The following is a 143,412-nucleotide window of genomic DNA, read 5'->3' on the forward strand; positions in this document are numbered from 1 at the left end:
CCAGACAGCAGGGATGGATAGCAGCAGGCTGCTTGCTGTGCTGCAGCCCGAGCGATGGAGAAGATAATGGGAAGGTTTTCTTGGTACAAGTACGAGCATGAATCCTCTGAAGAAATATTAAGCCTAGTTGTGGTGGGGAAAAAAAAAAAGAAAAATAAAGCGAGCTCACGCACATACACACACACACGCACGACCTTGGCCTCATGTAACATTGGAGGGTTTGGTTGTGTCTGAATTTTTTCTCAGCTGCTGGTCCTCGGACTCCTCCTGACACGGCTGCACCGCTGGAGCAACAGCTGGAGTGCTGAGGTGCACGGCGGTGCTGCCAGCTCTCCTCGCTGCAGAGCGAGCCTTGCACTGTGATACTCGGGGATTTCCTTGAAGCCCTTATGACTCTCTGCCAGAGTGCTGAGATCGCATGAGAATCTTGGCTTTTGACGGAAGAAAAAGAGGGGAGGGGGAAAAAGCTAATTAAGAAAAAAGTTTCTAGCACTCATAATTGTGTAGGGAAATTAAAAAAAACAGGAAATGAGTGTGACCTATGGTAAAATGATAATCAAAAGTGTATTCTACCTTTTAGCCCTGAGCAGGGCTGTGTGAATCGTTTGGATGATGGGGAGAGAAAACGGAGCCCCGCTCAGTGCTGCAGCCCTGTTGCCACTGCAGAAGAAAGAGCAGTGAAAACTTATTTTGCCACTTTGGATGCTAACCCGTGACAGGCAGCGGCTTTAGCTATGGTGAACGTCATGGTTGGTGCTTCCTACGCCTGGCTGCTCCTTTTTGCCAAAGTTTACTGCAGTGGTGGTGGTGGTGGCCCAGTGAAGGGTATGACGGTCCATTGCAGATTAACTCCTAAGCCTTAGGATGTTTTGCTAAATGAGGTGCTAGTCCAGTCTGTGGAAATCTCAGTCTCGAATTATTATTATTTCTTTTAAATGTTAGACCCTGCCTGCAAAGATGAAGTTTTTCCTGGCGTCACTTTTCAGTATTACTGCTATTCTTTCCATCCTCTATCTTCATTGCTTCCACTGTGGGTACAGAGAAGCGAGCTTTCAATGCAGGCAAGTTTCCAACCTGTTTGTTAGCAGCGCCCTCCACAAAAGGGACCATGAGAAGTTGGAGATGCTACAGGTAAGCATCTGAGAAGTAATCCTCACTTCCTCAATGAGGCAGTGTGTTTTGCACGGTTAGGGCGGTGGAAACAGGACTCATGAGTGACAGAGCAAAAAATCAGCGATTACTATTTGGCAGGAGATACTTAAACTTTGTCAAGCTAGGCAAGCATCTCCATTGTGGTCTCTGACTCACAATTCAAATATGCTGGGAACATTTGAGGGGGCTGGGTCAGTTCTTTAAGCAGTGGGAAAAACAAGGCTTTAATACATCACAGCGTAGCTTTGGGTCTGTGCTCTACTGTTCTGCTTTTCTTTGAGGAAACTGGTGTGGCTGGCGGTGGGGAGAGGGAGGTGTTGTGAAACCGCACACGCACATGTGATTTTGATCCCTCCTAACAGTGTTTCAGACTCATTTGACTGTGGTGGATGAGCTGAACCACTTCTGACTGACTTACCCTCCTTAAGGTGAACCGAGGATGGGGCTGTGCGCTGTGGCTGGTGACAGCTCGGTCCCCACCTCTGCTGCAGCAGCCTGGCTGAGGTTTGCAATGCAGAGGAGCTCATGGAGGGGCTGGCTGGCCCCTTCCAGCTACTCTTTACCACTCTGTGGACACAAGAGCGTCTCAAACTGGCCGGTTAAACCAGGTTTGCAGCTCTGGTGTGTCATCATGGTGGCAAAAAGCAGCCGGGCCGTTCTGGTGAATCAGGCTGTGAGGGTAGGAGGGCTTGCCGGCAGCTCAGCTCTCTTCGCTTCTTGCACCGCTCCAGATAAAGCTGTGCAGCCACCCGGGGGGGATGCATTTATGCCCTTACTGAAGGTGCTTTCTCCTGATACGGCGTGTTCCTGCACATGGAAGGGAAGGCAGATATGGCCAGACATCCTCTCCCAGATCCTGTTGCGCTGGTGAGAGCGGCTGCTGGTGGTGGGGTTGCTCCTCCGGCTGGAGGCAACCACCCCCTCGGGGATGCTTCCCGGCAAATACAATCGCGAAGCAGGCAGATGCTTTCAGCCCGTGGCTTTGCACCTTCTGCTCCTGGGAGGGGCCGGAGGGAGAACTGGGAAGTGGCGCTGGAGGAGTACGGCAAAAAAATGAGCAAGACCAGGCGAGGAGTGGCCATATGGCAGCTGAGCTGTTGGCTCTGTAATTAAGCCAAGTACTCGGGATGCGAGAGGCTCGGCGGTGCTCGGTTCAGAGCCTGGCTTCCTGTGTGTTCCTCCCCGCTATGATTTCGACCAGAAATTCCATTTTTGACCTGAAAAATCTTCCAGATGAAAATTTAATTACAAAAGTGATGTATTCCCACAAGAAACTTCAGTGTCAGCAAATACGCATTTTTTTGATGAAAAACTTTTATTCACACACACACACACACAAAACTGGCTCCCATTGACTCCATGCTAGAGCATTACCCTGGTAAAATCTCTAGTGTTTTGTTTGATAAAAAATGATTATGATTTGCAATTAGCATCCATTAGGCATACAAGTCACAAAGAATTGATACCGACACTGCGGTCCTCCCGTACAGTTTCTCGGTGAGTTATTAAATCATGACTTACGCTATGCCTGTGATTTATAAAAGGTTACTGGCAGTGAAGAAGTGGGATGAATGAGACGTGGGAGTGTTAACCCAGAGAACCAGATTTTCTTTCCTTTTGTGCAACAGATCGCCTGCTTTCTGCACAGAAAAGGTGCAAGCGTTTTCCTCCAGCCGATGTGATTTGTAACACAGACTTTGTAAATACTTTCTGTATGCAAAGGTCTTTGCTCGCAGTTGTTATTGGTTCCATATTTACTTGGGATCTTCGCATGCAGAGGATGGCTTTTGGCTTGTGAAGAGGAACTTCTCTGAGGCTGGACCGTTTCCCCTCACACAACGAGTCTCTTCAGGATTGTGTGTAACGCACAGAAAGCTTGCTAGGGGCAAGGTGCTTTTCTGCGTAACAGAAAACTTTGCATGCTCATTAATAAAGGCCAAATAAAATAAAGCTTAGAAAGTCAACATGTTTGAAAAGATATGCTGTTCTGGGAAATAAGCTGAGGTGGGGTGTGTATTTATGTGAACAAAAGAAGTCTAAACTGTAAACTATAATATATCTGTTAGCTCATTAATATGTCTGATGCTGACTAATTCCAGGGGTGTTCCTGCTGCCCTGCAGCAAAAGTGCAAATAAGTGGACAGCTGTGATTTAGTGCCAAATATTTAAACACACCGTGACAATTCAGGCCACCCACACTCTTAAGTAAATACAACTTCTGGAGAGTCATTTCAGACTGTACTGAAGTGCAGAGCAGCCACTTCCATGTGCATCTAGGCCAAACGGTGTTCAAGTATTTGGGGCCAAACTTTGCCCTCTGTTATACCCTGGGAGCCCCCATTCACTCCACGGAGATTGCACTACATAGCTGAGGGCAGAGCTGACTCTTGATGCTAATCTGACTTTTTCTAGCTCAGTAAGTACAATTTTGCATGTAAATGGGAATGTGGAACAGATCTGGACTCGATTAGCTCCTGAGTCCTTGACAAAAAGCCATAATTGTTTATCCAGATGATTTTTCTTTGTCTCTCTTTTATTTTCTCTACACTTTAAACCCAAGGTTTTAATGGGCTTGTAAAATAAATACATGAGTGTAGGCTACAGTGGTATAAAAGGTGTGAGGAAAGCCCTTCCCTTCTCCTCAGCAGGAATAAATGCTGCTTGGTGCACACTTAGGTTGTGCTCTCCAGAGCCTTGGGCAGGGGCGGCTGTGGATCTGACGGTAGGAGGGAGGGTATTTCCAAGACAATGCTTAGCCCGGGGCTCCCATTACAGATGTGAAGGACCTGTGATATATATCTTTTTTTCCCTGGTAGGCCGTGAAATCTGTGCTAGTGGCAATATCTGGGGCACAGGGTTGTCGGGGGAGGGGCAAAGCAAGGGAATATGAAAAAATATTGTATTTATCAGGGTAATCTAGTCTAGGAGCACAAGTACTAAAACATTTTAATCACAGTCATATGGTTATGTGTCACTGCAGGACAGAATTAAGGCTATTTGTATGCCTTGGTTGCACATTGCCACACTTCAACAAGTTTGAATTTATTTTAAGCATAAATTTAACTCTGAATTCCCTGGGTTTGTAATGCCTGATCTGGAAATAAGTGCAACCTCTTAATATTGTACTTTAGTCTTAAATTAGGCTTTCCACTTTAGCTCCATTTCTGTTGGCTCGGCAATAGCATGGGCTGTCATTTCCTGCCCTGCAGGGTTTGCTGTTTAAATGGAGAAGGCGGTGTATCCGAATAAAGGAATACAGCAGTAGAAGTGAGGATGGGAGATGGATGGCACATGCAACGAGCACTTCTAGGGCTGCTGTGTGCACAGACCAGTTACTGCTTTAACTGCCCATGCCCGGTTATCTCATCTCCTGCGTGAATATGTGGATACCCTTGGCGCACAGATGATTTCTTTGGGGGTAGAAGGAACCCACGTGGGATCGGAGGCTGAAATTCAGTTTCATGCTGTGGAGGTGATGTCATGATGCCGGCTCCCAGTAAGACCACTGGAATCGGTGGGATGATGCTCAGCTCACACCAGGGTACCTGCGAGCTTGGCCTGCAGCTCTGGGGCTACGTGCCGTAGCTCTCTGTGTGCCACGAGGGAGAGGCTCCACCTGGCCTGGCTGGGCACAGCCGGCCAAGCGGCATGCCCAGGGACGGGGGCACAGCGATAGTTCCCTGCAAGGGAAATTACTCCGTTTGCCTCCCCGCAGGGGAAACTGCCTCTTGTGACGGGGAGGGCTGGTGGCTCAGTGAGATCTGGGGACGGTGTCAGCACCCTGGCTGTTTTTAACACAGGTTTCTTCGGACAAAGCTCCTTCTCGATAGGAGGGAAACAGCATCATCCCCGGAGCTCCTCTGCCTCTGCCTTGGCTTCTGCCTGCAGCCATCCGCTCCTCCCCACAGTCCCGAGCCCCGTCCTGCTGGGCTTCTTGCTGCACATCCAGAAACACGGTGCATATGTCCCTTCTCGCTCCCTCATGCGTGCTCCCTTGCTCTCTCCCTCATTTGCCTCCCCACGCACCCATGCCCTACCCCCTGACTAAAGCAAAATTGCCTTTTTTTTTGGCAGCTGGCCTTCCCAGGGGCCCAGACTAACAGAAGCCTGAGGCCTGACTCTGCCTTGGCCACAGCGGAGCAGCTCCTCACCGACAGATAACGTTGCCTTAAAGGAGAAGGGATTTTTTATTTCCCCATCTATTTCCCCATCATGCTCACCCATTTGCTTCCCAGCTCCTGAGGGGAGGGGGATGCTCATGCAGGGGACCCGCCGCCACCCAGTCACCTACTGGGAGTTCCCCTCTTCCCTGCAGGCTTGTTCCTGGCTGTGGAGTTCGTCTCTGAGCCAAGCCTCCTGTAATTAAAGCAAGCCTTGCTGTTGACTTTCAGCGAGCTTTTGGATAAGGCCTTTCCAGGACTTGCAGCTTTCCTCCAGCTCGGTCCTTGCACGCCAAGTGATGAGGCTTCCAGGGCTTCTCCCGCGGGATGGCTCCAGTGCATGCATCTCTCTGTCAGGAAGCTTTTCCTGCCACTCGGCCTAAATTTTCCCCTTTTCAAATGTCATCCCGGCTCTCCTACTTAGCATGCGCTTTCTGTGCTTCTCTCTCCCTCCGAGCAGGCTGATGCTTTTCCTTCTCCACTGCCTGGGCTCTTCTGGTGCTTGCTGGCTGTCACCTGCTTTTCTCGCATCCGCCTCAGCTTAGCCAGTCCGGGCACATTATCTTACAGCTCATTTCCCTTTATAAATCAAACCTGCCAGCCATTTTTTCTTTTTTTTTTCTTCTCCTTTTCCCTCCTTCCTGCGACACAGAAGTGATTTTTGGGTGTCTGCCTCGCAGTGTGGAACATTTTTCTCTCCCATTCAGGCTGACAAGGTTCTTAGTGTAAAGTGCTGACATTTCTTTGTCGCTGTGGGCAGCCAGCTCTCTGGTTAATGAACGGCTGGGGATGGGTAAATGCACAACCACCTTCAAGCTGGAGGTCCTGGGAGAAGCCCAGGTGGGCACCCCTCAGCCGGTGCCGCTCTTGTGCAGACCCTGCGATGTCAAATTCAGGCTGAGCTCCTCCCGTCGCCTTCCCCTGTGCGGAGGCATGATCCCTCTCCCCTGTTTGTCCTTCTTCCCGTGGATTTCACGGATCTGAGGGGACTAGCTCTCTGCCAAGTTTGGTCTGTGTGGGCAATGGCCTCGAGTTCAGAGGGGACTGGGAGGGAAGAGGGTCAGGCTCTGCCCCATGCTGCGCACACATGAAACGACTGCGTGTGCCTCATTTCTTTATCAAGCCAGGCTGAATGTGCTTCCTTCTGAGGAATAAAGCAGCACCAGAATGGAAAAGAGTAAGTGACATCTTGCTTTCCCTCCTGTGTCCAACTCCTTTGCTACCGCATGGACGTGGGTTTTGTTCTGGAGCAGGACCCAGGGCAAAAGGCTGAGCTGCCCTCCCGATCACACAGCCACTGGTTTTGTGTTCTTGCTTTGCTGTAGCCAGAAATCGAAGGTTTTGCCATGCAAAGCAGCAAACTTGACCATGGAGGTTGCCATGACAGCTCCAAGGAGAAACTGGGTCAGCCCTGTTGCCCATGGAGGGGACCAGCCATGGCTGCCTGGTGGTCACCCGTAAGCCCACAGGAGCAAACACGTCCCAGCACTTGTTTTTGAGCTGATTGCATTGGTTCTGTATTTCCCAGAAGGAAACAAAAGAGTCGTTAACTTGGTTACCATTTTAAACTTAGTGCAGCTAAAATGGTTGCTTGTAACCCACACCACTGCCATGGCAACAGAGATTTTTTTTTTTTTTGAACATGCAATGAGAACAATTTTTCTTGCCCATAAGTAACTCTTCAGAGGAAAAGATGTCAAGAATTAGGAATGAAATACTGAGGGGAGTGGAGATACCAGGGCAGCAGAGTTGAATACAGGATCATTTCAAAGTTAAAAAAGCCAAGGATGGATGCTGAGGCTGAGAAGGTGCTTTGGCCAGTGAATTTCCTTAAATAATAGTGGCCTCCATGGGCTTAAGATGAGAAGAAACACACCATTATTTTGATGTCAAAATAGGTTTTTCAAAAGACAAAACTGGGTGTTCATTGATTATCGACCCCTTTGGAAAATGTGGTCACAAGCATTTCAGGTGATCATGGCTGAGAGCTGTGGAAGAGCTATCCGTTTTTCCAACCATTTTCCCTCCTCACCTTCTATATCTTCCCCTCCCGGGTACTATACTGATCTGTTAATTCCCCTTTTCTCCTCCTACTTGCCCTCTTTAGACAGATGACACCAGTGTCTAGGATCTGGGTGCCCTCCTTGGAGAACAAGAGGGACGGGTGAGGCATATCCACCACTGCCTGTGGTGGAAACCGAAGTCACCGCTGTTCCTTTCCTTCAGCATCATCCATAATGCTGTCATCTGGTCTCTGTGCAAGGGAAGGGCAGACACCGATGGCCTGCCTCCTTGTGGGTTGTGTATTATCAGCAGTTTCATAACAAAAGAGTTTAAGGCTTAACTCCAGCTCTACTTTTGTGTTGATATCACTGTTGGGTAATAGTGTGACCTGTTTAACAGTGCGACTATACAATCTGTGGTTATTGCCATGTAAGAGACACTACATACTTTTGTAGAGACTGGGAGGTTTTTGGGGAAATTGCATGCGTGAAATATAAATGAATGCATTGAACTGCATTTTGCACACACATGCATGCATGCGTGCGCGCGCGCGCACACACACACAAGCGTGGATCTAGTTGCAAGCTCTGCTCCGTAAAAGTGGTGTTGATTTTAAAAATGTTGCTGCTGCCTTCTGCTGCCTCTTTGCTGTCACAGAGGCAAGGAGCACCAGAGCGCTTGCTCTGCAGGGTACCAACAGCTTGGCACTTTGCGTTGCGTGGCTGGAGGGTCACTGAGCCCAGTGTCACCTGCCAGGAGCAGATTTGCTCTTCTGCTGCTAGCGACCTTGAGGTAGTGACCTGGCCCTTAGGAAGAGGTGCCTCTGTTTCCATGTAGATAGCAAATATTGCACTGCTGGGATAGTGGTTTAGCTAGGACAGTGAAATTATGACCCTTGTTTGGGATCGCTGAGCACTACCACCGTTCAAGTAGCAGTTATTTGGGATCAAAGTGAGCCCTGGCTGAATTGGCTGGCACAGAGGCTGGGCTGGGCGCAGGGTCTCTCAGTGTGGGGACGGAGCCCCTCTGAGTCATCAAAACATGCAAATCCTTCCTGCTGGCCTCCTCCCTGCCTGGTTTTCCTTTCTGTCTTGAACATCATCTCCTCTCTGAGTTCATCTGGAAGCATTTCTTTCCAATGTTTCTAGAATCCCAGAAGGGAGCTTAATCGGTTCAGCATCCTCCTCATGCAAAGCGTACCTGGGGTGCCGGATGGCTGAATAACCTCTCATGCACTGAGAGCCATTAGCATTTGAATTAGTGACATGAGGATAACAGGCGATTATCCCATTTAACAGCTGTTGAGTGCTGTTAAAGGGACACCTTCAAGAAGAAGGAACAAAAATGTAGTGGATTTTTCTGTTTTAGTAAGGGCTTCCCTGCCTCGTATGAATACTGATGTCCTCTCATGTTTGAAAAGTGGTGCAGTTTCCACAGGGACATCTTATAATCTCTAAACCTCTTCCCTGTAGAGAGCTGGAAACCTAAATACACCCACAGCGCACCAGCAGACAAGAGTGAGAAAGTGGAACTGTCCCCAAACAGAAAGGGAAGTGGTCCTGGGCATTTGGGAGCCAGGCTAAGCCAAATGTAAAGGGAAGCAGTCATAAGAAAGCTGCAAAAAGAAGCAAAAGTTAAAGAATCCCCTCTGCTCTGGAGCGCTTTCGCTGTAAGGGATGTGTGGGACAGGCCTGACTGCCATCTGCCTTGGTGGAAATGTGGCTGTTTCAAGGGGCGGGATGAGGCAGGCACCAGTTAGAGCCCCTGGAGTGGTATAAAGGATGAACAAAAAATCCTCTTCCTGAGGATTTGGCTAGATGCAGAGAAGTGCATTTTGAAAGTGTAGGATCTATCATACATATCGCATAAGAAAACCTTTTTCTATGCAGGGCATTTTTTCAAAAGAAGACTTAAGTGAGCAGGAATTATTACAGTCATCAGCGTAGGTAATGCTGCAATACAGATAAATCTCTGTCATGGTCCATGACTCCATTTCTCTTGACAGTGTGTTAAATGGAAGACAAAATACTGGTCCTCTTCATCACAAGGAAGTTTTGTCCGGACTCCCGCATCAAAGACCTTGAAACATAACTCTCCCCATCTCCCACTTGGAGCCTCAAACGTGACTCATTTTGAGGGTCTGCCTTTTACACTAAACCGAACAAGGTGAGGCTGCTGCACTTTCACAAGGATTCATCCTACGCCAGCTCCCACCTAGGTGCTGGTGGCTGGCCTCCCAGCCTTCCAGAAGGTCTGGCCGCTCATTCAGGTGCATTGCTGACGCCCGAACCCATTTCCGAAAGCTGGCTCAGACTGGGTACCCTGAGATGTTTGTGGAAAGTTGGCTTCCACTTCCCCCCAGACAGCAGCATCTCACAGAAAACAGAAATAAACGCCCCAGGCTTTTGTCTTCAGTGGAGAGGGAAGGGGCACAGCAATGTGGGCAAAGTGAAGTGGCTTTTTTGTTCCTACATGATGCTTTTAGGAGGGCAGAAGTGCTGTATCAAGGCAGCAGGGCTGAGTACCCAGGGCTTCTGGGCCAAGGAAAAAATGCTTCACAGGAGACAATTAAGGGCTAAGCTGCCTGGAGAGGGACCTTCTTCCCAACCATCATTCAGTGACTAGCACTGTATTATGAAATCTGAGGGCTCATATCCTTCTAAAAGCTAACTGGCAAAGCTGTCACTGGCCTGTATGCGAGGCTCTGTGCTGAGCCCTAAGCCGGTGGCATGACGTGTGTCTTAGGGTGCATTAACCCTGCAGGGTGAGAAAATCAGTTTAAGATGGCGAGGTTGTCCCTGGGGCAGAAGTGATGAGAGTGGGCAAGCAGAAATATTTCTCTAGCCTTTTCTGTGCAACTGACTGTTTTGGCTTCCTCTAGGCTTGAGGGGGATAAATGTTTTCTAACAAGCCAGAGGAACCTATAGGGTAAAAGATTTTTCCACATGCCTTTTCCATCTCTTTCAATACCATTTTTGTCATCTCTCTCTCTAATCTTTTCTTTCTCTTTCAATAAACATCCTTTGAGGTGGGTGCAGTGGCAACACCCAAGCACAGGTGAGGATATAGAAACATTTATAATGTTAAATAACATCATTCCTATTATTTCCTCCCTAATTATTTTTACCTTCTGTGATGACCACTTATGGTCTAACTAGTGTAAGTGTTATTTCCATACCAAGTAGCGGTAGCAACAAAGATGAAGATACCCATTTTTACTGTTACTTGTTTCTAAGCAGGCCCTTTTCATACCATCCTTGCCACTTATCTGACCATTAAATCTGCAAATGCATGCAAACGGTATTTACTGTGTTGTTACATGTATCTCGAAGCAGATGGTGAGCCAGTACCAAAGCTCACATTTTTACAACTTTATGCAACATCTGGGGAGCTGGATTAAATTTCTGCCCGGCTTGGGGCCTCACATAGACCTCTGCCTCTGTGGCAAGCGCCTCACAACTGCTGCCAATCCCGACCACATTATTTTGCGGTATTTTTCTTCATACAGTATTAATAAAGGAATGTTGACAACACCTCCTCCACCTGCCTGTCCCCCCCACCCCCAAGTAATATTTCCAAAGAGCCATGCCAAGGTTTTGAGCCATCGCTCTGTGCATTGCTGGTGTCTCAGTCACCTGGGTGTCCTCCTGCTTTTTCCATACTAGGTGGCCCGGTTCAGCTGATATTGCAGCATTCCCACGCGCTGCGCGTGGGCTGGACGGCGAGGCAGATGCAGGGAGCCGGGGGTGCCGCAGGATGGAGCCCAGGGCAGAGGGCTGAGCCCCCTTTGCTCACTGACATGGGAAAAGGAGTGGGAAGCACATCTCGCTGCTCTAGGACATGAGCAGAGCCTGTAGAAAGACTCCTCGTGACATTACACCATCTGCAGGGCCGTTGTTAATCACCGTAAGGAGATCAGGCAGGTCTGTCCTGTAACCAGGGCTAGCAGCAGGCTGTGTGGGACTTGGGTGACGCTGAGGACACCCGGAGCTGCTTTGACTCATCCACACGCAGAGCAGGAAGGAGAGGGCAACGGCAGAAGGGCTTCCCCAGTCAGGACCTGAACCGCAGCCCGTTTGAGAGATGCCGAAGCCCGCTTGCCATGGCTGCACAGGGGCAGTGCCTAAGCCTGTGGGCATCCTTGCTGTGCCGTAGCCGCTGACAGCGTGAGGGTCCATGCCAGCCCACGGGCTGTGCCACCAGCTCTCACGGTTTGTCCTGCAGGCTCGCTCATCACTCCTGGCCATAGCGTTTGCTTGCTGGCCCTATATGCATCCCCAGCTCAAAGCCTGTGGGGTTAAACGTGAGAGATGGGTGTTGCCAGAAAAAGTGAAACCCACCTGTGGAGTTTCCTTGGGAGAGTCCTCCCTGCTGATGAGTTCAGGAGTGAAGCAGCACTGAAACCTACTCATGTTTCCTTGGGCAACACCCAGGCCTGAGGAAAATCTCCCAGGAGATTGCCCTCACACACACACACACAGCCCTCATCCCAAAGCACTGCCCTTCCGCTTGCCACCCAAGAGCAGAGGGTTATTAGGCATAAAGGATTCATTCACTGAAATTTGACCTGCACGGGGTGGATGTCTTCTGGCATCGTTACCGTAGGTCCCCTTTTCAGAGAAGTAGATGTACGATGTATCTGACATCTGCTTTGGGATGAGAAGAATTGCACCTTCAATACATCTGTTTCTCGAGTGGATCTGACACCTTTGTATGGCCAGATGAATTCCTTCACCTCACAAAGCCACCTTTCTCATCTCCACAGCCTTCATTACCATTCCTCCCCTGCAGCACCCACACTCATTTTCATCATCTTTGCTCCCTTTTTATCACTTTGTTTTCGGAGGCTTCAGCTATGGCTCACTCCTTCCCATCCGTGTGGTCCTTCTTTCTCCTGCACGGTGCCTCATGGTGTCACTCTCCCCTTCTTGGAGCCTGTGCTTCTCCACGATGCTGTGTCTTTCTGCCTGTTTTTCTCTGGCATAATGTATCGCAATTCCCAGTCTTCCTACGCACAGATCCTTACAGTCTCTCCTCCCCACGTCCTCTCTTTATCCCTCTCTCTTCCCCTGGGCAATGGCTTGCTGCCTCTCTGCTGAGTTTGGTCTTTGGGAAACACCCGTGCTAATTCCCCCAAGCTCTGCCTGCATAGCAGGCTCCAGCACAGCATGGTTACCCAGCTTAGCTCCCAGCCAGCCAGCAGCCAAGTGCTGGTGGAGAGATCTTCATGGGCAGAAGAAGGAGCTTTATTGGAGAGATGCCTAGCTGATGGAACTTGTCATTTTAGAGGGGAAAATGGGTCCTGGGACGCACAGTCCTGACACTCTGCAGGCAATGCACCTCCCTGGGATTCACTGGGCTTCCTTCTCTCTACATTCCCCACTGCGGCCAGGGCCAGGCACAGGAGTACCCATTGCACATCCCCTGTGTCCTTGACCAAGGACAGGACTCCTCAGGGCCCTTTCTCCAGCAGCTGCTGAGTGCAGGGATCCCTTTATAACCTTATATCCGTCACACAGGGGTGGCATGCAGGGTAGGTAAACCGAAACCCTGCTCTGAAACCCTGGAGCGTGATGCACAGCAGTGAGCTCAGCACAAGGAGCCATACAGGTCAAGGAGAGCTGTCTGGGGAAGACGGCAGTGTTTGGAAAGAGGGTGTTTCCCTAGGCACCACCTCAAAGACGTCTGTCATTTATTTTGGATTTAATCAGGGTACCACTGGCAGCACCGACGCAGACTAAGACTCAGCATGGTAAGTTCAAAAAACACATGTGTCTCCACATAGGGCACCCAAGTTTGAATGCATGGACATCTGCTTGTTTACCTCCAGACCAGAAAAAGCAGTGCCTATTATTTCTTCCTGCCATGGGAGTCATTGCGAAGGTCTACAAACAGCCTTTACATAGCCAAAGCGTGCAGTGAGTACGCTGTGGACATCGGTCCTGCGGCTCTCAGCTTGAGGATGCCAGCACAGCGGTGTTTCTGAAAGCGTGGCTCCCTGTCGCACTCGTCTACAGCTGCCCTGCTCTCAAACGCACACAGGCGTCTGTGGGAGAGGGGAGGTACCCCTCCAGCGCAGGCATCAGCTGGATGGCGGCGTGCCTTTGACCAAGGGGAAAGGAATGCAGCATCTCCTGGTGACTGAGACAGCTTGGGTGGTTTTGCACATAGGAAGCTCCTTTAAATGTGTTTCCTCCCACCGCCCGGCCTTTTGTTTTTCAGCCTTGCTCGATGCTGGCGTTGGAAAGCTGAACTCCCCAAAAGTGAACTTCCTCTCCTACTATAAACTGACCCTCGGGGGTTGCTATAGTGACTGGAGAGCTAGCGAGCTGTGTAAACACTCCCTCCCTCCCGCTTCCCATCACACTGCGCCCGAGAGGCCGAGCCATGGGATGTGCGCAGCAACCTGGATTATGCAGGCAGTTGTGAAATGCAGACCCAACAATTTCTCTGCTTCCTCCCCGCTTCCCCCGCGGGGAGGCAAACGCAGCAGGCTGGTAGCAGGCACAAACACGCCCGTCCCTGACGAATTCGGGCACACGGCACGGTACCGCAGAAACCAAACCCAGACACTCACCTGGGGAGCTTGAGCAAGATGTGGAAATGTATGGTGCAACTGGATCCTCTGCAACACCTGATTCCTGTGGCCTCACTAACTGTTGAGCTTCCAGCTGTGCGGGGGGAGCGGTTTGGTACACACACTCTCACAGCTCCTTCCGTGTAATTAATTCAAACAGTCAACTGAGTGTGAAATCCACCAGTTTCTGGGTCCTCTATTGCTCACTTTGATGTCGCCTCTTCCTCTTTCATTTTCTTCTTCCTTTTTTTAAAAAATGCATTTCATTCAAGTCTGTAGCTGACTCTCTGAGTCACTTTCCAAACACTGATGCTTGTGTGTGACTGTATCCATCCCCATAAAACCAGGTCAGGTATTTCAGCAGCAGTAGCCTGGGTGACACACTGAAGCACCCAGGGAGGTGTTTCCCAAGCAGTGCAGGGTATGCATCCCCTAGGGCCACTGCAGATGTTCTTCCAAAATGGCAGGTACTGCTTAGCCAGGGATTTTGAGAGAGGTGAGTGAAACCACCCTGCCAGGAGGAGGTAATATCAGCTCTGCTCCCACCATCTCTGATTTCCACCACCATCAGACCTTCAGACTAACGTAGTCATCCACCCCGTCTCATTAACAAGGCCTCCCCTTCCCTGCTGTCCCCATGGCACTGCCTGGCGGCAGCTCACCTGGAGCCCAGTCCCTCTCCCCATGCCTGCAGCCGGGTCTGGCGTAGAAAGGCAGAAGGGCCCTGGCCCCGAGCTGCTGCGCTAAGATGTATCTTGCTGGGATCACGGTAAGAGTGATGTCTTCAAGAAATAAGGTTGCCGTCCCACCACAAGACATGTGACTGCTTCAAAAAGCACAAAGCACATCGTCTCAAAGGTTTGTAAAATGATGCCCCTGCTCTGTGCCATCAGGAGGGCCCATTCAGAAGTGTCAGGCATCCTGCAAAACACCCGTCTATGCCAACTGCCAATACACTCTTTTGTTTTACTATTAAGAGACTTCCTGGCACGAAGATGGATGGACTTAAGTCATCCCATCGTTGTGTGCCTGGGTGTCATTGACCAAGCTGATCGATAGGTACCTTCGATCAGAAACGTGGCTCTAGAGACACAGGCTGTCTGGGGGTTCCCTGAATTTCCATCCTTTCTGCCGCATCCGAGAGTGTACACAACCTCTCTTAGCAAAGACACTGGCAGAGGCGGGAGAGAAGGAGGTTTCTGGACGAGTCCTTGTCTGTAATCCTAAACATGTCCCTATAATCCCAGCCTGTGACTCAGAGCTGAGGGGATGCAGCGGGTCGGTGTGGCCCGCTCGTCCGCTGCAGTGAGTCATTACGCCCCAAAGAGAAAAGGAGCCTTAAAGCCTCACTCTGATCCCGGTGAATGATGGCAATGAGACATGTTGCACAAAGTACGCTAAATCAAAGGCAATTCTGTTATGCAATATGTTACAATACCCGGTCCCTATAGTGTCTCACTTAACAGATGGCAAGAGCTCAGTCTGTTTAAACAGGGTTTTCTGAATCACTCGCAGAGACAACTGAGAGGCAGGCAGAGGCATAAAGCGACACACAGCTCAGAGCACCTTCCAGATCTCGGTGGCTTTGCGCTTCTCCATTCACGCTGTGTCTGCCTCGATATGGCATTTAAAAATAAATCAGCTGAATTAGTCAGCATGAGTACGTGGTCTTTCCTGCTCCTGTCAAAGGAGCTGCTGGACTCTCCACTGCCGGCTCCAAGAGCGTCCCAGCATCGAGCTGTGCTGTAAGCCTGCCTGCACTCGATGCAGAAAACATGGTGAAACTGGTAATGTGATAACGACACCGATGCTCCCTTTTTCCCTGGAATTAACATCACAGAAATAAACGGCCTACAATGCCCTTATTCACCTAGGGGCTTAGAAAGTGTGAAGTGGGCCACATGTATCTGGGAGTAGCTGGGGGGAAGGGAGGCAGGAGGAAGGAGGATAGGCAAATCAGATGTTTTGGCAGCTCTGATGATAGTTCAAAGATTGCCAGTCAGGCAAGTTTATCAGTTTTCTTCGCAAGAAATCTTAAGCCAGATTGGCCCTGATGAAGGATGGGACAGCCTCAAATGATGCAGCATCTGAATTATGTCCACAGAAGCAGTTAACAACCTGGATGCTTTACGAGTTACAGAAACCTCTGCAAACCTCAAGAGACTGGGGCTCTTTTGTGCAATTTTTGATAATTCTGCTTGGGACGCCAGATTTGGGGGCCTCACAGAAAACAGCACCAGTTAGTTCTCCAAGCCCAGCTCCCCAGCGCCAGGGCTGCATCTCAGCCGAATGCTTGGTGTGGCAGGGACACATGAGTAGGCACCACCTGAAGTCACCTGCGGTCTCAGTGTAAGCGCAGTGTGCACTAAGGAAGCCTGAAGGAAGACAGTGTGAGGGAGCTTTCAAGCCTTTCCTGCATCTGGCCCCGATCCAGCTGCGAATGGTCCAGGGATGCCCTTTCCAGATGTGGACTGACACCGTGGCTGTCCAGGGAAGCTGAAAATTGCCAGGCGAGGGAAGGGGAGAGGAGGTGTTACTAGCATGGTTCAGCTTAAAAATGAGGGGAGGTTTAGGAGGCTTCTGCAAGGTCTCCCTGCCGCAGGGAGCATGTTTTTAGAGGTGCCTCCGGCTGTGGATTGCGAATGGCCGGTCGGCGCTGCGGTCGGCTGCTGCTGCCTCCCAAAGCCACAGCAGCATTGTCAAGCTGCAGACGTGCAGAACAGCTCACGCCAAGGCTGCGCGCTCACAGGTGATCTTCGGTCTGTACATTTTCCAGCGGAGCTGGCAGCTCCTCTTGCGGTGTGCACGCTTCGTTGGCTACCCAAAGAAGGAACTGGGCGGGCGTTGATCCAGTTGAGGCGGTTTCGAGGAGCGAAGGCAGGAAGGAAAAATACCAACTTTGACATATGTTGCTCCCTGCAGGTCTCTCTTATTATAGCCTGGCGGGATGTCAAGGTGCACAGACACAACCCAGAGCTGTAACACCCGATGGCTGCTTCGCCTCCTGTCCCACCCCTTTCACACAGGCAGGAGTGGCAAACCCGTATCTGGCGTACCAGGAAATCCTGGTTCTCGCTATTATCAAGGAGGGAGTGCGCAGTTATACAACCTCAAGCTGCCATCAGTGGGACCCGCGGGAGGGAGGGGGGGAATAGTTCACTTGGAAAGGAATGCTGCAGTGTAGGGCAGTGGTTTTGACATGCTGGAGTGAAACTTGGCATAGGGGAACTGAGGGAATTCGTTTGCCTGGTAGACGTGGCACTTGAGCAAGAGATTAAATGAAATGGCAGTGGAAATCTTGAGAGATCTTAAGAGGCGGCTAGTTAGCACAGGGCATGTGTCTGCAGCCCTTAAAGCAGGTTTCACCATGCTGGGTGTCCGTAGCTTTCTGACAACTATTATTTATCTGACTCCCTAGCTCTTTTGTCCCACCAGCACACACGAGAAGCCAGCTATGTGCATAGTCCTACCCAGGGTAGGGCCTCTAACTTGACAAGAAGAAATGAAGACCCAGAGTTCAGCGGCCTGAAGTGTTTGTCAGCTGTTTGCGATGGCAGAAATCTACTTACTTTTCTGAGAATATTTTTCCACTCTAGTGTGCCAGGAAGAATGTAGCGTGGCATAGCAGCCATCCAGAACGACGGCAAATATTTGTTCCTGGTAAAAATTTGCTTGCCACATGTCTTCATTCGCAGCATATACCCTGTCTTGGAGCAAATGGGGGGGTCTGGGGTGTCCTTCTGAAATGTCACTCCTTAAGGACTGAGTCTTAAAGAGAGCACTTATGTGGAAAGGCTGGGAGAAATACACATGTGCATCAAGAAGCATTAGGTGTACATTGGATTAACACCTTTCATTCCCCCTCCTGCCAAGGGCTTGACATCGAAACACAATACGTTAAACCTTCCTCTTCACAGATTCTTTCTTCTGGGGCAAGCTACCCGTCGCTCGCTTTCATGCTGTGCTTTCAGCCGTTGTTTTTGTAGTCTGTCAGCACAACCTTGAGAGAAAGGACTTTGGCTGAGAGCTGAACACACAGTACCAGCTGTACTGATTTCCATCTCCTGGTAGCAGTGGACTTTCACACTGTGCCTTCTTCGCCTCTCCCAGCTGAGCTGAAATCTCTCGCCAAAGTTTCTGCTCTTCTGTGTGGCTGAATTGACTCGGCCACAAGAAACAGTGGGTTTAGGCTCCTGCAGCCCCGCTGTCAGGATGGGAGCCCCTTGGCAGGGCGCAGGCAGCCACGTGGGATGGGGGGCTGAAGGCATCGGAGGAATGTTGATGTTCCAACAAACTTCGGGATGAGCGAGGGAAGCTGGAATGCGTGAGCAGATCAGAGAAAAGGAGGAAGCGAGCAAAAAAGGGAGATACCATGTGATAGATGGGAAGGAGAGCAGAAGGGCAGTGTAAAATCACACAGGGGATGGGCAGGATTTGAAGAATAAGGGCAATAAAAGATGAGGGAGTGTTATAAGTGCCTAACTCTCTGGGGAGCTGGAAAGAAATTGGACCTCCCTCTGCCCCCATCTCTGACTTGGACCGTATTTTGAAAAGAAAAAAACCCCCAAAGTTATTTTAGTGACTATCATTTTTTGTTGCAAAATAGTCAGGTTCTTGCACTACAATTTTTTTTCTTTGCATTCCTCTGGTTATAGCAGTGAAGTAGATTAAAAACAAAAGCACCATATTTTGTACTTTGTCACGTGCTTTGCTGCCCTGTCCTTTTCTCCTTTCTGTGACTCTGGCAAGGAGAGGTGCAAAGCACAGACTTCTCCTCCTCCTTAGCAGGGGTTTTACACTGACCTCGTCACTCGCGTAATGCAGTGTTGTTACCTGGCAGTTATGATGCTCTTTAGCCTTAAACAAAGGTTTGTATGAAACACAGGCCCTTTGTGTGAATAGAGGGAAATAGGATGCAGAAATCGGGTAATGCCAGAATAGCCGCGTGCCTGGAACAAAGGCTTGGAAGGGTAATGTGGGAAGGGGAAAGCTCCAGCCTCCTCCTCAAACATTCTCTGGGCACTGGGACACAATCTGGAAAGCCCTCCTTGTCCTAGTGTCACACAGTTGCAAGGTCTCTTCATCCCATCACATGGCCTGCAGATACCGGCGACCACCGACTCCTTTCACCTGCTTCTCCTTGGAAAAGGGTGTAAAACTGTATTTCTACCCTGCCTCCTCTCTTGCTGCTGTTTGTCCTTCCAAAGCGTACCTAGCGCACCTATTTTCTCTGGCAGTGTGTTGACGAACTTTTATTTGTATCCCAAGGGACTTGTAAGAATTAGGGTCGGCTTGACATGAGTGGAGTACTGTACAGAGATATTTACAGCTGTTTGCAATGCTTGTATTGAGTGTGAGACCAGCAGCAATTAGGATCCAGGCCAGTGCCTTCAGTGAATAATGGTCTTGGTTACTTGGAAATTTCAGATGGCTTCAGCTTTATGCAGTTGCTATGAGGAAAAAAAGTTAAGTAAACAAAGAAAAAGAATAAGAGGAGGGAGTGGTGTTTTTTTATTGGCATAGTCAAGAAGGGCAGTCAAAAAGAGAGAAAGAAACTGGAAAACAATACCCTGGGTCTTCTCTTGGAGCCCACAGCACAGAACAGACATTTTCTTTGCGCTCTTTGAGGTTCAGTATCCTTCTCCATGAGCACTTTTGGTTCCTGTCCCTCAGAGACCTTCCTTGGAGGCCAGTTTTCTTATTTGGGTGCCTCACTGTTAAGACTTTTTTTCTAATGCCTAACATACGATCTTCATCACCAGGCAGTCCTGGTACCTCATCCCTGTGAAGCACCCTCACATCTCATGGCCTCCATGGCAGTACTCAACAGCACGTCCCTGGGGCCAGCACCCAGCAGTTGTCCCTCTTTTGTGAGCAGTGTCCAAATAACCCACCTGGCTTCCTCTGGGGTTTTGAAGATGGGAGATCCTGAGATGGGAGTCCGAGAGGGAGATTATTTCTGGAGGTTTTCCAGAGCTGCTACGCTGCCTGTTGCGTAGATGCCTTCCTCTCCTATAGATAAGCGAGAAATGCTTTCAGATTCCTTTTCAGATTTCAGATTGGAGATATTTTAATGTTGTCTTTCCTTGGATAAATAAGATAACCTGAGGGAACCGATTACACCATATTTCTTGGTGTCTAGCTGTGGAAACAGGCACTCGGCCACTTTTGCCAGACCGGCCTCAGAGTTTGTAGTCTTTTACGCTTATTCTCCTGACTGGCAGTGTGGGTCTCGGCTGGACCCAGGAGCTGTGCAGGTAGCTCCTGCGAGTCGGGGGCCACCACCTGGATTTTTGGGGTCATCTCTCTTTTCTGGTGCAGACTAGACCTGAGCACAGAGGTGGGCACAAGCCTTCCTCAGCACGCCGCTGTTCAGAAATAAAGCGAGCCCATTTTGCCACCCCGCAAAAACCCCTCTGAGGACTCTGAGGTGAGGCAGGACTTCTCCTCCTCGCAGCTTGCTTTTCCTGCCCGCAGCAGGGGTTGCCTCCTCTCGTGGCGTTCCCCACAGTGGCCCGCATTTCCCTCTGGAGATGCAGCCTGTAATGAGATCAAGATGGAGGGGCAGCCTTTTAGCAACCCTTCGGCCCGCTCTAGCAATGGAGGAGGGCTGCCAGTGCACCCGTCAGTGGGACGAGGTCCGGGTAGTCTTGCCTTCTAGCAACGATGGAGCCGGTCCTTCCAGGGCAGTGTACTCTTGCTTGCGATGACACCAAAAAAGCCTTGGCTCCTTGCAGGCTGCTGGCACACACAGCTTGCTAGAGCACTGGCAAGTTTTTAAGGTTTTGTCAGATGGGAACAGTGGTGGAGAAAAGAAAAGTGAAACCAGATGTTTTTCCTTACGGTTGCTTCATATTCATATGGGGGGAGAGAAGAGAGGCCATAAAAATGTCATAACCCTTGATCCCTGAGGCTCAGCATTATACTCTGCAAAAGCCAGTGCTGTAAATCCGCACCTCCGCCTCGGCAGCCGCGGGTCCTGACGGGGCGAGACTGTTGCGATAGCTGGCGGGGGGAGAGCCTTTGTATTTGTCAGTGTAAACTGGAGGAAAAAGCCTTTTGGAAGTTAACACTGATAGGCTACTTTTATGGAATCAGTCATTTTTTCAGATTTCTCTGGGGATGCATCAGTGCCGAGTCCTGAGGCTGACCGGCAGGCTTAGAAATTTGGGATGTGTCTGCACGGCAATCAATCTACCCTGCAGGCTGTGCCGATGGAGCAGAGTTAACTTTATCCTCCCCAGCCCGGGCTCGCCTGTCAGCACAGCCAAGGCAGTGCAGCGCTGGGGTGAGGACTCACCACCAAAGCATTCACCTAACTTGCCCGCCGGGATTTTGCAGCCCTTGCTGCCCTGCGCTGCTGCAGCTACACGCATCCCTGTCACCTCAGGCACGCAGCCTGGGTACCTCCGCACCGCAGTGCAGTGCCGGCAGCCCTGTAGAAGCAGTTCTGGTCAGATGGTCTGGCTGGCACCAGAGGAGAGCTGCTAGGAAAAGTCCGACTCCAGTCATCACTTTTTTTATATCAGAGAGGCTGCTCGTTGCAGTCAGAAAACAACTGTGAGGAGTGCCAGGCAGCCCCCTTCCAGCGAAATATGTGCTTGGGTGAACGCGGGGATGGAGGAGAGGAAATGGAAGTTGTGTACACACGTGCTTCGAGCCAAACAAGGATTTAAACGGAATGCTGCTAGGCCTTTTCTGCCCTGTACAACAAGGACTGTGATAACTGGATATTTTTTTCTTGATAATTCGTGATATTTCCATGCTCAGTTTCTGCCTACATGTCAGCAGCGAGGAAAGGCTTTCCCTAATCTGATGCAGACTGTATGGGTGCACATCTGCCTTGCAGGGCCTGGGGTGGGACGTGAATTCAGCTGCCAGCCCAGACTCTGAATCTGAATTTCCCTGCAAGGTCAAAAGCAGCTAGGTTTAGCCCTATTTTGGGGGTATAAGCTGTGTTACTTCCCATAGGATTCAGGTAGTTTGCTGTGCTGGGCAATGTATAGTTACAGCACTACTTGTGCTAATGGGTGAACAGGAACGAGAACAGCATGAAAGGTGGGGAGCGCATGGACAGGGCAGTGGGCTTGACCTCAGAAGATTTCATTTTGGATCTCAATTCAGCCAAAGACTCCTGTGGTTTCTGTGGTCAAATCATGTAAACCAGCTTTTAGAGCCTTCTGCCCTTTTGCAAAAGAAGCAAGCTGCCCTTGGCAGTCTCTGGTGGGCCCTGAGATTGCATGCTGCTCAGGTATTACGACAGCGTGGCCCAATGGGTTAGAATAATTTTTTGAAGTATTTTCCTATGGGGGTTAGTTATCCTGTAAAATAATTTCATGGAATGACTGCAGTTTTCTTTGACTTTGCAACATGTTTTTACTCACAAAGTGACTAAAAGTTTAGTCTCTTTTGACAGGAGTTGAAGATGTTTTACCTCACTGCCTGATTTCTCTTCTCCATCACCACACCAAGTGATGGAAAATTGGAGACATTTGCAAGCTACCTGGCATTGTCGTTGCACTACTTGTGTGAACGCTGGCATCCTGGTGCGCCGCAGCTATCAAAAATAGATTATTCTGTAGGCAACTATGCTTCCACCAACTTTGTATTGACTGGGATGTTCTCAGACAGATGCAGTTCTTCTGGTCCTTCATCACTGATCATGTTTTCTAGACCTCTGGTCTATCTCACGCCTCTCTTCTGGACTCTTTCCAGTTGGTTGGTGTTGAAGTGTTGTATCCAAAACTAGAGAGCAGTCCAGCTCCAGCCTGGCTAGTCCTAGGTGGGAGGATTACTTCACTTGTCCCGAGGGCTTTTCTCCTGTTTATACATCCAGCATGTTGTTTGCCTTTTTCCTAACGGTGTTGCACTGTGGACTGACATTCAGCGTATGTCCCTGATCCTCCCCTGCAGAGCGTGTACCGAGATGGTGGCATCTCCATCCTGGATCTGGGAACTGACCTATTTCTCCCAGTGTATACTTCCTTGTGCTTGGGCCACTTGAAATGCACTCTCTTTTGCTGTGACCGTTTCTTCAGTTTTCCTGGGGTTAATGGAAAGAAACTTTTATGATTGATTCAGACAGTTGATCAATGTTCATCTGGGGGAGGCCAGCTTGGGTGATGGAGCTGTGGCAGGCCAGAGCACCGGGAGACAGAGGCAGATGTTACGGGCAAGACTGAAATGTAATGGCTGATGTTACAACGCTCAGTTGTGAAAATACTAGTTAGCTCTGTCAAGGGATGGGTGTTGCTGACCGGCTTTAGAAGTAATTACAAAAGATTGCCTGGTTGTAGAAATGAATATAAGAATAGTTTTGCATCTCTCTTTGAGTTAGGGAGTTAGTAATAGCCAGAGGGTGAGGATTTCATGTGAGTACCTATTATCACCTGCATTTTGCAAAATGACTGAAAACTTCAGCCAGTTTGCGAAATGACTGGTTTCACAACAGGAGAACATAATGTATGTGCCTTAAAAAGCTACTGTAACTGAAGTGGAGCAGTAATTCAACAGCACCTTTGAGTGTTCAGTGAGAGACGGAATTCGTCTGAGAAGAGAGGAGTCCGCTCCCTCCGTCAGATATTCTTCCTGTCCCTGTTGCAGCTGAGCACTTTGCAGCCATTAGAAAGGACAGAAGAGCCTTTAGACTCCCATTAACCTGGAAACTCCCCTAGTACTGCATTTTTTTTTGCTGTTGTCAAAAAACTCTTCCCCTTGCACCCAGCTGCTTCTCCCTTCTCCTTTTGCTTTAGTTCAGCGCAGCAGAACTTCTCCAGGATTAAAAAACACTCCTTCTGCCCTGCAAGTGTTGGGAGAGGAGAGTGATTGCTGGGCAACTGATGAGCTGGGGTGAAACAGTGTTGGGAAAGAGAGCACAATGTTCTTTTCTTTTTATGGAAAGTGATATATTACTATAGACCACAGTAATCCAAGGTCTGCTCTTAGCTACTTCACGATTAGCGAACAGGCCCCACTTGTGCTGTACCAACCATTTGTGCAGCTGTGGTAGGCACGAGGATGTCAATTAATCTTGATTTGTGCTATAGGATTACTTCATACGAGAGGAAATTTACCGGGTTTGGTTTCAGTGTATGTAGATGGACATCACGCTATCTTTGCAGGGAAAGCACAGGCTTCTGCTGTGCCAGGCGAGTCACTGGTCCTCGCTGGAACTTCCCTGGCGAATTCCCTCTCTTCTCGGCAGCTCTAACTCAGTCTAAAAGATGGAGCAATCAGCACACAGTACAAAATGTTTCGCAAACTTTGCCCAGTCTGTCCCTGTGTCACACCCATTTTAGGGAAAAGAAAAATAAGGCTTTTGCTCAGCCATATAAACGATTGTAATTATTATTTGCACGGCAGCTCAAACTTTGTGAGATGCGGGGTAAACACAGAACAGGTGAAGCCCTGGTTCTGCATCAGGGACCACAAAGTCTGCGTAGATAAAAAGCCCCAAAAGATAAAAAAGACGCCGGCAAGCACACCCTCCGAGAACAGACATGTGTTGTCTTTTAATATTTCTTCCTCCACCATCCTCGATCAGAGAAAAATGAATTTACCTTCAAAACTGCAAGGCTCAGAGAAATAAATAAACAGCAAACCACAAACGTGGTATTCTTCTTACTGGCTTCTTTTGCAAGGTGATGTTTGTGCAGAAGAATGAAGCTCTTGTCTCTGAGGTGTGATGAAAAAATATGGAATAAAGTGACTTGTGACAAAATCATGAGACCGATCAAACTGTTTCTCAGTGCGGCGCCCAAGTGTACCTGTTCTCCTTCTTTATCCCACGTACCAGCCCCTGCTGCATGAAGCCACGCTCCCCAGGGACCAGGCTGCTCTGAAATGGGTGCAAGGCAGCACATGCTGGCCAGCCTAGTCAGTACAGGTCAAAGCAGGGAAGAGGGAGCAGCAGGGCCTTCAGCAAAAACCAGTTCAGGGCTCTGGAGATCTGGCTGCCTTTGTGAGCCAGGGCTGAAGTCCTTGCTGCTGTGCCTCTGCTGCGATTGCTCCCTGCCTGACCCAACTCGGCTGCAGCTAGCTCAAGTATGCCAGTCACGCTGATTGTAATGTGGAGATCACTGTGTGCAAGCCAGAGGAGAAAATAGCTGGGCAGATGGTGCTATATTAAGGAGAGCGTCTCAGAATTGTCTGCTGGGATTCTCTGGGGGCAAGGGCCCGTCTTGGCCTTACTTGCTCTCTGCCTTCCCCAGTGCCTCCTTCTCTTCTGCCCCTTTTCTCCCTTATAGAACCTCCCTCGCCGAGGAAGCTGTGGGGCGATGCCCGGCCGAAGGGGTGCTACCTCCAGCTGGAATTTGAGGGGAGATGAAACGCGGGCGTACGCAGCCTGTGCCCCGTCTGTGTTCAAGCGAGCCGGAGGCCCCTCCGTTCCCACGCCCCAGTCCGGCTCTCTGCTCCGCCACAGGTCCCAGGGCAGGACCCAAGCGGCAGTTTTCTGCAGGGATGGGCTGGCACGGGCGAGGGAGGGCCTCCTAATCTTCCTTGTCAGCAATCAGCTTGCCTCTCTTCAGACTCCATGCGGGAAGGACTTGCAGCAGCATGTTTTTCTTCCTCCTCTCCCAGCCTCAGCTCCTCTCCTTTCCCCCCTCCCACCGCTCCCAGCCAGTACCAGCCCTGCTCCTCATCCCTGCCAGTTGTCCCTGCCTCCCTCCCAGCTTTCCCCTCCGGTTCCCAGCTAAGCTCCAGCGAGCAGGGCAGCGGGCAGGGGCGGGAGGGGCGGACGGTGACAAGACACAGCTGCTGGCCGCTCTTAGCAGCTCGGAGAGTGGCCCCTAGTGACCGGGAGCGGAGCGGGCTGGGCACGGGCGGCCGCAGGGCAGGAGGGAGGGCACCCGCGTCCCCTCGGGAGGTCAGGGCGCAGTGCCCCGGGGTCACCTCTGGTGAACAAACCAGACCCGCCGGGTACAGAAAGCAAATGGGAGGAGGAAAAGGCATAGGCTGGCCATGCCGTTGAAGGGCCTGAAGATGTGTGGCTTTGCACCGTTGCCCTTAAACTTCTTTGGTGGCACTAAAACCATTTCCTAGTGCGGGGGGGGGGGGGGCTCAAGGAGGCTGGGCAGAAGTTCCCCTGGCCCATCTCCTCCCCAGCCCCACTGGAAAACAGAGTCCACGTATTGCATGACTTTTCCAGCCCTTTGAAACATCCCGTTGGACAGTATAAAGACGGTAGCTGAAAGCGCGCAGAACGGTCATCCTCCTTTATCAGTGGAGGCATCTGGTGTTTGGGGGGCTCAGAAAGGAATGGAGCTGTCTGGTCAGATGTGATACGAGCTCCAGTGCGGTATGTCTGGGCTGTGGCTGGGATCCCTAGCTGGTCACCGCAGAAAACTGGAGTGCAGAGAAGCCCTGGAGTTGCTTTAAGTAATGGATGTTCAGAATCCTACATGTACAGAGAGGAAACTGGCTCCTTTCACCAGTCAGAGTGTGGAAGGGTCAAAGATGGAAATACTGGGATTGATCGTGGTGTGTGTCAAAAGGGATGCTGGAAGATAAAGCAGCACAGCAGCCGCAGGGGAACAGTAATGCAGTCACTCAGAGACGCTGCAAAAGGCATGTGGGACAGTGGCCATCGTTTGCTCTTTATAGCACACATCTTAGTTGGTTAGCTCTTCTGTTGTAAGAATAATTTTACGGTCAGTAAACAGTTTTCGTGACACTCCTTTTCCACACAGCCCTTTCACAATGTCTTTTTCCGTATAAAACTTGACAGGTTTTTAAGTGTAAGATTGTCACAGAAGAAGAATTTTAATTTTTTCTGGCTCTTGAATATTTAAAAAATCTTGTCGACAACATTGCTCCCAAATAATTTTTTTTTCAGTTGCTAAAATATGATGCCTCTGAGTTTATATCGTGTGCTTCTTCATATCACTGTTACTGAGTATTATTTTGCCCCAGCACGTTGTGGTCCTCTCAGGACCTAGGTTTTGATTCTGAGTCCACGAGGAAAGAGGCAGGGGAGGCCTTTGGCGGTCTGATGTAAAGTGCCGGTGCTTGAGAGAGGGAAATACTAATTCTGTTGTAGAAAGCGATGTGACATGCCATCTGCACAATGCGGGGCAGTTATGGTCATTCACGTTCAAAAAAGATTGATTCACGCTGGAACAGGTGCAAAGAAAGGCAGCAGGAGGATTAGGGCATTGGAGAGCTGAGGTTATAAAAGTAGACTAAAAGAGCTTGGCTTATTTAGTCCAGCACCATGAAGGCTGAGAGAGGGATATGATCGCTCTCTATAAATACATCCTGGAGGTTAATGCTAAGGAGGAAGAGGAGCTATTTCAGTTAAAGGACAATGCTGACACAAAACCAAATGGGCATCATAAAGCCGGCGTGCAGAAACCGAGGTGGGAAGTTAGGTAGATGTCAGGCGTTGCAAAGCGGCCGGCTGCTGGCAGGGTGAAGGCAGGCTGAGGGCTGGGGGCTCGGGCAGCTCGCGGGGCGGCTGCATTGCTGTGGCTACCCATGCACGCAGGCTGGGCACAGCAGCCACGGGCTCGTGGGACCCTGGCGGGAGACATCTGCCCGAGCCTGTTGGGTGCAGTGCTGGGCAGGTGGCACAGCACTTCTGTAGCTCCCACCCTGCCTGGACCCTGAGGGCACCGGCAGCCCTGATGTCCCTGCCCCGTCCCCCGCCGCTGCCCCACGGCCCAGGACCCCACGTCAGCCCCTGCCTCAGCGACAGTCCCTGTCCCTGTCCCCAGGGAGATGCCCGATGCTCGGGGCTGGCGCTGCCCTCCCTGGGCCTGCGGGGGCTGTGGGACAGGCCCCCCCCAGCCACGTTAGCCCCACTGCCAGGGGTGAGCAGCGCGGAGCCGTGCCGATCTCCACGCAGGGCTTTTACCAGCCCCCCCCCCCCCGGTCACAACAGCCATAGTATTCTCAGTTTACCTGCCCGGAGAGGGAAGAAGCGCCATTGAGATGGGACACGCTGGCGCCCGCTTTGTTTTGTGGCTGGGGGAGGAGAGGTTTCCCTGTAATGGCTTCAACCATTTGGCGTTTTTGTTTGGGGATTTTGGGGTATGGAAGGAGGCGGCTGCCCCGGCCTGCTGCTGGCCGTGGGGCCAGGGCCCGGGAGCGCAGCTGGCTCCCCGGGGCTGATGCCGCAGCAGCGCAGGGCATCCCCAGGAGGCCGCGGACATTTCGTTCCTGGCGCAGAGAGTGGTCGGCCGCTGGAGTTAGCCCATGGCCGAGAAGCTCTCTCTGGGTGTGTCTGTCACTTGAAATCACTAACAACATTGTGTTGTGCTTCAAATCTCTGACTTGCGCTTCAGATCTTGCTGTCTAAAAATGTTGGCAATGCGAGTGGCCGAGTGAGTTGCTCTTGGTGATGGGAGCCGAGTGGCTACGCGCTTGCCAGTCCGGTTTTATTTCCACCCTGCGCCATACACTTGCTGAGAGCCTTCACCGTTGGATCGGTGGGATGGAGAGGAGCTGCCAGTGAAACTGTGCCTCCTGCCGAAGGGTGCTCGGCCAGGGCAGGAGCCCTGCTTTCCCTCCCCAGGAAGATGTTGCAGCTTGCTCTCGGGATGCTTTGCAAGCACAGTGCTCTTGAGAACACCCCACCTTCAAGTGGCCAGGGTCAGCTTTTATTGCTCCTTGCAAAAAAAATAACGTCAGGGTCACAAGTATCCCAGCTTGTGTGTTTCGGGGCTCCCCCTCACCCCCCACCTCCCTTTTCTATTTTCATTGCTTGAGGGTGAGGGCAGCCCATGGGATGAATATTTCACTTCGGACTTCCATTTAGCTGTTAAGTCAGGATGTTTGCCAGAAGTGTAATTCTTTCTTGTATCTCCAGGATAATAGCTGGGCAGGATGGTGGATGGCTCATTCAGGACGAGACATTACAACACTTTTATTCCTGGCATAGGATGGTATGTGGCTATACTGCCTGTGGGTAGGAGCTTGGCTAACAGTGCTTCTTCAAGGAGATTTTTTTTTTTTTTTTTTTTAATTAAATACCTCTTCGCTTGCTTTGCCCGGTGAGTTCTGCTGGTTGGGACATCCTGTATCAGAAAGGGACCCGTCAGTGCATGTGTCAGATACCTGCTGCCCTCTAATGGCTGCCTGTCCCTGCGAGCCTTGGGACAGCACAGGTTCTGTGCATTCAGTGAAGGAAATCTGCTTAGCTCAGAGCTTTTTCCAGCAATTTCATAGCATGGGACAAATCTCTGGAGACAGAGTGTGGCGAGATCTCTTAATTACTCTTCATGGTATAACGTGCCTTTTCCTCTTCCTCACACCCAGTGCAAACTCCATCTTTTGCTCCTTGCTTCTGCCACATCCCATCCCGCTTTGATTCCTGTTAGGGAAGTACAAGTACGTGCCTTTCCTAATAGCTTTAGGTGCGGCTTAGAGGGTGGACGAGGAAGAACAACAGCAGCGCAGCCCTTGAACTCCATCAGCTTTCTGCAGACCACAGGAGACCTGCAGAACATGGTCGGAGAGACACTGCTCTGGACTTGCCAAAGGCTTGGAGGGAGTTCAGACAGCTCTGTTTGTGAAATGCTTTACTGTGGTAACGAAGACACATAGTGTCAACTTCTGCTAGTTCACTACCAGACATGTAATAATGTCTGCTCTGTTCTGAGAAAGCTATCGGTGCCCTGACTGCCTTGTTGACTTAGAGGGATTACATTTCTTACCGATGAGGGACCATGCAGTTCCCTGCTGAATGGCTTGCTGCTGCTTATCTGCGGGCAAGGTACAGCATGTTGCTCCCTCAGGAGCATTTCCTGAATCAGCACGGGCTCCCTGAAAAGCCTGGTTCTCATGGAGCGTTGTGGAGTTCTGGTTTTCTCCCCCAAACCAAAATCTTTAAGACTGTCTGGAGGTACACTGCTGTATTGGAGCAGTACAAGGGAAGCAGTAAGATATCTGGAAGGAATTTTGCAGATGAGTTAATGATCAGTGGAGTATGAAGAATGGTACCGACACAGCCTGCATGTCTTTGCCAAGGAATCTAGCATCCTACTGAGGACTGGAGGCCGTAAGCGACAGGGGAAAACGAAAGATGAATTGCAGTTAAGCAGACAAACAAGCACTCTGAGAGCTCTTGGAGGAAAGTTCCAGGGGCTGGAGCCTAACTTCATTCACAGCTTTCTCCCTCTTTTGACTTAACTACTTTTGCTAATTTTGATAACAATCTCAGTGAGAACACAGGATCACGACTGTTGTTTCATCACAGTTAGCCAGCCTCAGTGAAAGTTTAATGAAAACAGCAAGGCTGCAATCTTTGATGTTCTTTCTTCTATCCAGCCTGGAAAGAACAGTTCTAGTGCTCTATTTATAAAATGTATTTTAAATCTGGGTTTGTACATTTTGGAAGGTGGGGGGTGAAAGCCTGGCTTCATTCAAATCAGTGGGAGTTTTGCCATGACTTGCATGGGCCAGAATTTCATCCTTGTTTATGTAGTTTTGCAGCCAGGCTGAAGAACTATTAGGATGCCTGGGCCAGAAAAAGGAATCTTGAATCTCAACACTGCTGCAAACAGTTGGGGTAAAAATGCTGGGAAAGTCCCAAGGAAATTGAACTGGCATAGAAGTCATGTGTTTAGCTGGCCGTGTTTTAGTTGCTTTTTTTGTGCTCTCCATCTCCTCTCTCACTGCCTGAACTGAGAATGATGTGCTACAGACCAACCTGGTCTGCAGAGAGCTACGATTCTTACACGTAGCCATCTGCAGTGCCTTCACTGGCAGGGGAATGCCTGGTAGCTTTTTAAGATCAGATAATAGGCGGGTGCAAGACAACCAGCAGTCTGAACATACTTAGTAAGCAATGTTCCTGACTAATGTAGGCAGCAGTCAGTTTAACAGCAATCTGCACTTGGTAGCCAAAGCGCTATGGGATGTGCTTGGATCAGGTTTGGGCATGCACCAGGTTAAAAAACTGCTCTGTTAGAAGGGTTGCTTTTTCTAAGCTGCCATTATAGGTCAGTGCAACACACTGAACTAGGAGCCACATGTGAAAAGGATTTCTAGGTCACATCTCTGTGGCTGTGACTTTGCACCCATGGGGTTTTCAGGTGGTCTTTCTATATCTAGTAGCACTCATCAGCTTCTAAATTCCCCGGTCTGTGTTTGTGCAGCAAAGAGCATGTGCAGCTGTTCATTTCATTTGACAAATCCTACACCTCATATTCCAGAATAACAGTCAACATACTTAAAATTTCTATTTTGGGTAGAACAGTGAAACCAATAAATCACAGTGTAGTTTGTACCCCAGAAGCTGCACTGATTTTAAAAATGGCTACATCTCTGCAGCTTCTACTGCTAAAACACTGGGATGCAATGTGCCGTACAAACTAATGTGAATATCCACACGCATCTGCAACACTTAAAAGCGGTTGTATGATTTTAAACTCATTTAGTTTAATATTGTACCACCCAAGCATAGTACCTTGTGTAGGGAAAGTTTCACGGGTACCACCAAGGGCTGTGCTGGATTGTTAGAACAGGCAAGTCTTAAGGTAGAGCTTTGAGCTAAAAATAAGTCACAAAGTCCAAGTGTCCACATAAGGTTGTGCTATGCTCCATAGCTTATCTGGTAGCAGTGACTTCAGAGGAACTACATTGAAGAACATGAGAAGAAAATTTGGTCCCAAGCTCTGATCTCAGAACCTCCTGTAGGCCCCAGAAGCGCGTAAAGCAAACACTGGTGCTTGTTAGGTGCAACACTGTCCCTTCTTTCCACAGAATTTGCCTCAGAAGAATGAGGATCCGGTCAAGTACAGACTAATCCCGGACCCAAACCTGATGTCTGAAGAGTTGCTGGACTGGATCCTACAGGCTTTGTTTAAAACAAAACAAAATAAAGAAAAACAAAACAAAAAAGACAAACCCAACAGTCCTGCTGACACAGGTTGGACTTTTGCCTGAGGGAGACCGACCAGGCTTGACACTTGGTGAACGAAACGTGAAATTGTTGGGGTGGCTTTCCCGTTTTCTTCAAATAAACACGCCAATACTCCCATCAAAAGCAACGTTCCGCACAGAACCAGTTTGGCTTCCTCTCCTAGGCAGGACCCACCAGAGAGAATTTTGTCAAATCTTGCCAAGATGCTGGTGGCTGTAATAGCTGGATATAAACAGGGCAAAGGAACAGCCCACAGGCCTTCCCTTGCCCCTACCAGTGGAAAAGGGATGGGTGAGATTTCCCTGCTGTTGTTCAGCTGTTGGTTAACAGAAGAAGCTGTTTTCTATTTGGGCTTGTGCTGGTTGAGCAGCCCCGTCTGCAGCTGTATCGTGTTACACACTGTTATGCAACCCCATCCTCTCTTGCAAACAATGACAGGAGCAACCTAAATCATGAAACATAAAGACTATAATTAAAGAGGGGAAAGTGCTTATTTTGCATTCGGATACCCACAGCCAATTCAGATTAGCTGAACTAGCAAATCGCTTGGCACAGGCTTAATGAGGATAACATTTGCACTGGTCTAAGTGGTGGTTGTTTTACCCCACTGTTGGCCAAGACAGTAGTGTAACCTGACTAATGCTGCCATGGCTTGGGCAGTTCTCTCTCTTCTTAACAGACAGTGAGATTACGCCGCGAACAGGAGGAGCCCTGCAGTCAAAGGCTCTGCCTCAAGTTCTGAAACCATTAGCACCTGGGGGAGCTGTGGTCCAGGATGATGCTTCAGGTCTGTTTCTTATGATTGGAAGTTTGCAGGTCTACAAATCTGACAGTATCTGCTCAGGCTATGCCCTACGTTTCCCTGCCAGGCTTACCCTCTTCATGCTGGTTGGGGGCTTTATGCATCCATGCAGTTTGCTGCTGCAGTTGGCTGTGAAAAGTGGAAGCCCCCAGCCACAAACTCTGAATTTAAAGAGAGTGTGCGACTGTGCAAAGCCTCTGAAACTTTGGAAAAGAAAGTGTTTCTGAACACCCTACTCCCTCCCTCCCACCTCTTAAAGAAAAAAGAGCCATAGTTTTTAAGGTCTGATGTTTTTTTCAGCTTTTTCTTGCTGGAGGTCTTCCTTGGGGAACCCAGATTAGTAGCTTACGCAGGCATTAATGGAACAGCAGCTGTTTAATGTTAAACAAAGAGAGATTTTCATCCAACTGATTGCTAGATATTTGAGTTAAATAAGAATTAATTAGGAATAAAGGTCCTGCTTTCCTTTTAGCTTGCAACTTTTACTCTGGTGAACATCTCCAAGGGACTCAGTTGAGTTTTCTGATTTGTGCCACAGTCTAAAGTTCTAAGTAAGCTGGAAAAAGAAGGTGAATCTTTTTATGTTGCTGCCTTGGGGACTATGAAACTATATACCTGCTGGATCTTCAACTGACCCTAGGGATATCTAGCAGGGGGAGGAAAAGAGCTTAAGTTTAAAATGTAAAACACGGGGAAGATGAATCAGCACAATTTTGATGGTGGTGGCTCCGCCCACCTGTTTTAATCACGCATCTTCCCCTTTTTCCTGCTGTAGCCATTCTCTGCACGTAGTTAGAATTATTTCACAGATCACTGAATGCCAGAAATGATGCAAGTTACCCTGTCCCAGTATCAGCGACACCCACATCTTGCTAATTTATATTGGATATGAAGATAATTACCCATGACTTTGGGCAAGTAGGTCAACAGTTTAGTTTATGGAGAGCTCTGCAAAATGCTGATGACAAAACACTGCAGCATCTGTACCGCTGGTTGCATAGTGAACGCTTGCTTGTCCCACTGCTGTCCAAAACCCTGCATTATCCTTTTCTACAGCCAAAACCTTATCTATCTGAAGAGTCAGGCAGCTCTTCGAATGGGAAGACATTGCATGATACTGAATAACAGCTCTGTTTCTCCATATGCACACATTTTTCAGAGTTAATCTCTCATTCCTTTGCCTCAGTCTCTGAGAGGAAAAGTTCAGGCATCTTAGCCTTGAAAATAGCTTTGTGCTGCCCAGATGGTTAGCTAAATTAGAGATGCAACAGGTTATTCCACAGAGGAATCATTAAGGCTGGGGACTGTGTTTACCAGGAGGGTGTAATATCACATTTTATTGACTAAAGTATCAGTCAGACACAAGACACTGCCTCTGCTGACACAGCAAGCCAGTTCTCCAGCCCAGGTGTACCTATACCCCAGCTTCCTCTCAGAGCCCCCACATCCAGAGATGCTTCTTAACCTCCCCCAGGTTTGAGGCCCCTTATTTTTTTTGTACGTTCTGGGATGAGAACCTCAGCAGCCCTGGGCCAGCCTAGCTCCACTTCTGTTTAGCTTTGCTATAGGCTTTGGGTGGGTACCATGATGACTTTGCATGCTAACGAGCCCTTAATTGTACCTGCATTTAGATGCCTCCTCCCCTTAGCTTAGCTGAGCTCACAGCATATGGTTCATCATATGCCTGAATGTGTAGCAGGTGACCAGTCTTACATGTTGATAGAGAGGAGCTTATTTACAGCTGGGACCATTTCCAAGCTATAAGGCCCAACAGAGCCTAGGCAGGAGGTTTGTCTGTAGAGGCGGCGGGGGGGGCTTGCAAAGTAGAGCTAATGGGTTTAATTCAGCACTCCCTTGCCTTTAGGGCTGTCCCAAGTTGCTCACCTGCTTTTAGTCAAGTGATGAAGCAGCAGCTGGTGCAACCCGCCATTTTCATCACCTTTATATTTGGCCCTCCAGCAATCAGGAAAAAGAGTTTGGATTTGGTCTCACTAGTAGCTTTTACTTTCTCTTCTGAAAGGATAGAGATGGGAGATGAGGTAGCAGGAAACATTGTTCCTAGTGCTGGTTCCTGCTTTCTCCTTTATGGAGTGACAAGCTGACCTGATGTTTCCTCCATCTACAGGAGCTTCTCTGACTCTGAAGGTACTGTTGCCAGGCAATTTTTGAAGAAGTGTATTCTTTATCTTAAATTCTTTAAACAGGGGCTTAAGTTCACAGACAATTGTCCTTCTTATTGCTTTCTTTTTAAAAAGAAGAAGTTACTTGGGGAATACTTAGACCTAGGCTGATTCTCAGTATCAGAACTTGGCGCTCTGATGCTGCAGGGAGCATGGGGAGAAACAGCTGCTTATGGACTGCAGAAGAAAGGCTCTTTAGCAGCCAATGGTGTCACTGCTGTGAAGATCCTGGGAAAACTGTTTCTATGGATCACAGTGCCTTGTTGGATGGAGGAGCAGTTGGGTATTTGATACTTCTTCAGTAGTCATGTATTTACAAAGTCGGATGCTGATATCAGACACTTGGTAACTAAAGGAGGTGGAATTATATGTTATGTTGGTGTATTCTTCTTTTTCTTCCATGATTTCCCTTCCTCTGGACTACAGGTCTGTTTTCTACTTTAACTCTGTAATGCCAAAACCCATTTGAAACTGGCTGTTCTCTTTTTCAGTTTTCAGTGACTCTAGTCAAATTCAAAGAGTTAATCTCTTCCACATATGTTAAATACAAAGGTTCTTTTCTGGCTCAAGTGCTGCTTTGCTGAAGTCTGTCCTTTCTTTTCTCTATTTTTTTGGAATCAAATTTATAGTTGCCTCTCCACAGAGTATGAAAGTTTCTTTTTATTATTATTTTAAGTAAAAAATATAACTGCAGTGGTGTCCCACTTCCTGGATGACATTGGCAACTTTACGTGTGGCTACTGACATTTCAAGAGAGCCATCTTACACAGGCAGCCTGTGTTTGGCTAAATTTAGCAAGCCATGGATCAAGTGGCAAGTATGTTCCACCCTGAAACCTATTTTAGGGAGGAACTCGGCATAGGCACCAAGAGGTTAAAAAGCTGTGTGGGGGAGAAGAGGGGAAAAAAAAGACAAGAAGCAAAATATTTTGCAAGAATCGTTGCTATGTTCTGAGCTTCAGCTCTTGAATGCTGTGGCTCTGAATCACGTTCACTGGGGAAACAGCTGCAGCTGTTTAAGATGCTACTGCTCCTCAGCTGTTTGTTACCTTCCCTTTGCAGGCTGGGGTCTGAGCACAAACCTTCCTCAGCAGCTTAGGCTTAGTGTACCGCTTCTAACCTGAAGCAAATGAGACCCAGGTGTGTACCCCTTTCCCCCAGCATCGCTGGGGAGTGCAGCAGTCCCTGCGAGAGGGCTGGGGTAGGCGTGGGTATTGTAAGCAGCCCCAGCAAGCTTCTGTAATGGGTTTGGAAGGGCTGCATTTATGTGCACTGTGTGCCTGAGAGTCCTGAGTGTACTCTGCTGTCCCAGATCATGAAATATGTTTCTACATATTCAGCTGTGACTGGGTTAGTTAAAATTGTTTTGGAAAATTGACTTGGCTAAATCACAGAGGAACCATGGTGTGGACATGCTGGTCTGTAATTAATTGATGAGCGCTAACCAGATAAAAACCGGTTGTCAGCTCGCATAAGTGCATTCATATGGGTTTGTGCGTGTTTAGCCAAACAGTTCCAACCCTGTTTTGATTCAGCTGCTTCTAGACACTCTTTATTCCCTCCTATAAAAGCGTACATTAGCAAAAAGGAGGTGTAACGCTGTCCCAGAACAGAGGCGTACCACTGCGTTCCCGTCCTCTCCCTACTGCCAGGGCTGCCCTGCGATGGAAGATGCAAGGCAGACTGCCTCCCCGGGAGCCCTGCCAGCGGCTGACTCAGGGCGAAGTATCTCGGGGACCGACTGCAATGGATAAGAGCCGCACCCGGGCTGGTTAAGCAGCGCACCTGGTGCTGTCTGCTCCGGCAGCGATTGGCAAAGGTGCTGGTGTTGGCTGGCATAGCCTCCTGACAGCGTGCCCGCGGCTCACCTGCGCTTCAGCCGCAAGCAGGCCTGCGAGCTCACCGAGCTTTGAGGTTTTGCGTTGCCCTGGCCTGTGCAGGTGGGGAGCTGGCATGGCCCCTCTCCTTCCTGCTGGAGGAGGGAGAGGGATGAAACTGGGCTGGGGGCAGCTGAGTCATGGGCTGGCTCCTCGCTTACTCCTGGGGCAACTTCTTGCTTGAGGATCCAGAGGTATGTTAGAAACAGGAAAGGGACAGCTAGCTCCGAGTGGGGATGCTGGGCTGGGAATCTGGAAGTGTAGGAGATTCCCAGCTGTGCTACTGGCCTCAGCTTCCCCTAGAAACAAAACAGAGCTAATAACTACTCTATTATGAAGTTCAAGCCCTAGAATATTGAACATTACTTAAGGGAGTATTCATGGGACTATCACTTGTTTTGTGTGGGTTTTTTTTTTTTTAGCAACACTGCCACTTATTAAAATGGAAATAATCTGCGGGTCTGACAGGCTCTTCATCATGTAGCTTGCCTATTCTTTTACTGAGCTCAAGTCAATTGACAAAATAGTTCAGGGTCTTCTCTGTCAGCTGTTAGTGCAGTGTGAGAATAAGCATGATTAAGAATTTTTTAAAGTTTTTGTAACATAGTTGCAGGAAAAAGAGGGTGTTCCTTTTTTGTTAGGATGCACTAAATGGGTCCTTATTATTATTAAATCTTAACACAGAGGTTTTGACCAGCCTGAAAGGCATCCTGACAATGAGGAAACTAATGTGGTAAGTGCTTTTGGTGCCCAAGTGTTTAGGAGAGATGCTTTCCAAAGCATTCAGTACTACTCTTTTTCACAAAAGTCTCTTCTTTTTCACAGAAGTCATGAGAGCACTCGGTATGCAGCTGTAAAAACCTCTTGATCTCTGCAAAACCAAAGAAGGCCGTGTTTAGCTTGCTTGGTATTCCTAAAGCTGGGGGAGAAGGGGGGGGGGGAAATCTCACCCCAGACCTGAAAGGAAGCACACTTAATTTCTCCCCCCTCATGCAAAAAGATCAAGTATTTCTCAAGCCCCAAGAAACTCCCCTGAAAATTAGCAGAAACCCAATTTAATAATGTCATCTTTGCAAGCAGCCTTAAAATCTCAACAAAAGAAGACAGAATTAAACATCTTGAAAACATCACCTTATCTGGGGCAACACAGGTTGGAGTAGGAGTTTTCAGATCAGACTTGTCCTCCCCCATTTTCACTTCTGTGAAAGTGAGCAGAGGTAGAAGGGGTCATTTCCACCCCTGCTTGCAGGATGCAGCAGTGTTGAAGAGCAGAAAGCAATACTTCAAGGCTGCTTGGAAAGTAAAGGAATCTAATTCCCACCTTCATCAGTGAAATGGGCTCTTTCCTATTGATTTCAGTGAGGGCTGCTGCAGATACTAATAGACTGAGGTGAAATTACAAATAGACCAAACCTCACTGAAACTGGTGGTGGAGGGAGAATCTGTGCTTCCTGTTTATGGTAGGAATAGGAAACTGATAAGTTCCCTAATGGAACTTGAAAGGTGGAAATACTGGAGCCCCTGCCCCAAATGCACGCTTATGATAGGTGGCAGGGTCTTCAGCTGGCTATTGACTTGTCAAATACAAAAGGATTGAGAAGAGCAGGGAAAAGTGATGGTGTCCTTTTAGTGATAGAGGAAGGGTGTCCCAATGCCTAACTGCTGCTGAACACACTGTTTACCTCTTCTCTTTCCTCTGTTGCTCCTCCTTGACTCTGAAGCAAGCTACTTGGGGAGACACAAACAAACCCAGCACCCTTCACCCTCCCAACAGTGATTTTTATGTTTTTTTTTTTTTTTTTAGTAGTATCAGCTTGCTGTGGGATGGCAGGAATGGTCATGCTGGCCTGAGGGAGAAGCACAGCTGCAGATGGGGGTTGTGAGGAGGTAAGAGGCAGTGATCGGAGGGTGATTCTCAGGAAAAAATCTGCTGAGTCTTGTGTTGGCAGCTGAAGCTGTTAATGAACTGGCTGTAGATCTGCTGCAGGGGATGGGCAGCTGTATTAATGCCTGGTATTGACAGGTTTGCCAGTGCATTAGCCTGTTACTGGAGGTGGCTTGGGAGCAGGTATGTGCTGTGCTCGGCTCTCCCCTCTGCAGGGCAGTGACCCCTGGCAGAGAAGAGGTTGGTGGCCCACAACTGGCAGTGCCCTTGAGTCCTGCAGCAAGAACAGCCAGAGCTGCTGTCAAGGTTTGAAGAGGCTTTTAAACAGAGTATGAACTTCAAAAGACTACATGAGAATGTGAGCAAATACATTGCTTTGCGTTGTTTGATCTCTGCTGCGTTCACGGGGGGAAGGAATTTGTGTGTTCTTTGCAAAAGATGGAGGCAACACCTCCTTCAGCTACCAAATCCGCTTGTAACGGAAACTTGCCGCTCCCTACATTTTTGGCTGGCTGCTGAGGTCAGAAAGGATAACAGTAGCACTGTGCTGGGGTTAGTGTTGCTCTAGTCCTGAGGAGGAAGCTCTGTCTTGTCAACATAGGCTGAAATCATCTCTTACTATGGACACAGATGATATTTAAGCCATTAACACTTTGGTGATAAATATTTCCTCACATGGTAAAGTCCTAGGAAAGTGGCTTTGATAAAAATCAAGATGATTGCTTAACTGGAAACTTTCTATTTTCAAGGCACTTGCACTGTATTGGGGTATGACAGTAGACTTGCTGCAACAGGCAAGGGACAATTCGTAAGGCTTGTGGCCTGGTCCTTGTTGCTTGTTTGGAGGGCCCTGCAAAGCAGGCAGTAGGCCACTCTTACACTGCTGGTGGTGGCTGAGGTATCAGCTGAGGCACTGCAGCCCCATCTGTGTTTCATGATGGTCTTTTCTGTATCAGGAAGCCAGGTGTGAGCTCTCTCTGTGGGAGAGGAGGGGCTGCCAAGTCCTCAGGAAAGCTGGTAATTGGGTTGGTTTCCAGAAAAATCGGTGCTTGTGGGTAGCTCTTCTAATGAATCCCAGGAGCTCTTGGAAAATGGTTTGCTCTGGTACCACCAGCCGAGGACCATCCTCGTGACGGCCTTGGTGGGAAGCAGGGTGGGTACAGGCTTGTGTGAATGCCTGCAGCAAAAGCAGGGTTTCTGAGAGGTGTTGAGCTGACTGTATGTACACAGGTCAGCTCTTCTGCCTGTGTGTGATATGTGATGTTCAGGGAAGATCAGGTGTGCGGTACTCAATGTGATGAGAAGAACTTGTGGCCTGTCTCTAGCTAGAAGTTTGGGCACTGCTGTCCCAGAGCACGTAGCTTCAAAACCTCATTTGTTGGTAGTTTCTGCAATTGTGGTAGAGAAGGGCCAAGTTTCAGGGATGAAAAAAGTGGCTATGAGAACTTTTAAATCGCTAAAAAAAGACACAGACACTGCAATCTTTGCTATGACTCATCTGGGCTGTTACTTGAAAAAGGCAGGCTGAGCAGTTGTGGACCTCCTTGCTCAAGGGAGCAGCACTCATTTGTGAACTTGCTGGAGCCCTGAAAGCAGAATTGGTGTAGGTGAGCGGTTCCCATGCTGAGCCCCTGACCACTGATTTCCCTCCAACCATGGCCAGATGCAGCTTGGGGAGAGCTAGCAGCAGGTCATGGCTGGCTAATTTCTTCCCACCTGTTGCTTCCACTACTGCTAAACAAGTTTGAGAAGTAAAAATCCAGCAAATACATTCTCATTATCGTCTTTCTCCTGCAAACAAAGAATGAAATGGTTGTGGGAATATCAGTAATTCCTGGATGACGGGGCTTTGTGCTGCAGTGAGAGTTGCAAATAGGGGGTGTGTGAGAACTATGAGGGAAAGCTGGTGTCCGTGTTACCAAAGTGTGAGCGGAGATAATTTTGGGATGTTTCGGCAATGTTTTTCCCACTTTGAATTTTATTCCGGATTCACAGAGTCAAAGCACTGCTGTGAACTGCAGCAGCTTGTTCGGTCACCTCCCTTCAGTGAACCTCCCGTGGGTCCTTGCTGGGACATGAAAGTGCCGGCAGATGAGTCCTGGCAAACTTGGCAGCATCGCTGCCTCCTCCCTAGGGATTAGGGACCCGTTGAGTCCCAGCAGGAACGAGTATGTCCCCTCGGCTCGGCAAGCCGGGCGCCGGGCAGAGGAGTGCTGCTGTCCCTGGCCGCTGCTGCTGTTTGCTCAGCGAGCGGGACTGCGGGAGATAAGGTGTCCCTCGTGATAAAGTGCTTTTGTTGTTTGCCTGCTGGGTCTGAGCTAGGTAGGTGTTCTGCATTGCCGTGCGTTAAGGGTGTACGCTGTTTTTTAAAAAAAAAAAAAAAAAAAGGGGGACTTTGAATGGGCTGGGTCCAGGTGTCAGAGGGTTAAAAACAGAACAGTCCCGGCAGTCGCTCGAGGGAGAAAGCTGTATAACATCACCTTATGCCGAGTAAACATCTCCATCGTAGCTAGCCAGCCCTTTAAAAACTTGATGCGAGGGAGAAACACTCGTGCAATCATAAAGCCATCGTCTGCTTAAGGAGCTTTTATTTTTTTTTAATGCCAAGTTTTTGCAATGGTGTATCGCCATCCTCAAGGCAGGAAAAAAGATTACTGGGGGGAGATGGGTGTGGGGGGGGAAGACTAGTGGCAAGGCTCCGTAGCTTAACAGTGCCACCTCCTGGCTGGCCGTGAGAGGCAGGGATGTCCCGGCTTCGCACTGACGTGTCCCACACTTACTAGTTCCCACTAGCAGCCGTGAAGTCCCGCACACGCACTTTTCGCGAAGGGCTGGACGGTGCGGCGCTGCAAAGGGGAAAATCAGCTGCAGCTTATACCTACCCACTGCAGCAGCCAGGAACGGTCTTTGGCGTGCAAAGGCTGGCCCCGGCTGGATTTTTCCACTTCGTGCAAGTGCCACAAGTCTTCAATATTTTTCATCTGCATGGGATGAAGAGAAGTCTTGATCTTTCCTCCTCTCCCAGGGATGGGGGGCTCGGAACATAAACCGTTTTGATTCATAGGAGGCAGGACAGATCCTGTTTGGTAAGGTCAGATCAGTTGTTCAAATGCTGATATTTAAATTTCATAAAATGTTGATTAAAGGCAACAGTTAAAAAGGTATTTTGAAATGAAAAGCCCCTTCCTATAGCACTGGTGGAAAGCTTTCTCCGTAGGAACAGGCTGGGATTTCCTGGTGTGAGGGGGTATCCATTCCTCCATCCTCTAGGCCCCTGATCGATTAATACCAATTAGCACAGGACATGGGCTCCTGCACAAAGCAGCATGGGTGTAGCCAGGCAGCCCTGCTGGGGCTGCGCTGGGTGCTGCTGCAAATGGCTCCTGAGCCAGGATGATGCGAGGGCGGCATGGCTGGGCTCCTCCGCAAGATGGGGTGTCAGCTGGAGACCAAGGACTTGCCTGGGCCTGAGGAGCTGGAGCTTGGGGTACTGTGGAAAAGGCTGTCCCTAGGGAGGGCAGCAGAACAGGGTCTCAGCCTTGGGGGAAACCTTGGTTTCCCCAAAGGACTAGGTTTGCAGCCTTGTTTTTACTGCTGCACTTGAGTTTCCATGAAGCTGAGCAGGATCCTGGATGGTCTTGCATGTGGGTGGCAGTCCCACAGCAGTTTAGGCAGCTCTTAACCTCCCACCTTGTTTCCCCACTGCTGGCTATGGCACTCCTATGACCCCTGCAGAGGCAGTTCAAGAAGTTAAACCAGCAGGAAGCACATAAAGGCAGAGGTGACCGGCTTTCTCTTGGTGTGGTTTCATGAACAGGCGTGCAGGAGAGTGGGGTCAACCTAGTGTGGGTGTGAAGAAAGGGATGGGTATGCACAGCTGAGGTGGTATGGGCGTGAGCACAGCTCCAGTGGCCTCAGTGCTTTGCTCTGCCTTGGATGCTGTGTTTGTGATGGCCCCCAGTGCAGCTGGGGCAGGCCTTCAGCAGCAGGGTGCACTTCCTGAGGCACATCAGCTGCTTCAACGTACTCTCAAGAGCACTTAGAGATGCTCGGGGCCTTTAGGCAGCAGTTTCCCTCTCTAAGTAAACAATTTATCTTTGCAGAGGTTCCAGTAACAGCAGGTTGGGTTTTTTTTTTCTCTAGATGGTACAAAATATAATCACTTATGCAATACAGCAGACCAGCTTTCTAATCTTCCCTCTGTTGTACCACTCTGGCAAGCTCTTTGGATTTATATCTGTATTTCACAGTGTTCCCCATCCTCCTCACTTTCATCTCATCCTACGGTGTTTCCTGTGGGTGTAGTTACTACTGAGGAAGCAGGAGCGGCAGGAAAGTCTTGAAATGGCTGTGATGGAAAAACCTGGTAGTGTGGTAGTGCCTCCTGAGCAGCACTTCAGCCTGTGGTGGGGTGATGCAGAAACCTCAGCAACGCTTTTGATGTGAGGAATGTTGCATCCTGGGACCTCAACCCTTCAGCTGGGCTGAAGGTATAAGCCAGCCTGTTGTATAAGCCAGTCCAGAGAACTGGCTGAGGCTAAAATAAGTAAATAAAGCTACAGTGCAAGTCCAATGTGTTGACACAACCAGGAATTCCTTCAGCCAATTTTGCTGCTGAAGCCCCTGTATCATCAAGTTACAACTTAATAGTTTTGAACTTTCCTTGAAATAGCTCATGATGAGTCTTCTTCCTACCAGTCCTTTCTGCTGTGCAACTCCAGTCCGTGTCTGGAAGGCTTCTCCATTTAATCCATCCTTTAGCCACCACCCTTTCCAGACAAAGTGCTTTGCTTGGTCTGGGTGCATCTCCTGACATCGAGCAGAAGTTCTTCAAACTTTGATATTTGTCTGTTAGTTCTGTCTCACTTGTGTTTGGGGCTTCATCCTATGTGGAAGGTAAAAACCAGAAAATCTGCAGAGAAAATGCATCTCAATCCTGATGGCGCTATGAGTTGTGTGAAGGTCTGCACAGAGAGATTGTTATTTCAGTTGAGCTAACAGAAAAATTTCCCTGAATGATCGTCACAGCTGGACTAGGATTATTTTTTTGCCACAGAATACTCTGTTGTGGTTAAACCCAGAGATACCCAAGAAGTCTACTTGAGTCTAAGTTTCTTACCTTGGCTGTACTTGGGGTTTGTGTCCACATTGCTCTTTTTTGCTGGCTACTGGGAGCAGTTTGCTATTGTAGACACTACTATATGAGAGAACTATGTGAGTGAGCAGCAGTGACTCGGAGGTGAAAAAATCCTGCAGTGTTGTTTGCTTGCCACCTTCTGCAATTGCAGTACCAAAGCTCATTGCAGTAGTGGCTCTAGGCCCATTTGTTTATTTGTACTCATCATCCACAAAGTACTGATGTATTGTTGAACTCTTATGTCTCTTGTTGTGTGTTTACCCTTGGAGATGTTGATGAAAGAATTAGCAATGGAAAAGTGTTGTGTATTCCTGATCTGGATCTGCAGTTTCCTAACATCCAGGGAGACCTTGAATTTGATGCTACTTTCCTGTTTCTTAGGGAACAAACCAAGCTATGAATAATAAATACAAGCTCTGGGGCAAAACTGTTTTCCATTCATAAAATTTAACAGTAAAGACTGAGTAGTAATTTCTCAGCCTGCTGCAAAGCAATAGGAACTCCATGTGGGGACTAGAAAGCTACTGACAACTTCTTCAGCCTTTGCTGTGCCACAGTTAATAAATTAGTTCAGCTTTGATTTGTACCTAGATACAACAAAGGTGTCTCCAGCTAAGTGATGCAGATTAGTGTAGTTTCCAATCTGAGCAGTTTGAACTTGAAAAAATAGAGGCAAAACAAAGCCCCTTCCTTCTGTTGGCTTCTCTCTTGGCTTTCAGAATGGGAAATGGCTGGGGCATAACTTGAATAAATCAAGTAGAAAGAACAGATGAAAGTCATGGCCTTGTGTTTTGGGCTGAATTAAAACCTACTGCACAGACACTGAAGTTTTGGCTTCAGTGATGATGGGGTGAGAAATCAAATCATAGGATGCCAATAATTTTCTGTGGTCCTGATCCTGTAGTTATTTGTTTCAGCACTTGAGGGGTCCTGCTGGAGCCCAGGCAGAGCACTGCTGGGAGGGAGGAGGGAGTAAATCACTGTCAGCACACTGGTGCAAAGCTTGAGGAGGATCTTTGATTTGGGTGCTCTAGTGAAGAGCATCTCAAGCATTCAGTAGGGAAACCTGATTATGACTTGCTCTCCTCCTGCCCTGGAGCAGCCTGTTTTTCAAACTGATGTTTGTCAGGTGGTAGATGGAGGTGAAGTTTTGCAAGGGGCAAGAGAGCATCCTGGATCAAAGTATTTGTTTTTTTGCAAGGTAAAGCTGCATTAAACTGGGGACAAGCAAATTGGCAACAGTGAAGGATAATCTGTGCATTTTATCACTCTGCTAACCCCAGCTGTAAAATTTACCATAGGAAAGCTAATAAAATGGGAGCCACACAAGCAAACAGAGGGCACAGGCTTATCAGCAAACATTGATTTTGGTGCTGGTGGAGTCACTCTCCTGATCAAAGCGGTTGGAGTTTGAACCTCTTTTAAGTTGTTCCCTGCTTGGTCTGGGAGTGCCCTGCTCTTGCATTGATGGCATCAGTATCCTCTGTGCAGCTGAGTGGAAGAAGGAAAGTATCAGTAGGGAGAAAGAAAGTATGTGTGAGGGTGCTTTACTGCAGTGTGAGACAACAGTAGCTTATTTTAGCTTTGCCAGCCACTGCCTGGTTTAGGAAAACAACCTAAGGCTTATTGTATAACTAGATAGTACAGACATTATCACAGGGCCAACAGGGAATGCTTTACCATCTTGAAGGCTCATGCCTGGCAGACTGAGTAGCTCTGCAACACTTATCAACAAAATACCCCATTGACAGAAACCACCTTGGGCCTCAGGCTGGGCCCTTTGGGAGCCTCTTCTCTGTCCGATCTCTTTGTTTAGCATTCCCCTCTTCTCCCCCAGCTAGAGATGCTTGAATCCTTCTTGGCAATTAGTCTCCTGGCTGAAATTAATTGCTCCTCTCTGATCCTTTCAGGCTCCATGGTTGGTATCTGGCAGGGGGGCTCACTGGCTTAATGTGGTGTTCTTGCCCAGTCTCACTTGCTGGAGAAATACTTTGAGCCTCTGGGAGGAGGTAACAAGGTGAGGAACACAGTGTTGTGGAGAGGGGCAGAGGGAGGAGAAAGTTTTAAGGCCTCATAAGCAGGATCTTTCTATGCAAACATCTTGCATCTCACTTAATATGTTAAGAGCAGAACAAAGGCAGCTTTATTTCTGACTTTCTTTCTATGGTTTCTTTTCTCACCATTTTTGTCCCTTCTGTATTTTCTTATTGTTTCTTTTTTTTTTGTACTCTCTTGGGGAGATTGTTGCAGACACCAGTGTGCTTGAGTTCAGATTCAGCTCCTAATGTGTTTACACTAGGGAGGCAAGTGGGGAGCTAGGCTTGAATGTACCTGCTAATACTGTGGCTCTCCTGACCGGGTCAGGGCAGTGCTGAAGAACCACAAAGTGTCCCTGCCTGGAAGGAGAGGCCAGGCTGAGCAGCAAGGGAAGACAGCAAACAGTGGGAAGTTAACCCTGTGGGTGTAATCTACAGAGGATTGCTTCATAATACATTTCTTTACAATTCTTATTTTTAAATGGCTCCTCATTATCTAGCTAGGCCAGAGTACTTAATTTTGGGGCCCTCCCTGGACGTGTGGGTATTGAGGGGAAACTGGAGTAATCTGGAAGGCTGGCAGAGCAATCCAAGCAAGAGTTTCCCCCCCACTGTCCCAGGGGACCATCGGTGATTTTCTGTCTTCATATCTGCCACAGCCAGCTCTCTTGTGCTGTGTGAGGAAGGTACTGCATCCATCACGTGAGGTCCAGGAAGGCTTTCCTGTTCTAGGCTGGTAGAACACCGTGGCATGTGCCCCATTAGTCTGAGAGCTGCCCTCCAGAGGAGCCCCGTTCTACTGCTGCACAGAAATGAGGGTCTCGGCAGCGTAGAGCCACGTAATGAGGCTGGGTGGGCAAGAGCTAGATTTGTGGGTGGACCTCCATGCTGATCTAGGGATGTGCTGTTGTAAAGGAGTGGTGGGAGATCTGTTCATGTCTGGCAGTGTTGGACTTTGCCTGCTGAGATACAGAAGTCTCTGACTAGGCTGTGCATGACTTGGTAGAAACATTGTAGTAGCTGTTTTATCTCAGCTTCAACTGATTATTGAGTGTATTTGTAGCACACTGATAATTGTGTTTGCCTGAGCCCTGTGGGAGCTTCTGGGGACCAGACTCCCATCCCATCTGTCTCACTGAAGCATTTGTCAGTCCTGGGAAGGTTAGTTCAGAGTAATCCAGTAAAGAGGCTGGGGTCTATATTCTAGGCAGATTCTTCATCATAGTCCATTGCATGAGAGCTGAGGGTAAAGATAGCTTCATGCTTTACCTTCCCAGCATGCTCTGGGACAAAAACTTGATTTTTTGATAGAATAACACCCTTTAGGTGTCCTGTTGCCCTTGCTCCCCTTTCTCATGCTGCAGAGCACTATCAAAAGAATAAAATGGAGCCAATCTGTGATTATTTTAGGGCTACGCTGGAGAGTGTAGAAGATGGTGTATGAGAAATTTAAACAATGGAAAGAGTAGCATCTTTCAACATAACAGAAGTAACAATGTAAAGACACTTCCAATTCAGGCAATCTTGCCAGCAAGGGGGGCTGAGAGCCCAGAATCTGGCTGTGGGGTTCACTTGTGCCTCATCCCCCTGACTTCAAGGAGAGCTGGCTGGAAATGTGCAGATCCTTGTTTTGGCAAAACCCAACTGCCTCCTTGGTCAGGCTGCAAATACCTGGAAGATATTGCTCTCACCCTTGCACAGCTGAGCTACGTTCAGAGCCTGGATGTTGCTACAGTGCCCTTACTAAGCTTTTTGAGGCTATTTCAGAAAGAAAACTGCAGTAGCTGCCAAATGTAGTTGAAATCTGGTGTGATAGTGTGAATACACCACAGACCACCTGGGACAGCAAGGGATTCATTAGCTGTGCTGGGATCAGTGAAGATGTTTGACCATATGCAATGGTGTCTGATTAGAAGTAGGAATTCAAGGAAGAAACCGAGGCATTTCTTAAGCTGAAGGGGCAGAGCCCTTTTTAATTTAGAGAGAAGCTGAGGCCTTGAGCTGCTAAGCCCTGAATGATTTTTAGACAATGAATGAAGCTCCATGGCTCTGTGGTATGGCAAACATACCTTTCTCCTGCTATGGAGGAGGCTCCAGTTTAAGCCTTGGATTGTGGGTTTAAGATTTAGTCTTGGTTCTTCAGCTTAATTCCAAGAGAAAAAGGGCAAGCAATTTTTGTGATAGGAAGCCAGATGTTGTTCAGATGGTGCTGGGAGTGAGGCTTTGCAATGTCTGTGAGCTGGGCAGCGCAGGGTCAGTGATGGAAGGTCTCAAGGGCCAGAAGTCTGCTTTAGGGATTAAATTCCCACTTTGGGCAGCTGAGACCTCCTGCAGCAGCTTCTGCTACAGACGGTCTAGGGGAGCCCCTGTGCTGTGTGGAGGCAAAGGCTGGCTTGTTTGCTGCGATGGGCCTGGGGGCCTCCCCTGGGCTGCCCCAAGGTATGAGGAGCCTGGTGAATTTTGCTAAGAGCATCTTGGCTATTATGGGATCGATTTCAAGTAGAAGTGCTTAAACTAGCCCTGGTTTTGTTTTTCATCTGGTGAGTCTTTAATCAGATAACAGGCCAAGAAGCTTGGTGTCAGGAATTTGGGTTTTAGTCATGCTTTTGTTGTGTGGTTGCGGTGGAACGTAGCTGAGCAAGTGGACTCTTGTGTGAGTGCTGGTGCTGAATGCAGTTTTGTTAGCTTCTCCTCAAGGTATGGGTCTTCTGATATGGGAATCGTGGGGAGAGGTGAATCTAAAGAGCTACTGACATGAGAAAAAAAATGAGCTTGTGTCTGTGTTGTGATACTCTAGTTATGAAGTCCTAAATCACAGCAATGGTGGTGACTTGGATGAATGGCTTCCAAAACAGTATTAGCACTTTAGAGTTGAACCCTGATCTGGGGAGTGATGGCCAAAGCTGTGAACCACCCCCCTGGCCTTTGTTCTTTTTTTTTTTTTTTTTCCGAATCAGGGCGTAATAGAAATGGGTTGAAACCGCAGCATGTTAAACATGCTCTATCCCATTTTGTGGCACTTGCTGGTTCATGTTCAGCAGTGGTAAGCCTCCCTAATGCGAGTCAGGCCTCAAAGACTTGCTCACGTTTGCTGGGATGGCGGGTGAGAATTTCACTGCACGGGAGGGAGGCAAGGGACTATCCCTTGCTGCTAGCAGTTGGCTGCTCTGTGGCGTTGTTCATCTGTGCAACAGGGATGCTGTTGCTGCTCAGGAATTTGAGCTGCAGCATGTGGGTGTGTAGGATGGAGGCCATGTGTCAGAGCTCCTGTGTGGCCGGCTGAGCCACAGCTGCCCTAGCTGTACATGCTGAACCTCTCAAAGATGAAGCATGCAGCCCAATGCTTGCTACCATCCTTCATAAGCCTGTGCTCAGCTCCAGGACCCTCCTGTGGCTCTGATTCCTGCCCATACCTTTCCAAATCAGAACTCAACCGTACTCCTGGTCCTTCCCCTACACTTTGAGTCTCCCAAACAGGTCTCTGCACTCTCCAACCCAAGATCCTAATCGCATGTGCTGCCCTATGCTTGGTTATCTACCTACCTATCAGCTAGGCCAGCTGCAAAGGCTCCTGGAATGAGAGGGTTTGGAGATGTGCTGCACCTGGGAGTTTAGTTTGTGTTTACTTCTCCTGTGGCTTCATGCTTAAAGTAAGGAATAGTTTGGCCTCTGCTAACATAAAATGTGTGTCAACATGACTGATATTTTATATATTTAAAAAAAAAAAAAAGTGCTCATTTAACTTGTTTTCCTCAATGTTCCCCCCCCCCCCCCCCCTTAAGCTTTGGATAGATCCTAGAATCATGAGGAAAAATGAGAAAAAAAATTATTTTTTCATTATGAATTTATTGAGAAGCAAGAGGAGCACATAGCTTAGGTACAGAATGATTCACATATCACTTAAAAGACATTAAAGAACAAAAATTCCAGGAAGACTCAAGTGATATGAATCCAGTGACAGGACATGGATCACTGGAAAAAAGGCATGTTCATCCTATTTGATCTTTGTTCTGTGGTTATAATAAAATCTATATTAGTGGAGGCTCCAGACAGGCCCCAGGGAAGGCTGAAAATGTTGAGTGCTGTGACTGCATAGTATGTGATACATGTGAAAGTCATCTTTAGCCTGTGTTAGGAATGGATACCTCCATAACTTACTGCAGAAAAATGTTTAGACTCTTGCCTGTTCTGCCTCATGCTATTTTCATCCTAAGATAAGAATGTTGGTGTCGGACACTTTCTACTTGCAGCTGAATATATTAGAAGCAAAAAGTGGGCTACAGTGTGCATTTAGAGATAAAATTACCACTAGAGGGTCTAGTGACTTCTTGAAAAGTGAATTATAAAGAGGAATAGCATCAGAACTACCATGTGGGAATTACTTCCTTCAGAATCATTATAGCATGCAAGCAGCTCACTTGGCTTGAATAGCTTTGGTAGTCTGTAGCTTTCACGAAACTGGTTTATTGATAATAATTATAATCTAAATAATTTTTCACGGTAAAATCGGCACAAGCGACAGTGATGTGATCTTCATTAGTCAGCTTTGCTGAAATAGTGTAATCTCCCTGTATGAGACAAACACAAAGAGATTAGCCCATCAGTGGTATATAACTGCTGCTGTTTCTATGAGGGAGTCCTCTTCCTAGAAACAGAATAACACTTTTCCCATCAAGTTCCTCCAAAACCTTTCCTGTCCAAATGTTTCAGAACTGGTCAAGGACTTGCCCATATTTTCTGCCAAACTACTCTCATCAGGGATATCAATGCTGACAGTAAAAGTTCAGAATCTAAACAGTGCAAGGGGAACAAAATGTTTTGATGCATAAAAATTCCTTTCAAATCTGTGTAACTTCTCCTGTTTCTTATGAGCAAGCACAATATGGCCTGTGCTGTTTAGTAACTGGAAGAGGATGAGGTGCTTAGTTGTCTGGCACTTCTCTTCCTTGGATCTTGTTGTACACTGTTATCGATATGATTTTTTATAAGAGAGCACCTTGGGGGATGTGTATAGATGACTCGGTTTGTGATGAATTCCTATATAATAAAACAAGAGGTAGTTTAATTTCAGATTGTGTAGTTAAAACTACTAATAATTCTGGCTTTGGGGAGAACTTGTATCATTGCAGTGCAGAAAATCTCAACCTTAAAGAAGCCATGGCTTTTTTTGTATTGGTCAAAACTGCTCTCTCCAGACACTTGGAGAAGAAGCACTGGGCAGGGGAGGTGACAAGACTCACTTAACAGATTTGGAGGAAGAGGTGAACTAGATTGCTGGCACTGCAGTATTTCTTTCCATATTTTCTGGAGTGTGGAGGGGAGCAAAACTTGGGGTAGGAGAGCTTGGCAGCAGTGGCCTCCTGGCTTTGAACCATAGAAAGCTCTTGCCTTGCTCAGAACTCTCCTGGTTGTGGAGTAGAAGGAGGCACAGCTAGAATGAGTCAGGTTTCTTGGCATTTGCCTTTTACCATGGGATTTCTAAAGCAATAACTGGCCTGTGTCCTCACAGAGGTTCAAGTTAAGTGTAACATCCAAATTTAGACAGGCCCAATGGCAACATGCTCATGAGACTACAGCCTTGTAATTGTTGCGCAGGCTGCAAACATCCTTTGGGCTGCTCAGATGAGGCTGTTCTTTGTAAAGAGCAGAAGACAATTGCTGCATGGAATAACTCCTTATTGCTGGCATAGAAGGATGGTGTTATTTGCCTGATTGATTAAGAAAAAAAGCTTCCTACTCCCTTTCTCACAAGCATGTTAATTCTCCAAAAGCTTATTTCATTCATGGGAGGGAGTTTATAATAACTCATTTCCATTGCTCATTAGTGATTAGATTTTTTTCTTCCTCCAGAATAGTTTTTTTTGCTCATGGGTAAAAATTGTTATTAAAAAAGGATTGTGAACAGTCTTAGAATTTCTGGGTCCAAATTCAGCTAATTTGCCCTGAACTAGAGTTTTACTGCTCTGTGTGAATGTTTCTAGGGCTTCCTCTTGGTCTAAAGACCTATTCCTCAGTTTGTCTAGAGGCTTTACTACATAAGTGTCCTCACTATGTTAGTAAAGCTGCCCCTAGAGCAGGATGCTGATAGGAGCTTGGGCACCCCAGTGTGAGAAATCAAAAGGCATTGCTTGACACAGCATCTCTAGGTGTAGCCTTTAGGGAAGCAGGCTGGTAAGGATGGGATAACAGCCTGCATAAGGGGGCCCAGTTCCCTGTGTGAAAGCCTTGGAAAATGAAGGTTGTGGTTGTTGCTATCACCAAGGGAAGACTGAGACATATGAGATGGTAGCTGTTATGGAGGCTCGATCCTCCCAGGAGCCAGCTATCCTTGTTATCACCTTTGCAGGTCTTGGCAAGCTTGGCTCTCTGGGACTCATGTCATTGTTCTGTATCCCTCTTCTGGTTCTGTCGTCTTTTCCTGCACCTGGGCCAACCCAGTGCTGAGCAGGCTCCAGACTTCATCTTTGCGGCTCTGACACAGGTTTTATGTCTGCTGCTGAAGAACTGAGAGCTCATGCTGTGCTTCTCTATGTAAGTAAATCTAAGGAGTGTTTGACCACCTGAACTGTGTGCTTTTTGCAGTGGTGAGTGTGATCTTTCTTCACTACATTCTCAAACAGATGCCTTGATGATCCAGATCTTGCATTCTCCCCTTCAATCCAGGCTCTTCGTGTATGTGGCTAAAAATCCTTTGTTATTTACTTGTCAAATATAGCTTCATGTTGTGTCCAGTTAAGAGACCCTGTGGTGTGTTCAGCATTTGAGACCTATCTTGCTTTGCAGTGTGATTTGGTTGACCTTCTGGAAGGAGTGTGGAGAACGCTGCTTGTAAAAAGCATCTGTAATGGATGACCAGGAAAGTCAGAGCAGTGCCTAGAGTACTGCCTGTTTTCTCACCTTTCTAAGAAATTATTTTCAGGCTCCATAAGTCCGGAGAAAGTGTTCTTGGCCCAATAACTTGTACTTTTGGTTGCAACCTAGAAGACCTCTGTCTCTGTATCTAATACCATATATGTACAGTGGAACACATACAATTGCAATAGTTATCTAAATTGTCTTTATAGCCAGTGAGGATGAATGAGCTTCTCCAAATTGTTCAGCCTGCGAAGGAGTGAGTTGAATTGCAGCCTTGGTCTCTTGGGAGTCCCCTGGACCTGCTGCTTTTGTTGCTATTTTAAGAGTAACAGAGGGGGAGCCTACTAAAGAACCCTCTGGCTGCATGACTTAGTGCTGGTAGAGGGGATCTGCTATACTAAGAAAACCTGTCTGTCTGAATAATGGTGGCTTTCTAATGCTTTAAGCAAAGCCACTTCATTTCATATTGAGAAGGATTAGTCATGTAAACACTATCAGATCCAGTGTGCCACCTGGGGGAGCTTGAAATATGCTGATGTGATTGCTGGTAGTCCTCTGGCCATACCTCATCCAGAAAGCCCTACTGCTTGGGAGCACAGCTGTGACCAACTTACCTGTGGGATTTCTTTAATTCCCAGTGTGACTGGTCCCTCATAGTAGAGGTGTTCTGAAAAGCAAAAATGGTGATGGGTGGTTAGGCAGCACATGAAGGAAACAAGCAGCTGATTGTAGATGCTTTTTTATAATAGCACTTCAAAATGCTCCAGTGACAAGTGTTATGGAACTGCGAAGTGCTCTATACACAGTCTTGCAACAGCCCTCCTGAGAGAAATGTCAGGATGTGTACTGCCTTATGGGGAAAGCAGGGCTGAGCCTGTGCTCACGGAGGACCTGCAGCCCCTGTCTGAGTGGAGGAGGGGGGCATGGCTTTGCACAGCTGGGTGGGTGTTCCTATGTCAGCATGCATCCTCAAAATTGGGAAATGAAATGGGAGGGGGATTGCCAGGCACAAGTCCTTTAGCATGATCTATTAAACACCCGCAGCTGTAATAGTTGAACTATACTGTCTTGGTAACTCTTAAGAAAAACCAGTCTGAGTGTTTCTGTAGGTGTGGACTTCTGACTGCTTGCTGAATATGACCTTAAAGTAATAAGAATATGTCTATCTCACTGCTGAGGGAGTGTTCACTGAGAAGTTACATGATATACTAAAGCCATCACAAGTTATGCTGTGGCTGGAATAGAGCCTGGGAGTTCCACCTTCCAATCCTCATCTCCCTAATTGCGAGGCATGCTTTCTCTTTGCTGTTGAAGAAAGGGCAACTTTGGCATTAATGGACAGAATTAGCAAGCTGTTCTGCAGTTCTTCCTACTTTTTCATAGCTTACTGGGCCAAACTGTGCAGACTTGACTGAAAATAAAATTTGTAGATGTTTCAGTATTTCAGAATTTCTTGCACAACTTGCCCTCCACAAGTCGTGGAAAAGTCTAAGAACTGTTTAAGGATTCTCTTTTGTAGGTGTTGTGAAGTAGTCTTTACTTTGACAGTGACAGAGGAGTAAGTGTTTCATCACATGTGTGAGTATGTGCTGGCATCTTGACGCTTGTCACTTCTAGAGAGTTGTTTTGGTCCAGTCTCACTGTTCTGGTTTAAACTGTTTCTTGTGAAAGGTTGGACAAAAGGTTTGTAACATTTATTTTGTATGGTCCATCCCACCATGCAGTAGGTATCTGGCTTGGAAAAGAGTCCACAGAAGGTTTTCCCCCACACATTCTATGAAATGTTAGTCAATGCCTCATAACAAACTTAGATGAAAGAATCATGACTATAAGAAACTAGGAAAAGAATAGGAGAAACCTGAGACATCACCAATGTTCTACACTTTGCATTAATGAGGAATTTGTTAAATGTAATGCCCTGATGATCCTGGGAGGTGGAGAAGATGCAGAACTTGTCAGTGTTGCCCTGAAAAACCTAATACCAAAAAAGAAAATGGAATAAGTATGTTTTGGCATGTCGCGCTCAAACTGATCAACTATGCTGCAGCACTCGTGCTGTCCTCCTTCCCTTCTGCATCCCTGGCTACTTCACCTGGACACCAAGAAGTCTTTTCCTTTTCAAAGAGCAGTCACCATTGCTGCTTGCTTGTCTGCAAGAAGCAAGAGCTCTGGAGTCTGACACATCTCCGCTGCAGAAAGCGGTGACTCAAGAATTTTAAAAATACAGTACAGCCCACTTCTCAGTTCACAACTTCACTAGAGTCTAAATGGGAGTTAAAGGCACTGCAGACTGCATGACTTGGGTGATGAGTGACTCCCTTGGGACTTGAGCTTGTATGTGTGTTGATGTATGCTAAGCCATATTGTGAGCTGCCCCCTCAGGGTGGCGTGGACCGTGCAATGGCATGGCTTATGGTTTGTATCCTTTTGTTCAGTAGAGAGCCTTGTTTGTCTCTCCCTCAGTCAACTCTGAGCCTAGCAAACCTTGGGTGGCAACAGAGGAGAGTGGAGAGGAAACTGGTCTGTGAACAATCACGCTTCCACAAAGTTCTTCTCCACAGGGACATGGAAACTCCTCTTGGATCATGTGGCTTGTTAGGGTCTCACCTAGGGTGTCAGAAAGCCATCCAGAATCTAAACACACAGATACAGCATTCAAGCTCTGCAAAAACTATATTTTAAAATGAAGTAGGAGTCATCAGGCCATAAATTTGCTTCTGAAATGATGGCAATGCTAATTTCTCCTTCAGTGTAGGTAGAAGCTATTTCCCCCTTTGCTGTGACAAAGTAATGATTACATCAGAGCTAGATGAATGCAGTCTTAGGGCTCTGCCTCAGCCCTCTCTGAGAAGTTTTCCATGATTGCTGTGATGTGGGGTAGCTATGCCTTTGCTTGGTAATCAATGGAGTCACTCACATGGGCTGTACTATCTTTTAGGGAGCCTCCAACTGTGGAGCTAGGTGCTGTGTGTCAGGTTTGAGGTCCACATTTACTGCTTTGTGCTTCAGCATTGCCCTTAGCTCTTTCTAATCCGGGGTCTTGCAGTGTTTGACAGTTATTAATCATATGGAGCTACTGGAGAGAGTCCAGTGAAGGGCCACTGATATGATTGACTGGAACATGTCTCGAATGAGGAGAGGCTGAGGGAGCTGGGACTGTTCAGCCTAGAGAACAGAAAGATGAGGGAAGAATGTGTCAATATGTACAAATACCTGAAGGGAAGGGTGTAAAGAGGATAGAGCCAGGCTCTTTCCAGTGGTGACCAGAGGCAATGGGCACAAACTGAAACACAGGAGGTTCTGTCTGAACATCAGAAAACACCACTTTAGCGTGAGGGTGACTGAGTGCTGGCAGATGTTGCCCAGGGAGGTTGTGGAGTCTCCATCCTTGGATATATTAAAAAACCCTGCCTGGACATGGTCTTGGGCAACTGGCTTTAGGTGGTCCTGCTTGAGTAGATGGGAGTTGGACTTAAATGACCTTCAGAGGTTCTTTCCAACCTCAACCATTCTGTGGTTCTGTAACCAGGTCTCTAGAGAACTCTTGTGACCTTCTTTGCTTCAGTGATGTTGGGGGGAAAGCACTATGCTTTGAAGTATGTCCTTATAGGAAAGCAAGGGCAGCTTTCATTTTCAGCTAGCTGAGACCTGCCAGGAAATAGTATGGATCCATAGATCTGCTGAACTTTATCATTCATCTTCACTTTGGACCACTCAGTGCCTATGCTGGCTGGATCAGGCTTTTCAAAGCCCATTCAATGTTCCTCTCACATGAGGATTTCCGTTATAATTCCAGAAGTGTAAACATCCTCACAGGCTTTAAGGACTGGAGTTTATCACAGCATCCTTCATATAAATCTTTCTCCATGTATTCATACATTTTTACATTTCTCCATTGAAAGAGGATGAACACATCTGCTGCAGTAAGTGTAACTGTCACAAACACTGAGCCTAGCTCACTGAAAGAATTCTGTGGTCTTTTTAGAGCAAGCCCAGATGTAGTTGCAAGAAAATGTATAAACATTGGGAACAGCATAAATCATGAGTGCATTTTTCCAGTTAAATTTCCCTATGTCTTTATTGGTCTGTCGGTAAGTTATGGTATCTGTCAAGCATGCTGTCATCAGTGATGTGTTTTTCAGTCCACCTTTTGTTTTCAGCCCTTTTTCTCGAAGACTTAACTGAAGGTGATTTCTGTAGAGTATCCTGGAAGACATTTCTAATGTACCACTGGTTCAAGGTGATATTATTGTGTTGTTTTGTAGCAGCTTTTCACCGTTGTTTCTACCAAAAGTAACGTAGTCCTTTTCCTTGCCAGTGAGTAGGCCTCTAGTAGTTTCCAGTCTGAAGCAGAGCTTTCAAATGTGTAAGAACTTCCTGAGGATTACTTCAAGTTACTAGTTATCATTTATCGTGAAGATGCCTCATTTCTGACAAAACACCTATAATGAAATTCTCACTCCTCTTTCTCAAATCTTCCTTGCACTGAAAATCTTTATACATTCTCACTCTTGTACTATATAAAGGCCCTGTACATCTGCACCCACCTCTTCCTTTTTCTATGTTTTAAATCTTTTTAGAACTTAAATGCTCCATGTTGGAGTTCTTCTAGGACACGATCTTGCACCCATGCAACTGACACACCACTTCTGTCAATTTTAGGGATGCAGGAGTGATCTGAATAACTGCCAGCTATAGATGTATAGTTGAGAGAAAAACCTATATAAATACATAGCTGGGTGAGAAATATCCACTCTCTTTACTGGGGAGGAAAAAGTGAGATGAAGATGCTAAGCAAGATGGCATTGTATATCAGCCTAAAGACCTAGCTTTGTGGTGTAGCTGCTCTCTCAAAAACATGTACGTAAATCTCAATGTGATACCCAGTTCTGTAATTCATGTTATGTTCTCTACTTTTATTCACAAATATTATTTTAGAAACTTCCTCACTGTAACACCTACCTAAAGAGGCAATAATGTAAAGAATGGAGGTCTGAGGCAAGGGGGGGCTTCTCTATGGTTTGGGAGTGTGCACAAGGAATCATGCGAGTGCTCTGATGGTTCCTTTATCAGTTGGGCCTGAAAGAAAACTTGCAGACTTGCAGAGGATGCAACTATCTTTTGTCAGGAAGCTTTGTTTAAGCCTGCAAGTTGTGGTTGGCACACTGCTAAATATTACCCTGGTAGGTCTTTTTCTCTGATTTTAGTGATTGCATTGGGAAATCGTTAAATCTTATGTAACTTTGCTTTGGAGGAAATGGGGAATAACCAGCACTTTCTACTAAAAAAGAGGAAGAGCCGAGTTCATGTTATGCTACAAAGAATTTAGCAGTTTTGTTGTTATTGTTCTTAAATGGACGATGGCTCATTTCCTTGCAACATTTGAGCCAACAACTTCACAATGGGCATATAGCTCAAAGAAAAAGATCTTGGAATCCTATTTAGGAATCCCAGTGAGCAGTGTCAGATGTGACCTTTGCTTAACATAAATAGTAAATACTATATGATTATGATGAACAAGAAACCTCCAGCTATATTGAGTCTCCTAAACTATTTCCAGTCATGGCAAAACTGTGACATTATAGGAGAGCAGAGAAAAATAAAACAACCAGGACACTGCCACATCCAGCTCTTGTAAGTCTCTTTTCTTTGTAACTTCTACCTGCTCGTCCACACAAGTGAGTGGACCAACAAAGCCTGTATCAGAACTACACTCTCTCTCATTTTGGGAGAGGGAGTAACATGCAATTTTTGGCCTCCTGTGGAAGGCAAGCAAATTCTGTGTGGAACTGTATTTAAACTCAGGTCAGGTCTGGCCAGATGTTGGAAGTTTTGCCTGTACAACAGGGAAAAGGGGCTCTGCATGAGAAGCTTCAGTTGAAAGGGCTGTCTGCTCCTTTGTACCTTTGCTAGGCTGCATACTTGGCCATTCACAATGTTGTCCTTTCTGCATAGGTATTAGGTCAGATTTACAGCTGTGCTAATATGGTAAATTATGGCTGTGCTGAATTATCTCAAATTGGTCTTCAGCTCAATTCTGTGTCCTAAAACACAGGTTAGAATCAAATGTCAACTAATTAAGAAATACCACATTTTCAGTTTGAACCTTAGTCTGAGAAAGTTCACTTCTTTCCCACTGTGACTTAATTACTAAATAAAAACAGCTACCGAACAAGAGAGTGTGTATTAAAAAGTGTGGCAGAGGTCCTTGCACTAACTTAGGGATGCTTCTAAATGAGGGTATATAGTATTATTTAACCAACTATGGTTTTATATCATAATGTACTTCAATTAGTAGAAACAATTACCTGTCAGTTTAAGATTAAGGGACTTGGAAACCCCAGGAGGTTTTGGCTTTGTGGCTTAATGTGTGAATAGCAGTTTGTGCTCAGCTCAGCTCAGGACTGACTCTGCTTCTCCTTAGTGTATTCTCTAAAGAATGTTATTTAGTACTTTATCAGAATAAGATAGTTTTTCAGTAGGTATATGGGTGTGCTCCCCCCCCTTGTAATTCAATACACAATTAAAGAAACCTCTGAATTAAATTTTTTTGGTCTATCTGGCTTACAGGATTTACACAATTGGCTGCTTGTGCAGCATTTCTCTATTATTCTTTGTGGTATTTCTATGCTGTGTGAAATGTCTTAGTAATTTTCCAGGGGCTGTCTTAGCAGTAGTACTGTGTATGGTCATGGTCTTTAGACTGATAGCCCTCGCATGTTAATTATTGCAGCGTTATCAGGCTGGAGGTGCATGTGAATGGCAGTAAGGCAGAGCTTCTGAAACTAACTGGTGGTCTAATAACTCAAACTTCCCTGCAGCTCTACCTGTTTATTTTAAAATCAGCCTAAAGAGATGATCATGGTATAAGAGGGACTTCAAAATAACTGTTTAAGATATGTGGATATTGCTGTCCAGAGGCATGATTGTAGCTCTTCCAGAAATGCCATGGCTAGCTTTGCACTATCTGGTCTGGCTTGTGGCAGAAGGGACTTTGAGGTGCCCAGGCTCACCTGGGACCAAAGCTGCCTGCTTTTTAGGGGCAGCTAATGCCACTGTAAACCAACTAGTGCAAGTCTGCACCAGTTGGCAGTTTGACTGGCATGAACTGAAATCATCTGACTGCTGCATATGCATGTGTTGAGCAGAAACAAGATGCAAACCATAGATAGTATCAAATAGTATTTTGGTGCAAATATCCTTATTCAAGCATAATTCCTCTCAAAGTGAGTTAAGAACTGCCTTTAAGGACAGGAAATTTTACTTGTTTAGTAGTGAAGAGCATGTTCAGAATGGCTTGTTTGTTTGCTCAGCCATTTCTTTTACAGAACTGGCCCTTATTTTTGTCATACTTGCTCATGTGACAACCATGTGGCTATAAATAGAGCTTATGAACCTCTCTGCTGTTGGATGGGGTCACATTACCACAGTTATTTTTTTTATGGGCTTGAAATCCCATGTGTGTGCAATATTCTGTGATTAAAAGAAAAGCAAGTGAACAGGTTAGGGGGAAAAAGCAGGCTCTGAAATTAAAATGTCTGTCCTACTGTGTTTCTGCCATCCATTAACATGCTGTTGAAGTAAACAGAACGTTACGATGTATTGGTGCGTTCAACAGCACAGCGGGTGTGTTCTGCTTGGAGTATCCAGTAGCCATCAAACACTTAGAGTGCTACCTAAATTACCTCCTTTCTTCTTTCCACAGAAAATAAGCTTAGAAAGACCCGGCTTGCAAAGCGTCTCTGAGTAGGTAAAGACGGTCTTCCCATTTATGATCAGGTCAACCTTGACGTACAGCTCCTTGATGCTGTGTCCTACACGCAAAGCAGAAGGAGAGCTCAGAGAAAGTGCAAGGGTAAACACAGTTATTACTTTATTTTTAAAAAATTCCATTCCCCCCCCCCCCCCGCTGTTTAAGCCACTGAATGTTTTCTCTTCGCTGAACTCCTGATACATAGGAATCCATGCTTCAGGAACAGGTGTCTAAGTTCCTTAAGGGTACATAATGGGGGACATAATAGCATGTATCTTTATTGTTAAATAAACTATACCCATGACTAGTCTCTGACTCTGAGGTCAACTGGCATAGTAAATCTTGTGTCCATACAGCTAAATGTTCCTTTCTACTGTCCCTAGCAGAGGGACCATATCCAATAGGCCCCTGGGAGCAGCCTGTGGCCGGTACCTGCTGCCTGAGAAAACAGTAGCTGCCCTGAGGCAAACCTGTACCAGGGACCAGCATAGCAGCTTGGCAGTGCTGGGAGGTTGCCTGCTTGTGCCTGGCTTGCTAACATAGATACAGCCAGTGAGGCTACTGGATTTAGAGGGAGGCCCCATACTCTGAGTTGTTGGAAAAATATTTGCAAATGCCTGTAATGTGATTTTTCTGGGCTTGTTTAACTTTGCAGCCATCTGAAAACTGATGCTCCCCAGGCAAAAGGGCAGCATGTCTCACAGGAGGGAGACCTTTTGCATACAAGGAAGCATTCCCAAGTGCAAAAAGACACTTGGCACACAAACATTTTCAGCACCAGGAGCATACAGCAGGGCTCTTGTATTTATGCTCTGGTAGTAGAGGTTCTAGGTGAGCTTGGGGCCAACAGGTTTGTAAGAAGGTGGCTTTCCTGTGCAAGGAAAACAAAGCAAGCTATGGCTAATATTAAATTCTGCACCCAGCCCGTTAGCTCAAATGCAGGTCTGCTTTTGACCTTTTATTGCTGATCAGTCGAGTGCTGAAGAGGTATAATTTCAGCTAGTGCAGCTGATGACATGACTGTTGCCTCAGGCTAGCACTTCCCCAGCATGCTTCTCTACATGCCCAGGGTGTATCCTTGGTCTGTGGGAGTCCCGTCAGTCTCCTACCTGCAAGGGTCAGCCTTGGCAATTTGGCAAGCGCTGCTGGTGCCGACACAGGAGTGTGGGTGCTGTAGCTGTCTCATTCAACAAGAGTCTCTCCCTAGAAGACTTAGGTGTGAAGACAAGCTCTAGAGTAGCCTCCACCTTTCCTGTCTATATGTACAAATGAAAGTAGCTGAGGGCTGATATGACCTGCTTAGGGTGACATATGTAGTCTGAGGCTGAGCTGATAACAGAACTGACGTTTCTGTAGCCCCACACAGGTTTTGAAATTTCTCAGAAACGGAGCCCATTCATATTTTATAGGAGGTTGTCACCCTTGCTTATTTCTTAATACCAGCACTCACATAGGAATTACCCATTTATGGCATGAGAAAATAGCAATTCACTTACTTAGGACAATTGCAGCTCTAACGTTAAAGGTGTGGGTTGTGATATCAGAACAATGGTCAATGCTGAAAGCAAAATCTTGCTGGGGATCTGTTTGGAGACAGAAAGCAGTGGGTAACAAGTAGTATTTTTAACAAGATACTGACTGTATAGAAGAAAACAATAAAATACAGAAGCATTATAAAAAACAGGTTACACATTCCTTAAATATTCTCCAAGATGTGCTTAAAGCTCCCATACCCTGTGTTTAATAGCTGCTTCTGTCCTTCCTGCCATTTCAGTCTGAAGCACATTCAGATGATAGCCTGTATGTGGCTAAAACCTACTGTATGGGAAAATGAGCCAGGTTCAGGGAAAGCAAGTTCCCCACAGTGGTAGGTAGTCAATACTCATTCAACAGTGAAGTCTTGGCACAGCTGCTCTTTCCAGGTTCTTTGCATCACCCTTCCTTCCTCAGCACTGTTGAGCGATTGGTTATGATGATGGTTTTTAATTCATTTGTATCACAAGATGACTTGGCGAGGCTGATGGGGAAACCAAATCCTGAAGTGGGATGAAAAGTCCAGAAGTGAAAATAAAATTGTGTAACTGAGATCCTGCAGTGTTTCATGCTGGGTCCACCATCATATGATATTTCTAACCCAGGAAATAGTCTACATTTTTGCCTTTCTGGGAGGCTTCAGCAGAGTTGGGGTCAAAGGGAGCCCTACAGCTGATGACTGACACAAACGTGGCTCTTACCAGTTCCTACAGTACCCCTTTCTCTGCATCAAGCTCCAAAACTCTTGTACAAACATAATTGCTTTCCCCTCACTTCCACCTTCTTCCTTGCTACCCTCCATGAGATTCCATGCTATGCCTGAAGGCTTGCCAATATGTCACTCTGGTGACAGCCAGCAAGCAACAACTGGCAGCTCAGCTGCCACAACCAACAGCATGTGCAAGAGTTTTCCAGAGCTGTGGCTGGAGGTGAAAGATTTGGCCAGTTTGGAAGCATATTGTCTTGAACCTCAAGGCTTGCTTTAGGCACAGGTTTGTCCCTCACGGTGGCTTTCCAGCCAGCCTGTGCATCCAACTTCCTTCTCTGTGGAAACCAGAGGAGGAACTGCAGCATGTGCAGGAGCAGCCATAGGCTCCCTGGTTTACATAGAGCTGCTGGTAACAAAATAGAAACAGAATTCAATTCCCAGGTCTATAAGTTGTTGTTGTTTTGAGGTAATCTTTTCACTGAGTTGAAAATAATGCATTGGGAGAATTTTCCTTTGCTGTGATGAAACCTGAGTTGCAAGTGTCCTCTGTGAGGCTCAGCTAGCATCTCCGTAGTCTGATATTATTTTTGCAGCAGTGCCCCACAGCTGTACCAGCTGGCAGGGAGCAAGCCTGGGTGACCAAAGCTCGATTACTTATCGGGGAACAGGAAAAAATGAAAGTGCTGGGAGGAGCTGGGGGCTCTAAGCCAGGCTCTGAAAGCACACAGATTGTCAGTGTGGTCCAAAAGGAACTCCCAAGTCCTAAATTCTGATAAATTAAAATAACTGTTTGAGGGAGGGAGATAAAAGGCCCCCACAGCTGTATTTCCCACAGTTCTGTATCCCTGTGCTGGATTTTGTCCTCCATACCATTAAAGCGCAGTATCTGCAGTTGCATGATCTGCTTGGGACAAAAAGGTTAGTGCCTGGAGTTGTTTATCAGCTCAAGTGTGACAAGAGTCAGAGGGTTGTCTGTCTTCCCTTTCCATATTCTTGTCAGTTCTTGCTTTTGTTGCAGCTTCAGAAGCTGTTGCAATTAAGTAGGAGAGCAGTTTCCTGCTCCAGCTGGAAAGCATGTCAAACTTCTCTTTTCTTCAGGACGGTTATGCCTGCTTCCCCTCTGGCCTTTGCCACCTCACAGGGCTTGGTTTCCGCTTTCCTCTGGACTTCTGCAAGAGCCCCTCTCGTTTCTGTTTTGTGTGGGGTGCGATGATAAGGTTCAGGAAGCAGCTGCTCAGATTCAGAGCAACGTGGGCATTGATGCCTACAAACAGTGCTGGTTGTCAAAAGTCTAAAATTGTCAGCTCTGCAACTTCCAGAGGGAGCTATCATCAAAAATGGCACCGCAACATATACGATGCTCTTTTTTTTTTTTCTTTCTCCAGAGAGACTAGGCTGTGCTTTAGTCAACAAATTAAGTAATGGTATTAGGGCTAGAAGTTGAATTTTTTGCTTAAAATTTCTCATCAGTAACTGTTTGGATGGAAAGGGAATGTTCATGAAACGAAGCTTCTCTGGAAAGCATGGGCTTCTTACAATGAACCTGACCTCAAGGTAGTGTTAGTTTGGATGTTTCATGTCTGGGTTTTGGTTTTTTTTTTTTTTTTTCCCCCCATGGGTTGAGTTCTTTTGCCAGATGAATTTTATGGTGCATTGTAGCCATGGGTGTCTTCTACTGCACTGCTAATGATGCAGCATAGGAGTCTGTATCCAGAGAAGTGTTGTCTGGTCCTCAGAGAGGAGGAGAGCACGGAAGCACTCACATGAGAAATTCCAGCAAAATTTGTGAATTAGAGCACTTGGATTTTGTGTTGTTACTCCATTGCTGAGAAGTGTAAACTTTTCCACTGGCAAAAGAAACCCCAATTAATTTTCTGACCATCTCCCTGTGGAAATGCAGGCTATGACTTTCCAGTCCAGCATCTTAGATATTGTGGTGTACGTGGGGACCTCCTGCTGAAACCAATTGAAAGGATGGCTGTGTTGCTAAAGCTATGGTGCCAGGGAGTCTGGATTCCAAAACATGTAGGCGGAAAGGTTGCTGCTAAAAGGAAATTAAAGAAAATAGTCTGTTTTAACCATTTGATAAGTGAAGATGTCTGTAAATTCAGCTGTGCACCATGAACTAAGGTGGTGTGCCATACCCCTCTTTCTTTAAATGTTGAGGAGTCCCTCGTGTGGCAAAGGCAACTCGAGGCAATTGCCGTTTTTGTGTTTCATCTCAGATGCACAACTGTGAGTCATTGTGTGTCTCTTACGGAGGTTTAATACTTATTCTTTCTTGTTTGCCTCAGTCTGAAGTGAGCTGGTTAGACTGAAAAAAATACATGTTATGTCTTTCACATGTGCAGACCAATAACATTTACCGTTAAATCTCTAAAATACGTGGGGCTGCCCTTCAGCCTTCCACTTCCCTGCAACATTTCATAGTGCACAGTACTGTATGTTCCCAGACTTCCCTCCACCCACTCCCTTCAATCTGCTCCCTTTTCCATAATTAAAGCTAGAAACTCTTCAACTGGTTGCAGAGTTTTGCTTTTCCAGTTCAGCTTTGATATATCACCAACACTTAAAATGTTGCTGGAAATCTTGCAAACGTGTTGAGGCTTATCAGTGAAAATCTGTTTACTGGGGGGAAATGGGGCATTTTTTGTGTGTTTCTATCTAGTGAGAAAGGCTTGGGCCGCAACATATTTACAGCTAGCATGAAGGTGCCTGGGAGCAGGATTTTGACTGAAGTTTCTCTCTAGAGAGTTCTACATCTTTTGGGCAACTGCTCTGAGAAGGAGGCAAGTCTTTGGCTTTTGTAAACAATCAATGTGCTTTAAGACCTTAGACCTGTTATTTGAACTTGATGCTGTGGCTAACGCTGAGCTCTGAACTGTATCTATGATCAAATGTGCAGCTTTTGCTGAAGACTGGCTTCTGTAGTACAATCCTGCTTTGAGAGGTAAATTTGGGCTGTACCTGGCATCTTGCCACTGATCACCCCTTACGTGGCATAGTGCCAGCTGACCCCATGCATCTCACCTCCCATTTCACTCTTACCCAAGTACCCTAGTGGAGATTTATTGCTATGTTGGCTTGGTATGTGGTTTTCCTTGCATAGGACTTGTAGTGGCACCATAGTGCAAGACTTCAGCCTGGCTTACTGTTGTGAGGAGCTCACAGCGATGAATTTGGCTGTGTTTTTCTGGAAGACTGAGCAGATGTGTAGTACAGCCTAGAAGCTCAGGTGAGTTCCTGATCTTTTCTTCCTAGAGCTTCTCTTCCTGCTCTTGTTCTTGGCAGAAGGTTAATAGGTAAATTAGCTCAGATATATTTACAGTGGTGTATCTATGTGACCCTCCTGGCTGCAAGTCTTGTACCTTTGGTGGAGATTACCCCAGTAACAGGGACAACAGATGGGAACACGCTTTCATGCCTCAGTTACTGCAGTTGTGGGGCTACCAGCTCATGCTCCTGCTGAACGTGGGTGTGCACCGAGCCAAAGGGCTGTGAGCTGGGGCTGCCCTTATGCCCTGCAGCCTCCTGTGCTCTGGGAGATGATCCCCAGCAGGAAGGTGCAGCAGACAGCTGGGAATGATAATGTGCTAACCCACTATGGCTATGTCCCTCAGAGCCTGAGCTGCTAGACAACTAACTGGGCATTACAGAAACTGCATGGCCAGATGGGAAGCACCTGTTATAGGAATTTTGCTGGGGCTGGTGTACAAGAGCCTCTTTTTTATTCTTCTCTCTCCCTCCCCCCATCTTGTTAACTATCCTCTACTGGCTTTACTCTCATCTGAATCTGCTCTAAAATCACATTGTTTCCACATGAGCATGAAAATCAGTGGTATGAGTGAATAGGAGCAGAAAGCAGGCAAGCTTTGCTTGTAAGAGTCCACATCTGTAAGTCTTGCAGTGGTGAGAAGAATCTCCAAATTGGAAAGCTTTGGGTGTTTCAAAATAATAGTTTTAGGAACAGATAAGCCACAGAATTGAATGGAATGACATAGCTGCACTTGGCTAGGGTCATACAAGGACAGACTGGTGCTAGAGGAGCTGGAAATTAGCACAAGGAAGAAACATATTTAGTAATTACCCAACACTCCTCACCTTCAAAGCTCTTAAAATTAAATCATTAGTCCTTACAACATTCAAGGTGATGAAAGGAGAGGGAAAGAATGAGGAACTGTTTGGGATCTCAGACTTTATGTATTCGCTCAACATTTTCCCTTTAATGTCTATTTAAAGAAATTAACCTGAATGCTCAAGGTTATATTTGACACTGGAATCTACTTATAAGGTACTGAGGAAGAAGCATCAGGTGAATTAGCAGCTCCCAGTTGTGCATCTAGGTTTCCCTGAGCACCTTCAGTTTAATGAGCTTCCCTGTGGGCCTGCCTTCACTGCATGCCACTGCCATGTCCAGACATGGCTGGGAGGAGCAGAGTGATCCTCTGTTCAGAGGGGAGCAGAATAAATTGTGAGACTTATGTTTGCTGTGTCTAGTTTGTCATGAGGATGCTTCATCCCAGATGCTCACCTCAGACATGACCAGCTCTGGGCTTTTGCCTAGTTTGGACAGGCGCTCTGGCCTCCTTTGCAGAAGTTGTGATATGTTTTATCTCCTGTACCTTTCTGGCTTGCTTAAGCAATGTGGAGGTGAAGGAATAGGGAAGATTACAGTTCATGTATCCTTAATGTCCTGGGGGTACAGACTGTGGGAATTCCCCTTTGCAAACAGTGCTATTGACTTGTGGTCTCTGAGGTCTGCTTAAACCTGAAGCTCTTGGAGATGTCTAATGGAGTGAATAACCCTGCTTCCTGTCTGATAAAACTTGCATGGCTGCAGAGGGAAGCCTGAAGATTTGGTCTCAGTATAATCTATAAGCTAAAAAACCCCCAGAACACTGGCATGAGAAACCTAAAATATGTCTTAAAAATTGCATAAACACCTTTAAAAAAATAATTTCTACTCCTCTCTCAAGAATACTGAACCCTAGTAATGCAAAGAGCAATTATATACTTCTTGGTTAGATCAAGGCACAGGCATTACTGGCCGGTTGTTTGGCCCTGGTTTTGGAGTAAGGCGATTCCAGTGTCTTAAGAAATTAGTTTAAATAAAGAATGAAGCCTTTGTCTCTTTCTATTTCAAATAAAACTCATTGCTGAGTATAACTGATGTCCAAATCTGCAAATATTCAGAAACAGTAACTCAGAAGGCTGGCAGCTTCTCCAAATGTTGCTGGGGCACTGACTGCAACAGTAGCAGCATTTGCGGGGTGAGGAACAGATGCGGGAGGGAGGGCTCAGCCCACGAGCAAAGGGCTGGAAGTGTGGCACATGGAGAAGAGAGGAAGAGACCTGCCTGGTACCAAGCTGAGGTCACCCAGCTGCCACCTGTGGCTGTGGCAGTGCTGGTGGCCTGGGCAAGGAGCTGTAACGACGGCAGGTGTGGGGGGCTCTCTGCAGCTGGAGGGCTGTGGCTGGGGATGGGGGTGTCACCAGCACGTGTGAAGCAGCCTTGCCAAAGGCTTGACCTGAGTCTCCCTGCCTTTTCCTGCCCGAACCACCTTTCTTGACAGCACGCCTGTTAGAGCTGTTTGCCAGGGCTCGAGGGGGGGGCCCGGTGTCTGAAGGTTCACGGAGACTTTCCTTCCTTTTGCCAGCGGTGCTATTTAGAAGAGGGAGTTTCTGTGCTTTGCATGGTATGACAAAGCTTTGTCTCAGCCTGTTTGAGAAGACAAAACTGAAGGATGCCAGCTTTGAGAGGCAGCACGTACAGATCTTTATTTGTATTTGATAATCCTGATTTGTCCTAGTTAGCTTGAGAGAGAAAGGGAGGCAGGGCAGGCTTCAGCTACAGCAGTGTAACAAGAAAATGCTGCATTAATTTGGGCCCAGCAGGGAATGTATTAGAGAAAGTCTTTGTTCTTCTGTTCTGTTGGTAAGAAAACACCATGCGCTGCATGACTAAGATGCATAGAGTAACTGCCTGTATTCCTAATCAGATCTGTCTCCTCTCTTCATGTGTTTTATCATTTTTTATGCTGCTCTACTTGAGACAGAGATCTCTGGACATCAGTGCTTGCCAGTATGACTGGGGATTCACAGCAGACTTGCAGACTTGTGTCAGAAATAGAACCAAACATTACTAGAAACTGCCCTGCTGTTAGACACATGCCATGCTCTGAGATAGCAGGCTTTACCGCTGATTATACAGAACAGTAATCAGCAGCATATGAATGGGCTAAATGTTCTCATTTTCTCAGGATGGGTTGAAATCCACTGCAGGAGCATGGCAGTAAGCTATAATTGGAATAGCATGCTCCCTCTGCTGAGGAAACTAACTGGGTTCCCGCCTGCCTGATCACTGCTGGATCATTTGACAGGAGCCATCCATCTTCAGGTGAAGAAGAAACTGGTGCATTGAACTAATTTGTGGTAGCTTTCAAGATTCCCAGCTTTTGGCAACTGGAAGCTCTCTTGAGTCTAAAAGCAGCATCTGGGACAGATCAGAGGTTTTGGATTTGTTACATGGTGATTCTGTACAGGGTATTTAGGTATCTTGTCCCTGATGGCCACTGTTCCTCCCTAGTTTTAGGTTGCCATAAGCCTCTTTGAAGTTCATGCAGTGACACCAACACACAATAGTGCTGAAGTCCTTTTTGCATTTTTCTGAGGTGCCTTAATTTTTCTTAGATCATTCTGGATATTTTTGCTGATGGATGTTAAATTACTGCAAGAACCTGATCTCCTGCCTCTATTTTCTTTGGTAAACTGTAAGCATTGTAGGGTCCAGAGATATTTTGAGGCCTTGATGACAGCTCAAGATGAGATGGTGTGGCAATGTCAAGAAAGCCTAGCAACGCTTCATATGCGTACATAGGAAGTTTTACAATGGAGCACTTATGAGCACCTGTGATATGTTCTTGCTCCTGACTTGATGCAATGAATGTGCCTTTTGATAATTTCTACTTTGTGTAATACAGGAAGCTAATCTCAAATTTTCATCAAACTGTAAACATAGCTGTGACTTACCTGTTTAGTTTATTAGACTGCTCCCTCCATAGAGACTCAAATTTAGCATGCAGTAGCAAATGACAATTCTGCCTTGCCCACAGTACTCATTGACTGTAAGGTAATACAGTTTTCCAGGCATATCTCTCCTATTTGTTTCCAAAGGGGAAAACACATTTTCCTATGGCTTGCCTTGTGGGCTGTTACCCCTCCTGCTTGTGATTCCTTAGTGACTCAGTGGCTACAACAACTGAAGACATGGCAAAAGTCAATAGGTGGAAAATGTGTCTACTAGTTTAGATTTAGTGGCTGGAGATAAGCAGGAGGGGCTGTCAAACAACCAACCCTCTTCCGCAGTCCGTGATGCGGGACCTTCATTGATCTGGTGAAGAAATGGACACTGTGAGGAAACCTCTGAGAACTAAACTGGATGGGAAAATTTAAAGCATGGTGGGAAATGTTCAGCTGAGGTTAATTCTCTCCACTACTAGTCTCAGTGAAAGCATTAATATTGATTTTGCTAGATGGTTCAAAGTCTAGATGCTGAACCTAATGCTTTTGCCAGAGTACCTTGGAGGTATGAAATTGTCTCCTGCTCCTCCTTATAATTTACATTTTAAAACTTACTAAATACTTTCTCCTCTCTGAAAGAAGAGGTAAAATTAAATCAGAATCATCTTAAGAGGTCACATAGGAAAATAAGGTTTTAATCCTCTCTAATGAAATAGAGAACACAACAGATAAGGTAGTTTTAATTCATGGAGGGACCAAAACTTTAAACCAAGATTTGTATGTGCATTCGTATCTATGCTACCTTGATTCTGGTGATAGCTTCCATTTGTTAGGATCTGGTGCCAGAAATAAGCATGTCAACATCTGGCCTTCCTCCTGGAGTAAGCAAGCTATACCAGATGAGTATAGCAGCAAGGCTATGACACCAAGATGGCTTGGACAGAGCAAGCAAACAAAAAATGTTTTCAAGTGAAATTCTTAAGTTCTTTGATTGTTTGCCCATTAGCAATCTATGCAACAAAAGATCAGAGGGGAGTTGGTGTCGTGTGGCTTTAAATAATTTAGAAGCAGAAGAAATTGCTGGAGACTGCTTGAGGGAAATAAATAAATAAGTCCAAGAGAAGCATCTGGCTCAATCTGTCTGCCAAAGAAACAAAGAATAATGGAAAAAGAACCTTCTTTTACCAAGTGTCTAGAAGAACGTTTGTCCTGAAGATGCATGAGGTGAGAATTTTTTGCAGACTCTTCTTTGCCAGCTGAAGCATCAGATGACTTATATCCTTTAAATGAAGCATGTAAGTGTGTGGCCAGAGAGGAAAAAAGACTAGTAATATTGGTTGACATAGAAAACAAAGTGATGTGTAAAATTAGTGCTACAATGATGACAATTTAGCAGGTTTGTTTACAAGTTGGTATTGCTGATTGAGCAGGAAAGGGTGTTACAGGTCTATTTTTAAAAAAGGAAAAAGAAGATTTTTAAGAGAAATAGTATATTTGATCTCTCAGTATGTAGAAGAAAGGATATGATGGGCTGAGCGTGTGAGGGGGACCCTAGTAAAACTGAAACTATTCAGTACGGACAGACAAATCATCAGAAAATTGTAATCTAACCAGTCTATCAGTCTCTACTTTTTCTTTTTTTATGCACTGAAAAGTTCCTTCAGAGCAGGGTTTAACAGGAGGGTGTTTATATTGTGCTATCTGAACAGAGCAGGTTCTACACCAGAGTAACCCTGTTGACTTCAAGGGACCATTTTAGTGGAGATCCAAATCTGAGCTCACAAATTTTAAGAAGAGCCATACAAATGAGAGTTTCTCTATCTGTAAACACAATCCAGTGCAAGCTTGTACTGAAGTGGGCAGTGCTGCTCTCTCCTACTGTATCAATGTAGGGCAGGAAAAAGGTTTACAGAAATGACCCTGCCTGAAGTGTGACAGAGCTACACAAGCAGTCATGGAGCTCAGTGGATGTAAGTTCAGTCTGACTTTGCTCTGTTTAGGAAGAGGCATCAGCATGTAAAAATAATCTGTAGTTGACCATAAGGCACTGCTGCTTTGTCTAGCAAAAGATATTAATTAAAGCAAATAGTTATCTGTATCCCTAAATATGTTTTATTATTTTTAAATCTGTAGATATGCAGATATAAAACTTGTAAAGAAGTGTGTAAGAAGTTTTATATTTAGTTTCTGGAGGCTGAAATGAATACCGATTGATTGCTCCTTCTCCTGAAACTTCAGCTGATGGCTATTAACCTTGCTTCAGATGGAAAAAGAAGAAAAAGCAGTGTCAAATATGAATTGGGAAATGTTTGTCTGTGATAGTTAAAAAAAAAAAAAAATCCCATGGGGTCTGAACAATGTTTTAAAAGCCTAGAGAATATCTCTCAAGTTGTCATCTTCAAATACTACTACTTTGACTCTTCCAAAGATCTCCCTGAAATTCCCTGTTACTTACTCCTGTGCACAGAAAAAGTCCTTAATGGTTGATGCTCTCCAGACCCTTTCCGAGAACCTTCTGCGTTACCAGTAAGCTTTTCTGCACTGTCAAGAAATCTACAGTTTCAGGCAGCTCTGAAATCCCCCAGGTCCTAATCTAAACGTAGAGCTTTATTAATCACCAAGCATACTGGTGTGGGTTTGCTGGTTGAAACAAAACCAGGTATTCTGAAATACTGACTTGTTGAAGTAGGCCCAACTAACATTTCGAGAGCGAGCTGTAAAAATAGTTGGAAAATGTTTTTCATGTGTCTGCAGCAGCAATTGCCTGCTTTACCCTATGAAGAGGGCCCCATTTGAACACTACATTGTAAGAATGTTTTCATGGCTAATTAAGACAATTAGGCTTACATGAATGGTCTGGAAGCAGGTGCTGGTACACATGTTGAAGAATTACATTTTGTAGTCTCTCACTGCATGGCATGTTGCACTTTGAGTTGGGTGACTGACACTCAAATAGCACTGGAATTTGCTCGGGGCACTTTGCTACCACTGCCTTCCCACCTTTCCCTTCCCAGACAATTGCCTTTTAAAATGTAGCTGAAAAGATCAAAAGCATTATTACTGTAAAAATCACTGTGAAATTAAAGGGGATAGGAATCAGCCATTTGTGTAGCAGGTTCTTTTCATGTCTCTGCATAGACTTGCCAATTACAGTTCTCTTTTCTCAGTCAGAGATGTTAACCTGTGCTGCCTTTATCTCGGGATCCCTGCCCAGATTTCTAAAGTGATTTGTGGTCATTTGAGATCTTCCTTCATTTTTGTCACCTCTTCCTGGGAGGAAGAGTGGCACTGATGGGAAATGTCTTGCTGTATTTATAGACTGTCTCGGTGTTATGTCTCCTGTGGTTATATAGAGGAGGCAGCATACTGTCTATTTACTTTACTTGTAGACCACCTGTCTCTCAGCTTGAGCTTCTCACTATGGACTTGCTGCTGAGTTGTTTTTTTTTTTTTGTCCAATTTCTTTTAAATTACTTTTTTACAAGTGCATGATACTGATCACTGGGGTCTTGTCCAGATCTTTCTTTTGATGCATCCCTCAGAGTCCTGGTTACTGAATGTTTAGTCTGATGTAGCTGGGTGGGAATGGGGATCCTTTTAAAGGATCCAGAGCATGGACTGAGGCTGGGGGCTTGATGCATGCCTGTATCTTACACATTATAGGGGCAGGATGCAGCTAGAGCAAGTGCTTGTGACAGGGACTTGGGACTTGCTCCTGCATACAGGAGATTGTTACTCTTTCTCTGTCTTCAGTTATGCACCTAAGCTTCTCTGCTACATTTATCACAGTTATATTAACTCATATTTTCGGCTTTAGTCAGATTTTTACTGCATTTTAGGAGAGGACCTGATAAACTGTAAAGTAAAAATGAACACTTAGCTCCTTTTTAGATGCTCAGACTGAACTCTATTAATCTGTTGATAGAGGGCATTCAGTTCCAGAAATAAAGTTCTGAAGTACTTTGCTAAAATTATCTCAACTTAAATTTTACTTGATTCAACCCTGATTCACTGATAACATCCTAGAGTTTATAGTAACAACAATAGAGGTGAAATCCTGACCCTCTTGAAGCCAACAGGGAATCCTTTACCCAAGATTTCATACTAGATACCTCACTGTGCCCACTGTATCCCAAAAAATGTGTCATCCTCTGGCATCTTCAGTGGAGCAGGAAATACCATGGGGATTTCTCAGACTGAAGAGACGTGCAGGGTGGGCAGTCTTCCCCTGAAATAGCTAAAGAGTATGGGCAGTTGCCTAGCATTGACTCTGTGCTTGCTGACATTACAAAGTTGTCATGAGAAGGTTTGTTGGGAAAGGGTCTTGTCAAACCTAGGCACTAGCATGTCCGTTCCCTCCTGGGTGAGAACAATTGGAGGGATGCAGCTAAAGAACGAAGCTATGTTCTGCCCATTTAGTTGTGGTTTACAGAGAAATCAAGTGGGGACAAAGCTGCTCCTCTCCTGAAAGGGTGATCGGCACCTCTGGCACTGTCGTGAGCTTGCCAGTGAGCTCAGGAAGAGCAGTGCCTTCTCTGAAGGGAGTGTAGGCTGGTGGACTTGGATTTATCCTCCCCACCCATAGATTTTTTTTGGGGGGGGGGGGGGGTGTCAGCCCAAAACACCTTATATTTTTCTGCTTTATGCAAGCTACCAGACTATGAACTGGGTCAGCAGAGATGCAGATGGGGCATCCCGGTCTGATGCTACAGGTGTGGTAGCCTCTGGAAAAAGGCAGGGCAGAACATTGTGACAGCAGCTGTGAGTGTTGCCGCAACTGAATCTGCTAGAGCTGTAAGGGAGTGAGGAATTGGGCTTCAAGCAAGGAATCTGATTTAATTCTTGCATTTTTTTCCATGTCTGTGTAATCTCATCTCCCATAGCTATGCCCAGGAGAACAGAAAACCACTCTGTGTTGGGACCTGACCTGTATGATCTCTGGCTTGTGCTTCTCAAGCTGTGAATTCCTCCTGAATGAATGTACCTCTTTGGTTTGCCACACACAGAAAGGTAAGTGACACACAAGCTCTAAACAAATGCATTTTGTTAGCTAGGCCACTGGTGCGCATAGTAAGTAGCAATGCCTGGCTGACACGTGCCCAGCAGACAAATTGCATCATCACTTGAATTGACTCAAACTGTAGCCTGTGCCTCTGGGTCAAGGCATCTCATGCTAACTGAGACCTGTTGAGGGAACAGAATTAACTTATATACAAAGAATTCTTACTAAAATAAAGGTAATACCAAAGCTTGTATTCAATATCTAATTAAATATTTTCCTAATGCAGTATACCCATTTATAATATGAGAAGCCTGACTTTAGTCTCCTGGGAGCAGGCCAGTAAAGAATAGCATTACAAATATTTATTTACTTCTCTTGTCCTTCACTGGCTTTATTTTAATGGGTGTGCAAAACTCCATGAAAGCTACAGGGGAGAAAAAGCCCCCTGGGAAACCCTTTGTATCAGGATGAATTGGAAAAACAAACTCTAGGGGGCTCATTTGCCATGAATCGCTTTTCACATCACGTGTGGAAAATGAATGAGGCGTCTGTGAATCTAATTCCCTTTGTCCCAGCTGTAAAGCAGATCAGCACAATAGGAGAGGCACAAGGCCAGCAAAGCAAGAGGTGGAAAGCAGGCACCATTCAGTGAATTCATTTTCAGTCATTGCAGTGCCACTTGCTCCTTTTCTTCTCTACAGATTTAAAGAACAAACAAAACCCTATGGTCCCTGGGAAATGCCTGTGTTAAGTGCTGCTCCTGAAGTCTTGCTAAGCAGGGTGGCAATGGCAGAGAACACGAATCCTTCCCACTGTCATGCCGGGTCCCTTGTCACTCCCAAGTGGGAGGACAGAAAGCTCATCACCACAGCCTTGCTGCACCTTAGGAAAACAGCACATCAGTGCATTGAAGAGTGTGTGTCATCCCGGGGTAAAAAAGATAAAGACTTAGGGTCTTCCTCTTTTATTTAACCTAATTTCAAGATAAAAATCCTAGTCATCTCTTTCATGCTGGACTGGATTTTTGACAGCGGTTTATTGTTCTGAATTAGATTATATTATTTTTTCTTTATTATCTTCTATCTAAATACAGTTAGATTTGTGTGTATGTGAACCAAACCAGCTATATTTGAAAGACTAAAAATATTCTAGCAGTGAAACCCAGTGCTGGCTTGGGAATGTAACCCTTCCATTCATTGCCTGGCTTATAAACCCCTCTCACTGCATAAGAACAACTTTGTTGCCCAGCTAAAAAGAAAATGGAAATTTTAAGAATCTCACCACAGCTTTTGTAATATATTTCCAAGTTGTCCTCTTTGCAGACTGTGTGCGTAGGCCATTCTGTGCTGGCATTGATGTAAAGCAGGACTATGATGAGAACAAGAACGTTTGATGTCTTCATGGTGGTGGTGGTAGTTTGCAGGATTACTCCTCTGTCTCTTGCTAACTCTCTGTGGAGGGAGGTGTTCCTTCCTTTCTCCGAGGGAGAGAGGAGTTACTACATGCGTGCCTGCAGAAGGGTTAAGTGAGCCAATACAGCCTTAGCTTACCACAATGTGGTATAAACAAGAGGCTAATCAGAATTGGAGGGTGCTATTTCTGTGTGCTTACACTTCTGCTTTCTGCTTCATGTTAGTTTAAACTAATGACAAATGAGCTAATCACGCTTACTGACCGCATGGCATAGCCCTGCCTCGGTGCCTGCTGGAACAATGCAGTAAACTGTTTAGTTTTTCTCTTGCTGCTAGTTTCTCCTCTTGAAGTCAAAGCATTTGGGTCAAGACTTCAGACAGGCTTATTTAGCCCTTCTGGCTGCAAAACACTGTGATCCAAATCACCCCATCTTAATCATACAAAGTCAGACCAGATTTTGCAAGATGGTCAGTTTGGTTTATATGTTCTTCTTAGTAACTAATCTGTCTGCTAGAGGGAAGGGAGGTCTGTCCGATAAAGCTGACATCAAATAAGCAAGTCTTGAAATGCTGAGGAATGAATCCTTTCTGCTTGACTATGCTAAATACTGCATTTATGTTCATTTTGTTCAATGGTTCTTAGGAATATACTATTTACCAGTAGACCCAGTCAGGTAAACCTAGACTTAATTTTTTTTTCTTTCTGTCGTCCTGGTTATTTAACTCCCCACTAGCGACACTGTGCATTTGTTATTTGCTCTAGCTTTTTTAAAGCTGTGCTTTATGTAGAAATCAGTGGCTGTTGCAGATGGCCGGGAATGATCAGTAGAGGAAAGGAGGGAGGGTTGCTTCATCTCCAGTAAACTTGTCCGATTGAGTTTAAGATCCAGGGTTGGAATAGAATTTCAAACTGCAATTGCCAAAAAGGTCTTTCCTGGACAGAGCACCAACTGGAAAAAAAGCTACAAGCTAAATTCAACCGTAAAGCAAATGTCTGCAATAGTCTTCTCTGAGCTGGAGGCAAAGAGAAATTGGCTCTGTAGCATGACAGAGTTGGATAAAAGATCACTTTGGCCATCTCAGTCTTTCTTCCTCTGAAGGCTGTGAGTATCGTTTGCTCTGCTGCTGAGTAAAGTTGAAGAGGGGAAAGCCTATGTACTTTAGTAAACAGGAGAGCACCTAACAAGATAATTATGAAATAATGCTAAACAGTAGAGCTGTTCCTCAGGCAAAATCCTGGCCTGAACAAAAGTAATAAAAGTAATCCCATAGATTAAAGAGGGAGCCAAGATTTCAGCGATGATGTATTAAATTTAAAAGCCAATTCAATGCAGTCCAACAGACCTTGCTTTGAATAATGAGGCTTAGGCCTGCTTTGTGTTTTTTGCAAACTATCATAAGGGTAAATTATACATCCAGGGCCAGAGTGAGAATCCAGGCAACTGTCCTTAGGCATGGAACATGTATGAGTCATGTAAAGAGATTTGGGTTACAGATCTCTCTGGTTTGACTGGACTTTGGTTGTACCCAGCTGATAGTTGATAGAAACAAGCACAACTGTGAAGGGAATAGTAAGGAGAGACAATGTCTAGGATTACTGCAATACATTTAAACTAGAATCACATGAAGTACAAGTCCCTTCCCACTAAGGTCTACAAAGACAGTGAAAATTGGATATAGCAATATGAAAAGCGAAGTACTTCAGATCAGGACTGTGAGAACATAACCTCCAGATTTTTTTTAGGAATGACATCATCATGGTCCTTCATTTAAAATGTCAGCTTTACTCAATAACAATGAACAAACCAAATCAAATGATAGGGCAAATGCTTCAAAGAGACCCACTGGGGATCACTAAACAAACCAACCCACTAAACAAACAAACCAAATCAGGCTCAGGACCTCTCCTGAGATGAAAATCATGGAAGCTGGGAAAATACGTGGGAGAAATACCATACACGGCTTGCCCTCCTTTTACTCTTCTCTGCATGCCTGCTTGCCCACACTGCTGGGAACAGGTTACTGGGTTAAACGGAGCCTTGGTCTGGACTAGAACGATTTACCTGGACACTGGGCTGCTTCTTTACCTCCCCGTCCCTCTGCCCACCCCATCCTGTTGGAACAGTGTTGACAGTGCTCGTGGCTTTTGAAGTGCTGACTCAAAGCAGTCTTTTGTCTTTGCTGAAGCCCTGTGGTAGCCAGTCTGCAGATACTCAGGAGTCTGGGCCTTGCCTTGCAGAGATTTCAGTCTAAGCACAAGCAGACAGCCCAGGAAAGTGGAACAATGCTGGACTTTTAGGGTACAAGTCTTTCTGCTTCACTGAAAGCGGGATGGCTGGAGTAGATCCCCTAGTGGAAATCAAATATGACTTTGTAGATGAGCTCTGCTATATGCAGGCGAGTGCCTGCGCCATTTCCCCGTCTGGTGCATAGACTCTTTTGCTCTTTTGAGACAGCTACTTCATCCTTTTTTTTTTTTTTGGCAGTGCTCCTGACACTGACTCAAAATGACAAGTCACAAGATTTTTTTTTTTTTTTTTTTTGTGAGTGTGAGGTTGGAATGTGTCTCAAGCAGTTTTTGGGTAGCCAATGTTCTGAGGGGAAACGGCCATGATAGCTAATGTTTTGGAAAGCCATGCTGTCACTTCTACTTTGCCCCACCATGTTGTTCTCAGTGGGAAGGGAATTTTACTTTGAGTGGTTCAAGTTTTATAATGTATACTCCAGACACCACTGTTTCGCTATTTCATTCCCTGTGTAATCCGTGTATCTCCTAGAAAGAGCTTTATTACCAACTCCATCTGTTCTGAGAACTGCTTTCCTTTCAAACAGCCGAAGCCTGTGGGATGAGAAACTACATCTAAATGAAGTGGTATCAGTATTGGCAGTGGGAATTCTGTTTTGGCAGGTTGCTTAGCTGGCCAACAAGTGTGTTTCTTTATCTGCCTGACTGAAGGCTTTGACCATGGAGATAAGCAGCTTAAAAATGCCTGTAAAGAAAGGTATTTACTTAAAGAGGGACAGTGGCTACATATATCTAGAGCACTTTTCACCTTGTTTGGATGCTTCTGCAGCGTTAAAGAGTGGAAAAGCCTCTTGTTCCTTATCAAGAAGATTATTATATCTGTAATATAATTGGGAAGAGTAAAAGATACAAAGATAGCAGACTAGTAAGCAGGTTAATCTTACATCAATGTCTGTAATTTCTTGGGTTGGCTGATACAATACTGCTGATATAACTGTATCAGCAAATCACACACCCCTCCCACCCCCAAGCAGCTTATACCACTAGCCTCTCATACCTATACCCAATAGCCAGTACCAGCTTCTTGGAGACAGTATAGCAATAAAGAGGTGGGCTTTGTGGGTTTGTTTTTTTTTTGTTGTTGTTCCTTGCTACTTCAGGGTCCAATTCTCCTCTCTTGGATTGCAGTCAATATTGAGTCATAACTGATTTAATAGACAGCAACATCTATTGATTAAACAACATACTATAAAGTAGCCTAACTATAGATATACTATTAATAGATACACTGTTACCATTAACTTACAATTGTATCATTTTGTGCAGTTACAACCAAATATAACACTCATTCTCACTCTTGGATCTTATAAACCACACCCAACTATTTTATTATAATTCTGCCACCCTTCCCACCCACAATACTTGGTGCCAGAGTGCAAGCCTGTCACTCTTTGCTTGCCCCCATTGATTCTTTCAGGCAGGGACCTGATGGAGGGTTGTGTGGGTTGTCCGCAGGGGTTCCCTTCGGTGTCGTAGTAGGCTTGGGTGCACAGATGGCTTCCGTGCTGTTTGTAGGTGCTTGCACTCCTACTGTCAGAAGATACCAACCTCTTTTTTCTTTACCTGATATTATGACTTATTCCCCCTTTTTTCTGTTGCAGGACCCATCCTTTTTTTCCCACCTTTACCATCTCTCTTTCTTTACCCCAACTCTTTGCAAACAAGCAATTTGCTGCTCCCCCCCCCCCCCCCTTGGTCTCAATTCTGCTACCTGTGTACTCAAATTTGATGTTTCCAACACCTTTAGTTAGGCAATGTTGGTCTTACAGGGTATTACTGATACAGTTGCTGAGGCCCAGGCAGCTTCTGAAGACTACATCCCCAAACTCCCCTACAATTACCTGGTTCATACTGGCAATGCTTTTTTTTTTTTTATTTCATACACTCGCTAAGGCAAATTATTCTACTTTAGCCTTGATTCCTCTACCTATCTTTAATTAATGCAAGTAGTTTCATATCTGAGGTGCAGCCTGCATACCAGAGCAACAAAGCTATGTGTCTTTCATGCTCTGTTTTGTGCTCATACAGCATCCTTGCCCTTGAATTGTTTTAATTGCTCTCTGGGTTCCCTGCAGAGGTTCAGCTAGTCATGAGGCCCGGTGCTCCAGCAGGGCCTCTGGCTTGCGTTTGTACAACTGCACCTACACGATGACTTTTGCCAAAATAGTTATGGGCATGTTGTTTTTCCTATGCTCCTAGCCAAGTGGTTGTTTGCAAAACTTTTTCAAATGTAGACCTGGATAGTGCTTCACCTGATCTCAGCAATGGGGTTTCCTCATAAGAGTTTTTTTATTTAAAGATTTTTTTTTTCGCTCTATTGTGTGAGTCCAGTATGAGGCGAGTCATAACCAAAGTTTAAGTTTTCCTTCAAGCCAAACCCTTTTTTTTTGCCTTTGGCATCTTTGTGTACAGCTGTATCATACAATGAAACATTTCCACAGGGAAAGCTTCACTTTAAAATCCTCACTGATTTCTCTTCCTTTTTCTTGCAGTTCTCTCTGAACAAAAGCTTTTTGCTTCATATTTCTCAGTGTGGGTCCCTTGCTAGTGAAAGACAGCGAGTGAAAATTTCACAGCAAACAGATGAGGCTTTTCATAGGAGATGACTTCGGGAGAGTGAAGGTAACTTTTCCTACTGTGCTTGTAACGTGTATTTAACGTTTCAGTTAGAAATCAAGGCCTAGAAATGCAGTGCAAGCTAATATGCCACGATCCCCCCTTTCCAGCTACACCTGAGAGAGGGTGAGTTGTTTTCTGAGGTTTCCACGGTGCTGTGGCTGTTTGAAGTGCTTGTGCTCTCAGCAGCGTGCCTGACGGGGCTTGTGCACAGTGTAAGCCCTGCAGGAGTGGACACCAGTGGGGCCTCGAGCTCCCAAGGCTTCTCCCTTCACTTCTCGCTTCCACAGAGTGGGAGAGTTTCTGGGACCCACCAACCTTGTTGGCTGCCAGTGTGGCACCTGCTTGGCGAGGACCCAGCTCCTGCAATCACCCCTTGTCCCTGCAAGTGCTCCAGGACTAAACCGAGAGCTGGGGCTGAGACTGCTGCAAAGTGACAAAATTTGACACAAGCAGGACTTGCAGAGGGGGCTGCTGTTTTGTGCTTTCTCTGAGCACTGTAAAGCTGAGCTTTGCTGAGCCCTGGCATGCTCTCGGCACAAGCCTTTGTGGCTGCCTGGGGTTGGACTGCTGCTCGGGAGTACCTGCTCCTCGTGAAACACCGGTGCTGTTTGTGTGTAGCATGAGCCTACAAGGTTTTATGCAGGTCAGGTTTTAATTACTTTGACACCTTAAATAGTTAGCAGGCTACTATGTTAGCTACCTTGCTAATTTTAATTGCTTTTATTAATATTAAAGCTTTTGGGAAAAGGGAGTAGTCAGTGGTATGGAGAAAAGGAAGGAACTTTCTCCTTTTTATCACTAATATTAAATGTTCAGAAAACTAAGTTTGTATGTTGTTACATCTTTTCAGGACTCCACCTGGAGTCTACAGACTAAATGTTCCTGGTTCATCTGCTGTCAAGTGAGAGGGTGTGCATTTGCACCAACATACACACCTTAGGCCATGCAGCTGTAATAGATACGTGCAAAAGTGAAGCCTCGTACAGTTTGCTTCTGGTTACAAACCAGCCTTTTCCTGGAGTAAACTGGTAGATGGTCATGGAGAAAAGGTGAAATTAAGCTGCTGTCATGAAGCAACCATGCTCCATGGGTCCAGAGGAGGGCCACAAAAACGATCAGAGGGATGGATGCCTCTCCCATGAAGACAGGCTGAGAGAGTTGGGGTTGTTCAGCCTGGAGAAGAGAAAGCTTCAGGGAGACCTTATTGTGATCTTCAATACTTGACTGGGGCTTATAAGAAAGATGGGGACAGACTTTTTAGTAGGGCTTGTTGCAATAGGACAAGGAGTAATGGTTTTAAACTAAATGAGGGTAGATGTAGACTAGATATAAGGAAGAAATTTTTTATGATGGGGTGGTGAAACACTGGAACGGGTTGCCCAGAGAGGCTGTAGATGCCCCATCCCTGGAAACATTCAAGATCAGGTTGGACAGGGCTCTGAGCAACCTGATCTAGTTGAAGATGTCCCTGGTCATTGCAGGGGGGTTGAACTAGATGACCTTTAAAGGTCCCCCAAACCATCCTATGATTCTGTGAATACTTCTAGATTTTTAACATTCGAATCCTTATGTTTATATGTCCAATATTACAAAGACTTATATGCAATTTTTGTGCTGTGATTATATAGCATCTTCATATAGAAACACAGATTATTTGTTAAAACTCCAATTAACTCATAAAGTGCTGGAAGACGAGGTGGAAAAATTCTGCTTTTGGGGCTTGTAGACTTCTACTAGTAGCAGAAGAAGCATTTGAAACACAGGTATGAAGTCGACAGGTGGTAACCAGGTAAGAGCAGTTGTCTAGTTTCCAGCTTTCATTTATCACTATATGTTTTTATTGCTCAGTTGTGCTGCTGTGCTAGGCACTCTTCTGTAGTGACACAAACTCTGTGTCATCCCCAAGGAAAGAAATAGGTTGTCTCCTGTATGGCCTCTTCTCTTTAGCACCTTCTTTCCATAGAGGGAAGAAGTATCAAAGACACAGAAAACTTTTGATCATGGTAGATTTGGAGCAGGAAGGTGATTTTTATACACTATTCCTCTGCCATTTGTTTGCATGCAGGAAGAAAACGTAGGATGAGTTTGTTCTGGTCCTCTCTGAAGAGGATAGCCATACTTGTAATGTGGCTAAGATGACATATATCCATGTAAGGAGTGAGTGCCTGAGAATTTGGGATGTTATTTTTGGACAAGTGTTGCTGTGTTTGTCAACTCGTCCGCAGTGTGCACCTTTGAATAAGGGAATGGGAAGGAGGAAAGTAGACTTAGCACCACTCAGAGCAGAGGCAATGATATGTGCATACATTTGTGGTTTGCATTGCATGTTCATGATGCAAATGTACGCAAGCCTAAGGCCGAAAAGAAATTCTGATCTTGGAGTCATGTGGTCTCTCAAACCGTAGTAGGGGTGGAAGCAACAAAACCAGCTTTGGTGCAAAGAGAGAAATATTTATCTGCTTCTGCATCTCCCCTCTTCGGTTCCACCAACTGATCTCAATAGCTGTGCAGTTATTACTGTGGCAATCGGGTTTTGAGGTGGGTGGGAATTTTCTAGTGAATATTGTTCTTCTCGGAAAATACCACTTCACTGAGTCCAAAGCTTCTTATGGAAGTGCTGGTACAATGTGGTGGGAACGTGCATACCAGCAGGGGAGTTGTCTCAGCACAAGGAGCAAGCACCACGGTTAGCAGAAAGCTCCCCTTACCGAATATGCTGTATAGGTTGAGGAACTTTCACTTCTTGCAAGGCTGGAGTTCAAAGTAGGGACTTGTGTGGGGACTTCTGGGCTAACAGGCTGAGCTGCTGTGGGGGTGGCCTCCTTTTATTCAGATGAAGCTCAGAATGGGAGAAGCTTTGAAACCCCAAGCTTCAAAGGGGTGAGAAAAGGTGTTTCATGCTGTTGTGCTGTCCCTTTGGTGGGCTGCCTCTCAGTGCATGGCAGTGGCAGCAATAGGGTGAGGAACTGCTTTGGTGAGCAACCTTTAATTAGCTAAGGAAACAGCCTCTGGCTTAGCATGCGCTTCGCAGGTCTCATTATGTCACAAGTCGATCTCTCCTGTGTTATTTCATGGCTGTGCTCATGAGCAGCTCTTCAGGCAGGCAATATGTTTAAATTGGTGTTGAATCAGGATCACAGTGGATCAATGGCCTCTAATACCCCGTGGCCCTCCTGGATCGATTGAATTTGTTTGCCAACATTACGGTGCTGGTGTGCAACTTTGGATTGATGCAGAATCGTGCTGGTTAGGCAGTAAGGAATGGCATACCAGGACAGTTGAACTGATGTGCGGTGTTGGCTTTTGTAACTCTGGTGGAAATGGATGTTTCTCCATGCTGGCTAGCCGAGTTTCCTTGATGTTCGTGGAGAAGTGACTCTTTCTGTAGAATAAGCTCAGTTTGCTGCCTAGGAAATGCTTAGTGGTGTCCAGGCTCTCCTTTCATAACATGCGCTGGGACCTTGTGGTGGAGCCAACTCAGCAAAGGACTAGTTAATGTTTGATGTAAGGAACAGAGTTTCTGGCCCTACAGACAAACTCTGTTTACAGGTGACTCAACAGGGCAGGAAGTGATATCTATAGGTATCAAGTATCTATAGCCAAATGCACACAGTGGAATGATGTGAAATTTCGTAGTCATGCAAGTATTGTGTTGGGGAACTTGGCAACTCAGTAGGGTTTTGGATTGAGTAATCATCCACAAGCAGGGATGAATGTCCAAAATAGCTGCCCTTGTGCTTCTGGATCACCTAGTACTGATAATCTTTCTGCCCTAAAATGATCCAGTTGACTTCCACACAGGTCTGACATGAAATCTCTAAAAGTGTTCTTGTAATCATGTGCTGGCAGGTATGTGAAGAAGTGTCTGTTCACAGAGGGGGCTGTAAAAGGCAGAGCAGAAAGTGGAGGTCTCGTACCAGCAACAGACATTCTAAACAAGCAGCTCAGCCCTTCCAGGCAAGAAAGCAGGGCTTAAATTCATCAAGAATTTTGGATTTCATTGACCTACTTTGCCATTTGTTCCCTTTTAGTACCTGAGCGTTCCCTAACCTATATTTCTTCTCTCCTTTCTGACTGACGGGTGGTGAGGTTGGATTTGTTTGGATGCATGGAAAAAAGGAGGCGAAGGAACTACAGCTGAAGGAAGACTAAGTTTAAACAGGATTCTGATAGATTTTAGGAGTGAATTTCAGACTGGTCAGCCTACTGCCAAGAAGTTGTGAGTCTGATGCAAATGAGTTTCATAGCTGCTGCTGACATTCTCCCAGCTACGTTCTTCCAGAAGTGTGTTTGCTAAGGGAGTTTGCTGTTGCTCCTGGTAAAGCCATTCCTGAGTTTATCCTGCTGTTCTCAGACTGTAGAAACACAGGGCTTCCGAGTGTCCCCTTGCAATCAGCACGATGCCAACAGGAAGAATGCAGGGAGGTCGCTTTCCTGGTGGCTTGTGCTGTTGTTTCAAATGCTGCTTCAATGGAAGATATCGCTCCCTCTGTGTGGAGCATTATTGTAATTGTGCAGGGAGAGCGTGGCTGCTGCAACCAAATCGAAGTCTGACAGGAGGGAGCAGAGCCTGGTACAGGCTTTTTCTTCCTAGGTGGGGGGGAAGGATATGCTATACATCCATTCCTTCCTCAGGGGATAGAGCTGGTACAGGCATGGCTTCGGCTGAGGCAGGGGGTTCAGACTTGCCCGAATCTGATTTCTCTGCTCAGTCTCCCAAGGGTGCCAGTTCAATGAGCTGTTCTCCACCCTGCTACCTCAGCCAGGCACTCCAGCAGGCACAGGTTGGTGTGGATTGCATCTGATGTGAGGGTGGGATAGAGCCGAGTGCAATCTGTGATGGGAATTTGCTGACAAGGCAGCAATTATAGATACGGGATTATATGTGTGAAGGGCCACTGCCACTTCTCTAATGTAATGTTTCTAGAGAGAATGATGGGAGGCATTTTAGGATGAGACTGCTACTCCCTGCTCTGTCAGGGGTGGGACAGCAGGGAGCCTTCCATAGTGGTACGAGAAGATTAAGTTGTCCAGAAGTAGACAACTAATCTGTGCATTACCTCTGGCTGCTGCTGAGGCAAAACAGTGAGAAAAGCATCATCTTTGGTTCAGGTCCTGGCCTGATATCACATCACAATGCTGACAATGCTATTGTGTCTCTTCAGGAAGCCAAACTTGCTTTCTTTAATAAGAGTTTCTTAGGGATGGGGCAAGTAATATATTAGGGTAGGCTGCTTTTTCTCAATGGATATTCAGAGAACATCATCTGGGAGAGCTTCCAGCTCATTCTAGCTTCTGTTTCCTTAATGGAAGTCAGTATGGATCAGAGCCACAAGGTATTTCTAGTATGCAGATTGCCAGAGATCTAAAATTAATGTATGGACCCTCTTGTCCCAAGAGACCAGTGTGGCTATGGATAGCTTTCTTCAAAAAAGCCGATCTGTCTTTCTGTGATAGCTTTCCCTTTCAGGTAGGCAAATTCAGGTTTTCTGCGTTAGCAAAGACACAACAGTTTGGACTAGCTAAGCCCAATTTGGATGTTGCTGAGATGAAAAAGTGGTTGGTTTTTTTTAGTTTCCTCTGGCAGAGAAGTTTCACTAGCAGCCTTGGTCAAAGCCTGTCTGAATCCGTTTCCTAGCAGAAACGTGCTCATCTTTCCTCCCACTTCTGTCACAATCTCTTCCAGAGGATTGGTGGTGGTGGGAAGGAGCAATTGCATTGGTTTTGAGGACTCAGTTTGCTGTGAGCACCCCAGCCTGAGCTCCGTTCTGGCTGGAAAGAATGACGTGAGGAAATAGGATCGCAGAGCCTGGGGAGAAGCTTTGCAGACCACCTGGCCTTCAGATTCCTGGCACTGTTCAAACTTGTCTCTGTAGGAAATCCATGTTCCAAGTCAAGCTCAGGTCAGATGAGAAAATGAATTTGGCAGGAATATTATGAGCCCCTACTAATCTGCCAACAAATCCACCCCAAGCATCTTGCTCCATGGCTCTATGCTTAGAATAGAGCAGCACAACTGACAACCCAGCATAGAAAAAAATGTACTTGCAGAAGTGCCTGGAGGTGGCTTCTGCAGGCTTTCCCATGAACCAACGCTGCTGCAAGCTGATTTTCCTTAGCACTGCGTTCTCCTTTTACAGAAAAATAAAAGGCAAGGGCTGAGGAAGGGCTTGAAAGCAAAGAGAATTAAGGTGGCAGGAAAAAAGACATTCCTTCTTAGTTTTCTGTGTTCCTACTGTCCTAGGAAGACTTCAGTTCTCCTGGGTGCTGTTTAGTCACTCAAAAAATGTACAAATGTAGGGACAATTCATACTTCTGTGCCCACCTGACCTCCTCTGACATCATTAGTAGCAACTGGTGAGATGTTGCTGTGTGCATTTAAGTGCTGTTTTGTGCATTGTTTTTCCCAAAATATCTCGGCTTCAGAGCAAGGTGCATAAAGAAAAAAGAAATTCAAAATGACTCTGGTACAATTATAGTAGAAATAAGCAGCTATTGAGCTTAATGCAGATGCCATGATGGGGAAATATAATCTCATTTCATTTTCTTTTTTTTTTTGTCTTTTGTGTTAGGTGCTCCATTATCATCTTTATGTGGGATGTTCAGAAATTTTATTGCATTGAGCATATCTGGGAATTGGGAGGCCTCTTTATTACAGAAGGCAGAGATTTTTGAGATGGGCTGTCAACAACTTGCAATGCTTTAACATCCCTTCAAGGTGACTGGATGATATGCTTTGTACAGAAGTGCCCCTGGGGTAGTATAACTGGAAACGTGGGACTTCCTGTTCAGGCCACAATTTTTTTGAAAATTAGAAGCCTGTAATTAGATGTGTAAATCAACCCTTCTATATGCATAAGCACAAACATAACTATGGAAGGTCCTGATTTTCAGGGTTGCTGCTGTAAGATATAGCTGTGGGCTCTAAAGGCTGAAACTGAGCTGTGGTGTTTCCTAGAGGAACTGAGTAACCACGTGTTTGAATAGTTTTCCTTTAAATTTGTGAACATGACTGTGTATGTGTTTGCATATTTATTTCTGTATCTTACATAAATGTAAGACAAATATTTATCTTCTATAAGTAAATATATATATGTATAAACAAATAAATGTACAAACAACTAAATATGAATATTTTTTTATATGCGTTTCTATTTAAATGACTTAAGTTCTGCTAGGAGAGAATTGGAAATACCTAATTATTCACTGAAGTGGAGAACATCCTGAAGAAAAATCTTTAAAAATCCAGGTATGAGAAAAGCAACTGAGACTGATGGCATAGGTCCCTTCCTTGGTAGTCATGCAAATGGTGTAGCTATGGCTGTAGTCAAAACACTGTTTCACCCACAGTGCTGCAGTGTTTTCCTTCAGATTGTGTCATCCAGTGCTCTCCTGTCTTTATGAGGCTAGGTACGGACAACAGGCAGGAGTCTGAGGGTAGAGGTTGTGACGTGACCGAAGTCTGGAGTCTGGGAGCTGAAATCTCCTCTGTTATCTTCATGTGTGTTGGGACTGTATCTGCTCTGTGACTCTCAGGGGACGGAAGGGACTCCGGCTCATTAGTGGGAAATGCTTCTGCTCCCAGTTGCACTAACCAAATATGTGAGCAGCAAGAGAAGGCAGCAAAGATGCTAAAGGAGACGAGTTATTTCGAAGGCAGTCTTTGATGAAAGAGCACCTGCTTGAGGCTGAATGAGGCATCCTTCTTCCCTCCGCAGGCAGGGGAGGTGGATGCCAGCAATGGCTCTAAGGGGGTTTGTACACTGGGGATAGTTTCCACGGTGAAAACATCGATTTGCCAGCGCCCCCAAAGTTCGAAGAGGCCGAGGGAGGGAATCGAGACTTGTACTCTGCTCAGACCGGCACTCTGGATGCCAGAGCAGGCAGCCCGTTAACGAGTCGGTTGAACCACGTAGTTAAAGCTGAGATACATACAGCTGTCAGCAATGAAAAGGGCAAGACATAAAAGACTTGCGTAGCGGGGCGGGGGGGGAAGAAGCACCTTGGAAGTTTTCCCTTAAGGCTTTGCCTGGATGTGCCTTACTGCCCCCGAAGCTTTCTCTTACGATTTGGGGCTCGCGTTTTCCCGGGAGGGGCTGCGGCCGCTCCCTGCGTGGAGGTTTGGAAGAGGAGAGAGCGGCGGGAGGGCCGGGCCCGGCTGGAGCTGTCCGGGGAAGCTCCGCACGCCGCTTTCCCGGCGAGCCACCGGAGGGTGCTGTTCCTTCAGGTTCCCGCCCGCCGTGGGGCCGCCGCGCCTGCAGAGCCGCGGACCTGCGGGTAGGTCTGCCTTATCGCAGGGTGTTTAGTTAATAAGTAAGTGACAAAAAAAGGCCTGCATCGCCCACCTGGCTCTGGCGGTGGGAGCTCACCTTTCTGGGAGGCCCCGGGGCAACAACAGATTTTTTTTTTTTTTTTTTTTTTTTTTTTTTTAAGCTCTATTTCAAGAAAGTGCCTTGGAAAAGGTCTGGGGGAGGCCAGGCCTGGGTGCCTCTGTGCTTTGCAGATGCTGGCGATGGCTTGCTAGGTTTTCCTAATTTATTTTGCATTCTCCTCACAACTTCCATTGTGGAGCTTTCCCGTACGAGGATTAACCATCGCAAGCGGTGCAGTGCAGTGCAGTGCTGGCAACCTCCCTGGGAATCGCGCATCCTGAATAATGATGAGAGCTGAAAGCAGGACAGAAAAATCCACCCTTCTGCTCCCTAAATCGGCACTGGGCAACGTTGCCCCAGATAGAGCAGTGCTTGGTGAGACCCCCCCCCCCCCCCCCCAATTCCCACAGCCTGGCTCCCTCTCTGCAGGGGCTCTCATAAAAACATGCAGGCAAGGCAAGAAATGCAAATTGTGGGGATGCTCCTGCCCAGCACCAGGTGTCTATCGTGGAAGGGCCAGGTTCCTCATTTGCTCTAGAAGGTGCAGGCTTGCGTTTGCCATCTGAGGGACCAAGCCCCTCATTTAAGGACTAGTGGTGTGGTGCTTTGCAGCGTAGGTGCAGGGAATGGGGGTGACTGGTGTGAACAACCAGGGCCGACATGTGGGAAGAAAAAAACAGCTTACCCTCCTGCCTTGCCTGCTTCATTTTCTGATTGTGACAGAGGGCAGGGAATAAAATTTAGCCCAGGCTGCCCCGCTCACTCCTGCCACAGGCAGCACTGCCAGTGGGTCCTTCCTGCAGTGAACAGGCTGGCTCCTCATTTGTTTCTCACTGTCAGGATGATGAGTCCAACTAGATTTCTTTCTGTTTGTATTTGCTGCTTGTCTGTGCTGACAAAACATGCGTAGTTTGTAGCTCCCTCGCTTCAGCTGGCTGCTGTTCCATTTTAATGCAAGGCGCTTCATCGGAGGTCATTTACTCAGTATGTTGCTGGGCCATTTACAAATATGGGCTGATGAATATTTCATCCTTGTTCACCAGGAATTCTGTTGAAGTGTAGAGCTTCATGGCAGTGAGTCAGGACGTGATGCACTCAACCTGAAATTGTTTCCTTGCTGCATCTCTTGTCAGACGTGCTAATTGCTGATGTTGAGGAGGTAAAGTTGGTGGAAGGGGGAGGAATACGTATATGTATTAATATAATACTCTTTATCTCACCTTGATTCTACTTAAATATCCCTGGAATCAGTGCTGCTTGGGAAGGGGCTCTTTCAATGAAATAGCAAGAGCAGCTGTCTCTTCCCATTTGCTCGAAGAGCAATACCCAGGCTGGCTTTCCTTCCTGCAGTGCCACACCCCCAGGAGGGAGGCTCTGCTGGACTCAGACTCCTTCTTAAGTGCCAGGAAGAGTGAGTACTTGCAGCAGAGTAGGTGGTGAGACCAATTTATCTTGCTGCAAAACATGCTAGTGGAAGCAGGGCACAGCGTGCAGGGGACACATGCTGGTGTTAATGCCTGCCTGAGACTGCAAAGAGCCTGGAGCGATAGTTCTGCAGAGGGACACCCAAGACGTTTGTCTCCAGAGTCCAGTGATGATTAAGGCACCAGCATCATTAGGTATTTTATTGCTGAGCCAACTAAAGAAAACAGGGGCTGGGATAGAGTACCAAAGTTCACAGCAGGGGTCTATAAAGATAGTTTACCTAGCAGCTGCCAGCTGAGAGGGAGGATGTTGCTGTACCACAGCAGTGGAGTGGCAACAAAGTCCCAGCTGGATGGTGCAGATGTGCTGGTGGCAGTGCTTCCTGCCTCACCAGTTGACTGGGGAAAAGCCAGTGGGAAGGTGTTCTCCTGTTACGGTGGTGTTTGTCGCTGTAAAACACTTTGTGTTGCACTCCTGGATGTTCTGGACGGTGCGGTTTTCATGGTGAATGATGTCTCACTCTCATAACTAGTGCTATGGAGAGCGTTAGCATGCGCTGTGTTTCACTAGTGAGAAAATAATCCAACTAAAGAGGTCCTGTAATCATACAAGCTGCTTGAGCCCTTTCCCTTGGTGGTGCTGAAGCCAAGCTCTGGGGGTCTGCCAGTAACAAACGTTATTTGTGACTGTGTCAGACACAGGAGAGGGAAAGGAGGCCACATGTACCTGGAGGTAGTCTGCTTCCCTGCATGCTCAGAAGCTTCTCTTTGCTGCCCAGACCACAGAGATGGGCTGCAAAATGTGCCTGCTCTTCATTTACTGCTGGCTGGTCATCTGGTGCTTCAGAGCTAGAGGAAAGGAAAGAAGCTGTGAATATATAAAACTTGGTAGGTTTGTGGGGTAGTAGGAGGTCATCTTGACAGATGCCGAGGAGAAATGTTGGTAGTTTAGAACTACGTTCCACAACTCTTCTGAGGGTGGAAAATGAGATAGGCTCCTCTTATTTTCATTTTTTCCATCTCAGCTTGGTCTATGTTACACAGTTCGCGCAGCTCTCAATATTGCAGTTTGTCTGGCACAGCATGTGCTTATGCAACTCCCATGCTGCCCTGTAGGTAAGGCCCTGCAAACCCAGTTGGGTGCCCTGCTTTTTGTGTGAAGCTCTTGCCATACACTGTGCAGAACAGTGACAGGACCTGGAAGCTGGGCAGATGTGGACTTAGCATTGCATCATCCAGCCTGCTGGCTTTTTTGGGGCTGAGCAGGAGTTTCATGCTGGTGACACTGTCTAGTCACTGCTGTTCAAAGGGGTCTGGTGTGAACTCATGGTACATGAACTGGGCCTCTGCACCAAACTGCTTGGAATGAGCTTTAATCTTAATGATCTGTGGGGCTTTTACTTTGGGGTATTTTTTGTTTTGTTTTTAAGATTCTCTGAATTCTCTAGGGCATGGACAGGCCACCACTATACTATTCAAGTCTGCCTGTGACTGTCTGTATATATATATATACACACACACAATGTGGTATGTGTTCTCTTATTTCATGTTTCGACATAGTGTCTGGAAGCACACCCAGGAGAGGTCTGGTTATCCTAGGTACAATGTCATAGCCATCCTTTGGTTCATGGGGTTGGCTCCCCCCAGGAAAGGCCCAAACCCAGTGAAGACAGTGGGAACACTTGCTGTAGAAGTAGGGTTAAGCTGGGATGGCCTTTTCGTGACTGGAAACTTTAATCTCTATCCTGTCAGAAGCTTCACTAATTTGTCTGGGAAAATCAGCCTTTTTGACTGCTTTAAACCCCTCTGTGCTTCATCTCTACTTTTTTTTTGAGTAGGTTTTGGAAGGTTTTTGTTTGTAGTTTTTTTGTTGTTTTTTTTTCCTCTTTAAACTTGACTAATGTCTTCACGTTTTTTCAGGTTGGTACCCCAGGATACAAAGTGCTCACTGAAAACCAGTGAAGGGGAGGCAAGCTTGTAAAAGGAGGATATCATCTGGAAGTTACGTGTATGGAAACTTGATGCCAATATTCATGAAATGCAATAAAAGAAGGCAGTGTGGAAAAAAAATGTGAGGGCATCCTAGACTCCATCGTAGTCTTTATTGGGCTGCTTAAATTTTTTTAAAATATAATTGGATTTTTAATTTGACTAATTGTAATGACAGAATGAAACTGATTCTGTAGCCAGTTCTTCCAAAACAGCTCAATTAACCTGTAGATCTTTAATAACTTTTTGTAGAGTGAGACTTCTTTTCTGTGGGGGTGCAAGCGTATGTGGGTGGTTACTGAGAATACACTTCTCACTGTCTCTTCCACTCTCTCTTTCTGATGCACACAGATATTATGGGCCAAAATTTGCCACTTCTGTCATCTCAGAAATAAACAGGACTAGTCATAGGGCAAAACATGGCTTACTACAAATAAAAGTGACAGAAACTGTACCTGAAGAAGGAACAAAAATGGTCATTTTTAATAATACTTGGTTAGTTTCTGAAGTGGAGAGCAAACAAATGAACTTGCATTATGCTCTAGGAAAAGAAAAGAATTATTACTGTTCTAGAGAAACTTGGTGAAGGGAGGGCAATTAGAATGGAAATTGCTATTTGAGGCAGCGTGTCTAAATTTTGATTCAGGGTGGGTTTTCTCAGCAGCATAGCTGACATTTCTTGGTTTTTCACACTATGATTTTACAGTATTTCAGCCATGAGTTAAGTAAGTTCAGATATTGCACAAAAGAGTAAATATAGCAGATTTTACTTTTTTTACTTAAAAAGTAGATGCTGTACCTGTCCATGCCCTCTATTAGTCACTTTTCTCACCAGACATGGATGCTGTATGCTCTGTCAGTCCATCTGCCAGCTTATGTCTTTGCTTGTCCATCTCTTAAGCAAGCCTGCACTGTGAGAACCATCAAATGTGTTTCAGACCTCAGTGTAAACTGGTCCGAGCCCTCCCACTGTTCTTGGCTGTTTCCAGGGCTGTGGTTGGGCAGGCAGGGGTGCTGGTAAGAAGCCCAAATAAACATGGAGGGGGAAAATTCCTCTGTTTCTCTTCTTGTTACCAGCCGACACAGAACTGTTTGGCTGCTTCCATCTCTGGCAGCCCTGCATTTGGTGATACTGAAGACCAACTGCAGACTGAGCTGTGTTAGCAGGATCTTTTCCATCAGGTCAAGGGAGGTGGTTATCTTCCTTTTGTGTGGCACTTGTTAGGCCATGTCTGGTGTACTGTGCCCAGTTCTGAGTCCCTAGCACAGGAGGGATATTGGCAAGTTGGAGTGAGTCTACTAAGACATGTAGGGGACTGGAGTATATGACATACAAGGAGTAGCAGAGGAAGGATGAGAGGCAACAGACACAAGTCACAGCATGAAAAATTACAGCTAGATATAAAAAAGAAAATCTTCAAAGGCAAGGTAGTCAAACACTGGAAGAAGTTGCCCAGAAATGCTGTGGGATCTCATCTTTGGAGGTATTCAACTTTGGAAATTGGACTAAGATGACCTCCAGAGGTCCTTTTGTACTTAAATTATTCTGGGGTTCTATGACTTTGTGCAAGAGTTTGAGCAAGTGCCTTACATGATCTGTACCATCTCTGTAATGCACCAGAAAGACTTCCAAGCAAGCATCTTTGCACTCCCTTTCAGAAACAAAACTCCCTCAGGACTGTCCATACCATGAGCAGCTTTGCCACAACTTTGCAGGCTGCCACTCTTCACCCCATGCGCAATGAACTTTGTCTTTGCCTGTATTTTCCTCTATGTGAAAATGGCTATTAGAACCATTTCCAGCTGAAAACATCATCTGCTTTAATGAAAAGCCTGAAACAGTAGAAAACACACTTGAAAATTAGGTCTACTTCAGCCCAGTGCTTTCAGGTATTTTCCTGTGCTCCTCCACAGATTCTCATGGAAAGCTTCTTCCTCTGGCAAGTCTTACTAAGGGACTTGTGAGGGAGGGTGGTTCTCTCTTTTCACCAACAGATGTCATTGATGAACTCTCTCTTCTCTTCCCCCCCCCCCCGCCTTGCCACCAGGCTTAGACTGCAAAGAGCCACTATGTCAACTTTTAAAATGAAACAGAGAACTTGTCTTGGGTCTCAAGAGGTTGAAATGAGGATCCATGCTTTGGATCAGCCAAATGCAGTCCATACCAGCATATCTGAATAGGACACAGGGCAAATAGGAATTTTTCTTTAAGTTTTGAAAAAAAGAAAATCTAATCTCTTCTTATTCAATGGGAGAAAAAAATTACAGAAGACTTTATCTACAAGTATTCCACATTTTTACAGGATCATTTGATAATTCAGGTTGGAATTGATCTTGGGAAGTCTGTAGTCCCACCTCTTGCTCAAAGTAGGATAGGCAGTGAGGTTAGACCAGGCTACTCAGGACTTTACTCAGTTGGGTCCTTAAAACCTACAAGAACAGAAACTGCACAACCTCTTTGGGCTGTGACTCTTCTAAAGAGGTCAGTTGTTCCAAATTTTCTGGAAAAACATTGGTAAGATGAAGCCCTAGTTCAAAGGAATATGTCGCACTGTCAGCAGAGAAGTATGAGCAACCTGAGTACAGCTTGAATAAGTCATTAATATGTCCTCCAGCTTTCCCTTTGTCAAGTGGATCCAGTAGCACTGGAGGTGCCAGAAAGACTGTATCCTAGTCTGAGTTGCAGCTGAGCTTCAATGCAATCACAAGTGCTGGCACTCTCATTGCCTTCAGCCTTGGAACTCATCCAGTTCTGGACAAAGTCATGCTGGCCTTAAAACCCAGAGCTGAACTCTGGAGGCAACGTGGGGTTTTTTTGTTAATTTAGAGTGAATGAAGGAAACAGTCATTGAAGGGTACTTGCTTGTTAGCAGTCAGTAAAGTAAGAAAGTTCAGGATTTCAGTTTGAGATCTCATGCAAAGATATGTTAATTTTGAAACTTCTTCACAGAAGCTACTGCAAGCTGGGAATGTTGCAGCATATGCCAGCTTAGCAGAAAGATGCCACAAGTTACTGAGTTTGACCCAGGAATTCTTGGTTGAAAGATTATGGCCTGCACTCTGTGGGAAGCCAGACAACTGCCAGGTTTTGGATCAGCAAAGTTCTTGAGCACTGTGTAAGTCCCCTTTGCCAAACTTTTTGTGGTCTCAATATTGGGGCTGCTTTCATGAGTTTTCATGAGTGAATGGGTCTGTGATGGGAGTGTAGAACAACAGTGTGGTTAACTGTCTGAGCTAACATCAGTTGCAGAAGCTTTTTTGAAGCATCTGCTCTGAACACTGACAAAGACTAGCTAGTGTTTTGATAAGATGGAAAAATTTCTTGCTCCTTTGTCCCTGTCTCCTTTTCTATGGACTTGAACTTGACGAAGCACCTCTTCTTCAACAGGATAGATGAATTTCTGGCATTTATCTTGATACCAATGCCAAAAAAAAATAATCAATATTTAATAATTCCTTCTTAATACAGCCCTCCTGTGTCCCTACTCAGAATATTCAAGGTCACCAAGTGCTGTTCAAAGGCATGGGAACAGTAAAAGCTGTGCTCTGTACTCTGAACACTATCATATACTATGTGTTGTTAAGCTCATAAGTTGCTTTCAAGGACTCCCCATGACAGCATACAACAGTGATCTCAATCTGATGTACTCAAATGGCTTCCTTGCTAACTGAGCAAGAACAAGAAACAGCTTGTTTGAAATGATGCACATGTTTCCTCTTGATAATGATGCTCTCCATCAGCCTATTAATAGTAGAAGCAATATTTAATTAACAGCTTTCCTACAGCCCCTGTTCCCCTCTGGTCTGGCTCTGAGCTCAGTCATGGTGGCTTTCTCTCATTTGTCCATTGCCATAGAGGTCTCTCTTTTTGTTCTAGAAATGGATGGTGAGCTATTGTTTGTATTTTGGGATCAGTTAAGGAGATGAACATGTAAGATAGTCTACAGACTGCTGAGTTTACTTCGCTCAAAGGGAGTGAAGGAGTAAAAATCATCAGAAGTGACACAGGGTCCAAATTTAAGGAGATTAGGGTACCTAGAAGCCTGAATTTCACTGGTAGTTAATGAGATCTATTCCCAGATTTTTTTTTTTCAGGATGCTGTACCGAAATGTAGACATTTCCCCCACGCTCCAGTCACAGGACAATGCAGACAAGCTTAGGCTTGTTTTCCACAAGGCTCAAAGTGCTTTTCAGCAGTTGTTTAATTTCATAGTGTAGACTACACATTCTCCTTATTTTTTCTGATTTTTCCCCTTTCAAACTGTGCTGTTATATATCCTTTAAGGTTCTTCATGTTCCATGTAGGGGCCGAATCCTTATGGGAGGAACTCGTCTGCAGTCACTGATCCTTGGATAACTCCGTGTAAGATTCATGCAACTTAGTGCGTATGTGGTCATATTTTACCTCCTGTTTTGATCAACTCTCCTACTTTTTACTTTCTACACTGTGCTCCAAGTTTCAGGGATATTTGCTATTTTTATCTGTGCTGGCCCTACTTTTAACTTAATTTTGTATTGCCTTTCTTGCTACCTTTTGCAGATAATCTGCTAGCAAAGTTGCACTTGATAATGAGCAGGTAAAACCTCTCATGCTACTGAGTAACCATAGGCCTTTATTTATGGTTTCACATGGAGAGAGCTGTGTTTAAGAACCAGCATTTTCCATGATGAGCAACTTTTTCCATGTTGACACTGCAAGTAACAATTGAAAAAGTTTGGAGACCTCGTCTCTGCCTATAAATACACCAAATGAATCTTTCTTAGCCCCTTCTGAGGCCTTGTAACTTAAACTATGTGGTAAAATCTAGCCACTGAGGATTTATGAAGGTTGGGTAATGGCAATTTATTGACTTCAGCATTCTTGCTCATTTACAAAGACAGTCAGCTGAAGGAGAAGCATTCATACTTTATTACTCTTCCTTGAACAATGACATTTTTATTTCTCAAGAATTGTTTTTCTTTTTAATTTAAAGGCAAAACACAAGTTCCCTTAATTTGACACATAACAGAAGATTGGCCTGAGATGCTTTGAATTCATTTTCTAATAATTACAAAATTCACTGTCCAATCTTACTTTTTAATAACTGTAGGATTAAAAGTTGAAAAACAGACTGCTTGAGAAGAATAAGTCATTGCTAAGATGTCATATTTGCATTAAACAAAAAAAATAATTTTTGACTGCTCCTTCACAAATCATCCCAATTTCTGTGAATGCTCTGCTATTAGCAATACCTCAACAAAATAATAGAAACTGTTACGAGAACAGCAGAACTAATTAGACACGGATGCCTATGAGTTTGTGTCCTAAACCATATACCAGTGCAAAACTACCAGCTCCGGCAAGAGCAAACACCAGTGATGCTAGTCTGCTGCCAAATGTGTACGGGTTTGTTGGCTGTCTCAGGCTTGCTGGAATATATAGTGGCTGAGTTTTGCCTGCTTTCCCTTAATGGAAAGCACTAATTTTGGTCTTTCTTGTCTCTCCAGCTGCCAGATCCCTGAAACTTATAAAAATATAATTATCTGTGAGACTCTAGCCCTTCTTTCAAATTTGGTTAAAATTAGCTAAGGAGAAAATTCACTAAAGGGAGCTGACAGACAGGAATTGGGCCAAAAATACATCAGCTATCATGTCAGTTGTGTGTGTCATGGGTAGCTGTTATCTTAATACTGTATTTCTCCTAGACCAGCCTGTGGGGATAGCTACTCCAGTGTCCAGGAGGTGTGATTATTCTGTGCCTGTTTCAGTGAAGAGCAGCTTGGAGATGTTCAGGTCCATCTCCTCCAGGCACTGCTCAGTGTTGAATGTCATTTCACGCTATCAGAGGGGGCTTGGCAGCCTGAGGTTTTCTGTTCCTTGTGGATTTGGGGGCACACCAGATGGCTCTGCGCAAGGCAGGTGGGACTGGCCCTACAGGTTTGCTTGTGGCTACGCGCTTTAGGTAAAAGCGTCAACCAGGCTGTAACAGCGTGGGGCTCCTCTCTGGAGGAAGACGTTGGCCCTTAGCAAGCGCCAATCCTCCGCTCAAGTTGGTTTTGCTTTGTTGTTATGGGCAGAAATAACCAACCTTTCTCTCTAGATCAGAGCTAACGCAGTAAATGCCCCTGTTCCATCTGAATTTTTGACTGTACAAGACTCAGTCCAGCTCTTACGTTTTGAGCCTGTGTAGTATAAGGTGCATTCAAGTGTGCAGTAAGGGCTGTATCCAAAGTACAACATCCATTTGTGTTTGGCACTGTCACCCCCCTAGCATGATATCTTGCACAGGCTCTGTTGAAGAGCTAGTTTTCATTGCTTGGGGCGGTTACCAATTTTAGGCCCTACTGCTGCAGAAGACCCATATGCCTGGATTTAACTTCGTGCCTGAGAGCACTTCTGTTGAAATTTGTAGGTATATTCATCTATGTGCATTTAAGCTACCTAGGTTGTCCTGGCTGGGGTCTTTCTGTAAGGTATATTTAACACCCTATGTCTGCAAGGGTGCCACAGCCACTATTCTATGGGTATAAAGGAGATAGTGTGACACCTGTCTTTTCAAGGTGCCCTGCACTGCTGAAGACTAAAAAAAAGTATTTCTCCATTGCACAATGCAATTTGGTGAAGAGATTTCAGAGAGACCTCTAAACTAGTTAGCTGTAAGTACTGTAAGCAATATAGCTGCATTAGCACACAGCTCAGCTGGGTAAATTAGCATTGTGCAGCATAGACATATCCTAAATTTCTGGTATGGTTTCCTCAGTGACACTTTTTCAAACCACAGCTTGAAAATAAAATACGATTTTTTTTTTTCACCTCTCCAAAACACTGTGCTAGGAAAGCTTGCATACATTTTTCTTTTTTATTATCTCACTATCTCCTCTTTTAAAATAAACTCTAACCTGACTGCCTTATTTTATTTCATTTTATTTTTTTGCTTTTATTGGTGGCATCCTCTCATTCATGTGAGCCTGGATCCCCTGTAACCAAAGCTGTTTCAGCTGGGGCACAGAAGATACTGCCTCTGCATTATAAAAAGCTATTGTTTCAGTTCCCTCGTGACCTTGTGATGGAATGCTAGACTTGATCAGAAAAGGAATGGAGATCTAACATCATTATGTCCCTATATAAATCTATGCAGTTCTGATCATACCATCTCAAACGGGACGCAGTAGGACTGGAAAATGCTCCAAAAAGGGCAAGAAGGATGATAGATGCTGTAGCTTTTATAGCATGAGAGTAAGTCACGTTTTCCAGTCTAGGAAAAAAGTGACTGTGGGGAGACTGTTGAGGGGTGCTATGGAGGTCTGCTGTGAACAGCATGGAGAAAGTAAGGAACTGCTATGGGCTGCCACAATGCAAGAATACCTGGTGAAATTCACTGGGGGAACAGGTTTAAAGGTCTTCAAGGAAGAAATCTCCTTACAGTGATTGATGAGCAGTGGAACTCATTGCCACAGCATGTGGGCAAGACCAAATGTTTAAAAGGAGTTAAAATGATGATATGGATGAAGGTAATTACCTTGATGGTAGTTCAGCAATGATTAAGTAGGTGGAAATCAGGAAGGTAAGGATGGGTTATTCCTCTCAAAGGGAGAATAAGAGATTATTATCCTTTGTCCTTCTTGGAGTGGTTGCTGGCATCACTGGGTAACCTAGGTTATTCTAGGTACTAAGCTGTCTCTACCTGTGACAGCAAAACTACCATTTTACACGGTGTAAGTTCTTAAGATAAAGCTTTGAAGAGCAAGGGAAAAAGATACAAAACACTGCTGGCTGAGGAATATTTGCTCACTCGGTCTCCCAGAGGAAGAGTAGCATCATAACTGTACCTGTTTGAAAAGACTGTAAGAAAATGAAAACTGCCATGGTGTGTCAGAGATTGATGCCTACCCTGACATACCTCCCTTGCATCCTGCAGTCACGTGCTTAGGGAATTCCTGAGATTAAAGTTACATCAGGATTGCTCTGCTTAATCGATTACAGTAGCTGTATTAGATCCCTGTAAATTGGAAATAAGGCCAGGGAAAAATGAGATACAGCCAAGATCATAAGAACTTACATGAGGCTTCAGTTCTGCAACTGTTTAAACATACTGTATAAGGTTCTCTTTCAAGCAACTTGCTAAGGAGAAGGTGTTTTTGCAAGGAAAGTCTTGGCTCAGTAGAGAATGGACTACATTCAATATTTGTTGAAGTCTTATATAGCTAACTTTTCTTAACAGGATGTAGTTTTCTGTGGCGTTTGTTTAACGGCTACATGGTGTTTTTCTTTTTCCTGGCTCCACCATCCAAGAACTTGATGAATGAATGGAGTGAAAATCATGGATCATTGGCATTTTTCCATCCTCAAAAGTGGTACAAAACAAAATTTTAAGCTTAGGATTGATATATGGATTTTGGAGTTGGTTTCATATGGGGGAGTAAATATGAAGGTTCTGAGATCAGATAACTTCTGTCTATCTGAATGCTCATTCTGAGGCAGAATGATTACCAGAAACTGGACTGCAGGCAGTAAGATACAAGTTTCGATACACAGAGTTTGGAGCTGGCTAAAAAGATAGCATGACTGATACGAGAAATCAGATCCCTGATCTTGGTTATGTGCGAGCAGTCAAAAATAGTGTTATTTTTGCTAGAAGAGTTTGTTCTGTCTCTGCCTTTATACCTGGCAGAGAGGCAGTAACTCCAAGGCACAAATCAGGAACTCCCACACACAGCCCTTGATTGCTGCTTTTTCAACTCACCATGCAATTGCCATATGTGAATCTAGCAAGTGACACTTCCTAATGTAAAGCGCTATCACTTTCCTAAAAGTACAGGCTTAAATAGACTGTACAATTGTGTAAATTAAATCAATACTAAGCCTAGCATGTGAAGAAGGATGGACTTCTAATAGGACAAGTGCTCTCTGCTAATAACAAACAGTAGTTATTGATACTGGTGGCAAAAGGTCAAGAATTTGGATGTCACAGAAACCTGGATTCCTGTGTGCACATGAAATGAAACCTAGTGAATTCAGGGTATATTGAAACTCTGCTAAGGTGGTCAAGTTGTCCCCATCCCTTTCTGCTTTCATCCTCTGCCTGTTCTGCTACTGAGCTAGTCAACATATAGATCAGGGCAGAGCAGTGGGTAATCACACCTGATCCTTCACTTAGTGCATATTTTCCAGTATTTTAAGACCTATCTTTCACAGATTCTCCGAGTATCCCACCAATATGCATACAACATATAGAGGTTGTTTGTAGAGAAAAAAGTGAGGCAGCCTGGGAAATGTCTGTCTTGGTCTTCTCCATGTTGAAACAACAGCGCTTTTTCAGAAAAGATCCAGAGCCAGCATGCGCAGGCACTGCAGGGGTGAGTAAGATGGATTTGGGTCTGGATATCTAAAGCACTGACAAGTAAATTACAAAGGGCAGAATCTTCATTACTGGTGATTTAGGAGGCATAAAGAGACACAACTTGATTTGTGGATCCCAAGTGGAGTTTTCAAGGCTGACAATTAATAATACGAAATCGACTTGTAAACTGAATGAATCTAACACAGGGTCATGGAGAGAAAATTAAATTTGAAGCACTACTGCCATTTTTCTAGTTACTTGTGAGAAGTGTGGAACTGTGTGTGCAGATACCTTTCTACTTCTCTCCTTCTGTGCTTTTCTCCTGCCCTCCCACCCCCAAATTCAAGCCTTTCTTTGGGGATTTAAGTATTTAACTTCTTAATCTTGAAATTTGAAGTCACAAGACAGTTGGGTGACATTTTACAAGACGAAAACCATTGAGTCACCCTCTCATAACTACACAACTGTTAAAGTCCCCATATGACTATCTCTAATTCCCAGCAGTCTACTGCAAATAAAATCATATATTGAACTGTGCTACTTTAATATCCCAAATAAAGCTCCCATGTGACTTCTAGTTCAGCTTAGAGCTTGGTTAGCCTAATACTATGGTGATGTTTATACAGATCACAGACTGTATTAAATAAAATTCTCCCCATAAATGTTTGTGGGAGATTATATTAAGATAAACAGTCTATGAAATCTCCTTAAAAATGTAGGGTGCTTGGCTTCATGTGAAAAGGTATTTAGGAAGATTAAGCCACAACAGTACTTCTGAAAGTGTATCTTTACTCCTCCACAACTGAAGGACTATTCTGAAAAAAAGATTCCTTTGCCTATGCTGATTTTCAGACTCATCCTTTCAAACTTGCATGTAAAGGGCCCTTTGGGAAGCAGCATGCTTAGTGTGATCTCCAGATGCAGGTTTCCAGGCCCAGGAGATCTCATGTGCTCTGATTCCTTTCCAACTATCTGCTTACAGGTGATATTAGAGGATGTATGATATTTATACTCTTTCACAGTTTCTCCATTAGCTTTCGAAGTGACGGGATGATTTCTGAGTTGGAGGCAAAGGAAAGGATAGCAAGAATCAAACCTGTGCATTTGCAAAGAAAAGATGGGACATGGTCCGTGCCTATTTTTAATGGCATCCAATCCAGAGGTAGGCAAGAAGCTGCTTCTGGGCTTCCTGGGGATTGCAAATCATTGAAGTGCAGCTCTTCCGCGCAGCACAGGAGCTTTCTTCTGTGAGAGCAAAGTGTGGCTCCTCTGCCTGCTTTCAGAGGGACAGGCAGCACCTTGGGTAAGAGCTGTGGCAGGGCTGGGGTCCTCCAGGCCCTCAGGTGCAGAGAGGTTTGGGGATGGATCTGGGCTCTCAGACATGGAGGTGTCTGAGGGTGAGGTCCTGGCTGGAGGAGGCAGAGCGAGCAGTAGGAGACTGGTACATGGTAAATGACGATTTTTCTATGTGGCTGGCTTGCTAGATCAGAAAGTCTGACCCTTTCCTTTACCCGCTTTTTAAAGAAGGACAGTGGTACAATGGTTGTGGATTTTGGCACTGTAATATATACTGTATTTTCAAAAGTGTCTTCTATCTTTGCTAGCAGACGTGTTTCACTTAAACTGCAGTTTCAATACTTTGTAAAAAAACTCGAGCGTTACTAATTACTGTGCTGAGGAAGCTTCCAGCATGCAGTTAGAGCTGCCCTGGATGATACAATATTAGGCTTTGCATGTTTCTCTTCACTTAGCAAACACTACAACTTGGACGATGACCTTGTGCCACTGTGGATTTTTGTAGTATTTTTATTGTGAAACACACGAAAGGAGATCTCAGAAGTGCTGCGTTATGTACAGTCTGTATGATTGCCATCAGTGATACGTTCCCGGTACCTGACATGGGAAAGGGAAATGCAAATGAAACATTTGTTTCCTTGGAAAAGGCTCTGAACTGGTTGAATCAGAGGGACAGGCTCAGGCTGCTTGGCAGATCAGAGCTCGCCTCTACCCATGCAGCAGAGAGCAGAATCTGCCTTTGCACTTCTTGACTGTTGGTACAAATTCGTGGTGCCTGCTCACCAGCTGGTGACATGAGGTGGTGGCTCCTGCTTCTGCCCGTGGGGGGGAGACCCTGCATAAAATTAACTGATGGCTGCAAACTTGGCACCTTTCAGCAGAAAAGCTAAAAAGGCACTGGCTCGGAGTCTGACTCTCCCCCCGCTGTGGTCCCTTTGCATCGGGCTGGCACGGGGGGACATGCAGCTCTACCCACTGTGCCGCAGATGCTCTGAGCTGCAGCAACGTGCTCCTTCGGGCTTTTCGGTCCAGCAGCTGTCATGGTCCCTGCATGGATGCAGACTTTTAAAAGGAGCTGCAAAATATCAGGGATTTTATCTGTGTGACCCGCCCCTGCTGTGCAGACCAGAGTTGATGCACAGCACAGACAGGCAGGTAAAGTTATGCAAATAAGTACACAGACACACATGGGAACTTCTGCTGAGTTTAATTATGAGAGGGCACTTTATTTTTAGGACATATGTTTATTTCTGATGGCTATGTATGTGCCTGCACACAGTGGGCTTTCACCTCCTTCTGACAGAGAAGACCTCCTGATCTATCCAGGGTAGCAGCAGGGTTTTCATTCACTCCTCTACTTTGGGCTGCTTTTTTAGCATTTTTGTCTTAGCACCCCACCTGGTTACAGTCCCCAGCTGCAATCATGTTGTCTTTTCCGAGCTGTCTTGCTACCACTGTTCCGTAGATGAGAAAGGCAGGCAGTGGGACTACAGCCTGGTCCCTATTAGGCCTGGAGAATAGCACCTCTGCTCACATCAGATATAAAAGTCTTAGGAATCGTCTTTGCCGTGACACTAGTCTTCCACGGAACAGATCCTAGCTTAATGGCAATTGTAGTGAAATGCTGAGAGAATTGAGATGTACCAGCAGAAAGAAAGGAAAAACTTTAAAGGCTGAAGTGACATAAATGTTTAGATTCTGGTCCTCTGTGTCTTTTCAGGTTTTTACTTTGTTTTTGTCACTCACAAGTTTTTCTGAGACCATTTATGCTGCCAGTGAAAATCTAACTTGATCTTTTTCTTGGAAGTAAATATAGTCTGGTTTGATCAACACTGGTCAGATGTTTCTAGTTAGAAGGGGAGTGGAAAAGGAAAACTCTTTTTTGTTACATAAAACAAGCTTTGGTGTCCCCTGCACCCTCTGGCTTTTTAGCAGCTCAAATGGTTTAGAGAAGGAATAAATTATTTGGTGTGAATATATTCTTGGAAGAGTAGTACCCTGAGGTTTCCCAAGATCTGAAGTTAGTTTTTATGTTGCAGTGTTTTCCTACCTGTGCATCTGGTGTGTTTTGTAGCACATCAAGACTTAGGTCTGTGTGCACATTTCCTAGACTCAAAGAAGACAATCAAAATTTTGTCCCTCACTTAGAGGCTTCTGGCTATTGCTTCTGGTTTCATTGCAGTTGAAAGTTAGGGACCAAGTGTATTGCTTATTGACCTCATGCCATAGCCACAAAAGGTGCAGCTCCATCCCCTGCACCTCCACGGGGTGCTCATGTGAAGAGTCGCGGTTCTGCTCTTACCTGCTGCTTTCCCTACCGCCGAGGGCAGGGATGTCTCACCCTGCTGCTGCCTCTTGTCTCTCAAAAACCCAAGGACTGCCTTTGTCTGGTCCTGACGCTTTACTTTAGATTGTCTACAAAGCTTGTGAAGTTAAATAAACAAAGCTATCAAGCTTCATGCATTTCTTTTGACAATGTAGCATAGACTGCTGGACCCATGTTATTTCATGTAACTTTCACATGTCTATTTTTAAAATATAAGATTCTGATGTTGGTGGCTACAAAGAAGAGTTTGAGAACCAAAACGCATCAAGGTCAAAAATCTGAAGACAAATCCCCTCAGAATTCATAATTGTTTAAAAACCTGTTCTATTTCTAAAGTAGTCTGGTGAGGAACTGAGTCACTAATTTTGAATGCTAATGGCTGGCGAGTACTGGTGAGAAGGCTGGGTATGCACTCCAATGAATCAGACATGGCTGAGTTTAATACTGATCAGAAGATCTAGAAACGTTAAGGAAAGCAGTGGCACATTTGGGTTTTATTGTAGGAAACCCTGCTATTATGCTATTGAGAAGATTTTCAGCTAATGAAGTGTATGGGACATTTTCACGGTGTCTAGCCAAACATGTAAAATACTGTGTGAAAGAGTAGGGTAAAGATATGTAAAGACCAAGAAGTTGTTAGTCTTGTATCTATGTTTCCTGGGGCACCTAAAAGGTAGGTGGGAGATCCCTTTTGTTCTTGCCTGTGACTGTGTCTAGGCTAAGCTATATGCCTAAACAGCTCTGTTTCTAGTATTTTTGAGCATTGCTTTTTAAAATTCTTTTTACAGTTTGCACATGCTTTTACCTGATTCTTTGCAAGCACATGGGGCCTCAAAGATATGTAAGCTAAAGCACCTTCAAGTTCTTCATGTTTTTCATCATTTTTCTTCAAAATAACAATAGAAAATGCCACAAGGAAATCCCATCTTGTGAGCAGAGATAAGTGTGCCTGATTTTCTCTGATAAGATTAACAGTGAGGAATAGCAGCCACTCCACAGTAAAAGATTCTTTTGCATTTCTCCCATGTTTTCCCATGTCTTTGAAATGTAGAAAGTCATACTTTTGAACATGTTTGAGAGCTAACATGTTCTAACCGAGATATTTGAGGTCAATGCTATTAGAGGCAGTAACCTACCCGGGTGTGTATGTGGTACTTGCCATACGCAGGTTCCACAAAGTAGTTTATCCTAAAATTTAGGGTAAACTTTTTAGTATGGCTGTAATATGGACGTAATAAGGAGAATATATTCTGCAGATTGATGAGCTTAATACTACCTTTATCCTGCTATCTGGGCTAAGGTCTCAGGTGAGGGCCTCCAAAATCTTCCAGCATGCAAAGACTACAGAGGGAGATCCTCTGTGGTGAGTCTGGCAGAATAAAAGCGGAAAAAGAATGTTTTTGGAGATTGCGTGCTCATAAGGAGTAGTGTGGGTTATATAGATGTTATCCCCTATCTAGGTTCCCAGGCAGAAGGCTGAGCATGCAGTACTTCTTGCAATCTGTTCTTGTGCTCGAGAATGATCTTGGTAGAGATGCATACGCACAGCATTGTATTAAAAGTAGGTTTGATTATTTCTCATGGCAAAAGTAGAGCAGTGGCTGTGGTAGTAGGAAGAGAAACAGTAAAATGAGTGCAAATGGAAGCTCATTTCAATGAATGTTCCTATTCTGCTGCTGGAAGAAATGTGGCTGAGAGATAGCACAGACGGTGCAGCAGCCTGTCAGCTACCTTTCTTCATTAACTTAGACTGCAATAAAACACAGCTTTTTAAAACAAAGTTCAAGTAGCCAAAGCCTCTCTGTGGAAATTAATTTTCTCTGGAAGCTAGTTTCATGTAACTCATCACCTATTTCACTGAACATTATTCAGCCCTGTCACTGGTGACAGAAGTTCTCGACAGAGCTGCTGGAAACTGGGTCATGTGGTGGATAAAACATAGCCCGCTTTCCTCAGACTGCTTTTAGTGTGGACCTCCTGAGATTGCAGTAAATAATAAATACCTGCACGCCACCGTGGACACTTTGTGTGGTGTTGCAGAGCTCATCTTCATTCCATGAGAAGAGGAGATCATATAACAATATAAAACCACAAAGTGCCTATGTAGAGAGAAACTTTTGGCTGCCCATCTCTGTTTCTGTTAACTGTGCTGATTTTTTTTCTTGAGTCTGCGTAGGTGTATACTGTTGGTATATTGGTGTATACCAATTTCTACCCTCACAGGCCTGCCTCCCAGATTGGGGTGACTTCTGAGGACTTCATTGGTGTGCTGGTAGCAGCTGTTGGTCATTGATGCCTCACCCGTCGCACTGACAAGAGGAGCCCTATGGTAAGCACCCAGCTATGCCTGGTTATAGGGGGAGAAGTTTGGCTGTGATGGCAGCGGTCGCTGCCAGAACAGCAATTTTGTGTCTTCCCCATAGGAAAAGGCTGTGCACCACATGGAAGTTAGTGTCTTTAAGAAGTCTTTATTAAAAATGCAAAGCAGTGCTGTTACAGGCTTTTTAAAAGTCACATCTTTTATTTGAAAAGGAACCTGCAAAGAACTAAAAGAAAAAAAATTAAATTTGTGATCTATTTTTGTGATATATAATGATCTATTCCTTTCTTTTCCTTTTACCTTTCCTATTTCTCCCTAGAAGGGTTAGGAGTTTTCCCAGTTATTGTTTAACAGTGTGTTATCCAGCCTGTAAATGCTGGATTTCAGTGCTTCCTCTCACTGGAAGAACCAAGGCACTGAATCATTAACAAGGCTATCCTTTGTGCCAAATGTTTGTTTGTGATTAATGTTAAGCAGATTTAAAAAAAAAAGGATTAAAATATCCTCTTGACTAAAATACTTATCCTGCAATTTTCTTTCACAAAAATGCATGTTTAGGCAACTCTATTCACGTACATTTTTCTTTTTTTCTGTCAGAGTATACTCCAAAGAATTTTTACCCTTCCTTCCTCACTACTCTGCTTAGATGCCTTCATAGCAACGGGAGACAACATCCGCGTGATCCCAAAGGTGAAGTTGCGTGTTATGGCTGAGTCTTACAAACAACTTACATTTGCTGAGGGGGAGAGATCCTCTTCCTCCTTGTCCTCCCTACCCCTGCACTTGCTCTTAGCTGTGCAGTCTCGTGCTGACTCTGCAGCTTCTAAAACTTTTCACTGAACCAATTTCACCCCTATCCTGGCAGAAAACTCAATTGCTTTTTCTGAGGTAATTTGTTGCTGGATTACTGGGTTGTATCAATTCCCAGAGGCTCCCAGCAAGCACCAGAGCTGGTGGAAGGTAAGCAAGAGAGCATGTCTAAGAGTGATTTAGGGGAGTGTAGGACTTCCCCCTTTCAACAGTGGCAGCAAAATATTGGATGGGCTCAGCTGTCCTGTGCTGCTTCTCCACTGAGATGGAGTCACTCGTTACCTGAGCCATAGTAACTCACCGCATGTGAACTCTCAGCCTGCCTCAGGAATAAAAGGTGGATGTGTTCACATAGAAATACAGTCCTGAGTGTTCAGGTGAGATGAGTGTTCCTGCTGTCACTCAAGCCACATTTCACCAGGATGAGGGCTGCTTTTACAGCAACTGATCTCTAGTAGCAGTGTATCCCCTTGGTGTGGATGGGAGTATTCCTTCAGGGGATTTCTCAGGGTAAAGAGAGATGTGGGTTTCATCCTTCCAGTGTTGTTTTTTGTAGTGATGGGTCCATGGTTAGCTTTGAGGTGATGCTAGTCAGAGGAAAAAATGAAGAAGAGAGCTACCCACATTGGAAGTGGAAAATTGGATTAGCAAATACAAATTGCAAAGGACTGCAGAGATAGGAAAGACGATGCCAGTGGATCAGCTCTCATTAATCTTGCCACGCTGTCAGCATTTCATCCCCATTGTCTAGCAGTTATATCTGGGTGTCTCCCAGTTGTCTTAGTACATGCAAGCGAGGAAGTGGAGATCCCTCCTGGGAAACGACACCTTTGTTAGGCTTCCATCTCAGTTGGTGCTACACAAAAGAAAAAAGCAGGAAGGGCTTTAATAAAAACATAGAGAGCCCTAGCAGTCTGAGCAGCATGAACATTATGTTGGTAGATGGGCACTGTTGCCTTTAATAGGTTATCTTTTTCCATTAGAAGACTGTTTAAATTTTTAAGTGGTGCACAAGCTCATAAGGGCTTTTACAGCGTGGGTTCCGATTTTCATGTGGGTTTTGAATGTGTGGGAGAAGCTGATGCATTAAGAACTGCTCATGAATCTCCTCTATTTCCAGTCCTCCCCCTGGGAACTATTGATGGTCATTTCATCTTTCTTATGTGACTTTAAGATCCTCAAAAAAAAAAAAAAAAAAAAAAAAAAAAAGAAATGGTTTTCTGGTTACTTCCCAGTGGGATATCTTACAAAGAAATACCAGGGCTGAAAACGAGAAGTAGAACATAAATTCCAAACAGCTTAGATTCAACTAAACCCATAGTCAGGATTCTCAAAATTTATTTTGATGGAAGTTCCAAATAAAGTTAAAGCCCTGGAAAAGTAAAGAAAAAAATAGCAGAAATAAATGACAATTTTTCTATTGTGATTTGGGTTAAGAGTTTTTAAATAGTTGTGCTGATGCACAATATATCCAGCAATATGACTGGCTTCTAGATGGGAGGTGGGGAACTGTATTAATGAATTAAGGGTCTGATGAAAGGTCATTTTTTTCCTATCACATAGACTTCAAATCAGTCAGTGTGTCTCACTTGCTCTTTATTCTAATCAGAATGCTGCATATTCCAAAATCTCTTTTGCCTGGTGTTTTGCAGCTAAAGTAATTTCTAATTTGCTTTTTTAACTTGTTATAGGTATGGAGAGAAGCTTAGTCGTATAGAGAAAATGCTCCTCGCTTTGAAGATCTTGTTTGAAGGGCTGATGGAGAAATGCCCTGAAAATAAAGATATTTTCAGGTTCAGAGAACAAAAGGGGGAAGCACACAGACCTGAGAAAGAAAGGTAAGCAACTATCTATTGGAGAAATTGCCTTGAAGTAAGTGAAATTATTTCCCCAGAGATAATTTGGTATTAGTAGTCAAATTGTCACTAAACAAAAAGGCAAATCAAGAGCAGAAAATTGATTTTGCTTCCAGTGTGTTTCCTCCATTTTTTCCCTAATTAAAAATTGAAGAAGGATGTGATAAATCCAGCTATTTTTTTTCCTCACTGTTGTACTCTACCCTGAAGAACCTCTTCACTGTATCCATTTTATTGCAGGGGTGGAATGAAAGCCCCTAGGTTAAATTTTCAGAGGTGAGCACCTATGTTCAGTTTAATTGGAAAAGCAATGGTTTTACAGATAGTGAACATCTGCATCCTCTGCCCATCGTTAGGGAAAGTTGTATGTCCAGCATCTATGAGAAAAGATATACAGATGTGAAGTGTAATCATTCAGGTCAGTGGTTTTGGACTGAGTGATTTAGTCAAACATATACAGAAACTCAGGGTGGGGAAGTGAAATGAAAAGTTATAAAAAAATTAAATAACTAAGGACTTCAAGTCTCTCTCTTCTTGACAAAAGTTTGCATGTGTTTCTTTTGGGAGAGGAAACAGATGATCGCAATACACGCACGCATAGAGACTACATATTTCTTCCTGCTTTTTGGTCTTGCACAACTTTCCTTCACTGCTCCTGGACACTCAAAGCACTTTGCACGATACTTCCCTTTTGGCTTCTCATTTTCCCATATCTGACGCTAGCATTTCTCACCAGGTTCCTTCTCTCTGTTGTTCATTTATTAAATGAACACTTTCTTCCCTGAGTTGTGTGTGGTTTTTTTGGTGTTTTTTTTTTTTTTTCTTTCCTGGAGAATGGATGACAGGGATGCACAAAACACATCCAAGCATTGCTTGCATGTTTGGAGACAAGAAAAGCAAGGTGCCAGCTCTAGGGGAAAGCTCAGGGTTTGTGCTGTGTAATTTATGTTTAATGCCACAGCAGAATCTGTTTTTTGTGTCTGGCTCTTCAAAGATGTAACTTCTGTGGCATGTTTTGCAGGTCCTCTTGTGTGTGAGAGAGTAAAGGACACTGACTCACTTGAAATCCCTAGAAATGTTCAAAAAAGAGAGGGAAGAAAAAAGTACATGAAAATACACTCGTGGAACTGCTGAGGTGATGTAACCAGGTGTCTTTCATGTGTATCCTTTATTTTCCCTTCTATCTCATCAAATTTAAACAAGCTAATCCTATGAAGGATTAAAGCTGTAATGTCTCCATGCCATGTTTCTGTGTTCTGGGCTTTTCTCATGGGTTAGCATTTAAGCTGAAATGAGGTTTGGTCAAAGCAGAGGCAGCAACTGCTTACACATGAAATGGTAGAAGGTAGTGCCTTTTGGTGAAGGGGTGTTATTCTTATTTTCAGTCACGACGAAAACCCTTCAGTCTATCATGTGGCCCCTTAAAGCACCTGGGAAATGGGATGTTTGATCTGGGTTCATTGAGACCTGATTTGCCCTTTGTGGGTGAGGGGGAGGAGAGCTGATGCTGGAGGAGAGATGGCCTGGACACAGTTCTTGTTCAGGGTGCCAAAACCAATTCTGCTCTGCAGAGGCACCTATGTACCTCTGTGTGATGGCATGCAGAGCTCAACAGTTACTTCTTTATGAATGCAGAAGGGCTGGCACAGCTAGGGGCCTGCTGCTACCCTTGCTGTCAAAAAGGGTGGTGGTTGAGTTCAGTGAGAGCAAGGAACAGCCTGGAGAGAATAAGGGAGTTATACAGAAAATTAGTGTACTATTAGAGATGTGGAGAACATCATGCAGTGACCTGCTCTGGGAGAGAGCAGGAGAAACTCGTGCTGATGGAAGAACCAGGACCGCTGCCTCCCCATGAGGAGAAGAGAGAGTAAGAACGGCATCGGGCAGACAGGCAGTTGTACCTGTGTTTTCTGGAGATGTAAAGCAGTTTGCTGCAGGACTGGTTGGCTTGATTTTATCCAGGTAAGGAAGCTGGTATCTTCTGGTATCAGGGTTGGGAAGTTTCATGCTGTAGCCTTCCTGTTACTACATGATGGGCTCCATGATGTTTGCTTAGGTCTGGCATATCTGGCAAAACAAGTGTGAAACCCGAGTATGGAAGATCTGGGGCTTTTTGGCAGCCCTGGCATACAGTGCATCTGATCTCTGTCCCAGTGGTTGCCCAGTTGCTCCTTTGTTTGGCTGTGCTGGGTGCCTGGGCAGCATGCATGGAGCAGTCCTGATTCCCCAGGCTTACACCAGGGGGGTGACCAAGGCTGGCTGGCTGCCTGCTGCCAAAGTCAGTGCATCTGGCCAGCGGTTTTCCTCCGAGTTGCTTCCAGGCCCATCATGCCAATAGGAGAGGAAGTCATGAAATGGGTGTGTTTTGCCTATTGTTGGTTAATGTCTTTTATAAACACCTTGGGCTCGATCCAAATAGCACTGAAGTCAATAGGATTCTTTTGAGTCTGAGGAGCTGGACCCGGCCTGTTTGTAGCGACATACTGTGAAAATACAAAGAGCCACATTCAGGGTGCATCTCCCTTGCACTCTAATACTCATTCCCATTATGAATTTTGTTCAGTGTGTCTCTGCTTACAGCCATGATAATTTGGGCCACGGTCTCTGCCTGAAGCCCTTTGCAATCCAATATTGACTTAGTAATTTCCTACTGTGGCTAATAGTTCAAAGAAAACACCCCGGGCCTTAATCTGTCCTCTGTCCCACACTCTGTTGGGTTTACTCTGGGTTGAGATTGTCCTGAGTGTAAATGGTAGTTGGTCATGAGGAGTCTGAACAATTCTCCATAATGAGGGAGAGCTGGTTACCTCCTGCTCTGTATGGTTAGATGTTCACATAGGGAAGTCCTGGAACTGAAATCCTGTCTTCCTGCAAGTGCATAGCACAGACGCTGACATTACAGGCGGCTTAACTGCTCCAAGTGGGAAGGAAAGTTCGCTCCTTGTTCATGGCCCTTGCAGAAGCAACTTGCAAAAAGTGGCAGTGAGTTCTAACTGCAATATACTTACAAGTCTGCTGTGGAGAGGACTGGCTCCTGAAACTGGCTTTTAAAGGTCTGTCTCACTCTGATCTGACCTTCCTAGTTATTTGCAAGCACAGTTTGACATTTGGATAATTAAGCACATAATTTATGGCTGAAAAGGGAGGGCAGGTTTTTTTTCCTGGGATCTGACCCAAGATGTGGATAGGTCACGCTAATAGGAGTCCTTATATCTCTTTCCTGACTTCAGTAAACTCACCCTGAATAAGGTTATAAAACTTATATCAGTAAGTCTTGGCTCTGAGAGATAGCAGGTATGGACAATCTCTGCTGAACTGAGTTGGTACTGTTGTAGTTAGCGTGCTTCAGGATAGTCTCAAAGGAGTCCCTGCTATCCTTTCTTCTACATGAAGATAATGTTTGTATTAAATATTTATATGGGCAGAAATGTTTTCTTTGTGGTTGGCACTGTGGTTATACTATAGCAAGATAACCAGTGGTCTATCTAACTGACATAATATCCGCTGGGGTGAATAATAAGGCTGGTCTGAATCCGAAATGGCTTGACAGGCTTTACTTTATCAGTCACGGCATGAGCACACAGCTGGGATGAAGGGGGGAATCATTTCAGCATGCAATGGGAGCACAACAGTGCAAGCCAAACAAGCACCTCTGTCGTCATGAGAAGTTGGGTTTCTGGAGAGAGCTTTCCACTTGTAGACAGCTACCTTTTGCTGTATTTCATTAGTTTCCATGTTTTCTGTAAGTTCAACAAGTATACGCATGCAAAGACAAAATCAGCCCCTGCTGTAGATTTATGGGAGCAGAGAAAGCTTTCACGAATGATGAGCTCCCTCGTACACAATTCACCACCAGCAGCTGTGGCTGGGTGCGTGCTTACTGTTTTGTGCCGGCATAATGGTCAGTAATTGCTGTGTGGCGCTTGGCTGCGATATGGACAGCACTTCTGCCTCTGAGCACCCTGGGTGGGTGCAAGGGGCTGGCAGCTGTTGTCCTGAGTTGGACGTAGCATGTTTAAAAAGAAGATATCAACATTACACTTGTCCAGAAAAAGCTTTCTTGCTTACAGCTTTTTTTGTTGAACCCTCTTCACACTAGTTTAGATTACAGTTGTACTGCTTGCCCATTGTAAAGGCGGCACGTACGTCTCTGTTGGTGAAGGAAGGGATGAGTGACTAGAGGTTGGTCCTAAACTGGACCTCTGGATCCAAACCCCATGAAACTTTGAGAAAAGTCTGCTTTCCATATTGAGCTCTAGGGCTCTGGGTCGTGGCTGATGGGCAGCTCTAAGGCTGGGTTGCAGGATTGATGCACAAAACCAGTTGTGCTGTCAAAGTTCGTTTCTAGCTGTACAACACTAGCTAACGCCTAGTGCAGAGGCCTCTCAGACCAGCTCTATGACATGCTGCAATCTGCTTACGAAAGGGAACTCGGAACCAGTTCTTGTGTTGGAAATGCTCTCTAGAGCTTGTAATGCCAGAGCTTGCTTGGGTATGACCTTGTGCTTTTTAGAGCGGCATTTCCAAACCTCATGTCTGTTGTGTAAAAGGTGTAGACGTACTTGAACACCCAGATGGTTCACTCTCTGCCCACCGCTCAGAAGCATGTTTCTGTCACCATTTTAAATACAGTAGCTGTGTTTTTCCTGAGACCCTGTAAATTTCCTGCAAGGACATCAGGGAAGATTTCTTGGTTTACTTTAGATGGTATAAATAGCCCCATAATATCCAATGCTGTGTTTTGTGATACAGCTTTAGCTTGCTGTTATTTTGCATGTTTCTAGTGGTGCAACCAGTTCCCCTTTCTGGGTATTACAGTGAGGAACCGGTCTTGTAACATTTGTCAACACAGTTTCTGTTTTCTCATTGTTCACTTTTTCAAGTGAAGGAAAAATGGGCTGGTTTAGGAGAATGGGGTGTTCTCTGCCACTCTAGAGGCGGAAAAAGTTCCTGCCTTTCATAAGTGATTTTTTTGTAACTGGTTTGTAGTCTCCTCTTTCTTAACCTTTCAGTGCCTAAGGGTTAAAATAGAAAGAAAAAGTGATGAGAACAAACCTTCTTGGCAGTATCCATTGAAGCTACAGCCTGGCTTTCTTGCTACTCTGTGCTTTGCTTTATGGGACCTGAGCCTTTACTGACCTGTTGAACAAAGATGATCAGGTCAAATGAAGATCAGGCTATAGCTCTCTAAGAGCCATTTGTTTTGCAGGGGTGCTGATTTAGGCCTCAGCTGAAGGGTATTTTGAAGCATGCTGGTCTGGAGAAAGCACAATAGTTTCTCTCTTTTTCTTTTTTTATATTTTTTTCACTTCTTGGGTTTCTCATCACCTGAAAAACATGCAACCAGCTGAATGGTATTGAATGTTTTTAGCCTCTAGAACTGAAAACACTGTCTGTAATTGATGGTTTGTTTTAAGACCACAGGAAACTACTTGTCACTATCCATTAATGAGTACTTTGCTAGCTGTTTGCCATCTTAAGAAAAAGAGATGATGAAGCAGAAAACCCCACCATCCACAGTCTGCTATTTTATCCCTCCGTCAAACTAATACCGAACTAAGTCTCTGTACAAAACACCATTTTCATTATCTGTGCTCACTATTTTTTTCCAGCCTCATTAAAACCTGCCAGAATAAGAAAAAATGAGCTAAATCCACAGTGAGCTCATTCTGTCTTGGGAGCAGGGAGGCTGTTGCTCCTTCCGATGGTGGCCGAGTCAAGGCTGGACCCTATTCAGTGCAGGAGGGGCAATAACTGTCCTGGCACATCAGTAGGCATCTATGGAGCTATTTGTCCTAGCTCATATGGAGAAAAAGTGGTGGAGAAGACAGAGAGGCCGAGACACTGACCCACGTTCACAGCCTGAGTGCATAGGCAGCATGGCAACAATCTCACCCCGCAGAACAGGCACCTCTGGCTGCAACAGCGATGTAAATAATTTAACAGTGAGATTTATGGGCTTCTTTCTCACTGTGGTGTCTTAGATTGTATGTAGTCACATTCACCAAGATAATTGCCCTGAACTCATATGCTAATGGCACGTTAATGTGTAAGAGCAGAGCTGACATCTTCAGGTCACTGATTAAAAGGGAAAACCTCTCTTCTCTCTCAAAAAAAAAGTGTGAAAGACTATTTTTATTTTTTTTTATTTATTTGGTGGGGGGGCAAGTTTTCAAAGGCACAATGGAATATCTCTTTACAGGTTGAATTGGCATCTGTTTGAATTCAAAGCTCTTTGGCTGTAAAAGCTCATTGTTTTGCTCATTCTCACAGTAATCAAACCAGTGTGTCAGACTTGATACCTATACTCATACAGAGGAGGATATAGCAATTGCTTTGTGAGGGGGAAAAATGGAGCCATTGCTTGCAGATAACCTATTTCTTTTTAAAAATTGGAAAAATTCCCTTATTGTTTATTTGCTGCTCTGAATAATTGATGTTTTTCTGTTTTCCGCAGCCATTTTCTGACATGCAAATAGCAATTTATTTTTATGTGGGATAAATCCTTCCTGTGTGCTTCCCACTCTGTGAAATGGGGTTGGGGGAAATACGCCTTTTTCCATGAAAATACTAATGACTGAATTAAAGCATGACTCAAGTGGGCAGTGTTCTAAGCAATAATATCAAAGTTGTCACAATTGTGTGTGGGCTTTAATGTTCCTGGATGGTACTTGCAATTAGTCTGCAGATCCATGAGTCAAGGCAACTGTTAAAATCTCTCTGAACCTTAGGTGGGGCCCAAATGACTTATTTTGAGGTGCTAATAGAGTCATTTGAAGACATAACAGAGAACTGACGGCAAAACAGGGCCAGCTGGGAGCACAGGGGATGTAGGCTGTTGCCTTGGGCAGCAGCAGCCTGCCAAGGGCACAGCAAAATGGTCATGTCTTCATCGCTCGCTCTGCCTCTGCCAGTGCCTGGGGAAATCAGGTTTGCTGCCGCTGCCAGAGCAGGGATCAGGCTGTGTGAGATTGGGGCCAGCTGCTTTCCGTGGTCACTGCTCCCACCTGGCTATTTACCTTCTGGCAGCAGGAGCTGCCTGAGTTGAGAGGTATGGGTCATGATTTAAGGGGATGCTTTTTCCCGGCGAACATAGACATAATCCTTATCAACTGTGGTGGCTTGTTCATATCCTGCAAGATTTGTAGCTTGTGTCAACATGGGTAGAGTCTCTGCTATGTCCCTGCTACCAGCCTGTGGTGCAGCCCGGCTGGAGGCCATAACCCTCCTCCTCTGTCCTCTGAGCTGGATTTTGTACGAGTGCCTGGTGTTCCCACGGATGGGATGTGGCGATGCGGTTTGGAGCTCTGACAGCTCTCCAGTGCATGCAGGGTGGTTATATTTTCCAGCACGTGGAGGTATGGATGTTGTCGGAACCTTTTATAGTGAATTTCAATGTAGAAGTAAAGTAAATTTTATTACAGTACATAGAATTTATGTCACGTGAAGAAAACTTTATTAAAAGTTCAGGCCCCCAAAGACTGATGAATCTGGTGTTCTGGAGTCAGTGTTGCTTGTGGCTGACAGGCTACTTATTGCTTTGACCCTCTCTGTCCACGCCGATAAATCTTGATAATTAACTAAGTCAACTACTTGACTCCCCTTTACAAAATAGTTGTGTCTGCCGTGATCTTCCACAACGCTGGGACTATGCAGCAAACTAGAGTTAGGGAAACCTCCTCATGGTTTCTGGAGACAGAACCCTCTGCATAGTGTAAACATCAGTTCAGAGTAACTTTCTAAAGGATGTGCCCAAATTTCACCATCTCATTTCATGACTACTCTCTTCAGTAAGGACTCGTAGTGAAACAGAAGTACAGTCCCAGCAGTGTACTGAGAGGCTGAAGCAGAGCGCTAAACAGAACTGGGCAGAAAATGTTATGTTCCAGCTGGAAAGGCGTCATTTTCTGGTAATTCTCGCCCAGTGCCTACACATACTCTTCAGGCAGTTGTATTAGAAACAGTGGTGGATGCTGCAGTATTGATTGGTTTCAGGAACAGAATGTAAAGTATTTCTTTGAGAGTTTGAAAGCCAGAAATCATTTTGCAGTTGGCTGTAGGATGGATGTCATTATTTCTGAAAGTAACAGTGCAGGGCAGTGTGACTGGCTTGGAACAAACATCCCAGGCAAGGCTTGCTCAGGTGGTGATCTTTCTAAGCACTTCCTCCCTTTTGTTCCCATAATTATAGAAGTATTTGTATAGGGGGAATATGTTGACCATTTTTAACCTGGGTTCCACTAATTAATGTCACAACAGTCATCTGACACTGCCATGGTGGTTTCACTGGCAGAAAGTGGTGGCAGAGTACCAGAGACTGGCAAATACAGGGTCATAAGTGATTTTCTTTTAGTAGCTATAAAAGGTAAAGTTTTCTCCTTTGCTGTTCTAAGAGACAGCATTAAAGACAGCATTGTCTGTAACCATCTTATGTATCTGTTTTTAGAGATGCTTCTGTACACTTGCAAGTTACTAGTTTATTGTGTCTGACCAAGTGAGCTCTCATCAGTCAGCTGAGCTGTGGCTGCTGAACACATGCCTTCTTGTAACCTATCCCAACCGCCAAGGAAAACACATTAGTGTAAACTGCTCCCTGACTGTCTCCAGTGTAATAACCCTCATGTGGCACTTCAGATATGAAGAGAAAAATCCAGGTCACTGGAGCTCTGTTGTTGATTGTGGTGAGATTGCAGACGTAACCGCTTCAAGTTGCCTGTATTTAAGCACCTGAAGTAAGACCTTGTTCAGTTTTGGTCCACGAAATTCAACTCCCTACTTTTGTGTATAACTGAGCAAGCCCCACAGGAAAAAAAAAAAAAAAGAGAAGCTAATAACTAAAACTTGGCAGAAATGTTTCTAGGCTCTCCAGCTACATGGTTAGCTCCAAGTCCAGCACAAAAGCAGTATCTTCCATTGAGACTGTATGAAATGTGTATGCATTTAGTGGTACTTCAGTAGTGAGTGGGGCAGTATATGTTTTTAGCTACATACTTTTTTTTTTTTAAACATAAAAAGGAACATATTTGATCTCTTCAAAATTTGGGATTATGGTATGTGAGGTGGGTTCATACTTACTTTTAAATGTGCAACTGTTTTATGGTAGGGAGTATCTGGCTCAAGGTGGCTCCTCAAGAAAGGGGATGCCTCCTCTGAAAAACTCTGTATACCTCTGATGGACATACACAGTGCCTGCAAACCCTTTGGAGTGCTGCAGATTGAAACTTGACCAATCCTAGCAGTGAACTAGATTACTGTAGCATCAAAGAGGCTTCAGTAGCTGGTGGTGAACTTTAGGTCAAAGTGCTGCTTAAAATGAAAACCAAGTGATTGTCAAAATATATCTTCCTGGCAAATAAGTTGCAATTTATTGCCTTATTGCGAAATAGAGTACTCTCAGCAATTCTAAGGCAGTTGTCACTGTTATCTAAGCACTGGTACTGCCACTGCATTGCCCTATGGCAGCAGTAGCAAACCACTGAATGATGGATATTTAATGAAAAGATTGACGTATATCCACAGTGAATCATTTGCTACAGAATTGTAAATAAAACAGTATTTATAATTCAGTGCCTAGGGCTATTTAAGTATACCATGTGTGAGTTATGTCCACAGGGGAGAGAAGCTAAGGTTAGAGTACCCTGGGCTGCAAATTTGGTAGTATATAAATATATATTTTTATCTGGTGGCAGTAGGAGTTGTCTGGATCAATTTTCAACATGGGTGTGTGTGTGTTTGTATGTCTGCGTACCAAAAGCTAAATGTTTAGATGTGCCTGATTTAAATTCAGCTGTCCAAACTCCTGATTTGTCCTCCCATCCTTTTCCACTGCTCTGTGTGTGTTTGCATTAAGACAGTCTTCAAGTAGGTGGTCACACTGTGTTTTCTCACTTTGGACTTCCCACCTCAGTCAAGATGGATGGTGCTTTTTCATTTCCTTTTATTCTCCTTTACATTACTTCATACACATCCTCTGACCCCCTCACTGAATATAAACTCTCCTCAGGGACTGCAAATGCTCCTATCATAGTTTCTAAGCTGTTCATGAGCACAGGTGGATTTCTGCCAGCAACTAGCACTCTAGTGAGGTGAGGCGGTGTTAGCCCCGTCTTGTATGTGAGCCTCTGAGATGCAGATGTTAAAGCCGTTACTGCCTGATGTGCCTACTCGTTTTGGATTCTATATCTGGGATATGGGGGACTAGGCTACTTAGCATTTTCTTCTCTTCTTGTATTTGCATTTAAAGCACAGCTCCTGTTGACCTTCAGTGGGAGGTGGGAATTCTTATGTGTTATGCATGTACCAAATGTCCCCAGATGGACACCTGGAAAATGAAACATGGGTACATTCAGGATGCTGGCTTAGGAAGAGCCTTGGGGAACTCCATGATGTAGGAAAGCTGTGCCCAAAGAAGGGTGAAAATCTTGTTTTCCAGGGTGGCACAGAATTTCCAGTACTACAAACCCACCCTTTCAAGGCAATTTGGGAGACAGCTCAATCTCTTTGTCACACCTGCTGTTGGAATTACAGCTCGTCCCCGAGCCAGGCATTTTGGCTGTGCCTCTCTCTCCAATGTTGACCATGTAGGCACTTTTTACTGTCAGCCCCTCTGTCCACTGCTCAGTTTGAGGGTGAGGACCTCTGGGCCTGAACAAGAGAAGCTTCTCTGCAAAACTTAAAGCATTTCCATATCTTCCCTGCGGACTGCTTTCACCCTTTCACAGCCCCAGAGGTTCCCATCCACGGCTTTCCTTTCTCCTCTGCCACAGTCTCCTAATGACCTTGCAGGAGGGGATTTAGGGCAAGAAGAGGGGCTCTTGCTCCACACTATGAAGCCTCCAGTTCTTGTGTGGGTATGCAGGAAGGCAGTCCTTAACACTTTTCCTTTGTACAGCCACTTTATCTCCAGGTTTATCATCAAAGGGAAGCACCACACATCTCCCAACTCCTGTGACTGTGAGTCCTATCAACCAGAATTCACTTTAATATGCCCCCTTTGTGTCCAAAGCAGAATTCATCCTATACATTGAAGGAGGCTGGAAACCGTGGGAAAATAACGTATAACTAACATTTGATCCTGGAGTATACAATCCATGGGAAAGGATTAAGGTCTGCACAGGCATCTCCTGACTTGGGGGATAGAATTTGCAACACTTTATTTCTTTGAACTGAGGGATATGAACTATGTGCCTGGCCTTCCTGTAAGGGAGGGAACTAGCCTCTGCAGGCTGCCTGAAAATGGGTCTTTGGTTCAGTTTTTTGCGCTCTGTGGTTATGTGATTTCTTAAGACTGACTTTATTCCTGAACTTGAGCACCTTCCTTGACAAGAAGCCTCGCAAGTTCAAAGCAGTGTGCTACAAAACAGCACTAGTGTGGAGATCAGTATCTGGCAAGACTGGCTGTTTTAAGTGCTGTAGAAAAATAGCAAGAAAATAAGCGTATGTGAGACCAGAAGGCCGTTTATCCTACTAGCAGTTCTCATATGTGCTCACTCAAGCTTGCTGTGACATACCCTGGGGACTCAGCCTAATGGCAGAAACATTAAACTTTGGCATTAAGGGAATGGACTGTGTAAGTTGGTTGGAAGGGTACCCAAGAGATTTTATTATTTTGCTTATGATATTTATGGTGAAGCAGCTTCAGTTTTCTAGGAATATGTCTTATTTAATTTCCTTCTGATACTTCTCTGTTATACGAAGTGTTGATTTAAAGAAACTATGCAGAAGTAAGCAAACAGTAAATTTCTCAGAAATGTTTCCATTCTGTTTTTCCAAATGCTGTAGGCATCTAAAAATCTCACATTGCTCTGCGAGACAGGATGAAAACAGAGCTGAAGATCAGTTTGGGGTTTTGGCAAACAATACATATTCATGGGGCCAAAGAGAGTGAGAATATCTTGGTATAGTACCAGCCAGTGCTCTTAGTGGGAACAGAGACACCCGGTCTAAGTATGTTAGGAGAAGAGGAACCAGGAAAAGCCAGAACTTCAAAATAGTCTAGCAGGTGGAAAATTCTCTTAAGAAGATCAAATCCTGCTCCTGTTTTATTAGAAAGGAGAACCCTGGTCTTCAGTGTCCCAGATGAATATCTTAATTGCTGGAAAACAGTCAGAGGCTTCCCCCCCCCGCTACCGCAGACTTGGTGTGAAGCACATGTGTGAAAAGTTTCCCTTCCTCATTTTCCTCCTGTGTGGATTCAAACATTAAGTCTGATCCCAGATTGATTCCATATTCCTTTCTCCTGAATTTCAAAGTCTTTTTGAGGGGGATCCATCCCAATGTAACCGACTATCACTTCCTCAAGCCGCTGACACAAGCTATTGCAGCATGGTTCCTTGCAGGGCTTGCTGAGCCCCGAGGGGCTGGCACTGAGGGACTCAGAGCTGCCTTAGACAACGCTGCCTTTGAGCTGTTACTGCTTCAGCTCTCAGCCTGACATAGAAACAAAATGGAAATTAATAAGGAGCATAAACCAAAGCGGAGGTGCTCCTGGTACTGGTGGAAGAGGCAACCCAGAAGCCTTTGGCAGACGATTATAGATGTCAGCTTTTGTGTTTCCTTGGTGAATGAGGCACTGTGGCTGTGTATCTTCCCTTTTTAAGCATTCACAACAGCATTTTTTTTTCCCTGTTCATATGACTACTTCCAAATACTAACTTCAGATACATCCATGTGGGCTTTTGCAAATCTGCATGAAGTCTCTCTGCTTTGCTGGATAGAAGCCAGCTTTGACCCAGCAGCTGTTTAGCCATGTTTGCGTGGTCCAAAACTTGGCCTGATCTCTCTGGCAGGGTTTAAAAGCTCAAGCTCAGATTTTGCTAGCTGGCTTTCCATTGTAAGAGTGGGTTCTTGTGAAGATGGATCAAAATAGAGGCAGACTGAGCTTGCAGTTACTTGCAAAGTAAGGCTGACTTTATCCTATGAATTTGCAGTATAAGAAACAACAAACCTAAATAGCATGTCAGTTCCTGACTCCATTTTTCATTGCTTCTCCTGTTCTGGGGGAGCTGCTACCTTGTCAAAAAACGGCATGTATGGGAGAAAATACCAAAGAGAAAATCAAGCAACATATGGGACGTTCTCATGGTATTCAGTTTTGCGGTGGAAGATGAGGACTGTTCCCTGCGACACCATGTACTAGAGATCGTGCCCTGGTATATAACTTTAATTTGAACTTTCTCACTGCCAGTTTTGTTGTGTCAATGTTTGAGTGCTCTGCTGAGTCGGCACCGCCGGATGCAGGTTGTTCCTTGTCAAGTGCTGGCAGGAAACGTTGCACCAGAAGGGTAGACGCAGAGACCCTGGCTGCTGGGTATTTGCAACGGGAGATAATTTTCTAAGTGGCATAAGACAGCGTGGTTTTTTCATCATGTAAAAAGCCCAGCTCTCGTGGCATTTTCCTCTGATTGCTAAGTCCACTGCAGAAGAGTAAAAATATATGACACTTAAAAATAGGATATATCTTGAACCATTGCAAATGCCATCTGTTTCTCAAAGAAACAACTGGTAGAAAAAAATAACCTTGGGTTGAAACCTTGCATGAAGTTGCCATTTAAAATAAGCGGGGTTGGCTTTGTTATTTTTATTTTTTGGAGGTGTGGAGAAAGGGCTGTTTGATGGCAACTGAAAGAAAACAGAAATCTGGAACCAGAGCGTACGTGTTACAGGCATGTAGAGAAGTCGTGTTGTGAAGACCTGTTAAACAGCAAACTCTGGGATCTCAAATCATAGTCATACTGGAAGGGACCTAGGTACTGTTTTAAATCATCTCATGCAGAAGACTGCAGTAAGGTCTCTGCCCACCACCAGAAGGTGGTTTCTAGGGAAAATGTCTGCCTTACTAGTCATAAACAGATAAGACAATTTTCCAGTTGGGCCCAGTTCTCTGGTGAATGGTATGGCTTCCTCATTCATTCAAATTCCTTCTAGTCTGGCAGCGAGGGGTGGATCCATAGCTTGAGGAATACTGACTCCATCCCTGTATGCTGCTCCCAAATCACAGCCAGAGTCACCGCCTGTGGGAACATGACCAAAGTCTCTTTGGACTTTGGCTGTTCCCAGTAGTCAGCACTGCTTCTTCTGGCCCTGTTAGGGTGTGATTATGTGATTGAAAAGAATTGAGTTTTTCTATAGTGGCAAGTTGCTGTCCCCCATGGAGGTGCAGTAACTAGCCATGCCACCTGGCCCAAGTCCGATGAAGAATCCTGAAAGCCCATTAGCAAACTTGGTCCCTTGTATGGTTTTGGATACCTTGCTGAGGAGTCAAGTGGTATATCTTTAGCGTATTCCCATGATTTCCTTTGGTACTGGAACAGTGTGAAAGTGAACAGCCAGTTACCGAGCTGAGGAGCAACTCACTTGCTTCCTTTTATGTGAGCTGATGGCCTCAGAGCATGTGGACTACATGCAGGTGCAGTAGCATATGAAATCAGCCTGCCACAGGAGTGATATAAAGCCTGTGTCTTGGGAGTCTTATACGGGTTAGAGATCTGAAAATGGGATGCCTGCATTTCAATGAGTTTATCCCTGTTCTACACTAATGTGAAGAGCAGCAGACTTGTACCTAAGACACTTGCCAAGAAACTGTGTGTGAGGTGAAGGGAATGAACATGGCATGGTGTTTGCTCAAACAGGATAGTCATGTTCCAAGGGAGTGTCCTAATCCTGTCAACCTCACTGTTTTTGCTAATCCCAAGTGGGACAGCGTGGTGAGATGAGAAAAGGGCGTTTTATTGAATAGGCTTGATAGTGATATTTCTGACTCTTTTCTTTTTTTACATCTCACAGCCCAGGAATAGCTGCAGCGATGTAATGTTGCTATTTAGAAATTTTTCAAAGGATGTTTTGAGTTTGGTGTCTGTGGGATTGATAATTTTGCTTTGGAAATTAGTGCACCTAAGGTAAAAGGCTGCGTGTGTGCATTTTCAGGCTCTGTCGGTCTATCTGAACTGGTCTGCTATACTTCTGATCCTCTTACTTCCAGTCTGAACATCTAAAGAGTTGAACAGTACTAGCTTGTGCTCAGCGTTTGTGACAAGCAGCTGAGGGATGGGACAAATCTACTAAACATGTTCTCTGCTGTGCGGGGGAATAAAGCAATAACCTGCTTGCCAGCGTTTGGTCCTAGTAGACCTAACTCCTGAGATTAAGACCTTTTGGTACTTGCCCTAGGGAATGAGTAACTCTTTTGTGATGTGCTGCCACAGCACATTTCTGCATTCTGGAGACGTGCCTTAACTGTGCTGCAGCAAAACCTGGCTGCATTGCCCCACAGTAGAGTGACAAACCACTGTGACCTCGAGGGTAAAACTCCCTGGAAGCATGAGTGATGTGTCTGGCATAGTTCACAGTGGGTGGGAGAGCAAGCTTCTGATTTCACAAGTGACAAGAAGACAAAAACCTCGGTTTTGCAGGAACTCTATTTTTTTTGGTCTAAAGTATTTTCATACTGGAATAGTGCTGCTAACTTACCAGCCCGCAGAAAGAGGTAACACTGAGCCCTGTTTAAAACAAAACATGCTGTTCTTGCAACACAGCTCATATTTCTAGATTTGAGCCTTGCATGTGGGTCAACTATAGTTAATGTTTTAATCATCTAGCAATATTTCAAAAACACTCTGCTTTTGTCTACCAGCTTTTTCACTTCTTGGCAATGACAGTCTTGATCTCCCATGGCAGAAGTTCGATATCTCTCTAAAGTTGAAGTAAAATCTTCTGTACTCTGAAATGTTAGATCAGCCTTTTTTTTTTTTTTTTTTCCAGCTGTCAAGCTTAATGCATTTTTAAAGCATCCTCCTACTTTAAGGTACAGCTAAAGTTGTGAACAGTGAATATGTAACAGTGCATATATATTTACTGTACATGGATCTGTTCATGAGAGACCTGGACTGAAAACTAAATTCTGCCACCCGCTAAATTTGGTGGAAGTTCAGCCCTGCTCATGGGTTTAGATCTAGCTGTGAAGTTTATAGCTTAGTGGATCTTTATAGTGGGTTAAATGAAAACCATTTTTAGGCAGTACTAAATTTTGGCCCGAAATGTATGAGTTGGCTCGCAGTATATTCCCACTGTGGGCTTCTATGTCTGTATCCTATCACGTTCTCTTCTGCGACTTCCACCTCATGTTTGCCATGCTGCCTAATACTTAAACGAGTTCATTAGATAAGTCCATGTTTTAAAATATAAGCTGCATTTTTCAGGCTATGGACCAACATGTTAAAAACCATCTGTGATATCAATTGCTCAACTTATGCTCTCGAAAGAGCCTGCTTTACTTAAGGCGAGTGCTCTGCACTTACAGAAAATTAAGATGGTTATTAAGTACCTTGATTCACTTTTGAATATTTCAGCTGAGACTCTATTGTTACAGCTTTTATTGTATCTAACCCTGTGGGCTTTTTTGAAAATGTAGTGGGGTTAAGTGCTTCTGTCATTTATCCTAGTTATTTGTGAGCCCCAATGTGGAGTTAGGTAACTGATTTCAAACACATAACCTTGAAAACAGGTGATGAAAGTGGTGAGTAAAAACTAAATGAAATTCCACAGCCTGAGGCTTAGGCAAAGTGTCCCTTTGGCTGTTCAGGTTAATGTGATTACCAGGGGAGGCTTCTTTTTCCTGAAGCATTTATTCCAGATATGTTTCTTTAGCCCTCTGTTCTGCTTGGCTGACTGTTTGCTGCCCATCCTTGCTCTTCTGTACATAAATAAATTGAATTGTTAGATATCAAATTAGGAATTCTCTTCTGCTATCAGAATGGTCTCTAAAGAGGGTAAGAATACTTCTGAAAAGAAAAAAAAAATATATTTCTAGGTTGGATTTTGTAAGCCACGCTAGTATAGCCATGCTGGGCATTACCTAAAATTGTAGCCCTGTAAAATGCAGCAAAGCTGCCATAAAAGTGAAGGGGTAAATGCATGTTGCACAAAAATCCTGTGTTTACAAAGTGACCTTCTGCACTGCAGGGACACTTTAAAGAGGAACGTTAAGGGTGATAAACCTGAGCTGTAAAGCTCTTCTGAATTTTAGTCCTTTTAAACATATTTGATAATCAGTATTTTATGCCATGTGGGAATAACAAAGGACTCCTCAAAACAGCAACGCCAGATACTGCCAACTTGAGGTAAAATATCTCTAACACTTTCTCATTTCTTGCTCAGTATGTGCTGCTTCTGCCCTCAGCTGCTACAAGTGGTGGGGATCTTGATTTAACCATTGAAGTAGACAGGCTTTCTACAGGTCACTGGGGATTTCTACACTGTCATTTAGTTCAGAGAGGGAAAAAAAAAACCCCACCTCCCCCCGCCGCCCCAGCCTAGGCTGTGAGCTTTTTAAACTAATGCTTGGATGTACTCCTTGGCTAATGTAACCCTACATTCAGGTTCTTCAGCTGTGTCTTTTTTTTTTTTTTTTTTTTTTTAACTGCCTAGAATTTGAGGACTTCAGACTTCTTCAAGGATTCCTAGTGGTTTTGTAGCCTGGTTGGAGTAAAAGAAATTGCAGCAGCAAAAAGAGCTATAATAGTTCCAGCAAGACTGCGGACCATGTGGAAACCTGGTGTATGTCCCCTGTGGATGTGCAGACCCATTGCATAGCACCAGCGCTGCTCCTCGCAGTTCTGCCTGGGTGCGTCTCTGTGCATCCTGGAAATGTTGGGCTCACAATGCACGCTCCACGTTGTGTGTATGCCTATACTTCTGCCTGGGAAAGCTTTACCCTCTGCGTAAGCTTCTGAGTACATGGCCGTGAACAGCCACAATCACCTATTATAAATTTGTTTTCACATATTACAACTGCTACAGCAAAAATTAATAATTCACCACTGGTCAGGAACCAAGACTGACCTTAAAGAGCTGTAGACTCAGTTCTTATTTGTATATAGACCCTTTTTTATGCGCTTGATGTGTCATCGTCAACAGATAAGGCCCTTTGCCCTTGCAAGAATGCTACAATGGGTTTTGACATACATAAGAATCAGGAGCCAAGTATCTGAGAGTGCTGAATGATTTATGTACATACTTTTAGTTAAGAGACAGATGACTACAGCATTCACTGTTTCTCTGTTGTGGTTTAACCCCAGCCAGCAACTAAGCACCATGCAGCCGCTCACTCACTCCCCCCCCACCCAGTGGGATGGGGGAGAAACTTGGGAAAAGAAGTAAAACTTGTGGGTTGAGATAAGAACAGTTTAATGGAACAGAAAAGAAGAAACTAATAACGATAATGATAACACTAATAAAATGACAACAGTAATAATAAAAGGATTGGAATGTACAAATGACATGCAGAGCAATTGCTCACCACCCGCCGATTGATGCCCAGTTAGTCCCCGAGCGGCGATTCCACCTGCCCCCACTCCCCCCAGTTTATATACTAGACGTGATGCCATGTGGTATGGAATACCCTGTTGGCCAGTTTGGGTCAGCTGCCCTGGCTGTGTCCTGTGCTAACTTCTTGTGCCCCTCCAGCCTTCTTGCTGGCTGGGGATGAGAAGCTGAAAAATCCTTGACTTTAGACTAAACATTGCTTAGCAACAACTGAAAACATCAGTGTGTTATCAACATTCTTTGCCTACTGAACTCAAAACATAGCACTGGACCAGCTACTAGGAAGACAATTAACTCTATCCCAGCTGAAAGCAGGACATTCTCTAATGCTTTTTTTTTTTTTTTTTTGCATTCAGAGAGTAAAATGTTGAATGAAGCAGGGTGTCTGAGGACACACCTACATAAATTAGGGCTGACAGCCTCACCTTCTCTGCTCACGCTCTGAGCTATGTAAAGTCACCACTGCTCCAAGTCCAGCCAACATGGAACATGGGCAGTGAAAAGTTTGGGTCTGCGACAGTCTGTGTGCATGTGCCTTTCTACATTTTTTAGTTAACATTGTGGCTTAGGTCTCTCTTGCAAAGCTGCTGTCAGCCACTCAAAGTGGCCCATTCTTCCAATAAAGATTTTAAATTCCTAGAATATATGTCTTTTGTTGTTAACTGTGGCTTCTGGAAAATTCCAGTATCTTTGTGCAAGACTGTATTGACAATTACAGTTTGCGTAAGACGTGTTGAATCATACGGTACAAACTGTCTTTAGTCATGCACGTACTTGGCTGTCACTGAACTTTGCTCAGCCATCTACCTCCACCAGTTTCTTCCTCAGAACTCCTCAGGTTATTGCTTTGGTCAAGCAAGACTCCAGGGTCCACTTCTGTACTTCTAGATTTTCCTAGAAATACCTGTCTTCATGTTTGATTAGTTTGTGGTCAGCATTCTCTGATTCACTGTTAGTGTCTTGTCATGTGAGAGGCCAGCATTTTTTGGCTCAGTTTGGTCCATTGCTGATAGAGTACAAAAATTAACAAACTAATGCGAAACAGCTCTGTGCTGGGACTGGGATGGTCCCCACACTTCAGAGTAGTATGGTTGGTTTGTATTTTTGTAGAAATATCAGTTGAAAATTTTCATAAGCCTTACTTGTTTTAGTTCTTATTTGCTATGCTCAATTCTGGTTTTTTTTGGTTTTGTTTTGGATCACCTCAGAAATTCCCTTTTCATACTGGGTTCCCAGCTTACCACATGAGTATATCAGCATCCGTAATAAAATACAAAGACCTCATCGACATACCTTTCTTTATAAAATAGTTGAGATTTGTCAAATTCTGATCGTATAGTTGGTGGCTGAGTTACCAAGATAGCAAAGTTTCTTCAGAGCAGAGGTCTGCTGCTGTGCTTGGCTGATTAGCTCTCCCATTTTGACTGAGTGGTCATAGCTGAAATTAAAAAGCTAAAGGAAAAATTTCCACCTTCACTTAGCAAGAGTTTGTGGCCAAGTTAATCAGCTGCATGGAGTTGCTGCATGGCGTGCAGAAGGCACATCTGCTCGTTGTCGCCTTTCAGGCCAGCGACACTGTAGAGGCACAGAACATTATTGCCAATAATGCTCTCAAATCTGTTGCTATTATAACACTGGCTAATCATGCAAAGATGGTCTGAACTGTGTAGGTAATATTTTGCTTACTGAGAGAAATGTCTGAAGAGAAACGCAAAACCACCTTGTATTAGCTGATGAAGTTGCCCATGGTTCCCAGAAGCAAATGGGAATCTGAAAGTTTTACCTGACTAAAGAGAAGGAAAAAAACCCATAGTACTAGGACTCAGCTCATGCTTAGCTATGCTGTACCTAAGCAGGTATTTCTGTTCCTACTTTAGTGTATACTGGAAAAGCAGATTCTGGATAATGATCTTAATTTTTCAAACAAAAATTTCTTTTCTGGTAAAAATCTGTTCCTTTGAAATTCAGAGTTTTTGGATACAAATATATTTTTAAAAAATGTACAAAACACTCTTAAGTCAGCTTTGTTCACTTTTGAATAAGGGAAATCATGTGGTTTTAATGAAAAGATGTGAATAGGGCACTTGGCTGAGGTGTTGAATATGGTGTAGAAGCCCATTTCAGTAAAAGCATAAGAAAAAGTATATTACACTCAGCTCCTAGCCAGGAAATAATGTCCTTGCAGAGAACCCCCTTTCTTTTCAGCCTGTAGTCTACAGTTTGAGATGGTAATAATGATTCTAATATTGCTGGCTGAGAAATGGAGACATTCATATTCTCACAGAGAACTCACAGCAGTGACTGTAAATTACATGGTATTCTGGAAACACAGCAGGAGGTGTTTCCTTCCTTGGACAGTTTAATATAGGGCCTTCATCCCATAGTGTATTTCCCATATTTAACTTGCATTTTGAGCAATATCACTGTGTCAAATAACAGTGTTGTGGAAGCTGTAGCACGTCTCCTCCTGGATAGAGGGCTGGCAGGAGTGCCTGTCTGTGCAGGTGAGCCGTCCCTCATGGTCTGTGGCTTAACCTGTGCGAGAGCATCGAGACATAAGGTCTGGGCTGAAATTTTCAAAGTCTTCTTAGGGATTTACCTACTGTTTTTAACAAGATTTATGAGGATTAACTCTTTCTTAGCCTTGAAAACATCTACTCTATTGTCTTTACTCACAGCAATGTCAAAGGTTTTGAGAAGTTTCTTTTGCTTTATCTGGGGCTATTGTTTTGGGTGTGAGACGTTATCACTGGCAGTATGGGATTTTCTTCTAAATAATCATAGCATAACATTAAACGCTTTGTGGACATTAAAGAAGGACCCTGTCTGAACATCCTGGGTTCAATCTAAGGGGAGAACCCTATGTTCAGCTGGGATGTATGTTTTACTAGGGACCCTTCTAGGAGTTGTCTCACCTAACAGTGGTGAATAGCGATGACTGTTACTTAATCAGGACAAATTAAGACACATTTGCATAATAAGGATATATTCAGCTAGAGCCAAGTCATTAAGTGGTGCTTAAATTCATATTACAGTCTAAACTTTTGGAAGTTTCTAAATAAGCGTTAAATGAAGATGTAAGGCAACAAACGTAATTTTTAATTGTTGATTTTTTTTAAATTTTTTTGCCATATTCTACATCTCTTAACTATTTAGACTAAGGTTTTTTAATAGCTTTTCTTTTTTACAGCTGTTAAAATAGAACAATTTACTGTTCATGAAGCTGCCTCAATTCAGAGGATTTTAGTGTATTGTTATTGGCAGGTAAAAGTACATTTTTTTTTCACGTGCTTTTTTAAGCACAAGGTTTTCCTCTATGGGCAGTTTTCCTGCACATTCTTGCAAACGCTGCGACACAGTAGTGTTGCCTGATGTCAGTCACCTGGTTATGGCAGGCATGGGCTAGAACAGCGGGTGGAGCAGGCAATGTTCTCGGGTGCTGCCCCGTGCTTGGCGTGAGGTTCCAGAAAACAGTAGCCAGCCTTTTGCCAGCATGGCACTCATCTCTGAGGGGAAATAGAGGCACCAGAGTGCTGGGTTGGGGGGAAAAGAACCCTCAGAGAAATAGAGGAGTTGGTGGAGTACTCCATATTTTCTTGAGGAGCTGCTACAGGGGTGGGACCTTCCCCACTGTTGCTTCTGTATTTCCAAGACCCTAGCAGCATGCTATCCCCATGGGGATAGGGAGGAGGTCTGAACAGTTAAGTTGCTCAGCATTGTTACTGGTTTGATTTCCACCTGAACGTTGCCTGTGAAAAACTACATCTTCCTGACAAGAAATCAGCTGCTGCCTGAAGCCTTTGACTTTGAGTAAAGAGAAACCCAGAAGTTGTGTGTGTGTACTTGCACAGGTAAGAGAAGGGCTGATGGGTAATCACAGTCTGTGTGATAAAATGAGTTCAAAGAAAGATTACTGCAAAAATTCTGACTTTGAACAGACCTGTGATGTCTCTCAAGTGGGATGTTCAGGTGACAGTTTTGGCCACAAATGTTTTCTTGCTGATATTTTGGATCAGGTGCATTGCTTAATCATTAACGAGAACCAGAAAACATTGTTTAGAGGATTGTATGTATACTTAGAGGAAAAGAGCCAGAGTCTCTGCCACCTTAGATCAACAGCTTTATTGTGAAGTCACACAAGTGCAGCTCTGCGCCACCCTGAAACGTAAGTCTTCTTTGGCTAATCTTACTGAATTAGATAGGCTTTATTTTGCCCTCAGAAGGTATTTGGTTTGGTTTTACAAAGAAAAAGTTGGTAGTTTTGATGGATGGATATGCTTGTTACATGCCTACTTGTATGCCACTGAGGGCTTGAAAGCACTTACACTTCTTATCTTTTACATGGTCCCGAGACAAGGGAAAAAAGATTTCTTTGAAGCATCTTTGTGGCTCTTGGATCTGAGGTCAATAGTATTCCTATTTTTACTTACTGCGACATAGTGCTATAAAGCCATCCTGGCTTCAGGTGTAAAAATGAGGAGCCTGAGACCCGTGCTTTGTCATTTGTCTCCCTGGCAGGGCAGGGCTAAGTTTCCCCGTGGTCTGAGAGGATGCATGCAGGGTAATTTTCCCAGCCTTGCTGCAGTGTGGTGTCTCAGCTGGTAGAGCAACATGTTGCCACAGGGCAGCAAGCCAGGTCTGAGGATTTCCATGTACACCTTCCTTCTCAGCCTGTGCATTCATTTATGCATGCAGAGGAACTGTGGCTGAGTGCTGCACAGTGGGTGGACGTGGGAGCTCTCTGGGAGGCCACGGAGGAAGGCGAGCAGGAGCCTAGGCACAGCTCTGACTGTATGCCAAAACCTCAAGCTTCTCAGAGCGCCAAGATTTAGACCTGTGGCTAATAAACGAATGAGGCATGGGGAGCAGCCCTGTGGAAAGGGACCTGGGGGTCCTGGCAGACAGCAAGCTCAATATGAGCGAAGAGTGTGCTGCTGCGGCAAAACAAGCCAACAGGATGCTGGGTTGCATCAACAAGGGCTTCACCAGCAGAGATAAAGAAGTCATTATCCCACTCTACTCAGCACTTGTCAGGCCACACCTGGCCCCATACTGTGTGCAGTTTTGGATCCCGCTATGCAAAAAAGATGTGGACAGGCTGGAGAGGGTCCAGAGAAGGGCCACAAAGATGATCAAAGGACTGGGAAGTCTGCCATATGAGGAAAGGCTGAGAGAACTGGGTTTGTTCAGCCTCAAAAAAAGAAGGCTTAGGGGAGACCTTATCACTGTGTTCCAGTATTTAAAGCGTGGCTACAAAGAAGATGGAGACTCCCTTTTTACATGGAATCACATGGAAAAGACGAGGGGTAATGGGTACAAGTTACTCCCGGGGAGATTCTGATTGGACACAAGAGGAAAATTTTTCACATTGAGAACAACTAGCCATTGGAATATTTCCCCAGAGAAGTGGTGGATTCCCCAACATTGGACACTTTTAAGATTCAGGTGGACAGGGTGCTGGGCCATCTTGCCTAGACTGTGCTTCTGCCAAGAAAGGTTGGACCAGATGATCCTTGAGGTCCCTTCCAACCTGGTATTCTATGATTCTATGAAACAAATGACATCCAGCACTGCTGTTCCAGTTATGCTGTGACAAGTAGTGGCTGGTTTCCTGCATTACCTTGTTTATCCACCTTGTAGTCTCTCTGCTGTGCTGCGTGCTGCTGGTATCAAGGACCATGAGCAGAGCGGAGGTCAGTCTCTCAGCTAGTTGTGTTTTAAATGCAGCACAGAGAAAGGATTTTATCTGTTGGAATACCTTAACTGCTTCCTGGGCAGGCTCCCTGAAATTCAGGAATTTACCTTGCTTAAGGCATGTGGAATGTGGTACTTAGCTTAAAATGGAGACTCCTTTTTCTCTTTGACTGGAAATCTCTTTAAAATATCAGCACACCCACACACTGAAGGTTGGGCTCATTTGATGCATACCCAAGATCTCCTGGGTGGTACAACACATTGCTGCCTCTGCACAGCTTTCCTTTTAATCTGCTGTGCTGGGCTTTTCGGCAGTGAGGCTATTGCAGTCTCTCAGAAGCACTTTACGCTATTTCTGTGAGAAAAAGGGTGAATTTTTTAAAAAGGATGTACTCCCTGTCTTTCTAAACAAACATGGGGTTTTGGTCTTAATGTGAATCTGTAGCCTTAGCTGAAGTATATGTTGATATGCTAGATGTATGAAGAGAGAGATTTTCCTTTGTGAAACATACACTGTCTTCTAATTCTCTCTATTATGGTAAGCCTCAAGTCCTGTTCAAATTCCCATCTTGGTCATCCAGCCTACTTACCAAAAATGGCATAATGCTGAAATACAGTGGAGGGAAATTACTTTATAGCTGTCATAATGGAGGACTCTATTGGCACAGTAATAATGTGATTATTTCTATTTAGTGGAGTCAATACCTTCAGGGCTGAATTATAGCTCCTCTTGATAATACCTTCAAAAAGTGGATGGAGGACCAGGAAATACCTTTATTTGGGGAAATTTCTTGCTAATCCTCTTTGCTGGAGGAGCATGATCTTAACACCTGCTGTTTTGACTCAGTTTCATGGCTTGCTTCTCTATAGTGCCATCTCTCTGGTGCCTGTTGGTGTCTGGTTTAGCACCATTAGCTGAGGTGAATATATTATGGAAGAGAGAAAAGGAAAATGTGGCTGCTAGGGAACTTTGAAAATGCATCAAGTCTTTAAAGTGAGTAAATCATGGAGAAGAAAGAGTTACAGAAGATAGAAATGAGCCGAATGGAAAAAGGTGATTAATTAAGGGGTTTTATGTTATACCCAGGGTCCACTAGATTCTGACCACATAAGTTTATCTCCCTTGGTCCTTCACAAGTGAGAATGAAGTTCAACCAATGACTTAAAGACTTAAGAAGAGCCTACTAAAATGAAGCCTGAATGACAAAGGTCATGAAAAGAGGGATTTCTGTCCTTCAGTGTATCTGGATGTTCTTTTGTATCCAGATCTACTTCAGGTCACACCACTCACAAACCCAGGTCTCATTCTCAAGGTGTCTAATTACTAGGAATCAGTGATGTAAATTTCCTCAGTCTGAAACTTTCTTCAAACCTGGGGCCTGTGCTAGACTGTCCTGGTTTTGGCTGGGATAGAGTTAATTTTCTTTCTAGTAGCTGGTGTAGTGTTATGTTTTGGATTTTGTACCAGAAGAAGGTTGATAACACACTGATGTTTTCAGTTGTTGTTAAGTAGTGTTTAGTCAGGGATTTTTCAGCTTCTCATGCCCAGCCAGCAAGGAGGCTGGAGGGGCACAAGAAGTTGGGAGGGGACACAGCCAGGGCAGCTGACCCAAACTGGCCAAAGGGGTATTCCATACCATGTGATGTCGTGCCCAGTATATAAACTGGGGGGGAGTTGGCCTGGAGGGCGGATCGCTGCTTGGGAACTAACTGGGCATCGGTTGGCTAGTGGTGAGAAATTGTGTTGTGCATCACTTGTTTTGTATATTCTAATTCTTTTATTATTGTCATTATAATTATTATTTTCTTTCTTTCTGTTCTATTAAACTGTTCTTATCCCAACCCACAAGTTTTACTTTTTTTTTCCGCACGATTCTCTCCCCCATCTCACTGGGTGGGGGGGAAGTGAGTGAGCGGCTGCATGGTGCTTAGTTGCTGGCTGGGGTTAAACCACGACATAGGTATTCCAAGGTCTTTGCTTTAACCTTTCACAAGAAACTCATTGCGTTGGCAGCCTTTGAGTCATATCTGTACTTGCACTGATAGAATATTTAAATATGTTATTGCTGGATAAAAAAAGTGGTTTTCATTTCAGTGCCACTTTTCAGTTCACTTGCAATGGGGATACTTCTCATGGTGGCAAAGGAGAAACCAGCACCCCTTATCCTCTTCCTCCGATAGAGTGGCTTGTTGAACTACAGTAGTCATGAGGGAGACCCACGTTAAAGTTCCTGTCCTGCTGTTCTCCTGTGTCTTGGATGAGTTCTCTGAAAATCAGCAAATAACTGCTGCTCTAGAAGTCAAGAAATCTCACATGAGAAACCCTGTTGATGAATTTTTCAGGATTTCAGAATCAGATTTTTCAGAATTTAGAATTTATTTTTCTCTGAAATAGTTTTTGATGACCAATTTGGTGTATTCTAATAACAGGGCTTGTTCTGGAGTACTTTTTGGTAATCCCTCTTATGGATAGCTTGTGTAAAGAGTTCTGGCCATAACTGGAATGCAAGTTATAGTTCCAGGGGATGAGAGTTGTGAGGATGGATCACAGTGCTTTTGGAATAAGTTAGAGGTAAATGCCTGTACTCATTCCAAAGCAGACCTTTGCAATCCCAGTATTTACTCACCTCTGAAGAAAATAACAATTACTGCCCTTCTCAAACTCTTATTCCACTATGGCAGCATATGTCTAAGTAGTGCAAACCGTGGAAGGTCTGAGTGTATCTTCAAACAGTATCATGCAGCATTGCCCCATGGAATAGCCATGATTCAATGGTGGCTGGTTTTTAATTCAAGTCTTAGATCTTTTAAAGATCTTGGTATCATTGAAGATGAAGGTCGTAAATCATTTTGAAAGGAGCAGATTTATAGTAGAGAAATTTTCTCTGGGGAGACAAATTTAGAAACCTAAAATTGATAAACAGCAATAAATGTATCTGGAATGACTGAGCATATCCTGTTGAATTTCCTCTTCTTGTGTGAAGTATAATCAAGAGTATTTCTTGTTTTTCCAGAAAGTTGTACCTAAGTTAGAAAGCACTGCTATGACAATTCTTAGTCTGATAATAAGATAATAGCCTGAAGTCCCAATGTTGACCACTGAAGTGCTGCTTCAAACATTTCTTTTGAATAGCGCTGGCTGTAATGACAGTAACAATCACACTTGGAGGTCCACGTGAGGAAAATATGTTTGTGTAATAGGTCAAATTGGAGTTCTCTTTCTCACATCTCTTGTAAATACACATTAGAGCAATAGTCACTCCAAATTATTCATACTAATGGTGCTTGTTAAGGCCAGCCTTGTAGGTCTAGGCCTCTGGTTGACCAAACGATACTGTGTCAATGGAAACAGTTGTCTTTAAAGAAATTGCATCTCTTGGCATTTTAGTGAAGAAAATATCAGGCTTCAAAGATTAGGCAAAAAATGCAACTATCACAATGTGCAAGACTGCATTGTTTAATATTACAGTATTCCACAGCTGGAGAAAAATTACTCTGATGGTTTGCTGAAAGAAAAAAAATCCAGACCTCTACCACCTCTTCTGATCAACAGTCATTTTTATAAAATCTCAGACAGGCAGAAAAGTTGTTTGGCTCTAAAAGCTGAAAGAAAATAAGCAGGTGGTGAAACGAGGTGGCTTAGGTTTTCTGGAATTCCATGGAAACACTTGTGTCTTAAACATTAATTTTTAAGCACCATTTGTCAAGTCTCCTTGGGCAGCACCCCATTACTGACTCAATAAATGTATTACTGGTGCTGTTATGCCTCTCCAGAGCAAGGGCACATTTGAACACTTCACGTCTGTTTCGAGTGGTGGTTTTGCTACGCTAACCACAGCTGCAGCCACAACAGGCTTCCCACAACTCTTACTAACTCCATGCAGTTCAAAAGGTGTTGGTCTTTCAGAAGCCACTGTACTTCCAAGAGCAGATACAACCCTTATCTAAAGGGTTGAGCTCAGACAGGTTACATGTGGGTCTAACTGTCATGTCAATCCGTACTCTCAGCTCTAATGTGCCACATGTCAGAGCCCTCTTACCTCTCTGTTGCAGCTGAAGCTGAGCAGTGTGTATGCTGTAGGCTTTAATATTCTTGTTCTTCCAGGGCAGAACTTTAATTTGGTAGAGCCTACCTTGCATTAAGGAGCCATTTCCAGTGATGGCCTACATAGGGGATCTTACAAAGAATTTGAAAAAGCATTTGACAGGGTGAAGTGAAAACATTTCATGCTCTTTTGTGCAACATGTTGGACTATAGCTTTTTTTTTTAATAAAAAAGAGAAGGAATTATTTTAAAAATTTTTTCTTTCTGTATCTTCACATATTTGTATTGAGAATCAGTCCAAAAAATTACCTCTCTCTCAAAAAAAAAATTCATTTTGACTTTGAAAAATTATTTTAAATCCCATTTTCACTTGTTTTTTTTCCTGCTCACTCCTCTTTATACATACATACACATTATACATATATATATATATATGAAAATGAGAAATGGAAAAATAAGCCTGAACCTTTTTTTTCAATTTGAAGATGCCAATTTGGAAGGTTCTCTATTAAAATAGGAACTGGTAAAAGGGAGTATTTCACTTTATTAATTCAAGTTCTGCTTGTGAGAACATGAACGGAATATTTTTATAGTCTAGAGATTTTTTGCAAAAGCTTGTTTTTACTAATTCTAAAGAGCTGGGTAGCGCTAATTTGGCAATATTTCTGGAAAATCGAACAATTGAAGGGATAAAAATGGGTGTATGTTATCTTTGGGTTTTTACTCTTACTTTGCTTTAGAAATTAATATATAAAATTCAGTTACCTTCAAAAGGCTTCACAATCATCATCAACTGCTCAACTATTGTTACATTAACTATTTATTTTGGCAGAAGTTATTTATTATCCAGTATCCTTATCTAACTAGTACCTGATCTTATTAGAAAACAAAGCAAAACAGAGATCCAAAACTTAAAACCTGGGTTTCTTAGGAACTGAAATATCAATTCCACAGGAAATTCCATTATCTCTAATGCCAAATATTGTGTATTTCTTGGAAAAACAAAAATTGCTTGGTTTTCAAGTAAAGGGTATGAAAGTATTTACGTATGACGGTGGCAAACACGTCTATTTTTTTACAGTGTTTTTATTTGTTCTGTATGCATTTACTTTTAAATTATAGCAAGATGTCAATAACATTAGATGTATGGTAATGGAATGTCCTAAATTAGGCTCTTTAAAATCAGAACTGTGTACCTACTTCCCCAGTGCACTTTTTTTCAGGATGAGGGTCTATAGAACCAGCCTGGTTTGGGATTTGATCTCACAGGCATCAGGGGTGGAAAAAGGGTCTTCCACAGACTAATGACATCTGGGAAAAATCTGTGGCTTGTAGCAGAGTGGCAAGCAGTTAGCTACAGCCCTGGAGATCAGGAAGGAATTTATTACATACACATAGACTCATAATATGGTATTTAAAATGACATGTTCATCCTGAAGCAAGAGACACACATTTCAGTAGTGTGCTAAAGAAATACTCCCACTTCTCCTGATGTAGAGTACCTGTAAATCAGCACTTTCTTATTTCTATGTGTCTTTTGAAATTTCTCTGTTCAGAACATCCTGCCGTTGGAAAATCACAGGCATGCCTGCAACCCTCCCGAGGAGACAGAGTGATTCAAAGGCCCTTCTTAGACTGTGACGGCAAACGGAGAACCAGACTTCAGGTGTAAACTGGAGACGGCTTTGCTGCCAGCAAGACGTCCTTTGAGGTAGTTGCAGCTCAGAAGACTGTTGAAATAAGCAGAGCCAGAATTTGACTAGAAGCCAAGAAAAAGAGTAGCTTAGGTCAGTTAATCTACCACGTTGCATGTGGGGGATCTATGATACGACACTGTCTCTGCCTGCTCTGAAATAATGTAATTGAAGGGATACAATCTTCAAACGTATCCTTGCCTGAATGGGAGCTGTGAGGGCTTGCTAGACACCACTGATGTAGGACTTGGGAAACTACCCCGGAAAAACCATGGAACTGGTGAGAGAAATACTCATGTAGCAGCTTGTAGAGCTCACAGGAGGAGTCTTTGGGGAAGGATAGGAAAAGTATGGAGAGGGAGACTAAGCTGTCCAGAGGTATGAAACAACTTCTGTACAAGCAGCAGCTGAATAGAGTTGGACTCTTCATCCCGACAACAATGGAGGGCCATGACAGAGACTGATAAAATCATGAGTCTGAGCTGCTTGGTGACTTGAAGGTGACCTCTGATTTTGTTATTATTCTTAGTTGATATTTAGACACCCCAAAACCTGAGCAAACCTCCTGTGCTTTACACACAGCTTTCATGACATCTCAGGATACTTGTTTTGCAGACATTTATAAAATCATGTTAGGAGGGGATGCAGGAAGCAGAAATATTCAAACCTAAATGGATAATGGAGCTTGGAATAACAAGCATTCAAAGGGGTGAACTGAAATCACGGGCAACACGTTCACCATCATCTCTCCATTCTGAAGAGAATTTCAATGCCAAAGTGGTGATATTTCAGTACTTTGCTGATATGACAAAAACAAGCAGAAAGATCTGTAACTATTGGAAGGGTTAAAAAACCCCCAAACATCTCTCACTTTCTTGGAAATGATCCCCTCTGTCTTTTCACCACTGTCATCACCCATGCACACTCACACCTACCCACAGTCTCCTTCCCCCAAATCCTAAAGGGCAAAGCCCTCAATGGGTGATGAAGAAATGAAGAAGTCTTAGCCCAGCTGCACAAGAAGATATTAGCTCATGTCAAAAATCTTGTTTGGCATCTCAGCAGACATACAGGGTTGATGTATTTCTGGAAGATACCTCTGTGTTTTTCCTTTAACCTCCTCTGACTTCTGAGAACTCTTGCATAATTGCTCATTTCACAAATCTCTAGCTGTACCAGAAAAATTTCTTGCCCTGAGGTCAGGATTCAGTTGTGTTGTGTCATCGTTGAAGCCTGTTCTCATTTCTGGTTCTGCCAGGCTGGCCACCTGGCTTCAACAAAGGTGATCTGTGGGAACTCCAGTCCAGATCTGAAGACATAAGCAGAAAATTCACAATGGTGAAACTGGATCATTTTAATGCAAATCTGAACATCGTAAATACATGCTTGTAGCTTCTTCCACAGGTTTTGGAAATGTGATAGAAATTTCCACTGAAAATTTCAGCTGATTCATAATGGTTACTGCTGTGGCTAACCAGGTTTGGAGTGGGTTTGCTGACTGGATTTGTTGATCCCTTGAGCAATAAGCCTTGCAGTAGAAGCAAGCAGAAAGCAGAAGGATTCTAATGGAATTTCCACCTAGAAAATTTCGTTTGAGCGTAACCCAGGGAGACGTGCACAGCTATGGAGAACCTGATCTTACAAAGAGCCTGTTCCTTGACTCATTCCATTGTATTTGATGGCACCTAGCACTTTGTGCAATCAGGTAGTCATGGATTTCTTCATGTCAGTAAGAGTACCAGCCAAAATTTTCCTTTAGAAGCAGTCATGTAGCTCAGAGCCCAAAGTTAATCCCTTAATTAACTGATGATCCAAATGAAGTTACTCTCTCAATACTATTGTTACTGGTCCCGTGTTGGTGAAACAAGCATTTGCTCTGAACAAAATGACTCATCTCCTTCCAGACAAAAAAATCTGAGCTCTGAAGCAGAGCTCTGCCTGCCCCTGACATGCTAGGGTTGTCATGGTGTCTCAAAGGACCCAGGGAGAAGGTAGAGAGAACTCCTAAATAACTTTGCAGCGAGGAAACTGTCCTCTTATAAGGTTTTCCTTAGCACTCTAGAACAAGCTCTATCTGTCTGACAAATAGCTGACTTCTAGTTTAACAGTTAGAGGCAGATTCATATTTATTTTTTTAAACTTCTTCTAAATATAAAGCAATTTATATTTCCAGTGCGGAGACAGTCAGAGAAGGTATGTTGCTTATGAGGCACATCTGTCTTAAGTCCCACCCTTGGAGCATGTTAATCTCATCTGGATTGAATTCACATGGACTTTTCTGGGAGTACTGGACCACATTACACTGAAACGGCAGCAGCTGGAATTATATTTGTGTTTCATTAAGTATATTTGAATGATCTTTCTTACCTTAACAACAGTATCGATGATCCTTATCAATCCTTCCAAAAGCAGTTTCTCCTATTTCATGCGTGCTTTTAATTGCCAATTCAGCTAGGCCAAATTCTTACTCAGCTTTCATTTGGGAAAAAACTGCCACAGAAATGTCTTTGAGAACTTGTATAAGTGAGGGCTCAGGAAAAATGTAAGCTGAAAGATTTGTTCTGCTTTAAGAAATATAGAAAATTGCTCTCTCTGTTGTCCCATCACTGTGCTATCACTGGTTGCCCCAAATTGAGCTTTTTTTTTGCATGTTTGCTGTTTAAACTCTGCTATCCTTCCCTGAATTCCTTCACCGGCTGAATATCAAGCTGAAACTTCTCCTATTCAATACCCTTTACTACTATACTGTTGCTGATGTTACTGACCTTGCATCTCACTAAATACCCTGTGCTGGTCAACATTTCCATCCTCTTCTTGGTTGTTGTATTTGTAGGTCCCTTCTGGGTATTTAAGTCATATTGAAGGGCTGGCCATGTGAAAAGCTGCTGAAGAGTGTCTCTCTGTGACCTCTTGAGTCCTCTGTATTTTTTCCTTGGTGGCTCCAACTAGGGTATGTGACAGCTTTTTTTCATGTGTGCAGCAAGGACTTGCGGACTTGTGGAATAGGTGGCATCCGTCGGGATAGGAAGGTGTCCAGCTCTCTTTGGGTGCTCTGCTCGGG

General features: G+C 44.9%; 1 protein-coding gene and 2 long non-coding RNA genes across 3 annotated transcripts; 2 read left to right on the plus strand and 1 right to left on the minus strand.

Annotated features, from left to right (window-relative positions):
- The first annotated feature begins 6,219 nt into the window (after positions 1 to 6,219).
- Positions 6,220 to 7,656, plus strand: LOC128137239 (uncharacterized). Its single transcript, XR_008233641.1, has 2 exons — positions 6,220 to 6,489; positions 7,420 to 7,656. It is a non-coding gene; the product is annotated as an uncharacterized LOC128137239 (long non-coding RNA).
- A 26,876-nt stretch (positions 7,657 to 34,532) lies between these two features.
- Positions 34,533 to 92,757, plus strand: LOC128137339 (uncharacterized). Its single transcript, XR_008233677.1, has 2 exons — positions 34,533 to 34,706; positions 92,600 to 92,757. It is a non-coding gene; the product is annotated as an uncharacterized LOC128137339 (long non-coding RNA).
- On the minus strand, positions 49,501 to 76,140 carry LY86 (lymphocyte antigen 86). The gene is made up of 5 exons (XM_052778113.1): positions 75,829 to 76,140; positions 61,780 to 61,866; positions 60,216 to 60,344; positions 53,145 to 53,197; positions 49,501 to 50,243 (listed from the first exon to the last, which is right to left on the minus strand). Exons 1-5 carry the CDS (start codon positions 75,947 to 75,949, stop codon positions 50,139 to 50,141), a joined length of 495 nt encoding a protein of 164 aa, XP_052634073.1. The 5' UTR covers positions 75,950 to 76,140; the 3' UTR covers positions 49,501 to 50,138.
- Positions 92,758 to 143,412: the final 50,655 nt, after the last annotated feature.

The sequence above is a fragment of the Harpia harpyja genome, chromosome 1 (genome assembly GCF_026419915.1).
Source record: "Harpia harpyja isolate bHarHar1 chromosome 1, bHarHar1 primary haplotype, whole genome shotgun sequence".
NCBI lineage: Eukaryota > Metazoa > Chordata > Aves > Accipitriformes > Accipitridae > Harpia > Harpia harpyja.

Bases quoted from the DNA above. Each gene is read 5' to 3' on its own strand.
- LY86 (XM_052778113.1), bottom strand. From the start codon at position 75,949: ATGAAGACATCAAACGTTCTTGTTCTCATCATAGTCCTGCTTTACATC. The intron at 60,345-61,779 runs GTAAGTGAATTG...CTTTGCGTGTAG, and splicing joins TAGAGCTGCAATTGTCCTAA to GACACAGCATCAAGGAGCTG. The intron at 53,198-60,215 runs GTAATTTAGGTA...TTTGCTTTTCAG, and splicing joins CTGTGGAAAGAAGAAAGGAG to AACACCTCTACTATGAGGGA.